We start from the raw sequence: 144179 nt of genomic DNA on the forward strand, positions 1-144179 counted from the left end.
ATGTCTTGTTTTCTTATAACTAATCAAATATATAATATAGTATAGATCAGAAAACTTATGACTGCTGAGTCACCCAATCATTAGAACCATAGTTGGGATAATGTCACTTTCATATTTGTTGAGTACTTTCTATGGAGCAAGTAATGTAGCAGGCAGGCACTAGGGAATTCAAGGGTGGGTGAGACAATGTTCCCAAATGGTTCATCAGTTAATATAAATTATAGACCTATAAGAAATTATAATAAGATGGATGGAAAAATAACAGAAGTACTGGCTGAGAGAAAACGAGAGAAGCTTCATAGAGTAGGTGAGCCTTAAGGAATAGGTGGGATGGGAGTTAGCCCAGTTTTTGGAGAAAATGAGGAAATTCTAACTATGCTGAACTGTTTGTATGGGCAGATGCATACAGGAGAGAAATCACAGCACATTCGGTCCTTGTCCCCAGTGCCATTATTCTTTTCTTTGTGTAGTTTTAGCTCCAGATCCAGGATAGTTTTTTCGCATTTGACTAGCTCTGCTAGTTTTTAAGCCCACCTCAGGATATATTCATGCTTTTGTTAAATAAAATATAGTTTAGAGGAATAGGAAAATATTTTCTGTAAAATGTCATTCCACCAAGAAAGCACACTTAATAACGGACTAAGCATTTCAGCTCTTTCAGTTGAATTTTTCTGTTCAGATTTCCTAATATACAGGTGACTATTAAAAGTAATAACAATTATGGTCATTTAATAGCATCCCTCCCCCTATTTCCTAGGCAAGGCAATTTATTTTCAAATGCATAAACTGCAAATAGAGAGTTATTATTATGGTAATGGACTAAAATGCAAAACAAATGTGGTCATGACACATGGAAAAACATTCCCACCATGCTACCAAGCAAAGACTTGCACCTCTATGGATATTAAAAAGATACATCCCTTTATCAACAGCCCGGCCATTTCTCTCACATATATTTCCCAGTGCTTCCCATATGCTAGGCATTGTGATACTGGAATGAAAATCTGTGGTTCCTGAATTTAAGACTTTGGTTGAAAGAAGAAATGTAAACGCTCTATCATGGGGCCAGTTTTTAACCAGGGTTCTGCACAGAGGGCGAGTGATGCTCAGAGAGCCGTCTACACCTGCTTGGTGATGGTGGGGAAGGTCCCAGAGGAGGGGAAAGCTGAGGCTGAAGGCAGAAACAGGAGTTTGCCAGAATTACAAGTGGAGAAAGGACATCCCAGGTAAAAGCAACAGCGTCTGCAAAGGAATAGTACACAGAGGTATTTCAGAGTAAGACTAAGGGTTGTTGAGGGGGAAAGGTGAAGGAGAAAAAAAGTCATTGAATTAAAACTAAAGTGACGATTGAACACGGGAGGGGGCAATGTTTCAAGTTCTGAGACTGCAAAGTCACAGTTATTTTTTTTTTTTAAGGTTTATTTATTTATTTGTCAGAGAGAGAGAGAGCGTGCACACAAGCAGGGGAAGTGGCAGGCAGAGGCAGAAGGAGACTCTCCACTCATCAGGGATCCCAATGCGGGACTCGATCCCAGGACCCAGAGATCATGACCTGAGCCAAAGGCATACCCTAACCAACTGAGCCACCCAGGCGTCCCCAAAGTCACAGTTGGAAATAGAATTTCTTTTAGAAAAGGAGGTTCATTCAAAATATAGTCTTCTGCTGCCATATCTCTGTCACATTTCCTAACTTCTAACCTGTCTTGTGAGTTACTCACCTCAGGATAATCAAGAGGCAGCTTTTTCCCTCCAGCTGTCCCCCAAGAGTCTAAGTATTGTGAGGGTAAAGGTGGTTCCTTCCTTTAGTGCCCTGTCCACCACCTGGTTTATAATCTGAATTCATTGATATTTGTGGGTTGAATAAACACAAGGAAAAACTGATTACTGACCTAATATCATTACAACTCTGGCAAATATTAGCAGTATAACCTCAGGAAAGTGATCTACCATCTCCGAGCACCATTTTCAGCTACAAAATATGCTAACCTGCTGTTGATACTGTCAAGATTAAGTGGGCTAGTTCTAGATGAGTGTCTCCATACAAATGCCTAGCCTATAAAACAAAGTTCATGTTTAGTACATGTTACTTCCCATCCTTGTTTTTCTTTCATTCTCTTACTCTCATGCACAAAACCCAAATACCCCATTAAACAACAGAACTAAGGAAGCAATCAAAACAGCAATCAAATCCACTTTGCAACTTGCTTCTCTCTCGTGCTTCAGCTACACTGGTTTATTCCCTTCGAGATTCACTGTTGAACATCTGATAAAAATTATTTAACTTCACTATGAACTTCTTCAACAGCACACTTCAAATCTTAGCAACCAGGTCTTGCTGAATCCATTCACCTCTTCTCTTACCAACAGTTTCTCTTTCTAACTCCTGAGAAACTGGAAGCTTTGAGTTCCCTCCTCTTCTTTCTGCTTCTTTCATTTAGACATTTCTGGAAGTAGCACCTTTTTTCATCCTCCCCATCCCCTACTTCTGCATAACCTTGGTTTCACAGCTTTGTTCTAGTGTCTTAATAGTCACTGACAATTAGGCCTGGCCTTTTGTAATGACTAGCACCACGCCTGGCAGCCGCCGGCCACACAACTCTGCACAGGTGCCAAAACATTCTCCTGAATCACTGTGGCAAACACAGGTCCTCTTGCTGCCCTCCTTTTCCAGTTTGGTCTTTCTCCTCTACCCATAAGAAATGTCATTATCTTTCTCTTTGAAATTTTAATCATTTTCTAGTTCCAAATTTGTTTCAATTTCCATAAACCATTACTTTACAATTCTAACTTTACACTAGAGTAGAATCCTTACTTCAAAACACTGCCTACTCTAAGCTCTAGCCTCACCATCTCTTAGATAATTAAAGATTATTAAAAAAATTGTAATTCAGAAAAAAAGAAGAAAGAAAGAAAGAAAGAAAGAAAGAAAGAAAGAAAGAAAGAAAGAAAAGAGAAAAGAAGAGAAACGAAACCAAAAAAAGAACCCCCAAAACAAAAAACCACCCAAGGCATTTCAGCCCTGCAGCCAGATCTGTGACACACCTCAGGCAACCTTCTAAAAGTGTAGAGTGAGAAGGTTTGCCTTCTCCTCCATCCATCTTTCCTTTAAAGAGTTGAGTCATAGCAAACTCATTACTGTTCCCATGTGGTCTCCCACCTTGCTGACTTGGCTTCTGCTGTCTTTTCTACCTGCAATGCCATCAGTCTCAGCCTACTAAAGTTCTATCATTCTACCTCTTCAAGATTGGCCTGGTGCGTTCACTAATATTTCTACCATCCAAAACGGAAAACAAATTCTCTTTTCCTAACTCTGAAAAGACAATCTCCCTCATAGTGTGTGTTATACTCATGCACAGAAATAATTTAGCAAGATGGTTATCTTTCATTCAGTCTGTTATTTTAGGCTTCCACATTATCATCAACATTAGAGTGGGACCATTGACTTTAGGTATAAGATTAGCTAGAAGGTTTATTACTCCAAATTAGACCTTCTGATGAGATTCTAAATTCTCCCATATAATTATTGCCAGCAAGAAATGATCCAGCACCATACATTTAATTGCAGGGTGTTTGTGTGTGTGTGTGTGTGTGTGTGTGTGTTTCCATAGGGGGTAGAGTTGGATCGGGAGGTTGATTCATTGAAGTGAATCAGGTAAACAGCATCTAGTGCCAGGGGATTTAAAGGTTCATCTGTTTCTATTTATTCCTGTAACTTAAAGAGCCCAATTAAATATAATGGGTTAAAGTATTAAAAATCTGTTTGATTATCACTACTTACTCAGTGAGACACTGATTAAAGCTTAGGGAAGAGACAATTCTATTCGCAGAGCTGAGATGGGGAGAAAGATCAGAAATGATTTATAGGTACGTTTCACCTTATATTCTTTAAGGCCTTTAATAAGGGAAAAATACAGAAAATTTGAAACTCTGTTCTTCAAAGTCTGACTTAGTAAGCAGAGGATGCAGCAACAATGCCATGATACTTTTGAGGGTGTGATAGCTTATACTTCCCAGTTGCCAGAAATATGCCCCATACCAGTTTGTCCCACTCATTCTCCCTGAGAGACATTATCTCTTCAAACATTAAAACAAAAAACAACAAAAACCCACTATATTTTCTTTCCCTTGCCCTTCCACTGACTTGACTTGTGCCATTTCAAACCATTTTAAGCATTCCAAATCTTTTCTGGAAATAGTTTAACCAATGTCTGTGGAGTGACAAAACAGTATATTGGAAAGAACACTGAACATGCAGTTATAGAGATTTGTTTTCAAGTCTTAACGGTACCTCATTCTTTCCATCCTTCCTTCATTCAAGAAATGTTTTATAAGGTAGCTATGGGAACTTGGCCAAGTTAATTAGCCATGCTAAGACTCAGTTTTCTCTCCATGTAATATAGATATAATCATTATAGCTTGCCTTCACAGGGTTGTTGTGAGGATTGAATAAAATCTTTTAAAGTGAAACACTTTAAAATACTATGTAAGGGGCGCCTGGGTGGCTCAGTTGGTTAAGCATCTGCCTTCGGCTCAGGTCATGATCCCAGGCTTCTGGGATCGAGCCCTGCATCAGGCTCCCTGCTCGGCAGGAAGCCTGCTTCTCCCTCTCCCACTCCCCCTGCTTGTGTTCCCTCTCTCGCTGTCTCTCTCTCTCTGTCAATTAAATAAATAAAATCTTTAAAATAAATAAATAAATAAATAAATAAATAAATAAATAAATAAATAAATAAAACACTATGTAAATCCACACATTTTGATGCTGAGAGAATAGTAAGATGAAAAAGCTCAAAGGTCTTCAAATACTTTGTTGGCTGCACACTGCTTCACCCAGTTCCATCCAGTGAATATTTGCAATGTGGGATAATCACACTAGGAGCTGCAGGAATGCACCAAAGTGTGATGTCATGATTCTTCTTCCAAGGGAAAGGAGAGGGGGGAGAGAGAGAAGAGTTTTCCTAGGGGAAGAGCAATAAAAGACAGCATAAGGCAGGGGGCAAATAATCCTTGCAGGCAGTAATACATGAGCTCAAAGGGAGGACAATGTGGGGAAAGCTGCAATACTGCCTTCTGAGGCTTTTATGTTACTGAAGGAAACACAGTATCTATGGGACACTTATGGGTGGTATGACACAGCCATCAACTGACTTGGTCTGGCTGCTCTAAGTATCCCCAAGGTAAGAAACAGGGAATAGTCATAGAAGAGAAGGTTCTGGATTGATGGGCTGATGGTGGACAGATATACACTCCATGAGGGTAGGATCAGAAGATGACTCTGTTTCCCCTGCATATACAATGCTCACTCCTCCTTTCTACCCTAAGTCGCCAGTTGTCACGTCCATCCTTTGTTCTCCTTCTGACATTGGCATTTCTCTGTTCTCATATACTCTGTGGCGTGTGGTTACGTAGAGCCAAAACAAAAGTACCAGTGGGTTCTAGACTAAGACTTAGCTTACTTTATAGCCTACCTTTTTAAACTTACAGCATTCTGAATGACCCCTTTAAGCCCCTTGCACCTCTGTTTTCTCTGCATAAGAGGAATAATATATACCTGGCTAGAAGGCAGGCAATACTTCTAGAAGAGGTGCTTAACAAACTGACATACTTTTTCAGCTTATAATAGGCACTCAATAAATAATTCAATAAATATTACTAATTATTGTTGGGTCTATTACCTTGACCCCAGTTGGGGGTTAGGGAGACTATCCTCAAAGGCTTTACAGTAACGTTTTGTCTAATATAAAATTATAGTGTGAAACCTTCCCCTTAACTCACTTCAAAGTCTGCAATTCTGTAAAAGATCTAAAGCTGGCCAGCATATTTCAAACTTTTTAAACCAAATCAATAGTAATTCTCTTTAATAAATTGCATAACTGGGTCATTTCTAGATTACTACAGCTTTATTATGATCAGTGCACAAGGACAGGACAAATAGTTTGATGTGATGGATACAGAATAGTTACCAACGTTTTAAAATGTTTTTTGTTTCTAATAAAAAGCTTTCTCCCTTAGCTGCTAGGAAGTTCAGAGGCAAAATGAACTCTCAAACACAACAGTTTTATTACCTCTGGCAAAATTCTCACCTTCTTTTTTCTTGTACAATTTTATAGACTTTATGGAATATTTTACTTTGTGCAAGCTGTCTCACATACTAGCCTTATATCCGCACGGGGATCCCCTACGGATAGCTGGTCATTGCTCTCTATCCACACATGACCTCACAGACTGAAAAGTAGCAGTATGCTGAAACTGTGGAAACAGTACAAGCAGCTAATCAGCCTAAATCCAAACAACATGTATGTATGCAAAAGAGGCATTGTTTGCGTAGAAACAGATGGTTCAGAAATGATTTAACTTGAATATCATTTAGCCATGAAAACTGTTTTTTTTACTGTTTTACTAACCTCACTGTGTTCTTCTCTGGCTCAAAGTAGTAGTCCATTGTGTTAAAGCTATAGCTGTATATCACTATTTGTTTATATTTGCAACCAGTTCATTGATAGAAAGCATCATAATTTAAATGTAAACTGACATACACTGGTCCATCTTATCATGTGAATCATACTGTGATAGCTAATTTAAAGGTTGAATTAACTTACCATTTTCCCCTGAGCAAATTGCTTAAAGTTTCTGTATTTCTCTTTAAGTCAGTTTTAGCATTTGTGAAATGGGCTTTAGCATCAGATTAGTCTGCAGTCACATCCTGACTCCAACACTAAATGCTGGGAGGTTTGAGAGATACACTTTTAAAACACGTCTCCCAAATTCTTTGACACAGTTTCTATCAAATGGTGGGGGCTTATATCTCTCCTTGAATCTGGGCTCTGTGACTTTTTGACAAATAGAACACAGGGGAAGTGATTCTGTGTCAGTTTCTGGCTCAGACTTTATCAAACTGGCAGTCTCCATTTGCCTCTCTTTCAGGTTGGTCACTCATAGAACCTGGCTACTACCACGCTCCGAAGAAGCCCAAGCAGTCCTCAGAGAGGACTAGGTGGAGAGAAGCACAGCCCATATCCCCGGCATGTGAGCATGCCATTTTGAAAGGGAAACCTCCAAGCTCCAGTTGAAATGCCTCCCTCTGATGTTTAGTGGATAAGATACAAGCTGTCCCAGCCAAGTCCGCTCTATTTGTGAGCAAATAAGTGATTGGCATTGTCTTAAGCCATTAAGTTTTGGGGTACTTCGTTACACAGCAATAAATAACTAGAACAGTAGAACAAGGTCTTGTTTTTGCATAGAAAAGGCTACCACAAGGTTGTTGGCTAACATCAGAAGAGTTTATGTGCCTTATAAGAATGTTACAAAATTATCCTGTTTAACATTCAGTCAATTCAGGGGCACCTGAATGCCTCAGTCAGTTAAGCATCGGACTCTTGATTTCTCCTCAGGTCATGATCTCAGGGTCGTGAGATCAAGCCCTGCGTCTGGCTCTGAGCTGGGCATGGAGCCTGCTTAAGATTCTCTCTTTCCCAGAAGAAGATAGCAGGAGGGGAAGAATGAAGGGGAGTAAATCGGAGGGGGAGACGAACCAAGAGAGACGATGGACTCTGAAAAACAAACTGAGGGTTCTAGAGGGGAGGGGGGTGGGGGGATGGGTTAGCCTGGTGATGGGTATTAAAGAGGGCACATTCTGCGTGGAGCACTGGGTGTTATGCACAAACAATGAATCATGGAACACTACATCAAAAACTAATGATGTAATGTATGGTGATTAACATAACAATAAAAAATTAAAAAAAAAGATTCTCTCTTTCCCTCTTCCTCTGCACTGCACCTCTCCCCTGCACATGCACTATCTCGCTCCCAAAACAATAAAAATAAAAATAAGATAAAATTCAGTCAATTTAAAAGTTTGTGAATTTGATACAGCTTCTCTATCAGTCTTCATTAATAAGATAAATTATAATACAGACACAATCTTATTTGATTGTGCTTTGCAGATATTGTGTTTTTTACAAGTTGAAGGTTTGTGGTAACCCCACTTCAAGCAAGTGTACTGGCACCATTTTTCCAACAACATTTGCTCACTTTGTGTTTCTGTGTCACATTTTGGTAATTCTTGCAATATTTCAAACTTTTTCATTATTATTTTATTTGAATTGCTGCAATCTCATGATAAAACGTTAATGGATGAGAAGTTGCTTCTCATGGATGAGCAAAGAAAGTGGTTTTTGAAATGGAATCTACTGGTGCAGATGCTGTGAAAATTGTTGAAATGACACGAAGATTTAGAATATGGCATAAACTTAGTTGATAAAGCAGCAGCAAGGTTTGAGAAGATTGACTCCAATTGTGAAAGAAGTTATACTATGGGTAAATTGCTATCAAACAGCATCACATGCTACAGAGAAATTGTTCATGAAAGGAAGAGTCAATTGATGGGGCAAACTTCATTGTTGTCCTATTTGGAGAAATTGCTACAGCCAACCCAACCTTCAGCGACCACTTGATCAGTCAGCAGCCATCAACACTGAGACAAGAACCTGCACTAGCAAAAAAAATATTATAACTTGCTGAAAGCTCAGATGATGCTTAGCATTTTTTAGCAATAAAGTATTTTTTAATTAAGGTATGTACATTTTTTGGACATGATGCTATTGCACACTTAATGGACTACAGTGTAGTATAAACATAATTTTCATATGCACTGGGAAAGCAAAAAAAGTCATTTGACTCACTTTATTGTGGCAGTCTGAAACCACACCTGCAATATATGGGAGGTTTGCCTGTAGTAGTTATTGTTTATTGAATAACTCTGTACATTGAATGGACATGTTACAGGTTTCATAATAATTCTACTAATATATTACTATTGTATCCTTTTTATTAATGAGAAAACTTAGGCCTAGGGAACCTATATAGTAATAAGTAGCAAGATTTGGATATGAACATTTATAGGTTAGTGTTAAAGCCAAAATCTTCCCGTTTCATGATAATTTTCATGTATACTATCCAATAAAAAAAAGTGCATTTTAAAATCAATATGACAGCAAATACTGAATGGGCTTAGAAACAGAGGCTTTAATAAGACTTTCTTGATAAAGTTAGCTAAGCAGTGGAGTAGGCAGTGCCTTCTGGACAGAGGACACAGCAGAAGCAAAGGCTGTGAGACATGATGTTTCCTTGCTAGGGACCTGCATCTGCATATATTTTGGTATTACTGAGGTTTTGAGTTTGGGGCAGGGAATGGTGGAAAAGACACTGGAAACGTAAAGGAGGGGGGACTTCGAGAATGTGTGTGCCTTTTGGAGGAGCCTGGTCTCATGCTTGGTTGTTAGAGAGCCATTGAGAGTTTGTAAGCAGATAAGTGATATGGTAAAATTTCACACCCCCAAGGCCTTGGGAATCTCCATCATATGTCTAGCATGGTAATTCAAGGTCCAATGTTAGACTTCATCTTCTGGATTCTGAATATTGGCACTTCTACTACTGGGGTTTTCACCTAAGGGGACTTGAGCTTCTTGGGGTTCATGAAATTATCGCAAGGGGTCCAAAAATATTTGTGCCTGTAAACTGCATGCTAAGAGAGTTATATATGACACTTTCCATGTTGAAATCCTTTTACATTAGTGAAGCTGTTGAACTTGGTAGACTTATGTCATCTGTGCTTTGGGGAACCTAGAGATAACCTAAATCCATGCCTTGGGGTGAGATGAGCAGGAGAGAGACTATAGTGACACAAAGGGATGGTTTCAATCAGCCAGATGTAACTGATGAGGAAGCCAGGAGCAGTGATGAGCAGAAAGAGGGGACAAGCTGCTGTGCGTACGAATATATGAGAAACGTGCATTTTTCTCAAGATACTCAGAAAAGACATGAGTGGACTGAATTGCCCAAGACTGTTGGGAATACTTATGGACAGTTAAAGAATGGATATCTGAGCAGCTGAAGAATTTGAGGTCATCCAGGTGATCTATATTTATTTCTTCTATATGTTTCTCCTCTCCTCCAACTATGAATTGCTCCAGAGTAACAAACACAACTCATGTTTCTCCACAAAGATTTCATTTCTAATGAAGTGTTCAGGTTGCAAAGGTGTTCAAAAGTGTTCTATGAATGAGTGAATTTTCTTTAAAAGTCCTAATTTTAATAAAAGGTCTCCCTCCCAAGACTATGTTAATATTTATCTTCTGTCCCCTTCAAATATTTGGGAGAGAACAAGTTGTTTCAGGAATAGATGAATTTAATAGTTTTATTATACTTGAACCAGGTTTCCATTAGTAAATAATTGGTTATTCTCTGAGTAATTTATAGTAAGTGGAGGGTAATTTGTGTATAAATGATTTGGTTTATGTTCATTTGTTTGTCTTTCTGTCTGCTTACCTCAAAACAACCTGTATACACTTTGCCATGGCTTTTAGTTTATGTCTGGGTTCACCTGTGACATGGAAGCTATGCATATGCAAACGAAGAAATATCAAGCATGGAAGGGAGTTAGAAATAATCTAACAACTATTATTCCTTTTTAAAAACAATTTTAAATATTAGGAAACTAAAGCTTAGCCTTTAGCCTTTAAGGTGGCAGAAATTTCACAAAACTTTACTGATATGATGAAACAGCCAGAACTGAATCCTAGAACTAAGTTTAGTAGACGTTACAACCTTTGTACCACCATTTTAGATATGAACATGGCAGTGTTTCTGCCTTATTTCCACCTTACAGTTTCCATTAAAAGTAACAAAATCTTCCAACAAGCCATTTTCAATAAAGCCAATAAAATGTTAAAGGGGAAGAGAAACCATGAATGAGGAAAAGGGGAGAAATTAAATATACTAATTTTAGGGATTGATATCTTAATGAAATTAAAAATCACATTTGATGTTTTTCTGCCCTTTCTCTATTTTAACTGAGTATGCACTATATCAACATTGCATATACTCATTCTTATGCATATCAATGCATCACATTTTATCATACTACTAAAACTGCTCACTAAAACATCATTTTGATGGTTTTATAATAAGTGAAAGTACTTTAGGAGTAAGTCAAGCCATGTAACTTTCCCTGAGCTTTCGTTTCTTCATGAGCCATCTGGGCCTATTAATCCTTACCTATTAATATCTGTTTTACAGGGAAGTCATGAGGATTAATTGAGATTGTGCATAGGAGTAAAGTACCCAAGCCAAAAACGAAATCATTGCTACAGAACAAATGCTTATGTTTCCCCAAAATTCATATATTGAAATCCTAATCCCTCAAGGTGTTAGCTGGTGGGGACTTTAAGAGGTGATTAGGTCCTAAGGGAAGAGCCCTTTTAAGTGGAATTAATGTCCTTATAAACGAGACCCCACAGAGCAACTGAGTCCCTTCTGTCATGTGAGGACACAGTAAGAGATGGCCATCTATGAACCAGGAAGGAGGCTCTTACCATACATCACACATGCCAATGCCTTGATCTTATACTTCCCAGTCTCCAGAACTGTGAGAAATAAATTTCTATTGTTTGTAAGCCACTAAGTTTATAATATTTTGCTACAGCAAACAGATTAAGATACCCATGTAATCGAATCTTTGACTTTGGGAAAGGACAACATTCAAGGATGGCCCTAGTATCCATCAGTTCAAAAAATAAAATAATAATCTCAAACAATACCAACAACAACAATACTTTAGATACAGACCAGTAATGTTTCTTCAGGTGTACATAAAATGTGAGTAAAGTATATTTAATTCTGTTAATCATTTTTATGATTCTATAACATACAATTTAAATATAAGTATTGTTTGATAAACAAACACAACTTTAACACAAGTCCCAATTCTTCATGCCAACCAAATGGTTGGCCTCAGTCTGCTCCTACAAAGAAATTTTGAAGGCAAAATGAAGAGACATAGATTTCTTTCTATTTCAGTTTCACCTCTATAAGCTAGTGGTAACAACAGTACTTACTCAATAAGCTTTTAGGGGAAAGTAAATGAGTTAAAAAAAAAAATTAGCATAGTACCTAAGACTGTTAAAAAAAATTAACATTATTTTTGTTTTTCTCTATCATAGGGCAACTCACATCAAATTGTATTGTTTACTTATCTTTCTTTTCTACAGATTAAGATATTTGAGAAGAGAGTATGTCAGATTTCTTTTTTGTTTTTTGTTTTTTTTTTGTATGTCATTTGTAACACTGTATCTAAATTGACACCATTCTTAACACATGGTATACATTCAATAAATATTTTTTTGAATAAGTTAATCTTCAGTAGGTTTCTATGTCACCTCTGAAATCTGATTTATATTACTTTTTTCTACAACATATTCCTCGTTAAAAAAAATGAAAAGTAAACTTAACAGAAATGATATTACAAATTTCTTATCTGCAGAGATTGGATAAATTTACCATTCTATTGTCTTTCTGGGGTTCCATTTTCTTGCTTGTAAAATTTTAGAGGCAGAGGACAGAAATACCTACTTCACTACTGGTTATTTACCCCAAAGATACAAATGTAGGGATCTGAAGGGGTACGTGCACCCTGATGCTTATAGCAGCAATGTCCACAATAGCCAAACTATGGAAAGAGCCAAGATGCCCATCGACAGATGAATGGATAAAGAAGATGTGGTATATATACGTATATATGTATATATGTGTGTGTGTATATATATATATATATATATATATATATATATATATATATATAATGGAATATTATGCAGCCATCAAAAGGAATGAGATCTTGCCATTTGCAATGACGTGGATGGAACTGGAGGGTGTTATGCTGAGCAAAATAAGTCAATCAAAGAAAGACATGTATCATATGACCTCACTGATATGAGGACTTCTTAATCTTAGGAAACAAACTGAGGGTTGCTGGAGTGGTGGGGGGTGGGAGGATGGGGTGGCTGGGTGATAAGACATTGGGGAGGGTATGTGCTATGGTGAGCACTGTGAATTGTGCAAGACTGTTGAATCAGATCTGTACCTCTGAGACAAATAATACATTATATGTTTAAAAAAAAAAGGAAGAAGATAGCAGGCGGGGAAGAATGAAGGGGGGCAAATCGGAGGGGGAGATGAACCATGACAGACGATGGAATCTGAAAAACAAACTGAGGGTTCTGGGGTGGGTGGGAGGATGGGTTAGCCTGGTGATGGGTATTAAAGAGGGCACGTTCTGCATGGGGCACTGGGTGTTATACACAGACAATGAATCATGGAACACTACATCAAAAACTAATGATGTAATGTATGGTGATTAACATAACAATAAAAGATTTGAAACAGAAAAAAAAAGAAATACCTGCTTCATAGACTAGAACAAAGTCACTCAGTGTCAAGGTGAGATTGATGATAGATGGCTTCTCTGTAAATGGCCTACTCTGAATATTCTCTTCTGTTCTAGTTGCTGATTGGTTTTTCATGGTGACAGTCTCTCAGTTTTCCCTTCCTAAGGTGGCCACTTGATAAGTAAGCTGATGCATTTGAAAATCAATGCACACGAACCCCACTCACATTCTGTTCCAGGTCAAACTCATTCAATTCTTCGATTCTACTTTCCCAACTATTCTCTGTCTACCAACTACCTAATGAAAGTAAAGTGGGGATTATTAGCCTTGGTTCTAACTTAAAACTGGCTCACTCTCCTTCCAATATGCCTGAAGCACTTTCTAAAGTTGCTGATTTCTCATAACAGACTTGAGAGTTATTCTAGTTAGAAACAATTCTGTTTATTCATTCAGACTTCCTCACTCTCATTTTGATTCCTACTTTGAGAAAGGAAAGAAAAAAGGAAAACAATCACTGGAAGCAAGCTTGTGGTTCTTACTTCTTATATTGTTATATAATAGGGCCATACTGGATACAACTAACATTTTTTAACTAGCATATAAGGGACTGAGAATGTGTTAAATGCTTTACATATGCTCTCTATTTTAATCCTTATGACGCACATCTGCAATCCAGGTATTTTTTCCCCACTTTATGTATAAGGAGAAAAGGTGACATAGGTTATGTAACTTACCCCAAAACACAATCCTGCTAACCATGAGAGATAGAATCAAAATCCACACCTGTTTGTCTAGAGTCAATTTTCTTTGACAGTATGAGGTTTTAAGGAGCATATGGCTTAAGGAGAAACCTGATTCAACTCCAGCCTCTGCTGTTGAATACCTGTGGGCACTGGGTCAATGCAATCAATTTAATTCATTTTAGTACAGTTCTACATTTACTAAATACCTGCTTCATATAAGAACCTGTGTAAGGCATCACTAGAAATAAAAGTGGAAAAAGAAATGGTGTAAGTTCTTATTGAATTGAGAACACAGTATAGGAGATTAGATATACACACAAAGAACTTCACTACAAAATACACTATGACAGTTCACGTCAAAAAAAAAAAAAAAAAGGCACAGACAACTGATAATAGAAATAGAAGAGAAAGAGAGATATTTTGACAGGGAGGATCAGGGAAAAAAATTTGGACAAGCCACCCAAGAGAAGGCAGCTGATCTTAGAGTTTGAGAGACCAAGCTCTTAAATTAAAGAGTGCTGGATTCAAATCCTTGCTCCACCAGCAAACACAAAGCTGTGAAGACCATTAGCAAAGTGCTTGACCTCTGGCAGCTTTGGTTTCTTTATCTCCAAAAGGGTCTAAAACAATTCCTACCTACTAGGAAGAAGGTCCTGTGGCTGTCAGGAGCAAATACACTGGATATAGAACAAATCCCAGCACTTAGCACACTCCTGACATCAAATAAGCATTTGATAAAGACTAATATTGAAAACAAGAGAACTAGTATTCATTTTTAAAGATTTTATTTATTATTTGAGAGAGAGAGATTAAGCAAGCAAGAGAGAAAGCATGAGTGGGGGAAGGGGTGGGGGGAGCAGAGAAAGAGGGAAAAGCAGACTCCCTGCTGAGCAGGGACCCTGACGGGGGGGTCAATCCCAGTACGCCCTGATGATGACCAGAGCTGAAGGCAGATGCTTAACCGACTGAGCCACCCAAGTGCCCAAGAACTAGTATTTTTGATAAACAGCATATAGGGTGGAAGGACAGGATTTAGGTCTCCAGGGACAAGATGAGTAAATAGGGTGAGAAAACATGGAAAAAATATGTTCGTGGAATAGAATATAACTGAAACAGAAGATAAACTGATTCAAAGGGAAGAATCATAAGCCTAGGTGTCAGGTTGATGGTTTGAGAATAATCCAAGCAAGGAGTAACAAGGCAGGCCTGATGTGGGACAGCGCATCTAGGCTGGAGGTCAGCTGAACTAAGAGGGGCCGGGAGATCCTGGCAACTACCGAACTATGGTCTGGAAAGCGATGAGGGGAATACAGTCTTACCTATGCTCATCCCACCTGTGTAAGAGAGAGCATCATGACCCCCTTCACACACAAAAAAAGAGGAAACAAACCAAAAAAGTGAAGGTTTAAAAAAAAAATCTTCAGTTTGAGGTGAGGTAAACTTTAGTTGATGAATGCAGAGTTTGAGAGGGAAGTTAACCACATCAATAACAACTGGAGCAACTCTAACAGCGGATTCGTTGCCCACACTGGTCTAAATTCTATGCTTACATTTTCCAATACCAGCCATACAAAGGGCTCTGAGATGGAGAGTATTGTTATTCTTATTTTATAAATGAGAAAATTGAGGTTTCAGAGGTTTTAGTAACCTGTCCAAAGTTATAAAGCTGTGGACAAGCAAAATTCAAACCTGGGCCTAATTTCAACACCTATGATTTTATCTACTACACAGCACTGTCTCCAAAACAATCCATCTGAAAGAATTACATCTGTTGTAACCAGCTTAGTGTATCATGGTAAGTAATAAACTAAATAATGAAATATAGTAATGCCCTCAAATACATTATAAATTGCTGTAAAAATGTTTGTTACTGTTTTACTAGTGGTAGTTTTGCTACTAATAGGGATTAGTCTCTAGTGAACAGCCCCTATTTTCCCATCCAATCCTTTTGATGATTAGTTCATTTATTCAACAACTGAGCTCTAAAATAGTCATTACTGTGCTCTATGAGGATCTGAGCCAGGAGAGAAGTATTTATAAAGCTGTGGATCAGAAAACAAGAGAAGATTGTACAAGATGCTTGACCTTCCCACATAAGGATGGAAACTGTGGCAGCATTCTGGTTTGGCCTATCTTCTAATGAACTAGGTAGATCAGGTTTACACATCAGATGATACATTTACAAAGACCTGGGTCAATCTCCCTTAACCTGAGAGAACTGGAAATTCTACTCTCTATAGGGTATTTTGACAACTCTTTTAACCATCCCAAACTACTTCTTTTTAGGTAGACTGTGGCATAGAAAGCCACCCATGCACAAATGTGCCAAACCAAATACAGATAAATGTGCAATGTAGATCTCAAATATAAATGAAATTGCCTTTGAGAAAACAATAACAAACAAAATACTACCAGTGAGTCAAAATGTCCATTTACCCACAACTATTTAGTAAGAATTAATTGAATGTTCACTATGCTTCAGACACTGTGCTACATTCTTTACATAATATGATGAATTTTATCAAAGTCTAGGCTAGTCAAATATTATCTCAGCTTTACAAGGGAGGAGTCAGGTTCTGCAGTTTTTCAAAATCATGTATAGTAAGTGCTGGAATGGGATTTAAATCTGGGACTATTTGATTTCCACTGTAGACCTAGATACTGATAATGGAAAATGAACAAGACATGATCTTTATGTTCAAAAAAAGCACAGCCTAGTTGAAGAGTCAGATTTGTAACTGATATATTACAATGAGATACAACTGAATAAAAGATGCAGCAAATGAGCTCACTTGGGTATGACTTGGAGAAGACTTTACACCAAAGCTCAATTGTAAAGGTTTGGTAAAAATTTGTCAGACAAACAAAGTGAGTAGAAGGCATTTCAGGCAAAAATAACAGAGATTCCAAGGCATGCAGTCACTAAATGGTGTGCATTCCATGTAGAGAACTGGAGAATTCCCTTCTGTCTCTACTAGGGCATATGTGGAGGTTGACAGCAAGAGAAGGGCTTCCCAACAACTAAGCTGGAATACCAAAGTAAGGGTTGTGAATTTTGTCTGGCTGATAAATGGGGGGAAATAAGGAGGTTGAAGTATAGGAATTCTAAAATTCTTAAACTGTATGGCTGTAAAAGGAAGCACAGCTTAAAAGTTGACAGGCTTATAGAAAATACAGAAATATGCTGATTCTCCTTTTTTGTTTCCAAGACTGACACAAGTAAAAGTAAAGCCATCACACACAAATGCATTAGTAAAAATGTCACTGCCTATCTAAACAATTAGGGCAAGGAAAGTAGAAGACATTTTAAATTTCTGATTGTGCTAGAATAGCTATGAAATAATTTGGTTTTTTAGTCTCACAACTTTATAAAGCCACAGCAATTACCACTTTTATCTACCCCATCAAATATTATGCACTGTCAATGCTCAAACTATGGCCAAGAACCTGGTCTCTTTCCAAATTAACAAACAGAATTAATGGATTTGAGCCCACAGTTTATCTGTCTTAGGAAAGCTTCCAAGGTGAAGTGATCGTCATTAGAAAGGAAACTATGGTAACTAAACAGAGAAAAATTAAAATATGTAAGCAGTAATCTAAGAGGTACTTATTATTGATACTGGTTTATATATAGATGCAGCATTCTTGGGGTATCTCCTAGAACATATTCAAAGAAAAAAGAAATGTGTGTCTTCTAGTTTGAAAAAGCTCTTGTCTCTATTGCAGCACTATCACATGGGCACTAATAGGATTGGAAAGGTGCTTAGTATGTCCTTGGAAGATTGTCTGCTAATTCAGTGACTTTCAGTTGAAAGCACGGATGTGGGCAAAAGAAAAAAACGAAAAGTCAAAGAATAAATCTGAGAAGTTAGAAGAAACTAGGGAACCAACAAATAGTAATTTAAAAAGACAGAAGTTTTCTTTGATCAAATACTATGTAGACTAGAACTTGAATTTTCAAGTTAGTAACCAAAACACAAGAAAGGTAAAATATTGGTTTTAGTGTTTAATAATGTAAAAGCAATGGATCCAGAATCCATAGAAAAATGTTTATTGTCTATATATTGACATCATTATTTCTCTCTGCTTTATCAAACTTCCTTATCTTTTTTTTTTTTACAAAAACTTAAATCATAAATAATTAATACCTTCAAAAGTCTTTTATTTCCCTGGCATAAAATCCTGTCTTTGATGTCATCCAGTTTAAGTGAGAAAAAGAGAATGTGTGTGGGTTAGAAGAAAGAATGTTGGTGAGGAATGGACCAGCAATTCCTGTCACCCTTTCTATAAGCTGATACTGCTCAACCTTTGGAAATGACATCTTAAAGTCATGGATTCTGACACTCCCTATACTGTTAGTTAAAACACATCTTTGTTATCCAAGTGTCTTTTAACCAACTACACTAAGTTGTGCAATAACAGGGCTTTAACTATCTGAGTACCTATAGTATGAAAGCAGCTCCAGCCTGTCTCATACTGGGGAACCTCAGTTTTCCTTCCCTGTGAATCTCCTTTCTGAAATACACCTTCCTTCACTTCTCTTCTTTAATTACTATTCACTTATCTGCTAAAATTAAAAGAAGGTATGGCACCTCTGAAAAATGGACATTTATAAGATAGGATTCCTACCTCTCTTTTCAGTGTTGCTTCGCGGGATAGAATACTGGATTTGGGTTCCTTTTCTTCTTGCATGCTAATGATAAAAATAATAGCACATGTATTGAGTGCTTACCATAAGCCAGGCACTAGGTTAAGACGTTTTGTGTACCCATTTAATCCTCACAGCAGTTCTCTGGGGCACTACTGTCATTATCAGTTAGCAGCTGGGGAAGCAGATATGGAGCAAGTAACTGCCCCATGATTCCACAGTCATTCCTGTTAGGTTGGTATTAAACCCCAGATCATCATACATCAACGACCCTTCTCTTAACCAGCGATTCCCAAATTTCTTTTCCATTGAACACTGATTCCTCAGATTGGTCCACAAAAAATGATCAGTGATTAGAGACCACACAAATTTTAAAAACACCGCATATTTTTCACTTGTCTTGGAGATTCAAAATACATGCTAGGACATCCAACATTCTAAAAAGTCATGCAGTCAAAAGACCAGTTCAATTTTTATTAGCTATAAGTTTGTTTCATCATGTAAACTTTTTTCCCTGTATAACATCTAATAAATCACCCACTTTGGAACCCTCGTTGTGTTCCTGTCTTCTACTTTCATACTGCATATATGACTTATTCATCTGTTCTATCTTCTGAAGCCCATTTTAATGAAAATGGTGCCACTTTCCTCTCACCAGAAAGATTCTCTTCATTGGTTATATGAATTAAGTTTTAACTAAAGAAAACATTTCTCTTCCTGGACTCCTCCCTGTCCTTGATCACCTTCCCTCCATCCTCTAGCTTGGGCCTGACTGTATGTGATAGGAGCTTGAGGATGTAGCCAAACATGGTCTGCACCAAGAAGCCTTCCAGAAACACAATGCCTTTCTGACGAGGTGAGAATCTCACTCTTATCTCCATGGTACTGTAGTATATGGTTCCAAATGCTACATAGCTCTGAATGTTATACTCAGTTCTCAATTACTCCAGTATCTGCTACAAAGAAATCTATTCAATAATAAAAGGACAGCATCACAAAAAAACTTAAAGACTTCTGGATGCAGTGAGCATACCATAGTTCTATACTCACAAACAAATTCACTCTCTGGCAGATCAAACCCCTCTATTTCTTGAAAAGGATATGCACAAATTTGAATTCAAGCTCTTAACACTCGTCTTTTTTTTTTAAGATTTTATTTATTTGAGAGAGAGAACAGAGGGAGAGTGAGAGGGAGAAGCAGACTCCCCACCAAGCAGGGAGCCCGATGTGGGGCTCCCTCCCAGGACCCCGGGATCATGACCTGAGCCAAAGGCAGACCTACTGAGCCACCCAGGTGCCCAACACTGGTCTATAAAATCCTTGGAAATATGAACTGATTAACTTCTGTTGGCCTTACTTTAGATCTGTTAATTCCTTCTTTTCCAGTTCATCTTTCTTTTCATTCCTTTTCTAAATATGCCACAAGGATATTGGGAAGAACACAGACACCAGGGACAGACAAAATACCACCTTGAAGATAAGTGAACACTACCAGGTTAATTTGCTATCTTGTGTCTCATTTTCCCCACCTGTAGCTCAAACAAAGGAATGATGTCCAGACCTACATTACATATGTGAAATGACCTGGTGTCTAATCAGTGCTTGATCAATGTTAGCTTTCCTTTCAGTGCTAAAATTTTTATTCATGCCATTCCTACTATCTGAACCACAATTTGCTAAGATTTCTTATAGAAATTTAAGGGTGTTATGAACTTCTCTAAAGCTTTCCAGTAAAGTCAATCAACATGAAATTGGGAAAAATATGTTTTACAGTTAGATAAACCTAGATCTGAGCTCTGCCCCCTCTCCATTTCTTACTTATGCGACTATAAGCAAATTATTTAGCCTCTCAAAAGTTTAATTTGCTTATCTCTAAAGTGGGGGTATAACATCTACCACATAAGGTTACTTAAGGCATTCAATGAAATAACAAAGAAATGTCTAGTATTGTGCTAATGTTAATCTCTATCATTTCTTACAGCATTCAACAATAGCATCATTTCTTAACAAGAATAGAGGCTGGATAAGAAAATGTTTCTTTAGGTTACTACTAAAGATTACTAGAGATTAGACTGAAGAAAATATACAGGGGTGTCCCAGAAGTTCATGAGATTTACCAGATAGGGGTTGAGCTCTGCCACGTGCATTTGGGCAGTGTGAAGAGCCAGAAGGCATTAAAGAGCTTGCCAGCAGAATCAGACAAAACATCTCACACTTCCAGGTCATGCAACCCAACCATCAAACTCATATTCCCAGAGCAAGGCTGCTCATCTCTGTTGAGCTTGGCAGGGGAAAAGAGAATCTGTTTGAGATACCCATGCCATAGAATTAGGGTCTGAAGCCTACAATTAAATAAAAAATTATATGTAGTCCTTCCCCTTTGTACTGAAACTGTGTATTTGCACTGCAGATGAGATTATCATGATAGCTAGTTTGTTCCAAATTGCAAAATGGATTTCTGAGAGAAAATGGATTTTAGGGACATAGAACCTTCTCATTCAATGACTGGGCTACTGAAAATGATGGGTAAGCTCATTTTTTAAAAATTTTTTTTGATTTTATTTATTTATTTGAGAGAGGGAATGAGAGAGAGAGAGAGCATGAGAGGGGGGAGGGTCAGAGGGAGAAGCAGACTCCCCGCTGAGCAGGGAGTCCGATGCTGGACTCGATCCTGGGACTCTGGGATCATGACCCGAGCCAAAGGCAGTCGCTCAACCAACTGAGCCACCCAGGCACCCAATGGGTAAGCTCTTTTCTTGCTGAAAGCCCTCACTTCTTCAGTCCACCCAGCATATACCGTGCCAGATTTACCTTCTCCATTTTTCTTTATTATGGCATTCAAAAACTGATTAATGTCAGATCAGTACTGGTAAATCTAGATTCCAAAATTCTATATAGTGGTTCCAATCTTTTTATTAGCATATCTCCTAATCTACAAACTTCCTCAGTTACCTCAGCATTCAGAAGTACTAAAAGTTGCTCCACTTTGAATTTCCTTTCTAAAAATAATAAAAGAGCTTACTGATGCTATGAACAACTGCTTTGAGTAAACACAACTTAGGCACAATCTCTAATTTATGATTTTCTAATGCCTTGCTTATTTTTTAGTAATTTCATTGAGATACAGTTAACATGTCATGTAATTCACCCCTTTAAATTATGCAGTTAAATATCCATAATTGCACAGTCATTACCATCATCAATTTTAGAACATTTACATTATCCCCACATTGCCCCTCAAAAAAACCATGCCCATTAACAGTCACTCTGTACCTCCATCCTTCTCCATGTAACCATAAATCTACTTTCTGTCTGTATGGATTTGCCTATCCTGGACATTTTATACACATGGAATCATACAGTATGTGGTCTTTTGTAACTGGCTTCTTTCACTTAGCATGACGTTTTCAAGGCTCATCCGTGTTGTAACAGGGACCTGTACTATATTCTTTTTTATTGCCAAATAATATTCCACTGTATGGATATACCACAATTTGTCCATTTATCACTTGATGGACATTTGGATTGTTTCCACTTTTTGAATATAATGAATAATGTGTACAAGTTTTTAAGTAGAAACATGTTTTTTTATTTCTCTTGGTTTTATACCTGGAGTTTAATTCTCTTGTATCTCTATGTTTAACATTTTGAGGAAAGGCAAAACTATTTTTGAATTGACTTTTATAAGCCAATAACTCATTTTAAGTAGGAAAAGAAGTTAATTTTGTGATTTCAATTAATTATACCTATTATTATTATTATTAGGAAAAATTATTTAGGGGGTTGAATGATAACAAAGTCATGGAGTTAATCAGTGAGAAAATAAAAATGCAATGTTAGCATCCATTCTTTGACCTCTAGTGCTATCTTCTTCCCCCTGTGCCTTTTTGGACAAGGCACACTGCACTATATGGTGTTGTGGCTTATGTCAGTTCACCTTATCCTTCTTCTGAGCCGCCTAAACAATTTGAGTAAAAGGAATCAATCTTATATACAAAGTGATTTGTAGGAGAGAGGACAGATGTGGAAGTTTCCAAGTTATGAATCAATAAACTGAAATGACATTCCTCCAATTTCTAAAGGAAAAACAAAACAAAACCTCTGAGATATAGTGAATAAAAACAAATGTGTAAATCTTTGTTATGAATTGAAATACATGTGGTACAGAATTTCAAGAGAAAGCAGGAATAGTCAAGGTGAGGTGAAGTTTCTATCAAGCTTCAATGTGCATAAATACAACCTGGAATTGCTTGTTAGAACTGTACATCCACAGGACCTATCTTCAATACCCCTGGAGTTTCTGGAGTTTCTGACTGAGATTGTGTGGGGGTGGGCCATGGAAGCCGAGACTTAGATATGTATGTAAGGGAGAGGCTAAAGTAGGAAGACTGTAGATAAAATTTGGTAACACTGGTAAGCGGACTGACCTTTGAAATCAAGTAGGCAAAATTTGAACCCTCCCTCATCCATTGGCTGTGCAATCACGAGCATTTCCTAGAGTCAGTGTGTTTATCTATTTTATGGAGCTCAAACAACCCCTTAGTAGTGCATCCATGAAGATAGAATGATAAAATATACATATGAAAAGGACTTGGCTCTAGCTAACATTAACTTCCTCTCTGATGCCCTAAACCAAAGTCAAAGGGACTGGTAAACGTAAGGGCTTATACAACTGATGCAAAATGAGTGTTGCTTTGTTTCACCTTCTCTCCTTGAGACCAACCCTTCCCTCCTCCACTAATGTCCCCATTGTGAGCAACCTCCCTCAATCCATGAGAAATTTGAAAACACTGTCATTTGGGTGAACTAGTTGCAGCTGCTAACACAACGGCAGAAACAAGGTGCTATATATGCCCAAAGTTGATTAGCATCACCGCAACTCATTATTCTGATCAGCTAGAAGCAATTTACAATCATCTTTGAGCAAGTGCACATCATTTTCATAATTGACTTGCAGAAGCTTTGACACAACAACTTGTTGTAGCTGCCAATCACTGTCAAAGGACAGAGGAGGAGGAAGCCCTTCTGGAGAGCAAAGCAAAAGTAGTGCCTAGCCATAATGGGCAGTGGACAGGGTGGCTAAGCATCCTTTTCCATGTTGCTATTTTCCAGGTCTGAGGACAGAATCTCTTCTAGAGAGAGAAAAGGACCAGAAAGAAGGTGGAACTCAGTGACTTTACTGCCTTGTTAAAAAACAAATAAACAAACAAACAAAACCACGTGGAGTGAGACTGACTGACTGACAGGTTTCAGCCATACCTAAGCCCTCTCTTAGCCTTAATTTTTATTATTTTTGTTATCTTCCCTCCCCTGAGGTAACCACTCTGATCATTGTTAGATGTAGAGAAAAAATTTGGCTTGAAAATGCATTTTTTCTCTCGAATTATACATTCTGGGGTGACCCCAAGTATTCTCTGCAGCATCTAAATAGATAGATAAGATACATAGATAGATTCCATCTTTTCTAAAATAAATAGGACTAAGATTTATTTAAATTTTGCATACTGAATCCAATATTTATTTAAATAGTTATGAATGAGAACATTATCTAATTTTGTATCCACACTACTTAGAGTGAGGATAAGAACTAAAATAAATGGCCCTGAAAAATATCACAGAACAAACACAAAGAAAATCAAAACAGCAAACACTTGATATTAAATGTTAGTTAATAAAACCAAATTTATTATTAGTTTGTTTCTTGGTAAGATGAAATTAACAATATTTTCATGCATATTATAAGAAATAATATAAAAGCACTTGGAAAGGTGCAAAGTTGGGAATGCAGCGCAATGTATAAAAAAGCAGGAGCCTTAATGGCCAAATTGGATTGGATTCTAGTTATATCAAAAGTAAGCAGTGATGATTAAATCACATATTATTGTATATGATGTGCAATACGATGCATAACACCCAAAGCAAACGTGCAGGTAAGATTCTTTATATGCTCAATAAAGAGTACTTGATTTTTGTATTAAAGATCAATGCAAATATAAGGGGATAGCTGCTTTTTATTGTCTACAAGGTAAATTTTAGAATGTCAGGATTATTTGAAAGAAACAATTTTTTTTTTTTTTTTCCGAGCAGCAACCGGGGTGCTTTTATTTCCTCCTGGGCCTGGCAGGCTGAGAGCAGAGGCAGACAAAGGCACAGGGGCACCTGGGCCTGTTAGGGCCTAGAGTTTGGCTGCCAGGGTGGTAAGTGTGAACAGGTGTGCCAGAGTGTGTAGGGACTGGAGTGACCCTCCGGGAACCAAGAGACGGGCCCTTGGGGTGTGGAAACCACGTAACTGTTGGGTTTGGCACAGGTGCATGAGGCAGGTTGTGGAGTGAGTGGGGGATGGGTGTACCGGGGGTGGGGTGACCCTCGGGACAGGGTGTGTTGGAGTTTCTCAGAGCCACAGGTAACTCAGGGCATGGCATGTCGAGGCATGTTGGGCCCTGGCTGTTGACTAAGAAGCTGAGTGCCAAGGGTTGGGGGAACCAAGGTCAGTAGGGCCCATGAAGACGAGACTGCAGCCTGGCTCAACCCTGGGAGAGACGGAAGAATCCAAGGTGACTCCTATAGTGAGGTGATGAGGGGGCAGGTCTGGGGTTCCCATTCAGGAATACATGGTCAGCTGCAGCCACTCCTGGATGTTCACCTGAATTTGTCCAGTGCCATCCTTGTCAAGAGATTTGAAGGCACGGAACATGGCGTCCAGCCTGACCAGGCAGCTGATGAAGTTGTCAAAATCCATGTTCCCTCCTTCATCCGAGTAGCGTCGGATGATCATGTTGTAGAGATGTTCATTCAGGTGGAGCCCTGCTGCCTCAAAGGCCCCTGGGAGTTCACTGCTGCAGATGGTACCTGAACGGTCAAGGTCAAACTGTTTGTATATGGCCTGCCACTTTTTGATGTTGTTCCACAAGTACTTGAATTCTTGGAAGCCCAGCTTGCCAGTGGTGTCACTATCCATCACGGCCACCATGCTGCGACATGTGTCAATGCCAAAGCCATCAGTTTTCAGATCAGGGTGTCGGGTTACGACCTCGTTGAGAATGTTCATGAGTTCTGTGGCACTGACCTCCATGTCATCTCCAGCCAGCTGGGCAAACAGCCTCCGGAACTGCCGGACCTCCTCGCTCTCATTGGCCTCAATGTTGGAGTAATGGGTGCGTGGAGGCGGAGGCTCTGGGTTGTACTGTGCAGCTGCCTCACCGTTCCTATCTTTGCTGCTCTGGCTGCACCTGGCAGGAAACTCAGAGCCCCAACCCCACAGTAGGCGTCACTCCTGCCAGGGCACACCTGCCCAATGGCAGATTCCTCAACAGATCCAGCCCCTTCGACAGCTCAGCTTCATAGAAGCTCTGACCCAGCTTCCTGGGGCTTCACCCTCCTCAGGTCCCTTCTGTCTAGGAACCGACTCCATCCTATGGCTTCCTAAACGCCTGTGTCTTCCCAACACCCCACCCCAGCTCCATGAGTTCCCTGAAAGAAACAATTTGAATGAACTATTCAACTCATCTCTGTTTTCAGTCATGTAATTTGAGTTGAGAAAAATTTACCAAATAATTTTTTTTTTCCACAGGCCCAGGTAGGCCTGTGTAAATAACGCACAATACTAGGACAACCGCTGAGAATGCCACAGCGCATCCAAGAGGGTGCATTTTACATGAAAAGTGAATCAAGGATGTTTAGAATGTATTGGCCTACATGACTATGCCGCTATGTATGAGCATTTAAAGATAGCAGTGATCCAACCTGAGCCATATCCCATGTTCTCCTTTACCTAGGTTATAAACATTGAAAGGTTGCTTAATTTTCTATTCGCCAAAGTCATTAACCATGTTTTTACAGAGATCAAGTACTGCAAAATGAAAATATGCTAGATTGTAGTTCCATGAGGGCAGAAAACATCATTCTTCTTGTCATTTAACCTGAGGGTCACATGCAGAGCCTCCCACATGAGAAGCCCTCAGTAACTATTTGTGAATGCATGAAAAAAATCAACTTTCTAAAATTTAGAGCACTGTATAAAATTATACTTTCATATCCTTGGCTTGCATCTTTTGACCATCATTTATCACAGATTAATGTATTGCTTTTTTTATGAAACTGTCAGTAACTTTTAGTATCTGGCAAAGACCGAGAGAATAGAAGCATTATTTACATCCCTCTCTTCCTCATAATCCAGCTCAATGATAGATGACTACAATTGGTACTCTTGTTGATAATCTGTCATTTCCTTCTGGTATATTTTTAGAGTTTCTTAAATGCCCTTAATATTTTGAATTTTCACTGTGAAGTGTGCATGTGTTTGCTTAACACTATTTGAAATACTATAGATCTGTAGACAATCTCTAGACTCATGTCTTTCATAACTTCTTGAAAATTCTCAGCCATTATTTCTTCAAATATTGATTCCCTTCTACTTTTTCTTTTTGGAACTCCTAATAGGTGGAATAAGAAATTCTGTATATCTGTCCTCCATAGCTCCTAACTTTTTCCCCATACTTTCCACTTTGTTTCTTTGTACTGTTATCTGGAAGTATCTTTCTCAGTCATTCAGACTGTTAATTCATTAATAGCTGGATCAAGTCCACTTTTGGGTCATCTATGATTTTATAGCTGTGATATTTTTCAATTCTAAGATCTCTAATTGTTTTTATTCTGTAACTGCCCATTCTCTTATGTCTATTCTTATATTATAGAGGTGAGTTCTTCATTATGCATCTGATGATATTAAAAATAGCTATCTGTTTTCATCTATATTTTAGATCTTGTCACATTTGCCCTCTCTGAATTTTATATTATCAATATTTTGGTATATTCAACCTTTTCCTCTAAACCGTCATTCTTCTCATTGACATTTAAAAATGCTCAAGTTTTTCCATGTTGAAAAATAAGTCTCCCTCAGCCACACTCATCATCCAAGCCTGAACTCTCCTTTTTATATGAAAGGCATTGAACAAACTTCCTGTATTTATACTTTGTGTTTCCTCATCCTTTATTTCAATCTGGTTTCTATCCCATCATCAAATACCTACTAATGGTAAGGACGATGAATTTTGTTGTTGTTCCTCTCATTTTACCTGGCTTTCATGCACACTAATCACTGTTGTCAACTCTCTTTTCTTAGCTTCTACGATACGGCTGCTGGCTTTACTGCCATCCTTGGGATTCCCCTTTTCAGTCTTACCTGAATGCTCATAGTCATTTTTTTTTTTTTCCGGCAAAAAAAGTAAAACATATTTAATGAAACTTCAGGGAAGCAGGTTCTTTTACTTAGTTAGGGATAGGCTTCAGAAGTACCAAGAGAAATAGTAACTTCACAGTAACTCAGAGAAATAGTTTCTTTTTCTCACACAACAGTTAAGTCCCATTACTGATTAGTAATGTCTGTCGTAAGTGAAGAGAGGAGACGTGGTAATGATGAGATCACACTCTGATATTTGTTTCCAAGGGATGGTGTAGTGGTTCAGTGATGTAATCAGGGACACAGACTCTATCTTTCTGCTCCCCTACAGTCAACATGCTGGATTTCTGAATGCTCATAGTCATTTATTCAGCCATCGTATATGTTGGGACTTCTCAGGGTTTTATACTCTTCTCAATCTCTAATTTTGTCCTATAGCATCTAAATTATGGACCTGGATTTGATGACTTCCCACACACAGATGAATTCTGAGTTTTTATCTGTAACCCAGAACTCTCCTCTGAGCTCTGTGCTTCTATGTAGAACTACCTCATTTTCTCACTTTGATATTCCAAAAGCACTTTAGATTCAACAGTATCTAAAACTCAACTCTGATCTCCCCCAAATCTAGGTTAAATGAAAAGTTTGAGAGGCATCATCTTTTTTCTCTATCTTTTTCATCTTTTATTTCATGTAAGCTGTCATTACTTCACACCTAGAAAACTGCGCTAGGTTTCTAATTAATGCCCCTTCCACTTTGGCCTCTTCCAGTCTACTCTCCACAGTTTAGACAGGGAGATCTTTTCCATATACAAATCCTATCATTCCTTCATTTAAACAGAGGCTTCCATTGTTCTTCATATATAAACCAAAAATCTTTAATATGACTCACAACATCCTCCATCGTTTGGCCCTATTTACTCTATTAGCCTCGTCCAACACTGTGATCTCACTTACCTTCTGAACTCTGGCCACACTAGTTTTCTTTTAGTCCTTAGACTGTATTCTGTTTATCTCTACTGTAAGACTTTTGCATATCTCTTCCCTGTCTGAAATTTTCTTTCCAGTCCTCCACATTTAGTTAATACCTACAGTCTATCATATCTCTGCTTAAACATTATTTCCTCAGACTAACCTTCCCTCACCCCTAGACCACTAGGAGGCCCTATCACACATTCTTGTACTATAACATGCCTTCTCTACATGGTATGCACCACAATTTAAATTGTATATTTGTTCTGTGTGATTGATGACTACCTACACATCTAGACTATAAACTGCTTGCCCAGACTATATTTTGGCTCAGCCTTTTGAGCAGTAAGGAGGCACTCAAAAATAGTTTTTAAAGAATGAGGGAAAATATTTGAATGAAGGGTTTGATATGTTCAATGTTAGCTGTAGTGGTTGATTACCTTATAGTTTCTATTTGTTGTCACAAATTATTTTTAGTTTTGGATAGACTAGAAGATATTTTAGGATCTCTATGTATATCATCAGAAAAGAAATGATACATTAACATTAAGTAGTTTGAAGAATATTTAATAAGAAATGATTTACCCTCTGTCTCTCATTCTCTCTCTCTCAAATAAATAAATAAAAAAAAAATATTTAAAAAAAAAAAAAAGGGCGCCTGGGTGGCTCAGTTGGTTAAGTGACTGCCTTCAGCTCAGGTCATGATCCTGAAGTCCCAGGATCGAGTCCCGCATCGGGCTCCCTGCTCAGCGGGGAGTCTGCTTCTCCCTCTGACCCTCTTCCCTCTCGTGCTCTCTGTCTCTCATTCTCTCTCTCTCAAATAAATAAATAAATAAAAAATATTTAAAAAAAAAAGAAATGATTTACCAAGGTGTGAAATGGGTACAGGAAAATCACAAGGGACATGGTAGTGCTTCCCAGCTGAAAACAGCAAAAAGAGTATATGGCAGAGGGAGAATCACTTTCCTCCCTCCCTTTAGCTTCCTGTCTGTACTCCTCTTAGGCTAAACTCACCCAAAAGCCAGAAGAAAAGATGTTGTTATAGTTTGTACAGATCAGCTTTTCTGGGCAAAACAAAGGTAGAGAATGGATTTAAAGAAACAAAAATATCCAGCACATCATGCAAAGCTGATGACACCTAGAAGAACAAAGTCATTTATTTATTTACTGGGTCTTTCATTTTTACTTATTTCTTTAGTAAAAGGCTGAAATTGCCTTCTGTCGATACTTTATTAGGTAATGTTTCCCTTTGTGGACTAAGGTCTCCAAAAGCACATGTGAAAGATGGAAAAAAATGTTAAGGAATCTAGCCACCTAAACCTTTCAGAGGAGACATGGCAAAAGCCAAAGAGATACCTGTCTGGCCTTGTTTTCTACAATCTTCCACATTCATGGGTTGGATGACTCAGATCTTTCTTTGTCATCACCTTGTTTGTCTTCTCCTCACCTCAGCAGTGAGGAGACATGCACAGAGAGGAGGAGGAAGTTTTTTGTTTTTTTTTTTTCTCTTTCTTCTCTATTCTCATAGTTTAGATAAAATTGGTTTTCTCTCAAGGGCCGGATGTTTTCCAAAGCATCTCTCTGCTTGGTCTTTTAATCAAAATGATGTTGGAACAAACTTTATAGATAACATCCTCTCTTCTTTCTGGAAATTTATAAAGGAAAAGAGGTAATACAAACCCAAATAGATGGATACAGCATTTTATTTTTTTAAAGGCCAAATATCTCAAAGTTGGCCTCAGATTAAGTTCATAATTATTTCCCATGATCATACTATAAACTTAATTTCAAGAAAATAAAACCTGGCAATAAAATTAATATACATATCCTCATACATGTCATGAGTTTTGCCTTAAATTGTGCTCCACTGATAACTCATGTCCATACAATGAAGAGAAAAAAAAATCAGTTAAGAATTTTGAAGCTTGAATGAATCTTCGATTCCCCTTATCTAGCTACATATCCAATGTTGTCTTCTCTTCTTTAATCCATCCAATTTTGATACTTGTCTTGATGACATTACACTCAGAAGCAGCTCATTCCAACCTGGAACAACTCCCATTCTGTGTTCTTCCTTCCCCTCTTCATTCTATCAGACCCAGAATGATATAGTCACTATTTATTAAGCAATTACTGTGGGTTGGGGACTATGGTAAGTGTTTTGCAAATGTTACCTTGTTTAACCCTCACAATACCCCATTAAGTAGGTGTGGTAGATTAATGACCATATTTAATGACTAATCCCTATGACCACACCCTTTGTAATTTAACTGTTCTGCCCCTATCACCCAGAGGTGAAGGTTCTTTCCCCACCTTCTTAAATCTGGACTAATCCCTTACCTTCCTTTAAAAAATATAATGTGGTGGAAATGACACTGTGTGTGTTTTGTATTCTAGGTCTCAAAAGTCCCTGAAGGATCTTCCTTCGCTTTCTTAGAATCTTGCCCTCAAGTCATCAAATAAAAAAGCCCATCTAGATTAGGGGAAATAAGAGGCCATGGGGAGAAGATCCCAGGCACCTCACCCAATAGTTAGCATCATTATCAAACAAGTGAATCCACTTTAGATATTCCAGACCAGCTGATGCTCTGGCTGAATGTAGTCATACATGGGAGTCCAGGCAAAAACAACAAAGGGACTGCCCAGTTTACCACAGAATTGAGAGAAATAATATGATTGTTGTTTCAAGCCACTAAGTTTTGGAGCATTTTTTGAATTTCTTTGTTTTTGTTTGTTTATTTTACATTAAAATGACTAATTGATAGGTATTGTAATTTTCTTCAATTTATAAATGAGGAGGGGGGCAGGAAAATATTTAGTATATTGTCCAAAATATCATACACATTCCAAGATGACACCAAGCCTTTCTGAATCTAAATTCTGTACCTGAAGATGCAGTGATACACTACCTCTGTAACCCTATTTCATATTTTCTTAAATTTACTTTCAATTATTTGAAGGTGGAAACCATGTTGTATAAAATCTTTTCTTTTCCAAACTAGGTATTCCATTTTCGTTTTATTTTCTTCACGTAGCAGTACTTTTCAGTCTTTTTTTTTTTTTAAGATTTTATTCATTTACTTCAGAAACAGAGGGTAAGAGCACATAAGCAGGGGTTGGGGAGAGGGGCAAAGGGAGAGAAAGAATCTCAAGCAGACTCCCTGCTGAGTGTGGAGCCCGATGCAGGGCTTGATCTCAAGACCCTGAGACAATGACCTGACAAAGACAAAGACTTGGACACTTAACCAACTGAGCCACCCAAGTGCCCCTAGTCTTATCAGAATCATATTCATTCTTATTTGAAGACCTAACAATTTATCCATTTCTGTCCAAATGGTTGGCATCCAATAACTAAATTCTATATGGACTCAGACTACAATAGAAGAGAGCAGTGTTTGCCAAATTTTGGCCTGTGGACCAGGGTTAGCCTGGTTTTTTATGGCTCATCAGCTAAGAATGTTTTTTACATTTTTAAATAGTTGAAAAGAAAATTAAAAAAATAGAATACTTCAGACAATTATATGAAATTAAAATTTCAGTGTATATAAAACAGTTTATTGGAACACAATCACTCATTTGTTTACCTATTACCTATAGCAGCTTTCCCATGACAACAGAGGAATTGAGTAGTTGTGATAAAGAAGAACTTATGGCCCACAAAGATGAGAATTTGACTATTTAGCTCTTTTCAGAAAAGTTCATTGAGGCTTGAAATAGGCAACTATAATCTTCTTCACTTTGGATGCTGCACTTCTCTTATTTCATCCTAACTTATATAATTCTTATGGATAGTAATGCCACTATTTTGAATGATATTGTACCATATAAAACTGTATTTTCACTCATTTTCCTAAAATCACATTTCCTTCATTTTTTTCATTGATTTTTTGAACCAAAATGCATGCTATTACATTTAGTTCCATTAAATTCATTTTTTAAGTCATACCATGATTTCAGTCTTTTAAATATCTTACTGGACATTAATTCTGTCCTCTAACATGTTCAACCTTTCCCCAGGATGATCATAAGTACAAGCTTAAGAAACATAATTGGAATGTCTTAGATGAAGTGATAGAATAAGTACGGAACAAAAGAGAGAGATGTAACACACTAGAAATTTCCCTTCAATTTGAATCCCCATCCCTTAGCTAAAATATCCTTGTTAGTAGCCCCACATATTTTTACCAAACTTTGTCCCCAAGGTCATTATTCAATACCATATTCATTTATTCAACACACGTATATTGAACCCCTACCACGTCCTATGCTTGGTGCTGGGAAAATAATGGTGCAAGGAGCATAAAGGCACCCTGCCTGTTAGAACTTTTAACTTCACCAGTTTCATAAGCAAGTAATCATTCCCAAAATATGTGATTACAAACTGTAATGACTGTTATGAATTAAAAGCCTTGAATTATTAGAGCATCCCTATACAGGTATACAACACATTGCTAAAATCACCCTCATCTCCTTAAGCAATGTCTTTGATAAACCTATGAAAGAAGGAGCTGAGGTTAGGCTAGCATGACTAGGTTCTCCTTGGTAAATCAATGCTGTATCTAGTAATCAGGGTTTCCCTGAAACATGAGTCCGAACCTTCCATGTGTTTACAAATCACTTGAGGGATCTTGTTAAAATGTAGATTCTGGTTCAGTAGGTCTGGGCTGGAGCCTGAGATTCAGCATCGCTAACAAGCTCTGAGCAATGGCAGGCTGCTGCTCACCCACTTCACTCTGAATAACAAGGCCTCAGCAAACACTCACAACCTAGATCTTTAATGATCTGTTCCTGTCCTAAAATGGCAGGCCATTTTAGAGAGGCATTACAGAAATTTTTGAGCAGAGTAAGACAAATAGCGTAGTGGAAACCACAGTCCCTGGGATCACAGAGATGTGAATTTATACACAAGACCTGCACCTTGATAATTTTGTGAGCTCAACCTGTGTCCTCACCTCACTGTACCTCAATTTCCTCATCAGTGAAAATGGAAATGATAGCTTGCTAGAGGGTTATTGAGAAGAATAACCCTGAAACACAGTAGACTTTAAACAAATGGTACCTTTTATTGTGTTTATTAAAAGAGTGATATGAACAGAACTGTACTTTGAGAAAATTATTCAGACAGCAAGTTATAGTTTGATTTTGAATGCAGAGAGACTGGGGGCACTTGGATAAATCAAATGTCACTTCAACCAATATTTAATGAGCATATATGTTAGAAACTGTGCTAAATGCTAAGAATATAAAGATGAATAAAGCAAAGATTCCAGAGTTCATTTAGGAAGACCTATCAGCAAACAGGCATTAGATATAGGCATCTAATGAAACTGTATCCACAGATTCATTTGACAAATGCCAAGGAAGTAGCAATTGTGATGACGAGATGGAAATAGGTTTGTTATATATATTATAGTGGTTAAAGTAATAGGGTAGGATATTATTATAAGAAAAAGAAAGGTGTTAATGATAATTCTGAGACCTTAAGACTTGAGAGGATGGAGGTCTCATTGACAGAAATAAGCAACATGAAAAAAAATCAGGTAAGGGAGAGACAAAATTGAGTTTCCTTTTGCACATATTGAGTTGAAGAGATGCCAGGTCATCTCAGTGCAGATGAATTCAAAGACATTTTGAAATAGAATCACCATGGGTAGTAATATGTGTAATTGAAGCTCATTTACAGAATTCAGGGAAAGCTAACATGCACTTTCTGGTTATTTTTGTAACAATATGATTTGGATCACATGTTTGTGCATCTACTGTGCATTTACAGATATAGAGAAAGGAGTGTATGTTTATGTTTGGTGTTTACCCTACATCAGCAGTTCAAAAAAATTACTACACTGTTTCTACTCTATTAATGACAGGCTGAATTTGGAAGGCTTGATAAGTTGTTTACAAGGAAGTTCAGAGGGAGAAATCAGTGCATGTTTGCAGAATATTGTGAAAACGTTTTTCTCAGGATGTGTTGCTGGAAATGGCAATTAGTCAATGTAGGGAAACTGATGTATCTTTAGACATTAAGTCACACTAAAACAAATACCCAGACCAATCTAGTTAAGCTTCTGAGAGAATAAATGAAATTATGTTGATACATAAAAAGTTTCACACAATTTACATTTGTTACCCATGAATTCTCATTAGAGATTTTGGAATACGCCAAAAGAGAAGCTCTCATATATATATTTTATGGACAAATATAGTGAGGAATGGGGAAATGAGAGGCTTAGAGACAGACTCATAGACAAATAGAATGAATGCCTGAAAATTTTATGTAAAGCTAGGCTCTGTGCTAGGAACCTTCATATTGGCTCTTTTGTTTTGCTCTCACGGTAATCTTGTACACTAAGTATGACAGTGTTCTCATCATCTTGCAGACAAGATAATGCAGTAGCACAGAATGAACATAATTTCATCAAGATCATGCAGGTGCCCTGTGGAGCATCTGTGGGTTGCCTTCACTCCTCCCTTTCCCCTTGACAGTGGCTGCAATTTCTGTTTAGGGGTCGACATGGTTTCAGGGAAACAGTTTATTTCTGGCTCCATAGGTGAAACATGTGAACTAAACTAAGCCCATCAGGCTACTGTTTTATCTGCAGAGCTAGGTTTATGGATGGGTATGCCATCTAAGTTCCACCAACCAGAGACTCTAAGAAGAATCTAAGAATTTGCACTAATAATGCTGAGGCAAATGCCACTCTCTTAGGCTGGTTTGTATGAATAGAAAGGGGCTGGCAGCCATTTTAGGACCAATGAATCTCAAAGTGAAATAAGCAGACAGAGAGATGGACAGAAGTTTGGTCCCTGGTTAAGCTGCTGGACCAAACCTTGCAGACTTTTGGAGATTGGAGGAATTTTGGACTTTTTATTTGTTGGGCCCATAATTAACCTCCACCAATTAACCAAGTTTGGGGTTTCCACTTATGACAACAAACATTCTAGCTGATATAGAAATCACCTAGACCAACCCCTTTGCACCAGAAATAGGCTATGAAGCTGAAAGAAAGAAATCACTTTTTTAAGATAGTCAAGCTAAGTCAAGACAAAGACAAGTCTAACATTCAGGATTCTACATGCCCAGTCTAGCATTCTTTTGCAACAAGCTCAGTTACCAAGGTACACAGTAAGGCAAAGGTCTAAGTTTTCCAGAATACCTAGATTTTATCATTTCTAAAAAAGCTGTGGTTAAATACAGATTGATTTAAATATTCAAGGAGAAAAATATCAAAAGAGAAAAAAATACACTGTGGAATGAATATTTTCATTTTTTATTAGGAAATGTATCTGACTACTTTGAAAATTCTTTAAAGCTGGATATTTTGACTTATGTACTTCTTCATATCTCTTACTGTGCCAAGCACCACATTGGTCAAATTAGGTATTCAAATAAGTCTTTGTTTAACATATATCTCCCTCACTAGGTTACATATTGTGATAGCAGGGATCATGACTGCTTATTTCAAACTTGCATTTCCAATGCTTATCACAGGGTATGCTGCATGATAGATTCTAAATAAACATGTATTAATGATATTGTATGTTGCCACCCTCTGTGCTTCCACCCAAGATTCAAGGGCAACACACAAAGTAGCCACAGAAACTGGCCCATTTACATAGTCTATCTAGAATGGCACTGTCAAAAAGAAATGTAACCTAATTCACAAATGTGAGGCGTGTATGTAATTTTAAATATTCTAGTATCCATGTTAAAAAATAAAAATAAACCATTGAAGTTAATTTTTTAAGTCAATATACTCTAAATATTATCATTTAATACATAATCAAGAAAAATATTAATAAGACACCTTACATACTTTTATTTTGTCCTAAATTTTCAAAATCTGGTATATATCTCATCCTTACAATACATCAGACTTGCCACATTTCAGGTGATTAGTGGCCACATGTTGATAAATGTGGACATATATTACCTCAGATTTAGACCTATGTCTAGGACATTGTATAAAAACAATGCCGTAAGAGCTAAACTGTGTTAAGATTTTATATGGAAAAGTCAGAAATTTATATTAAAAATGCACAGTACCATTACAATATACATAAATTTGCTAGTGTTACTTTGAAGTCTCTAAAGGTAGTCCTTGTCACACCAAAGCTGTTCCTTCACAATGCCTAAACATTAAGATGTTAGTATTATTATGGAACAAGCATCTGGTTAGCACTCATTATTATTTTTTTCCAGTTTTTGTTTTTAAGTCATGCAATCCTACCCCAAAATACTATGTCATGGCATAAATATGTCTAGTTAGGAATGTTAAAAACAAGGCAATAGGCCCAATAGTCACATATGCTAAGCCCCAGAGTCACCCAACTGTGACTTATTACTTAACTTAATTGCAGTTTCATCCTCCCCCAGGAATGGAGTCTTAAAGAAGTCGATTAAAATTATCTGATCAACTCATGATAGACCCCTGCTTTCCGCTAAAGAAAGGTGACTTTGCCACAATCAGCAGTTTGCTAGGATAACTTCCTTGCCGCATCCCTTCTGCATAAAAGTGTTTCATTTTGTACAACTATTGGGTGTTCCTTTCTATTTATTAGATGGGATGTTGTCTATTCATGAACCACATTGAATAAAGCCCATAAGATCTTTAAAATTTACGAAGTTGAGTTTTGTTTTTTGACAATAACAGTCTTAATGTCTTACATAAATTTAAATGGCCTGTGAGAAACCTACATATGATTTCTAATAGTGGGTTTGAGGATTCATAATAAATCCTTTTTAATCTATTCAGGAGAGCCAGTTTATTATTGCATAATTATATATTATATAATATGTTATATAATGTTTTTATATATAATATAATAATTATTGTATAGTTTAAATCCAATTTCTGTTAGCTCCTACTCAATCAATAATCATGTATTGAGTATGTGAGGTAACATGTTGTTGTTAGGGATGCAGAGATGAGTAATTATGCCTTGCCTTCAAGTAGGTCACAATCTAGTAGAACAAACAGCCAGATGGATTTGTGAGAGGTTGTTTGTTTGTTTGTTTGACTGAGGTTAGCACAGGACACACTGAGGACACACAGGAGTCAGTGGTGGTTTTACCTGGTAATGGGCCAAGAAGGTAGGAACAACTTCTCATGGAGAAAAAGAGCTTAAGATGATTCTGAGAAGTGGACAGCCACTAGGACCTAGAGAACTAAGTTTACTCTACTGCTCAGAGCTGTAGTGCAGGATTGCAAGGAGAGAAGGGGGTGGCCTATGCCCAGGTAGGGGCAGCAGCATGGGAACGCACACTGCAAAAGGCACAGAAGGAAGTTCTGGGCCTGGGGGGAGACTCAGCCAAATGCAAAAGGCCAAAGTTGCTGCAATTTACATATTTCCATTTTAAGACTCCCCCCAACCTTTTTAACCCATATGGTTTTGATAATTATTTTTAAATGGAAATTCAGATAGCAGCAGGCAGTAAGTATCTGAAATAGGACTTCACATTGGGAGACTCTGTGGGGCACTTGGCAAGTTTTATGTCCTCCTCCCAATAAACCGGAGGGGAAAGCTGGCATTTCTAATTCTAATTGCAGGAGCTCTATTCTCACTCTGACCATCATTCTTAAAGAGGTGGATACAAGGGGGGCTGCTCACTCTCTCCTCCATGATTCCTCCCAACCCCATGAAAAATAAGCCCTTGTTAAAGACAGAGTTGGCCTATATGTAAACAAACACAGGACATCATAATATGGGAGTCAGCCATTTGGACTAGCACATTGGAATGCTCTGACTAGTGGCTATCCCAAAAGAAAGGGTGGCTCTTAAAAATCACAGCACTTGGCTAATTGTCCCATTTTTTTTTTTTACTAGCCTACTGTCAATTATTAGCCTACTGTAGTGGTTTCCAAATACTGATCCACAAGAAAGTTTTCAGAAATAGGAAGAAAATGGATTTTAGAATAATGTGGGGTATGTGTGTGTGTGTGTGTGTGTGTGTGTGTGTGTGTGTGTGTGATAGAGATTGCCAACTATACTTTTCTTAGAAATGACTGCTTTTTTCTTTATGTGTGTCTGTGCTAATTTTTTACTAAAATTCCTTCTTTTTATTAAATGGGATTTCTAATAGATAACAGCTATTTTTCAAAATACCATTACTTTTTAAAATGCAATGTATGATAAATCTCCATTTAAAAAAATTACTCATCTGTGAAATCCAAAAAATGAGCACTGGTACAGCAAAGAAATTGGGCTTGAGAATTAAATCTGTTAAAAAGCAAAATTCAACTGAGTAAATTTTGAAGATCTTATTGGCTTCTTTCAATGATTCATGAATCAGGCAGCATTCATCTATCAGAAAGAAAGGGGCTCTAAGGAACTATACAAAATAAAAGACTTTTATAGGGAGAAGGGAGCAGGAACAAGGAAGTTACAGTAGGTAAAAAGCCATCTGGTTATTGCAAAGTTACTTTCCTTTAGGTAATTGGAGAGGTCATCAGGCAGATTACCTAACTAATGCTGATCGGGTGATCCCTGATTGTCTGATTTAAGGTGCCATTTGTGGGAGAGCTGAAACAGTATTTAAGTCTTGGTTTGGTAACACGGCGCTTAGCATAAGCAACTCCATTTTAGTCCTGTTGTTTTGTTTTTAAAAAAACAATACAGCATTAAACCATTGCTTGACTAATTACTAAGTGATAATTTTGGAGAAATTACATAGCTTCTCTCAGCTTTGGCTTATTGTTTAGAAATGTAACAACTGATGTTTATTTAATAGAGGCAATGTGAAAATTAAATACTATCATATACATAAAATGTTTTAGAATTAATTTTCCTTCTTTTCTTGCCCTTTTCTACCTAGTTAATGACTATATCCTTTAGGATCATAAAGGATCTGAAAAATAGGTTTAAGAGACTCATACACCCTCCCAGATGCACCATCCTCTCCATACACAAAATAAGTGAGACCCCACTTGACCTCTGTATTTATGGAACCACTAATTTCAGTGTTTTTAGTGCTGTTTCCACTCTACTGATAGAATTCTGTGTATCTTCAGCACAGAGGACAATGCCTATGTCAGAACAACTGGCACCTAAGCAGCGGTCAGCAGGACAGGAAGAAGGCAGGCAAGCAGCTAATCCAGCTCTACCGTCATCCCCTTCTCTTACATAGGGAAGGCTCAAGACTAGAAAATACAGCTTGGTCAAGCTATCATTCTGAGTGAGTCTGAACACATCTAAAGACTATATTAAATAATAATGTGGACTTCACCTGAATGAAAGTAAGGGTCTCTAAAAGTCAATGGCAGTGAAAGTAGAAGAAAGGGAACATACTAAAGGAAATACTGAGGATATAGAACAAAGAAAATTCTTGCTAAAACATCATCTTGTATACACATTAGTAACAGCTGGGAATTCCTTAATCTAGGATTAAATTGTTTCTACTGCCTCTCACCATTAGATTACTTCTGTTTATTTCTGCCACTGGCATTATGTCAAAGTTGACAGCTGATTAAAGGGGAGACAAGTTGCTTAAAAAAAAATCTCGCTTTAGGTAAATAGAGAAAATTCAAGATAAATGTTCATACATGCATTCACCAAGACATTAGATAATAATCACATAAAGAACAGTAATTAGAATCAATACAGGGTTTTAAAGAAGCGTTAGAAAGACCTAAATAATTAGGACAATTAATAACACTGCCTAAAAAGAACCTCAAAAGGTCAACTAATTAATTTATCTTAATGTGCACAATAACAAAGTCCTAGATTTCAAATATACTGGATTAAATGCAGGCAATCTACAGAGTATGTTATTCAGTGATCAATCTGAAAGCCACCCATACAACATAAACTGACATGATTTCAAGCAATTCAGAAAATAAAAGCAAAGAAACAACAACAACAGCAAACTCAAACAAAACAAATTGCCTATAACATGAAAATAAAACTTTAGGTGGCTACTGAGCAAAGAATATTTTAAGTCATGTTATAAAACAATCTGACTCAATTCCCACTAAAATCTATGCACTAACATCCCTGAAGTTTGTGGTAGGGGAAGAAGGGTGGGGGTCCAGTGTTTAGAATATTGTACTATAAATTTGAATCCTCCTTCTGGCTCTTATAAGCTGATTTGCTTGGAATAAGTAACGTAATTTCTTTAAATATCCTTTTCCTGAACTGTAAAATGGAGATAGTGATGCCTATTTTACAAATTTATTTTGATAATATAAAGAGATGCACATGAAAGGATCTTTGTTTTTGTACCTATTAAGTCTTTATATTAAATGTCCTCCTTCCTCCTGTCTATGAGGAAATAAGATGCAGTAGGAAAGGATGGACTTGAACTCCTGCCACGTATTGTAATTTTACTTCTAGTTTCAGTCCACTTATTAGTAAAATGTAAATAATATCAGTCATACAGTGTATATATTATAAAGGCGGAGTTCACAAGTGCTTAGCAAATATTTTTATGTATGTTCCTGTTTGCTTTCTATGCCTTTTTCTCTCTAAAGAAAGACTAAAGACCTCATTTGCAGCATCCTAAGCCACATTCAACTCACTTTTTAGCCCTGTGCAATGCTATAATAAAAGAAGAGCTTCCTTACTCACAGCCTCAAACCTCCCCAGGTATGTAGACATGTCAGCTTTACCACCACTCTCTCTTATTCCTAGAGATAAATGTATTTCAAGCCACCTGCAGCCTAACTGATGTGACAATAATGGAGTGCTAGCAGGATTGTTTTAATGGATTTGGTGTGGATAGACTTTGCCTGTCCAATAAATCTAGCAAAACCTCACAGCATGTTTTATAGCCAAGAAGGATGTTGAGCTTGGAGGATGTCCCCTCACCCCACTCCCACCCCATGTTCCATTATGCTCTTACATAGTAGGCTCCTGTACCAAGGCCAAAATTTACATTATTTTCTAATGCATAACCACATAAATAATCACAATGACATGCTGATTCATCTGAGGAAAAGAAACTAAGTGTCATCTTTCAGATGGTAATAATTACAGTGGGTTGAAAACACTGAGAATGATATGATGGCAGTAGTTCTGGAAGTGCTGGTGGTAGTAATGATGGTGGTACTGGTATGGTGGCATTGGTGGCATGTGGATTCCTGGTGTGCTGGGAGATAAACATCGCTGGTTTGTAGTATTTCCTAATTTTCATGGGATAAATACCCCTACCATGGTGTATTTTGAGTTACCGATGTGGTATCAGTGAAAGCAGAGTTGAAGGGAGATCCTAAGTCATATTTGATGAGCTGGTGTGAGCCAGGTTGAGCACACCACTAGAGGTGATGGTAGTAGCAGCATCAGGGGTACTGACAGTCATGGTACTAGCAGTGGTAGTAGTAGTGGTCGTGAGAGTGATGAAAGCTGTGATACTGATGACAATTTCAGTGCTGATGGAGGCGTAGTGGGGGTGGTAGTAGTTGTGTTCATGATGACAGAGCCTGTGGTAAAGGAGATGACAGTAGTAGTGGAGGTGATGGTGATGGTAGTGTTGACTGTGATGTTGTTGGTGGTGGTGGTGATAGTGGTATCAAGAGTGTGGTGGCAGTAGTGGTGGTAATTACGGAGGTGACAGTGGTCACTTTTGCATGAAGTTTTATAATTTATTTAGTATTTTCACCTGAACTTCTCTATTTAACATTGCAAGTAATACTTGGTTAACGATACTTCTATCTCTTTTTATGGACTAGCAAGCTGAGCTTCCAGGGGTAGTAAAGCTTAGTGATTAAGAATGAGGTCTTGGGGTCAGAGAGTACTACTTCTAGCTCCTCCCCTCCCTAGCTATATAAACTTGCACAGTCACCTATCTTTTGAGGCCAATTTTACCTCATCTTTAAAATACAGAAACGGGCACCTGGGTGGCTCAGTTGGTTAAGCGACTGCCTTTGGCTCAGGTCATGATCCTGGAGTCCCAGGATCGAGTCCTGCATCGGGCTTCCTGCTCAGCAGGGAGTCTGCTTCTCCCTCTGACCCGCCCCCCTCTCATGTGCTCTCTCTCTATCTCTCATTCTCACTCTCTCAAATGAATAAATAAATAAATAAAATCTTTTAAAAAATAAAAAATAAAAAAATAAATAAAATACAGAAACTAACCATATTCCATTAAGAATTGTCAGGAGAATATTGGGGGTCTGGGTGGCATAGTCAGTTAAGCGTTTGACTCTTGGTTTCAGTTCAGGTTGTGATCTCAGGGTGGTAGGATGTAGCTGCTCATCAGGGCTCAGCATGGAGTATGCTTGAGATTCTCTCTCCCTCTCTCTCTGCATACCCCCCAAATAAATAAATCTTAAAAAAGTTATTGTCACAAGAATATTAAGATATTTACAGTTATTTTTAAATTGTCATGAGATTTTGAGAGATAATATAAGTAAAATGAAACAAATCTTTTGTAATAATTGGAAAATAAATTCTCACTTTGTAGCAATCATGGTTCCTGTTAAATAGGTTTTTGTTTATTATTCCTATATTTTTTGTTTTGTTTTTGTCTGGAGTACCTTCATAAGTATGCAACAGATGAGTTGTTGAAACAACTTGTTTCATGTAATACAGGGAGAAGAGTTTAGCTCTCCTTAGAAGGCAGAGGTTACTAAAACAGAAGAGGGGGAAGAGAGAGAGAAGAGGAAGTAACCAAATGGAGATAGGCTGGAATTAGGTGAGAACACTGTATGATAAATAACGACCACCCAAAGATATCTGCTCCAAATCTCTGGAAGCTGTAAATGGTACCCTACAGGGAAAGGGAAAAAAAAAAGTGTCTTTGCAGATGTGATTAAATTGAGGATCTTGGCATGGGGAGATTATCCTGGTTATTATTTTTTTAAAAGATTTTATTTATTTATTTGACAGAGAGAGACAGTGAGAGAGGGGACACAAGCAGGAAGAGTGAGAGAGGGAGAAGCAGTCTTCCCTCCTGAGCAGGGAGCCTGATGCGGGGCTCGATCCCAGGACCCTGGGATCAAGACTTGAGCCGAAGGCAGACGCTTAACGACTGAGCCACCCAGGCACCTCTATCCTGGATTATTTGCCTAGGCCCTAATGCCATCACAAATGTCCTTATAAGACAGAGGCAGAGGGAAATTGGACACACAGAGATGAAGATGTAATATAAAAATAGAAGCCGAGTTGGAGTGATGTAGCCATAAGCAAAGGAATGTCAGCAGCCAGCAGAAGCTGAGAGAGGCAAGGAATGGATTCAACCCAGAGAATTTACTGAGGGAACGCGGTCCTGTTGATACCTTGATTTTGGCTCAGTGATACTAATTTAGGATTTCTAGCTTCTAGAACCATGAGATAATACATATCCATTGTTTTAAGCCACTAAAAGTTTGTGGTATTTTGTTTTAACAGCCATAGAAAACTAATGTAAACAGTAAAACTTTTTGGTTTTCACACACAAAAAATTTAGAAATAATCTATTTAAAATGGATTTTAATATTGCTTGCATTGCTTCCCCATTATTCCTATTTCAGCATTCCCCTCCCTCAAAAACAAACAAACAAACAAAACAGCAACAAAAAACTTCAGCAAACTCAGTTGTGCCCACAAATGTTTTACTCAAGTGGATTTGTGTTTCTGTTTTATATGCAAAGGAATGCAAAGTTGCATGTCAAGGATAAGGAATAGTATCAAAGAGATGGTGTATGGAAATAAGAGCCCAGGGAGCAGAGAGTCCATGAAGATGAAACAACAGAGAAGTTGAGCAGACTTTGGGAGAGAATACTTGGTTTCCCATGATCTGTGAAATGGGAAGAGGCTCAATTCAATAACTTGGGTGGTGGGGTCAACAGAGAAAGAATTCTCCTAAATGGTATATGAGATACATTATAATTACTGTTGTTTTGTTATTGGTTATTTTTATTGCTGTTTGTCATAGCTCTGTCTGCTCTAAAAAATTACCATCAACTAGGTGGCTTAAACAACACACATTTATTTCTCCCTGTTCTAAGAGGCGTTAAGAAGCCCAAAATCAAAGCGCCAACAGATTTGGTTCTTGGTGAGGGATCTCTTCCTGGCTTTCAGATGGCCACCTTCTTGCCATGTCTACTTGTGGCAGAAGCAGCTCTGGTATCTCTTCCTTTTTTTAGTAAGGAAATTAATCCCATCATGGGGATTCTCATCTCATAACCTCATCCAAACCTAACTATCTCTCAAAGGGTCCACCTCCTAATACCATCATATGGAGATAGTTCCATTTTCTTAAATATTCAGAATATTCTAGAAACAAGTTTTTCTGCCCACCATAAATGACCTGGGCAACTCACTAGCTTTCTATTGGGAGTGTTTTAAGGATGAAGAACAGAAGCACAGGGAATCCCGTTGACTGTGTGAAAGCCAAGGACTATTCACAGGTCTTTAGGAGAGTACAGGCTTCAGACATCCAAAATTATGGATTCTAGTCAGTTTTCAAAATTTGAGTGAGCTGACTTCCTGATGACTCTCACAGAAGGCAGCCATCACATTAAGAGGAAACTTGAACTGCAATCCCTCATTTTCTTTTCATTTTCATGAAAAAAAGTTAGCATAATGGAAACTGATAAGAGCGCCAAATCACTGAAATATGAAAATCACAGAATTAGCATTTATCCAAATTCCTCAGCTGAGCCTATCATGGAAAAAGCTTGTTTTAATCACATCAAGTCTCTGCTTTGTGACTGTGGAGTTTCTTATGAGCTAAAATATCCCTTTTTCTTTGAGGCAAAATTAATGGCTCCACCAAAGAATTAGATTAGTGAAGCAAAGTGCCTTTGTAAAGCTCCAGGAAAGACATCCTCAACATTTTCAAGTTGTTTGTCACCCTATGGAAAAGAAACGTGCTAAATCCTTTGGAATTAATCAATCTAATGGTCATTTCCTTCATGTTTCCTATTTTCAGACTAAAAATTTTGCTCTCTTCAAATGTTAGTTTTGTTTAAGACCTGGGGCAGTTTGCATGACCACTGCTTTTTCTCCCAGATAACTTTATGAAAGATAAAGAAAGCCCATGAATTATATCCATGGACCTTATGTCCAAAGGCCACTGTTACTTCGAGTTTGGCTTTGCCACTGAGGGGTCTAGAAGTTAGCTGTCAGAAGTTAGTCCGTCTTATTTAAGGGTTATTTCATTTTAATCCTCAGTTATATATGTGAAGATATAATATTTTCATGGAAAAAAGAATCTTTATTGTCTTAACTGTTTTTCTCCCCTACTATTTGTTGACTGCTAAGCCGTTCTTGAATTATCATGCAAATCCTCTTGGTCTCATTGAAAATTATGTGTTCACTATGATCTGAAGAATAAAAAAACTTGGATAGTCAAGATAGTGAACTCTGAATAGTCACAAAATATTAGTTTGTCAGAAGTGAAGGACTAATTTTGGTGTGTAAGCCACAGTGTTATAGAGTAATATCTCTTCAGGGATTAATATACGCCAGCATAGGTCAGAACGCAGCAACAGTAGCAGAGTTTTGGAATCTCTTTTTTCATCACATCATGGTATGGACACCCCAGCTCCTTCCTCATCAACAGACTCAGGAATGCTACTCAAAAGTTCTGGATGTGTTTTATTTCAACTTACTTAATTTCATCGAATTCTATATTGAAAACTTACTTGCTACTGCTCTGCCATAAACTTTGTCCCCTTCTTTGCCCCATAAACTCTATAACCTGATATTCTTTATAATTATTCCCCCAGGTTAATTTTCAAGTTCTAAATGTATACATGTATATAAATGCAAGTACAACCAATCTTCATTATTCATAGATTTGATATTTGCAAATTCTACTTACTAAAATTTATCTGTAGCCCCAAAATCAACACTTATGGGCTTTCATGATTTTTCTCATATATGTGTAGAAGGGTGAAAAATTTGAGTTATATTACATGCAAGTTCCCACCTGAGGTCAAACAAAGTAATGCTCTGCTTTCTTTTTCAGGACTTGGACTGTAACTATTGTCCCCCCTCTCCCCAGTATATTTACTGCCTTTTTTTTTCACGTTAGTACTTTTTGTGGTAATTTCACTGTCTAAAATGGGCCCTGAGGGCAGTGCTAAAGTGCTGTGTAGTGTTCCTAAGTGTAAGAAGGCTGTGATTTACTTTGTGGACAAAATGCATGTATCCAAGAAGCCTTGTTCAGCATCAGTTTTAGTGCTATTGGCCATGAGGTCAATGTTAATTGAATCTGCAGTGTATATTAAGTACAATGTCTTTAAACAGAAACACACATAAAACAAAGTTATGTATTAATTGGTTGACAACAAATGTAAACAGAAGCTTGCAGGCACCTAACCCTGTATTTCCTCCAGGAACAACGTTCAGGATTCACTAATTCAGTGTTCATGGCTATTTTACAGAACATAACTACCACAAATAGTAGAATCAACTATATTTATTTACAGTGGGAAATTTATCAGTTCTTAAAATATACATATTAGAGTAGAATAGGGAGGAGACTGACCTAAGAGTCAGGAAGTATTTAAGCTCTAGGCTCATTAGATGTGTAGCTTTGTTCTCTAAGACTTCTAATTGATTTCTTAGGTGTTTGGAATGATTTTATATTTATCTATCTGTGTTTGAATGAGGAATCAGGCTTAGGGTCACCCTACTCCTCCACCATCTTACATCCCTCTAGCTCTAGGTTCATTAATGACCTGTGCTCTGAGATTCAGGTACAACATCCCTTTCAAAAATATAATAAAACAGAAAGAAAAAAATATATATATATTCATACACATAATATGAAAACAAACAGGGATTTATGATCATCTTCCCTTCCATTTTTACTTTTTCCTCTAGTGTGGAAAACTGTGTTTAAACTTGAGTGATCTATTGCCAATAAATTATTGCTAACTGAATGTGATGATATTATTTGGGTTGTTTTTATACAAAAGGAAACATACTTAAATGTTTACAGATAAATTTTTATGATGTTTGCTACTTGCTTCAAGATAATACTCATTGGGTGAGGGACAAAACAACCTGATACATGTTGAAGCTGAATGATGGACACATGGGGTCACTATTCTCTTAGGTCTATTTTGTATGCTTTTAACATTTTCTATAATAAGATGTTGCAGAGATAAATAATAAAGTAAGAAGTACTATTATTCTGTGCCAAAATCCATACTTAGAAACTTTATATATGCTGTTTTATTCAACGCCTATAATAATTTTATGTAGAAGACACTGTCCTTTTTAATTTAGAGCAGAACTTTATGTATATATATCCCCAATTAATCAGTGATAGCAACTATATTTTAAACATTTAGTTTTTGTTCTTTTTTTCTTATAATGTATTATATATGTAGCTTGTAACAATGATAAATGGATGTTTTTGCATTTCCAAATTTTAAAAATTTCTTTCTAATCTTATAGTAAGGTGCACATACATTTTGAATATATATATATTCAGAGTCACTTAATATTTTGTGTCCGCTTACCAAAAGTCCCAACTCACATTTCTAGACTTAATATCTGGAAAGGCAAATGACCAAGACAAACTTTGTTCAAGAGTTCTAGAACTCAGATCCAGATATGAAAGACATAAACAGTCTAGAATGTAACAATTATTTGGTTTCTGAAATAAATTTCACCATTATTAAATTTAGAATCACAGTATGTTAGAGTTTGGAGTTCTAGATATCCAGTCTTCTTACATTTCAAGAAAATAAATCCCAGAGAAAGAGAGTAGCTAAAATGGAGATCAGGTCTCTTATTTTCCAGGCACATAGATTTATTGACACATAGATTTATTGATACCATACTGAAAAATGTATCAGGAGCTCTAGGCAAACATGGAAGAAAGAATAAATAAATGTCCATGAACACGTTCATGAACACAGATGCACTACACATACAAACGCAGATTAATATATTTAAATTAACTGAAATGTTTCTTACTTTCCAGAATAGGCATAGGTCAGGTAGAGATGATTTTATCTAAAGCTGTTTGCAAATCCATAATTAAATCCATGCACACTGGCAGTTACACAAAATATCACCCTGTGGTGTTATACTTGGTTAAGAATTAATTAGATTAAAAGCTTCTAAGACTAATTCATTGAGATAAGAAATGATAATTTGGTAGTCTATAAAACAGAATTATTCTTACCATATTGCTTTTCTAAAGAAAGTTTTAATTATCTCTCTTTAGCCAAACGTAAAAGTATCTTTTCAGCTTAAAATATCTACTGAGGGAAGAGAAAAATAAAGCTCTATTTGGATGAAATATCTATTTAACACAGAAAAATATTCTACCATGCAATTAAAACATTAAATACGAATAACATAAGTTAGAGGTATACCATAACAGATGCTGTGAGTCAGTGTAATGCCCCTATCTATTTTTCCAAAACTCAATCATCATTTACTAACTTAGATGAATATTTCTTTTCAGGGAATAAAAATAAAACCAAGACCAAAGCAATGCTAAAAACATAAAAATGCCTCAAAAACCATGTCTCTGCAATAAAGTGAACTGCTTTTAAAAATTATAGAGATAGTGTTAACCTACCATAATCTCCGTTGCACTTCAACCTTTAGAGTTATATATTCTGCTCTGTACTTAACTTACAGGAACTTCAAAAAAATAGCACACAGATAAGGAGAACTAGTAGAGAACTGGCATAATAATAAAATCCAACAGAAAATTAAAAATAAAATTATATTTGGAGGTCTAATAAGTGATAAAGGCAAGATTTTTTAGTCAATCAGGAAAGAAAAGCATTGTCAATGTATGGATTCATGCAAATTTGAAAAACATTGACTTGAATTTTAACACACATCACAATATATTTTGAATAAAAATATACATGTAAAAAAAAATTAAGCCCCCAGATACTTTGGAATACATAGAAATTGTATCTCTACAATATTGGGGGTGAGGAGGTCCAGTTATAAGAATCATACCAAAGGGAAAAAAAAAATAATAAAGGAAAATACTGATTGACCTTACTGTTTAATATAGGCACATCTTTCAGTTTTGTAATAAAGTTTTGTAAATAAAAAAGAAACTCAAATAATGAAAAAAATTTCATCACACTTAATAATCAATTTTTTATGTGACTGAGAAAAAGTTCCTAAAAATCATAGAAAATTTTTGTATTCCGACAGAAGTACAGGCAAAGATGTGGAACAGCAAGTTGTACACCAAGACTTATTAGTTGCCAATAAACATTACATAGTATATCAGTTTGATAAATAATCAAAAATATAGATTAAAACAATTAAATATGATTTCCACCAATAAAATTGAAAAGATAAGAAAATACAGAATAGTAAGGGAGTGTCACCTATCAAATATTCTCATACATAGCCAATGGAAGTTCAAATTGATCCAATATTTCTGGAGAAAATGTCATCAGAACATATGAAGAATACAATATATAGCAATATCAGTCCAGAATTTAAAAAAAAAAAATTATAATAATCAAAACAAACACTAATGTCTAACATTCCTCCTTTGTGTCATGTACCATTCTTAGCATTTTTCCTACATTAATTCATTTAATCATTTCCACAAGCCTGTAAAGTAACTTCTATCATTATTACCCCATTTTACAGATTAGAAGTATAAGAAATCAGATCCTGATCTGCTCTTCCTTTTCCTTCTTTTTCTTTCTATTTCTAGTCCCAACCTCTCTATTGTTCTGATTATCCACAATGGAGGATATTCAGCTATATTTATAAACAACCTCACAAAATTTTAGAAAGATATATACATACATGTATATACATAAATGTCTGTGTGTATATATATTATATTTATATATACATAATATATGTATTCATGTGTGTATTTGAATTTTATATAAGGAGAGTTCACAGGTGGAAACAGATTCATGTATGTGGGATATTTTCTGCCATACGTGTATATACTAATTGAATATTTTCATTTGTCATGATATTTTTATAACCAAGGAAACTAATGTGCAGACTAGCTGTAAAATTTACCTAAGTTCCATCTTGTACACCTATATTTTGCTATTAGCTATTCCTTTAAAACTTTCTTTAATGGAGGACTACTCTTCTATAACATAGATTTAGTCATACTTTATTTGACCAATTCCAAATCTGTATTGTTGAACAGATAAACTATATATTTTAAATGTAGAATTTATGGCAACATTTATAATCTCTCATTAACCAAAGGCATGACCATTCAGGTCAAAGATGTTTGAAATCCATACATGAAGGCTGACAGTTGTTCAAAATTATAATTACAAACCATATTAGGAGCTTAGTTGCTTGATGTTGTTGCAGTATTCTGTACTTCATCTTGTGTATTTTGCACTTGTGATTCATTTTTAGTGTTTTCTCACTTGAAACCACCAAAAGACAATTCATTTTAGTTTGGCCCAATTACTAATAAGTAACAATGAAAGTGAAAGTTACATCGATACTTTGAACATGAAAGTTTCTTCATTATTAGCATGGTGCAAGCATTGTCATTTCTGATTCTCAGAACTTGAGGCAGAGTACCAAGGTCTTGGAACATGAAGTTCATGTTCATGCCAACACATCACCGTAAACCTCATACAGATTGCTAGATGTGAAAAAACTAAATTTATAATCAGGCATAAGAGGATCAGCTGAAACAATAAAGAACAACAACAGAATGTGGGTTAGTACTTTTCACACCCTAGTGACTTCTTTGGGCTGAGGCCCAATATTCACGGTGACATTGCTAGATATAGCTTCTCAGATGCTTCCCTCTACCAGCAATGCCTGCCTTACCCCTTATCATTTCCTAGGATAACCTTATTTTTCAAATGTCAGCTAAGCTGCATCTTCTCTTGGAAGTTGTTCCCTGCCCTCCCATACACATAAACACACACAGAGAGACACACGTGCATGCTTGCGTGCGCGCACACACACACACACAGAAGTGGTCAGGGAAAGATCTTGTCCTCTACAAAACTTTTTCAGAGCCCCTTGTTTTGGATTGAGTCATGTCCTCCCAAAAGATATGTTCGTGTTCTAATGCCTTTTATCTGTGAATGTGATCTTATTTGCAAATAGTCTTTGCAGATGTAATCAAATTAAGATGAACTCATACCAATTTAAAAATGGGTCCTACCTAATCCAATGACTAGCTTCCATTTCAAAAGAAATTTAAACACAGATACACAGGGAGATCATTACACAATGACAGAGGAAGAGACAGGAAGGATGCATCTATTAGCCAACCAAGGACTATCAGCAACTACCAGAAGCTAGGAAGAGACAAAGAACAATCCTCCCCTAGAGCCTTCAGAAGGAGGATGGCATTGCTTATACCTTGATTTCAAGATTCTAGCCTCTGAAACTGTGAGAAAATAAATTTCTGTTGTTTTAAGTCATCCAATTTGTGGTACTTTTTGATAAGGCATTCCTTCAAAACCATTACATCCCTAACACTTTTTTCCTTATTCATTCATTCAAGCAAATTTTACTAAGTGCTGACTCCATGTCAGATAGTATACTTGCTTGCTTTCCTCCTTTTCCTCTGCCAATCAGTTTAGTCCCTCAGGAGAGGAGCTTTATCATTATATTCTCCAGAGCCTATACCACCTCACACACAGAAGAGGCTGCTAATAAATAATTGTTGATTAAATGATTAAATGTCACTCTTGAGCTTTCATAGGGAGCTTCTTTTTAACATTGCTTTTATCTCCTAGTAAAGAGTGGCGTCCAAAGAGAACTGAGGGCTGAAAGAGAAAGGAGCTGTCTTTTAATGACAATCACAAATCTATCTAAAGTAAACAACAGAATATGTGCATTTTAAACAAACAGATCTTAGATTTTTTTGTTGCTGTTGTTCTCATCAACTATGCAAATAAAATGCCATTTCTCTTTGATTGTCTGAATATTCTTTACTTCATCAACATAAAAACAGCCAAATGGACTTTCACTGAACTTGAAGGGTATGTTTGGGAAGGCATGAGAAAAAGGATAGCAAAATAAACTCTGAAGTCAAAGTGCCTGAGTTTGAATTCCTGCTTAGCCACTCCATAGGTATAACCTTAAGGAAACATTCAGTCTCTCAAGGTCTATAGCTGCTCATCTATAAAATGTGACCAATAAGTATATATTACATATGAAGCACATGTCAGGATTAAAAGACATACTAGGTGTTTAACACAGTGTCTTAGATACAGTGAATGCTCAATCAAGTTAATTTGCTTTAGTTCTATTGTATTACTCTCATTTATAATACCACTTCTATATTTTTGGTGTCAAAATCTTGGTGCAAGTCCTTTAGAAATTCTTACTTACTCCGTAGTATAAAATATATAAGATCTTCGAGAGAAGAAGAGATCACTCATTTATTTATATATACTCTGCAGGTGACAATTTCAAAAATAAGGACCAAAAGAAAGATTGTTTTTTCCTTCAAGAAGCAGTCAATCTAGCTAAGTATCTTGATCACCATTCAAAGAACTTTTTAAATTGGAAGTCTCTAGTAGCACTGAGGCACTTCACCACAGCAAGTGGCTCTTCATGTGAATACACAGATGAATCAGAAAGAATCGCCAATAACTCATGGTTATATAGGAAGAGATACAACTGCAGGATTCATTGACTCCCTATTTTCCATGGAAAACTATTATAACACCTTAGCTAAGTACACAAGACACTCTATGTTCTCATTTCCCACTTATTGGTATATATGGAGTTACAGCTCCCACATTATATTTCATTTTTTATTGGTTCTGCTTTCCCTATGCTTCTTTTTCTCTTTTGCTCCTTCCTTTAGATGGACTCTGTTTATAACATTTCATTTCTTCTCTCAGTTAGAAAACTATAAATTATTTTTCTATTCTTTTTGAAGTTAACTTTTGTATTTTTAACACGCATATTTTAAGTTATAAATTGGTAGCTGCAACATCCTCTGGAAAAATTGAAGGATGTGATAATACTTCAATCTCATTATTGCTACCTTCTCCATTTTAGATATTCACTTCCTGTATGTTGGTTCTAAGTTTCTGTCCCCATCCAATGTAATTTTTTTTTATTATTTTATACAGTCAATTTCAATTAAGTCACTTACTGACTTCCTTTGCTCACAATTTCTATTTGTATCTCATATATTTTTTCTGGAATTACTCATCTAGAATGCATTCATTAAATTGTATTTAAAATATAGCCTTTAGAAATGCACTTACTGAAGTGTTGTAGGTAGCAAATGTTGTTTTTGTTTGCCCATAATTTTGATTTTATTCTTATTCCTGAATAATACTTAAGCCTGTGAACATTTCCCCCTCCCCTTGGGGCGCTTTGAAGATCCCACTTTCCTTTTCTGACTTCCATTGTGTTAATGGGAAGTCAAGTTTAAGACTATCATTTTATTTTAAGTGATCTGACTCTTTTCTTGATTACTTTTAATATATTTTATTTATGTTTGGTATACTTCAGTTTCCCTACAATGTTCCCTGTTATGATTTCTTTTATTCTACTTATGATTTATTGGACTTTCTAGAAGTCAAAATTCATGTCTTTAAGCAATTTTGAAAATGACCCACCATTAACACTTTAGCTATTACCTCTCCCCGCTCTCTATTCCCCACTTCTGGAATTCCAATAAAATATATGTTAGACCATCTCCTTCTGTCTTGAATGTCTCTTAACCATTCTTTCTTAGTCTCTCTACATTTAATCTTTGTGCTACATTCTCTGTGATTCTGTTCAATCTATCCTCTGTATTTCCTAATTCTCACTTTAGTTTTTTCTTTTTTTTTCTCTATTCTGCTTTTACCCATCCAATCAATTTGATAATCTCTTCTGCTTATTATTTATGTCAACTCTTGCTCTTTTTTAAAAATTTCCTCCTGTTTTATAATTTGTATTGTGTGTTTTTATTTACACTGTGCTCCGTTTGTCAAAAAGAAAAAAAATCTGTAGAAATAACAAGATAAAATTATTTCCCTCTAGATAAATTTTACTTTTGATTTGTTAGTTGCTCTCATGTTTCCAAACTGGACAACTCTTAATTGACTTACCAGCTTATAATTCGGAGGCTTTAGAAGTTCTGCAATTTGAACCCTAAATGTGAATCAGTTACAATTTCTCATGGGAATTAAAAACAAAACAAACAAAACAAAAATTATCCAGAGCCCAGGCTAAGACATAAATGTTTATTTTGTTTCCTTTTGCTGGTTTAACAGATATGTATCCACTTAACCCATATCTAGGGCTGTCTTAAAGATTGAGTGATACAATGATAAAAAATCTTGGTAATACTAGTAGTAGTTATGGTAACAGAAGCAGTAATAGTCATGAGCCTTGTTTATGATTAAATCAGAACTGTAGATAATTTTTATTCTTTATAGTTAAGTACAAAGTCTTGCATGTTTTAGATATTCAGCACATTTTTGTCAAAACAATGAGAGACCAAAAGTATAAATTAAAAATTTCTAACTGCCTTAATGTAGTGGTTTTCAAAATATTTCTAGCTGCACAAGGGGTTTTTTTCTGTGTGTGTGTGTGTGTGTGTGTGTGTGTGTGTGTGTGTGTTTCCCAAAATTTGCCCACTGGATAACCCCACTCTCTACACACTCCGCAAGGTGGAAAAGTAAAGTATGTTTTTGTGTTCCTAGAGGAGGTCAACATCTTAGTATTTACCACATTACTTTCATTCACTGGGATACATACAGGAGATAACTACATCAGAGAAGACAGGGTCTCTGAATTGAGGAGACCTATGCTAAAGGATGAGTGTGATGCCAAATACTTATTTTAACATGGAGGGACCTATATGAATAAGAGCCTTCTTTTAAACTAACCAATGAAGACTTTTTTTAGGAGACATGCATGAAATTTCTGTGGTGTTAAATAATTCTCATAACTCCTTTTCTATCAATTACAAACTTGCCTCTAAAAAAGACTAACCTGATGCTTATTAAACTCTTAGGCTATATTTGTGAATATTTCTATTTTCAACTGTGAATAAAAATTCTAAAATCATATATTCACATCTGTTTGGAGTATAATATTTATTTTTATAGTACAGTTGTCATTTGTATAACTGGATTTCTTTTGTTCACTGAATTCGGTTAATTTTTATATTAAAAGCATTACTGCCAGCATTTTTGCAACATTGATTCAATGCCCACAAGGTAACTTTCTTGCTAACCTCTTGGTTATTTACTAAGTAACCAGGTGTTCTCCTTTATTCTCACAAAACTCAAAGTAGGCATCATTACTAATTTTCTTCTTCTTCTTCTTTTGTTTTATTTTGTTTTAATAAGGGCTTTTGAATCCAAAGAATATAGCTTAGTAGCCCAAAGACTCACCACTCCTAGTTCTTTGTTGACCTCCAGGTATCTTTCATTCCAAAACCCTACAACAAATTCATCAAATGAAATCCTATGAGACTTACGGGTAGCAAACAATCCGGTCTAAGAGGAATCGGCATTAAAGTTGATGCAATATATTTCTATTATAAATCAATTTCCTTGGACTGGATGGTATAACTGTGACAGAGAATATAAGATCCTAGAATAGATGTTGATGTTTTACAGAAAAAAAATCAGCCTCCCTAAAGTTTTCCTTATTTTTCCTGAAAGATTTTAAACTTTCCTACTTTCCTACTGCAATATTTTTCATAAGTTAGATAATTATCTTTTGACTCCACTATGTTTAAATGCATATCAATGAGCTGGATGAATGTAGTAGTAATTGGCATAATAGGTTTTTCTCATTTGCTTTTTCTTGTTTATCACTCCAGAGAAGGAAATGTCATTAACCTACTCTATGTTTAGCAGACAGGTTCAAATATGTTTCTATCTTTGTTGACATCCTTCCCTTATTTCCACTGTAATCTATCCTTCATCATAAATTTAAAATTAACTTACTCTCTTCTTGCATTAATCCTGTATGAATTTGTAGAAGGTAGTCCATCCCACACCAGCAATCCTTGACTTTTAGTGGGATGGGGACTAAGTACCTGTTGAATAGAAGGACATTCCCCTGCAGAGTGAGCCTTGGGGCTCCCTATTTTTAGGCTAGTGATTCTTTAAATATGTCATGACTGAATAAGTAATTAGTTTGCACAAAACTTGGATTTTACCTCACATTAAATATTTATAGGTTCCCATTAACCTGGTCTAAATTCATGGAGACAGACTTGAAGAGACGACCTCCAACACCACCCCTCCACTAATTTCAATGCTTTATTAATTTCTCTTTTGAAAATATAGTTCTGATCCTCATATTTACCTGCTCCCAAAACTCTAATGGTTCCCTGTTACTGAGAGAAGCAGATGCTTAAAACAAGCTGTAACATCCCCAAATCTCCCCAGCAAGTAGAGGCCCCTGAAATTCTATATAGGAAAATAGAGGGTATGGAAAATTTTAACAAGTCACCAAGATATGAGCTTATGCACCCTTCCCCCTCACATCTATATATAACCTACAGAATAATTCTAGAAGCTCAGAAATGTTGAAATGAATTGTCTCATTTCTCTCCCCTGCCTCTGTTGCCACTACCAGTGTGTTAATTCAGGACCTCATTGTATCTCCTTTGGGCTATTTCAGGACCAGCCTCACTTACTGGAATCTTACTGCTTTAGCACCAGTCCATCTTTCATTCTCTAGCCAGTGGGATCTTTGTAGCAGAAATATGCATCATGTCCTCCCCCTCCTTATCCTGGCTGTTAGTCTGTCTAAGACCTGGCAGGTACCTGTGTCTCCAGCACCTTGCATGCTCCTCTTCTACTCTCACGCCCCTGCTGTGCCAAACCTCATCAGGCAACCTGTTAACTGACCTCACTGTTGTCTCATGTGTGTAGAACAATCCCCTCTGCTTGTTCATCAGGAAAACTCCTATTTATTGTTCAAAGTCCTACTCTGATCATCACCTCATCTTTGAAGTTTTCATTATTGCCTTTGTCAAAACTGAATTAGTCATCCCTTCCTCTGAACTCTTTCTATATCTTGAATGTAATTTTCACTGCTCATATCTCACAGTAACTCATGGCATTAGGATTATTACCAATCATTAGTCTAATTTTTCCATCTTGTAACTCTTCAAGGCAAGAAAAATCAAAAGATTTTTCTGAGTCCTGCTATATATCAGAACTTGTAATGGGGAGATCACATAACTAGACAGACAAAACCCCTGCCCTTCTTGACATGATAGATTTGGGACTGTATCACTCTTCTTTGCTACTGTGAGACAGAGAAAGTGCCAAGATATATCTGTTAAATAAACAAATGGGGAAACCATCTTGTCAAATAAATGGATATGGTATCAACCATGAAGAGAATTCAATCTCATTTTTTGAAACCAACTTAATTTTTTTTATTGTATTTGGCCATTATTTTCAGAAGCTGAATAGCAAAGGATGGCAAAGCCGTCTTCAAGCCAAACTACTAAAGGAGAGATAATCACCAATCTGAAGACTGTAATGTGTTCTTAGATATAAAAGGCAGATAGGAAGACATGCCTCAGGGTATCTTACCCATCCTGCATGGAGCTCTCCAGAGGTGAGTTCACATAATTCTACAGACTCTATTATAGCCATGTCTAGACTTGCCTTGAATAGCTCCAATAATAGCAAATCCCTCACCTCCCATCACAAGTTGTTCCATTAACAATTGTAAATTTTTTAGCAACTGAGAAGAAAAATAGTGTGTATATATAGAATTTCAGCAACAACTTGCTGTTTCACTTTTCTTGATAATACTATTCTTTTTTTTTTCTTTATGTGGATTTCCAATATTCTAAATGACAAGAAAAAAAAAGCTATTTCTTCTGGTTTTTGTTGTTATTTGTTTGTTTTTGAGAGAGAGAGTGTGAGCACGAACAGGGGGGCAGAGGGAGAGAGAATCCTAAGTAGGCTCCACACTTGGCACCGACCCTGAGATCATGACCTGAGCTGAAATTAATAGTTGGACATGATCTCACAAGCTACCCAGGTGCCCCTGTATTTCTTCTGTTTTTGACAAAAAGAGACTGTGGAGGAACTAGAGTTCATCTGATCCAATATCATTGTTTAACAGATGGGGTATTGGAGTCCAGGGAAGAAAATGGCTTATCCAAGGTGAGCTGGGTACTTAATGCATAAGACAGAACTAGAACCTAGATCTCTCCTATCTACCGCATACCCTTTTCATTATACCATCTCCTCAAAGAGCTTAATCTGAGTAAGATTTCATGCAGTTTTTTGTCTCTCCTACATTTTATAATCTCCATAGTAAGAAATATAGAAATTACTTTATAATTGCTTTTTGACAAACTAAAATTCAATAGTGCTAATGTATTCGCTGCATTTCCCTTATCCCCTGCCCCATTTCCCCCTCCACCTAGAGCCAGTCGCACTATGATCACCAATATAGCCCTTCCCATTACCCTGAGAAGAGATTTTCTTTTTCTGCTTGGTTCCTGAGGGATTTGTGGTATGAACTGACATAATGGGTCTGAAAGGACAGACTCTGAGAAGAAGAGGAGGAAAGATTTGCAGGCAAATCCAAAAGTATTTATTCTCTGGCCCTTTACAGAAAATGGGTGCTGACTCTTGTTCTAGACAAAGGACAAAGTAAGCCCTTTCAAATTCTTCTAAATATTTGGATTTCAAGTTATCCCTTGAAAAACAGACAGAACCGTTGTCAGATGAGGACTTTATGAATGCCCTGAAGAGGCAGGCTAAGGAGAGAAGATTCAACATGAAATGTCTAATAAGTTTAGGAGTCATTTATTGAATAAGAATCCTGGTAAGATTCTGTTAACTTTAGTATAAGGACCACCAAAGTTTTGGAGTTAAAGTTAATATCTTTGAACGAGTCACATAACTTTAATAAACATCTGTTTCTTCATTCATAAAACAGAAATAAAATTGATAGCTCTTTTATAATATCATGGTAAAAATTAATTTTAGGTAACATATTAACTATCGACCCTTCATATCACCTAACCCAGATGAAGATATAAATAGAAATAATTAAATTGTAGATATTTAATTTTTTTGTGTGACTTAAAAAAAAAACAAAACTCCAGTTCTTACAACTAGGTTGATGAGCAATTGACATCTTTCAGAGAGCTCAGTAAGACAGCTGAAAAGCAAATGCTAAGCTGTTTTACTGTACAAGAGACATGGGACATTTAGTTTCCTCCCAAAGTAGGTTCAGATGTCCAGATGGAATAGAAAGGCAATTACTATCCACTGATTCCTTTCCTATGGAAAAAAAATAAAAGTCCTTCATCCCTTTGCCAACAGCCCAGCTCCTTCTCAATAGGTCACCTTCAAATAATTATACAAGTGACATACTTAGTTCTGTCCCTGAGCCATAGAATTACCCACGTAGATATGAACCTCAGTGGTATTTCCTTAAACTCCTTTGTGGCCAATCACTATGCTGATCATATATGGCTGATTAGGCCTAGAGAGTAGAAGTTATGGTTATCCTGGCATTTGACTGGGGAGAGACAGTATAATTCCCAGCAGGAACCAGGGACAGTATTAATTATAAGAAGTAATTATTACTTCCATTATCCTCAATGAAAGTAGTGAAAGGATATGTATATAATTGTTTCAGACACCTTGCTCTTCAGTTCTTACTCACAGCTGCATTCTCAATTAGTACCTAATGTACAGAGTCCCCCCAAAGGACCGGAGGCCAGTAGTGGGTTAATATGTCTGTGGTGTTTAATACTTAGTTAAAACAAGTAAACAAACAAACAAAAAACACAGAGAAGACAACAAACACAATACTAAAAGATTAATAGTTTGCATTAAAAGCTTTATCAGAATCTCCCTCTGCCCTCCAAAATGTCTAGATACCATGTGCGGGGGCCACATGGTAATTTTGTTTTTAATGAGTGACTGAATGAATCTTATACCAGCTATGTGGGAAAGATGATCTGGATACCTTAGCATCATTCTGTTTTATTAATACCTGTATTTGAGGAAAAGCTGAAATAGGATCTGTTACGCCGAACTCCCTGACAGCATAACGTTATTTGTACGGGTAGGCATGGGTAAGTAAGTGAGTTAATGTTGCAGTATTTTTAAAAGCCAGCTGTTCCCCAAGCAAGAAAATAACTGGCTGTCGTAAATGATCAATTGTATAAAAAGGTCCAAGCTTTGCAAATTTCCACACAAGATATTCAGAAAACTTCTCCACCTACCTAAATAAGCTCATTCCAGCAACCAAAGTGTGGAACTGAGAGCTTCGGTTTCATGTTCAGAGACGTGTTTTCCTTACCCCAGAGTGTCACTAAATTGGAAATGTCACAACCCTTGGGGGCACATGAAAAATGCATATTATTTTACATCTGTTTTTCACTTGATCCCAATGGACCTGATATTTCTCCAAATTGCTATGTGGAAAAACCAATTTAATTTGACTGAGGTATGAACAGAAACTTACAAGTAAAGTGGAATACTTGTTTTAAGGTTAAAATGGGAAACTTTGCTTTGTTATTGTTATTGCTGAGAAAGCTTCTAGGATTATTGTTCTCTTTTTAAAAACCTTCTCTACTTGTACTGAAGCAACCCTAACTCACCTCTGTTAGATCTAGTTCAAGAAGCATTCCAAGATTACACTCCCAAATATGTGTTTTTCTCTTTTATGAAAATTTTGTGCAGGTATAATCTATAAAGGTTAATGTTGGAAATATAAGAGTTTATTAGTGAATCCACTAATAAAGGCACAAATCTGTTGAAGGCACAACTCTGTTCCTTGATAGTTGTGTGACCTTGACTAAATTATTTAACTACTCTGAAACTCAATTTCCTCATATACAAAATGAGAATAATGAGTGATCATGAAGATTAAATAAAATAAGGGATATAAACCCCTTAGTAAATAGGAATGCCTAAATTGACCCTAAGAAATGCTAATTCTATTCATTTTCAAAAATTAAAAAAATTAAAAATTTAATCCATTGGATTCAGCCTTAGATGATGGAAAATAATGGCTCTTGGTCTTTTCCTGCGTGATAATAATGTGACTCCTTTTTATAAACATTTCCTATATATTAGTACTCTTCATGTATCCTAAAGTTTCAAGACTCTGATAAACATGGTTTTGACTACCAGAACATCAAAAATCAGTCCAAATGCAAGGAACATAAAGCATACCAAGACTATGTTGAAGGGAAACATTGGCATTCTAACGGAAGATGGAATATATCCCAATCCATCAACCCTCTGATCATCCCTACATTCCCCCTCATCTCCCCAGGGGGAGGCGTCAGATTAGATTTAGCACAATTCATTCTGCAGAAGCGCTGTGTGTGAGCTGATAAGCACACTGAGCAGTGAGAGAGCATCGTCTGTGTTTTTTCCCTAGTGCGCTGGCTATTTATTTCACTTCGACCCCAATTGAGCAAAGACATTTACTAAATTTCGCTTGATGCTGTCACAGGATCACTTTGAAAAGCACCATTTGCAGCAGGCTGAAAAGGTTGACAAAGGAGGAGCCTTGTGACTAGCTCAGAGGGCTGAACTGGCATGCATAGGATTTCTTGGGGAAAATTATCCCTTCACTGGGCAATTAAAATCCATCTGGTTATTCTGCCAGCTGAAGAATTCACTGAATTCAGTGCCAGCTACTATGAGGTGTAGATGTCTCAAATTTCTTTTGAATGAGATGTTGGAACATTCATCCCACAATGATATGTCCCTTCTGAGATGTAGTTAAAAATACAGACTAGGATAAGAGGGTCATACAATCACAGAATAGTTTACCAGGGGTTCTTCACTGTTTTTGTACACTTAACCTCATTGACTGTCTGATAAAGCCCACAGACTCCTTTCTCATAATACTTTAAGTGCACAAGATAGGTACATAGCATTGCAAAAAACTAATTACATTGAAATAAAATTATAAATATTCATTAGTGTATTAAATAAGAAGTTCAAGCAGCAGGTCTGAGAGCTAGTGTAATTTCAAAATAGTGGTAAGCATAAATTATATCTCAGGATATATGTAACAACTTTAATGTAACATAAAATTATTTTTATTTCTATTAGTGATAAAGTCAGAGGAATAGCTTACAACTAATGGATTTACTGCCCACACCCATAAGCTAAGAAAATGCTTTAAAAATTTCAATTAGAAATTGGTAAATTAGTGAATTTCTCCATTCATGTACGTATCCCTCAACTTAGAAATATCTAATAGTGAGAAAAACTTTGATCTCAGAGTGAGAGCTTAATTGGCAATCTAGTGCTGCCACATTCTAAATGTGTGCTCCAAGCAAGACCTTTTAATAAATGTGAGTTATAATTTATTCAACTTTATTTACAAGAATTCAGTGAAAACCAAATGATATCATAATGGCACCAATAATATAATGATGTCTAATATTTCTTGAGCACTTACCATGTATCAGGCACTGTGCCAGTTGCTTTACAGACATTAATTCAAGCAATATAGGGAAGAATTTGCATATCTAAATATATATATTTAAATACCATATATATATATGTATATATATATATATATATATATATATATATGGTTCTTAAATGCGACTGGAAACCTTAGGAAATCCATTTTAGTCTAGACTTTGTACAGGGAAAACCTTAAAGTCTGCAGAAATTCTTTCCAGTCACCAGCAGAAATTACACTGCTGTTATATTAGTATTATTTCAGCAGGGGAAAGGAACTGCAGGAGATCTATTCCAAATTCCTCATTTTGTTGGATGTCACTCTGAGGAATGAAGGGATTTCCCAGCAATAAAGTGCTCCATTGAAATTCTTGTCTATACTCCTTCCCAAAGTTCTCTCTCAGTACAGTTTTACAATGATAGCAGTTAGGATAATCATCAAAATACCTAACCACATAGGCACAGAATGGTCAGGAAGGATTCCTGACCATTTGGAAAGGATGCCAGTGGTAAGCTAAGGACTTAATACTGTTAAGAAATAATTTCAATAACATTTCCAAGGTTTTAAAGCATGGAAAAAGAAGGAAATGACCCACATTATTTTCATGAAGCAAGTATACCTTGATATCAAACCCAACAATTGTTGACTTAAGGGATATCATTCCAGAAATATAGGTATATGTCAACATTAATAAATATATTATAATTTATCAAATATTAATAAAATAAAAAACGGGCATTTCTCTCAATGCTAAAATGCCCTTTGAAAAAAATTATTAAAAATAAATAAGAGATACAAATATTTCACTGACATTATAAATCATATCTATCTCAAATTCAAAGAACATCATACTTAAAAGAAACAGATGAAGAATCCTAAGAACCAATGATATGTCTAATCAAAATCTCTATTTAGTGTTCTTGAAAATATCAGTCAACAAATTAGAGAACTGGCTGCAGAGCTGTAGTATAAATTTGGGAGAAGTCAATAACATATGATTGTATACTTGGAAACTCAGAATGGTCTGCAAAAACTACTACCAATAATAAAAGAACTTTTGTAAAGTTCTAGGCACAGATTTTTTCTTATACATAAAGTAATAGCCTTCTATATGCAAACAACATCCAGTTAAAGGACAAAATAAAATAAAAAATCCCATTCAGAACAGCAATAAAACAGATAAAATACTTAGAAATAAATCCAACAAATGTGTCAAGATCCATACAAAGATAAATTTTAAATGCTCCTGAGGTACCCAAAGATGATTAGAACAGAAGGCATATAGAAAGTCTGAACAGGAAGATTCAATATTATAGTGACACTTGGTCTCCCTAAGTTATTCCATCAATTCATCATGAGACAAAGACCATTGAAACCCAACTTTTTCTTTGGTGGGAAGGAAACAAGCCAATTAATATATAAATTTCATATGAAAAAACAAGCAAGAATCATTTGCAAAATTGAAAAAATAGATTGGTGCTTCAGGTGTATAATGCCACCAAATATTGAAGGCCATTCTATAGCTTCAATTAATAAAGCAGTGTGATGCCAGCAAATAAATAAAAAGTCAATGACTCAGATTAGAAAGTCTAGAAATAGACTCAAATATGTATTGGAGTTTGGTGTATGATAAAGACAGTAATTACAAATAAGTAAAGAAAAGACAAACTAGTGAAAAGTTCTGCAACAACTTGATAGACACTTAGGATATTATTAGATCTACGTCTCACTCATAATACCAGATCAAAAGCATCAAACACTTAAAAATATTCTTTTGAGAATGAAACCACAAAGGAATCAATAGAAAAATTGGGATGTTTAAAAATAATATTGGGTTGGAAAAGGCATTTATAAGAACAATGCAAAACTCAGAAGCCATTAAAACATTGTTCAACTGCATAACCGTGTGGCAAAAATCACTACACAAAATAAAGAGATGAATACGAACATATTTTCAACCCATCACAGGAAAAAAAAAATAGACTGCTGGCTTCAACAAGGCTTCAATATATACTAAATAAAGAAATAAAAAAAAATTACCAAAAGCCCATAGAATAATGGGAAAGGATTATAAGCAGAGAGTTCACATAAAAGAGAATGCAAATGATTCTGAAACACATGGAAAAATATTCAGTCTCATCCAGAAACATTAAAAAAAATCAAATTAAATTACACTGACTTGCCATTTTTAATCTAGTCAATTGCCAAAAACAGAAAATTTTGAGAATTTACAGTGTTGAGCATATAGCAAAGCAGGCATTCATATTCTTGGTGAGAATGAAATCCATACAACCTCTATAGGGGACAGTTTTGCAATATTTAACAAAAAAGAAAAAATACATATTACTTACATGTAAATGAAATGAGTGATATATAGTTATTCATTGCAGTAAAATTCACAATATAAAAAGATTAGAAAAAGCCTAAATGCTCATCAATAACAAGCTGGTTAAATAAATTATGGTACTTTCATATAATATGTCTCTTTTATGGTTTAAATTTCTTACACATAGTTCATAGCTCAACTATGTTCACTTTTACATATCTTCATATTTTTGCATGTTTAAGAAATAAATCCCCCAATACTTATAAGGTTATTTAAGTTAAATGACCAGTAACATATTTAACTCTTATAGTTTAATGTATTTTATTTAGTTTAAAATAGGTGGCACAAAATAAACAAACAAACAAATAAATAAATAGGTGGCACATGTTTGATGTAACAGATTGCGGAAAATTCTAAACTCAATTTTTAAAAAATACCACCTTATAGATTGTCACTATTCACTTATTATCTGTCACTGTCAGCATTTACACATTATCAGAGGTGCTTTTCATCTCATCAGAAGTCTGTATGGTCACTGACTGTAGGAGACTCATAGAAACCATTCTAAGATGGATCTTAAAGAAACATATTTGAGCATTATACTCATTTATTTATAGAGCTATTTATAGAATAAGTAGTAGCTAGATAGGTCAGTAGACCTAAATAAATGGAAATAGACAGAAGGATAGACAGATAGATGGAAAGACAGACAGAGTTACGGACTAAATGTCTGCATTCCCCCCCTAATTCATATATTGAGATCTTAACCCACAGTATTAGGAAGTGGGGTCTTTAAGAGATGATAAAGTCATAAGGGTGGAATCCTCAAGACAGCAAGGAGATATGCTGTCTGTGAACTAGGAAGTGGACCCTTGCCAGACAGTGAATTTCCTGGTGCCTTGATGTTGGATTTCCCACCCTCCAGAACTGTGAGAAATAAATGTTTTGCTTTTTAAGCCACCCAGTCTATGGCATCCTGTTATAGCAGCCTGAACAGACTAAGATAGATAGATAGATAGATAGATAGACAGACAGGCTGTCTCTAATTAATCCTGCTTCTACATCATTGTCACCCCCAACAAGAAACACATACAAGCACATATGCACGTGCCCACACGCACACACACGCACACACATATACACATACTTCTGCCTCCCCCTCAGATTCTGACACCCATCCTCTTAGAGTCTTACTACAAAAAAAAAAAAGTCTTAAAGCATGAGAATTTAAAATCAGTGTGATACTTCCCCCTAAGACAGTATTTTTCAAAAAGTGGCTTTCAAATAAGTGGATCCTAAAATCAGTTTAGTGGGTTATAAACAATAATTTATTTGAATAAAATAAAACAGAAGAGAACACAGAACATCAGCATGCATAATATGGATTTAAATATTGTTTCATGGCAATTTTGCTTTAGTTTTAATTATAATTTCATATATGTATGAGCTGGGTTTTGACATAAAAGATATTTCTTAAAGTGGAACAAGATAAAAAGTAAAAAATATGTGAAAATTACTGCCAGATTTTAGGCACCAAAAAAACAGATGGAAGGATTTAATCTCCAATCTAGATAAGAAATCATTTTCCAGGGCTTTGCAATTTACATCGCAGCTATAGCAATTAATATTTACACTGAATTTACTAAATGTTTTTATATTCATCTTTCAGTTGATCTTCTAAACCATTCCTTTTTATGCAGATGAGACAACTGAGATTTAGCAGAGTTGAGTGTCTTTTCCAAGTTTATTCAGCAAAGAAGCTATGAAGCAGAGTTGGGAATCCAGCCCTGGCTGAATCCTATACCTTTTTATCGACAGATATGGAAGCCGATTTATTCTCTTATTTATTCACTCATTAAAAAAATGTTTACTGCATAGTCACTGGGCTACAGGCATAGTGCTGGATACAGGAAATACGTAAGGGCCAAAGAGACACAGTCCTACCTTAATGGAAATCACGGTCTAACGTCCACAGGCTTCGCAAGTGACAAAACGTGACTGGGCTCTCAGTGAAGTTTAACTTCTCCTGGAATAATGATCTCATGCCTGAGAAAATTAAGATGCTGATACAAAAGCAGGGATTTGTCTCTGCACGGACCCAGGTTTGAATCCTCACCTCTTTTTCCACCTGGCATGTCCTCGACATGGGCCAAGTTACTTCTTCAAACTCAGCTTTCCCATCTTAAAAGGGAGATTGTAACATCTAAATTTCAGGATTGTTGGAAGGATTAGAAATAATACAAAAAAAAAAAAATGCCTGGCACCTCACTACCATTATTATTAGCTATTACTGTCAGTGAATCCAAACAAATGTTGAAAAATACTTGCTTAAAACAGAGACTTGGAGAACCTTACATAAATGTTAACAGTGATAGATATGAAGACTCCCTAATAAGTGCCTGTCAAATCTCGTGCGTGTATAAATGCCAATTTGTAGTCATTGGTAAATATAAATATAAAAACTGTCTACTAATAATATGTTTAATGAGAACAATAAAAGCAACACAGCACAGAGAAAATTGAGAGCTCCACATTCCCATCAGTGCCAAAGTATTTCATCTGCTTCATCTACACGTCTGTAAAGCCAAGCTTGCCTGCTATCGAAAATTCTCTTCATTTGGTACAAACTAGTCCTACTTAAGGCATCCATGCTTAAACTGTCCCCACTCCCATATGACCTCACTGATATGAGGAATTCTTAATCTCAGGAAACAAACAGGATTGCTGGAGTGGTGGGGGTGGTGGGAGGGATGGGGTGGCTGGATGATAGACATTGGGGAGGGCATGTGCTATGGTGAGCACTGTGAATTGTACAAGACTGATGAATCACAGATCTGTACCTCTGAGACAAATAATACATTATAGGTTAAAAAAAGAAGAAGAAGAAGAAGAAGAAGATGGCAGGAGGGGAAGAATGGGGGGGGGAATCAGAGGGGGAGATGAACCATGAGATGATGGACTCTGAAAAACAAACTGAGGGTTCTAGAGGGGAGGGGGGTGGGAGGATGCATTGGCCTGGTGATGGGTATTAAGGAGGGCACGTTCTGCATGGAGCACTGAGTGTTATGCGCAAACAATGAATCATGGAACACTACATCAAAAACTAATGATGTAATGTATGGTGATTAACATAAAATAATAATAAAAAAAGTTTGTAAAAAAAATGTCCCCACTCCCAAGAAACTGATGAATCACAACTGCTGAAACTTAAAGATATTTGGCAACAGTTTGTTTGTTTTAATTTATTTGAGAGAGAGAAAACACTAGAAAGGGGAGGGGCAGAGGGACAAGCAGACTCCCTGCTGGGCCAGGAGCCCAATGTGGTGCTCCATCCCAGGACCCCAAGATCATGACCTGAGCCAAAGTCAGACACTCAACTGACTGTGCCACCCAGGTGCCCTCAGCAACAGTTTTTTTTTTTTTTTTTTTTTTTTTTTTTTTAAGATTCCTATAAACATTTACCCTGACCTTTGATACCTTTCCATTCTTTAGAGTTTGGTATCCCCAGGGTAAAAAAGGCAAATTATGAGGAATTAGGTGGTAGTTAGAAGATGTAGCTTCACTGAAAAGAAAGAGTTGTCACTTTTCAGTAATAAAAATTCTATGAATGTGTCTAGGGCAAAAACCTATAGTTACTTTGGGAAAGGTTTATGTAAGGTCTGACATTTCAAAATGAAGCATCAAATATTCTTGGCTGCTTAATTTTTGCAAGCTGGGACTCTTATGCTTTTGAAAGGGTAAAAAAAAATGAGACCATTTAGTCTCTTCTATCTATTCTGTCAACGCCAATTCAGACTGAAAGTGTTCTCTGAGCAAAGGCTTTTCACGAGATTAAAGTAAAGGACTTAAAAAAGCAAAGAGAAAAGGTTATTTTATCCATGTTAAACATACTAACCTTGAGAGAAAAGTAAATGGTTCACACTGGGGAAAGACTTGGATTCTTCCATTCTAATTCACTGGAAGGGTTAATTTACTAGATACTATAAAATGGCCTCAAAATTACATTTCATGCATATTCATTTGTTCTTCTGTGCTCTCCCCACCCTTCTTCTACCCCCTCATTCCAGCCCAAACCATTAACTTCATTCCAAGACTGAACCAAGGAATATTAAAAATTCAGCCTTTCAATTTACTGATGGTTACATGGGTGATTCCACGTTAAGAGTGTCACATTTCCAAGTCTAAGCTAGAGCCTTCCTTCTCTCCTCTCCTGCAGAATCTGACTTCTCTTAGTACAGAAGACTTCCCCCAGTCTAACCCTATGTGATCCAAAGACCCTTCCCCCCAATCCAATGCATTCAAAGGAAAAAGACAACAATTTAGACTTTGGAAAAGGGCAAACCGACACATGAAACATCGCAAATATGCTAAAATATCGCAAATATAGTAGTAGAACAGATTAAGGAGAAAGATATTTTGCAATAAAATAATATCTAAAGCAGGGAGAATATAAATAATTACATTTAATTTGTAGTTGTTCGACCTGTGCACTGTTAGTTATCTGGGAAAGAACACAAAATTCAGAAAGAAGAAAACCAAGTAAGTAGCCACCAGAGCCTCCCTGACCTAAAGGTGCCTTTTTCACCAAGAAAATTGCTCCCCTATCCTGCCAACCTCAAGATATTTTGTATAATTAGAGAAAGGAATTCCTTACACACACCTCTTAAACTGCCATCCCAGTTGCACCCCTACCACCTATAATATCATTTGGTTCTCAGAGCTAGGATGGATTTCCATTCCCACCTGACCTAGATCTATTGGGCAATACTCAGTTATTCAATTCTGCCTAACTTTGATCCAAAGTCATGGTCATTACTAGGTCCTCCCCACATCTTCCAACCTTACAATCAAAGTTTCTCTCCTTCCTTTACAAGGGGATAAAATAGTGAAGGGAGAAAATAACTGTGTCCCATGCCCATGGTCTATGCCAGAGACCTGAGGCTTTCCAAGATGCAAAAGGAAGGAGGAGGTCAGAGGGGAGTCAAAAAGTTGCAGATAGCAGGAGATAAAGAGAAGAGAGGAGTTATAGTAATTCAGGCCTTCATAAGGGGAAGGGAGTAGTAGTGTGGAGGCCATATGGCAAAGTCTCTGAAGAGCTGAGAAATTAAGTCCCACGTTGGTAGATGCATATAGAATGCATTTCATCTGCTTCATCTACACATGTCTGTAAAGCATGTAAAGAAACCGGTTAAGGATTGAACAATTTACCTAAATTCCCTAATCTATTTCTGTACCTTCTAACCTCACCTCCCAAGATAAGCCTAGTGCTTGACTTCACCGGTAGCAATCATAGAAACTATGTGAAAACTATTAACTTTGGTAAACCAGTGCATTTCAATGTTAGCTATTCATTAGTAATATCTGGAGAGCTTATTTAATAAACCCATCTGGCACCCCTACCAATAAGACCAGGGTTAGGACCCAGGTATCAATACTTACTGGTATTCTCTAAGCTGATCCCAGTATGTAGTCAAGACTGAGAACTACTGCTTTAGATTAGTTGTTCTCAAACTTAAGTGCTGCATCAGAATTACCTGGAGGGCTTGCCAAACAGAATGATTGGGCCCTAGCCCCAAAGTTTCTTATTTAGTAGGTTTGGGGTGGAGCTTGGTGTTTGCACAGCTGATGCTAATAAAGCTGGTCTGGTACCATACTATTGTATTAGAGAAATAGCTTGGCAGTTGTAGTTAGGGGATGGGGGGGAGGGGTGCAACCCAATCATACTAATATATGACCCATTAATTGATGACCCAACCCATTCAACGTAATGAATAAGAGATATATCCCAACAGTTAAGAGTAAAGGTCTTGGTCTCAGACATAGGAAAGATGGAATTACTCCAGAATAAAATTTATAGAATCTCAGTAAAAGGTTTCCTTACAGAGTAAAGCTATATAGGAATGGGGGTGCTATTCTGGATTTAAGGAATCACCAAGATTTCTAAAACTGTGCCTGACACAAGGAATCTCAATTGAGTGATTAATTCTAGGAAGTGTGTGCTATAGCATATTGATCCCCTAGTAGATGAAGGTGAACACAGTTACATCCCCTATAACATAAAATAGTATTTAATTTGGAGATTTCAAGTGAGTCTTGGGGGGCAATAATAAAGTTGATTCATTTTTGAAAACAAAATTCTGGTTAGGAGGGAAAAATATTCTTACAGCAAAGAACATTTACTTAAAAGGCTTCCACCTTTCAAACAAAGGTTATAGGATAATATTAGGCTATACCTTTAAAATTGTCAATACTCAAATGTTTTTGCCTACAAAAATGACAGTTTATTATGGTTCAACCTGCCCTAATAATCTCAGAAACAAAGTATGGTGTGTTTCATTGGAATCAGGTGAAAGTTATTAGTTTGAAGCTCCATGAGCAAAGACACCTCATCCATTTTCTTCCTTGCTGACCCTAACAAGTTCCTTTGCCTGGGACATGGTAAGTACTGTATTTAATAAATCTGGTTTTCATGAATACATGATCTAAAAATAAAGTGTTTTCAGAGCATTTGAAAACCCTAAATATGTACATTTGGAGACAGAATTTGTTTTGATTTTTCATTTTCTGTGCTGGGTTAATTTTTGAAGCTTCTTGCTTCTATTTTAATCAATTCATTGTTATTTTGTTTTGTTTTGTTTTGTTTTTTTATTTTACTCCTGTGAAGTCACCCATTGGACCATGGCCTATACATACCTATTGTCTAGACATGAACCAGGATGCACTTTGCCCTGTCAACCCCTTCCATCTTGCAGAACTGAATCATTATTTCACTGTTACACTTGCAATCGCTGTTCAATAAAGTTTCCAGTGGACCCCCTCTCACCTTTGCCAGATTTCTAGTTTCTTGCTTGAACGTCCTTCATCTTTTCAAATTGTCCTTTGGCTGTATTCAATACTTAAGTGACTATTACTTCGCAATGCATGCACCGTAACCCCAATTTTCCATTTGTTGGAGTTTATTTTCTGAGGAAAATTGCACTTCATTACAGATCTATTCATCTGTGAGTTGGGGGGAATATAGTAGTATTCCAATCTTAAATGGGTCATTTTTTTTTCTCCTTTTGCTTGAGTAGGGAATGGGAAAATAAGTTTGGGCTCCTTTGCAGTTGATTCGGCAAGGATACTTAATCGGAACCATTAGGGTCGTGGCAATTCCTCAATGCCAAGACAGAATATATATTACTTATGAAATGTAAACAGAAAAGCCATACTTGAAAATTCTAGTGCACTATAAACTCACAGCAGGTAAAAAAGAAACATGTGATTCAAAGAACCCAAATCTGTGCATAACAATGCTATGAATGTTTTTGACCTACAAAATGACAGTTTATTATGGTTCAACCTACACTAATAATCTCAAAAACAAAGGCTACCCACAGAACAGGGAGCCCAATGCGGGACTCAATCCCAGGACTCTGGGATCATGACCTGAGCTGAAGGCAGATACTTAACCAACTGAGCCACCCAGGTGCCCCCATAGTTTAACTTTTGATTGTATGTATCAGGCTGGTTTTGACTTATCTTTCTTTTACTTGGGTATCTTTCCTATAGATTTGGTTATATTTCCTACAAATTATCCTCAGACGATCTATATCAAGATCTGAATTAGTGAGCAGCATCATTCTGTCTCTGTCATTTTAGTTTGACAGAAGGGGCTCCCACAGAGCTTTAGTCAAAGGCAAAAATGTTGCCTTTATATTCTGGATGTGTAACTCTCAGGAGACAACAGGGAGTGAAGGCCTTTTAGGGCTCTGTGATATGGCCCAATTTCTCTGACATTATAATGAAGATTGTCTACTCTAGAAACCATAGGTTTGTAATGGGGAACCTCCTACTCTACTATTTGCTTTTTAATCTGTGCATCTTTAGCTGGAGTTGAGCATGGCCTGAATGCTTCACAACAAATTCAAACTCAGACTGAGAATTAACAGCAAAAGCAACAAGCTAGATTTAGAGAAAACTATCATTTCATAATGTTGAACATGGCATGCAAAGTTCTCTGCAATGTGGTCCTTGCCTCTATTTCCAACTTGGTTATGTTAACCAGATTTCCAGAGAATTATTTAATTAGTATAAACAGGTACAAACATCAACAAAGTTGAACTTATCAAACTCTTTTTTCAAAGTCCATCTCAAGTATCACGTCTTTAAGGTAGTAACTCTACTCTTTCTTCAGGAAAAATGACTTACTCCTTTTATGTGTTTCTCAGGAGTTCAGTTTGGCTTGTCATACTTACTGTAAGCTACTGCTATTCTCTGTACACTAACCTTGTTACTAGGACTTCGCTCATGTATTTATTATAGTATTTATTTTTCAAATGTCTAATATATGTTTTCCTGCCTATCTCCACAGCTAAGCTGTGAATTGGTTGAAGGCAGATGCCATGTCTTACTTACCTATATATTTCACCACAAGCGCCCACCATAGTTTCCAGCACCAAGCATCCCCTGTGGCAATCATCATAGAAATAAAGGTGCAAAAGACACTGGGTCCTCGTGTATGCCATCCAAGTACTCTCACTCTAGTTAGGTAAGTGGAGAAGAAAATTTTCAAGCATCAACCTCCAGGGGAAGTCTGTGATATAGGTAAACATGACTCTAAGAAATCCCCACCAGTTATGAAGCAGGGTGTCTTGCTTGGTTAGAGGCCAATTAACATCATGGTTTCTAGCCTGAGAGCATTTTTAAAGTGACTGATTGGGAAGCTGATTGCTTATGAAACCCATTGATGTTATTTCAGTTAAAGTTAAATGTCCAGATCCAGTTGGGGAAACAAGGCAGAGGAAAAGTACAAGGCCAAAACAAAGCAGCACAAGTCAAACTGGAAAAGGGCTTCTTTTCTCAGTGCCAAGGTCCCAGTAGTGAACAAGGAGCTTAAAACAAGAAGACACAGGCAAATATTAGAGTTATTTACCACCCCCACAACACCAACATATAGGAATAGCTGGAGAAGAGCAAAAAGTCCAGGACTTCACTGTAAAAAATAACTGGGATGTCCTGAATTCTTACTCTTAGTATTGGACTCAGGGTTTCCTGAAGGAGGGAGTGGCTTGAGTTACAGACACAAAGATAAGGCAAATAATAGATAAGGTAAATTAGGTAAGGTGAAAAGCTACTGCTTGCTGCCTACTGACCCTCAGATCGCTTTCCCTTTGCTGGCAGAACATCTGAAATGTCCACAATTCTACAATTTTCTCGTGTGCAAATATGCAGAGGGAACAGTGTCAGAGGAAGACATAAAGAGGAGAATGCAAGAGCTGTAATAAAGTAAAGAATCTCACTCCAAAACTCACTTTAGACATAGAAAAACTGAAAATCATATTCTAGCTTAGGTGAAAGCAAAGCCAACTGATGAAGGTTTTGCAGAGCTTGCAATAAGCACAGTTTAGGTCATATCCTTCCCAAAATTCTTAAATGACAATCTATATTAGTTAAATATAAGCAACATTTTATCATCCAATTTTGGAATGTATTATTCCTGTTCTTAAAGTGAATTTTTTTTCTCTTCCAAGAGGGCTTCCTTCCTCCCTTTGGGTTGAGGTTCATCTGTGTCTAGCAAGGGTTCTGGCCATTATAATAAAATCTACTTTTGCACTGGCTTAGTTTGCTATGCACTGAGTGAAAAAATGGTAAAAGTCGGACCTCTACGTCAGGTATCTTAATAACCATCTTTCTGCCTCCCTAATTCATGAACCAGAGAGAAGTCTGTCAAAAATATTGAGGCTATCAAATATAGTTTTCTATTTCTATCTTCTACAGACCTTTTAATTTCTGCCCCCAATGCCCCGATGTCTAACATAATCTGCAGTTTTCAGACTGACTCACTTACCCACTACTGAAGCTCAGCCACCTATGGTATGAAATAGATCAGGTGCTACAGAAAATCACCTAAAAAAGTATAGGCAAATAGCAACATAGATATCCACAGGTTGACAAGGGCCCTATAAGGTGAGTAGAAACTAGCATTTTTGAGGAAACTGTATTGTGTACTTTACATACTAAATTTAGCTTATTCATTTCTTATAAGCAACAATATCAGGAAGATCATTTCTACTGGGCTCTTACTATGTACCAAACACTATTAAAAATTCCAAACAGAAATTGACTTGTTTAATTTTAAGTAATACTAAAAGCTTTTTTAAAAAAAATATTTTATTTATTAGAGAGAGAGAGAGAAAGAGAACAAGCAGGGAGAGGGGCAAAGGGAGAGGGAGAAGCAGACTCCCCACTGAGCAGGGAGCCCCACAAGGGGCTTGATCCCAGGACCCTGGGACCATGATCTGAGCTGAAGGAAGACGCTTAACTGACGAATCCAGGCAACCCACTAAAAGCTTTAACAACAAAAACAACTGGGGCAGCAATCTTCAAAAATATACAAATTCCAAAGTCATTTAGTATGTAGTAGCAGCATATAATATTTTTTTCTTCTTGAACTTTGTTTCTAAGTGAAAGCAAACTTCAAAATCCTATTTAATTCTAGTTTGGGTTTTATATTACCTGGAATTAGTGTTAGTCTGGATTATCTTCTAAAAGACAAAAAGCAGGGCACCTCGGTGGCCCAGTCCATTGAGTGTCTGACCTTTGATATTGGCTCAGGTCATGATCTCAGGGTGGTGAGATCAAGCCCAGCGTAGGGCTCCAAGCACTGGGCAGGGAGTTTGATTAAGATTCTCTCTCCCTCTCACTCTGCGCCTCCCTGCCAACCTGCATGTGTGCTCCTGCTCTCTCTCTCTCTTTAAAAAATAAAAATAAAAAATAAAATAAAAGACAAAAGGCAAGAGTTGTTAGTGGTAGTCACAAGATATCACAGAAAGTGAACAATCCAAGGACATTCAATGCTATTTATTCCAATAGCACTCCCCTTCCTGCTTTGCAGACAGGGAGACTGAAAGCCCCAGAAGAAAAGAAAAGTACTTCTGTCTCAGGCTACATCACTAGTTAATGGCAAAGTCAGTGTTTAAATTCATTCCTCTTGTTCCCTAGTCCCAATAAAGCAAGTTAGTCTCCTGGGATGTGGAAACACTGTCTTTGTCAATTACAGAAAACCATCAAACAAAACCGAAACAAACCCAAGCATGCAAAATCTAAGAACTTTAAAGAGACCATATTTTACTATACAGCAAACTATTCAATGACAGTATCCTGAGTAACAGGATGCCTCCCTGTTGCCTACAGCCAAATGTCAAAATTGTGTATTTTAGAAGTCCCTTAAATATCTGTTCCTTGCTTACCTCTTAGCCTTCTTCTACTACTGTGGCTTTTCATCTTGAAATAAATATTCTGGCCTCAAAATCACTAAACCCAACCCCAGTTGCCCTTGTCCTTAGATATTACTCTCCCACTCCATAACCATTGAATCCAGAAACTGCAATTTTACATGCAAATAACTTGTATTGTCTTAAATATATATGTATATTTATAATTTATATATTTTTAAATATATGTGTATAATTTATATATAAATATATTTACTTTATTATAAAGATATACATATATTATATATATATATAAATATTATAGGTATCCTATGTATCTTACATAAGACCTGTTTTAGAGCAGTGCTCATAAATGTTCATTTAGTGAACAGATGAATTTGGCAATATGACACACAATATACAAAACTCACTTAGATTATTTCATCCACCTACAATTCCCTATCCTATCACATAGCATCTTGTCCTACATAGAATTTCCTTCTCCCTGATGGTATGGGAAAGAATTCCCAAAGTTAGTGATATACATATAATGTGAAAGAATCTCTGTATTCTTTCTATTTCTTGCTGTCCTAAATGATACTAAAGTATCAGAAAATATATGCAACAGTCTCCTGAAGTAAATGCAGGTGTCTGAGAAAGCTCTACTTCCTGGGAGTAGTTAAAATCAATTTTTTTTAAAATATATAAACAAAGGAAGACTGCAGTTCTTGCCACTAAAATTCATAGTGTTATACACATTGCAGAGTGAAATCCAGGAAGATTCAGAGAGAATCTAATCTAGCACAGTGAGAGCGATAGACAATGTTATTTCCAACAAATTAATTTAATTGGTTCTACAATAGCAAGAGGAAGTAGCTGTGTGCATTTAGATGTTCCCTTGGGAGCAGAGCTGAAAGTGGCTCAGAGAATACAAGGGAAATCTACTGTAGATCAAGTGTTCTTACAGAACTCAGTCCTTACTGTGTTACCTGATTGCAAAACAATATTACATCCAAATGACTTGTGTTGTTTTATTACTTCTTTAAAAAAATACTTGCAAAATACATTTGATTAAACACACCCTCTTACAATATGTTAAGAGAATTTATGTTAATAGGGCATGATACCAACTAGCTAATATGATAAAAAAATCTTACGGACATAATTTGGAACTAATTTACCTAAACTGTAGCAATTTTTTTTCAATTTAAAGAATATGGAAGAGCTTGGGAGGTTATGTTATCATGAAAGCTCTTGATTGCGGTAGGAACTAAGGTATTGTTTTTACTTATCAGCATTTTTAAAATATTTTCTATAACAAATCTATGTTCCTTTTGAAATAAGAAAAGCACTTCTATTTTTAAATGTTGTAAGTGCTTTGGAAGAGGAAAGCTTAAGGTACACCAGAAGCTAGAAGGAAACAATTGTCAGATGCAATCAGTAAAGGTTTTAAGAATGTGTACCTGCTAGAATTCAGATTGAGGGAATACGATCCCAAGTTGAAGAAATAGTGTTAGCAAACATCCAATGTTGTATATGTGAGTGAGTGACTTAATGTACAAAGCTGCACATAATAACTGTCTGTTTTACTAAAAGCAAGTAATATATGCATAATTGAGAAAATGATGTAAAAATGCTTTATAAAACTGAATATCTTTTTAAAGTAGGCATTCTCCTTTCTACTTTCATATATGCTAATAAATCTGAAGTAACCTGAGAGGGAAGTAATATTTTGTCTATTTTACAGATAAAGAAAGAAAGAATATAGAGGTTATAGTGATTTAGTCTCTCTTTTAGTCAAAATTTTTTACTGGAAACCTACACTGTGCCAGGCAGTGTTCTGAGTGCTGGAGAATCAGAAAGAAACAAAACCTGATAGGCCCGGTCTTTATGGGAGAGTCCCTGTCTAGTTGGAGAAAGTTTCAAGGGTGGGATCTAAGAATTTGCATATCTCACCAGTTTCTAGGTTATATGTTTCTGCTTGCCTGGGGATCACACTAGCCAACAAAGGAAAAAGCCCATTTGATGAAACCTAACGAACAATGGGAATGGAGAAGTAGATGAGATGAGAGAGGCAGGCTGGGCTTTCTAGCTTATGTTCATAATTTGGAACTTTATCTTTGAGGAGAGTCATTAAAAACTGTTAAGGGAGGTTTAGGTGGTTGGCTATAGGATAAGATTTAGTGTTTTTAAGCAGTATTGCTTGTGTTGTGGTCTGGAGAGTGGACTGGAGACGGGCAAGGGCAGATGCTGAGAAAATGGGGAAGAGGCTATGATGTAGTTGAGAAAAGACAGTGGCCTAGACAAAAGTAAGAGTAACAGAGATGGAAAAAAGTGAGTGATGTGACTTATCCTAACTTGTATAGCTAGCTATAGATGTAATGTTTGAAGTAAAATTTTCTGACTACATAATTTGGTGCTCTACCCAATTGCTATTAAATATGTCCAGACCAGCAGCAGCAGCAGCATCTGAGAACTTGTTAGAAATGCAGAATCTCTGGGCACCTGGGTGGCTCAGCTGGTTAAGCGTCTGCCTTTGGCTCAGGTCGTGATCTCAGGGTCCTGGGATTGAGGCCCACATCAGGCTCTCTACTCAGCAGGAAGTCTCCTTCTTCCCCTCCCTCTGCCCCTCCCCATCACTCGTGCTCTCTCTCTCCCTCTCCATCTCAAATAAATAAATAAAATCTTAAAAAAAAAAAAAGAAAGAAATGCAGAATCTCAGGCCTCACCTGAGACCTACAAAATCAGAATCTGTGCTCTAAAAGGATTCCCAGGGGGCGCCTGGGTGGCTCAGTCAGTTAAGAGTCCAACTCTTGATTTCAGCTCAGGGTCCTGGAATAGAGCCTTGAGTGGGGCTCCTTGCTCAGCAGCGAGTCTGATTAAGATTCTCTCTTTCCCTCTCCCTTTGCCCCTCTCCTCTCTCTCTCTTTCTCTCAAATAAAAAAAAAAAAACTTTAAAAAGATTCCCAGGTGTTTTACATTCACATTAGTCTACAATAAAACAGCTACCTTGCATCTTACACATTTAGATAATGTATGCTTTTGAATGGCAAAATATATGAAAGAAATCCAATTTCTCTTCCAGAGACGGTCTAGGTGTTTTGTTTTTTTTTTATTAGGACATGCATATTAATAAAAAAAAGTGTTGCAGAAATAAATAGATACTGAATTCATTGATAATAATCATATAACTTAAAATTCAAAAAAAGATTTAAGTTAATGACTACAATCTCTATCAAATTAAAAGTTTCTGGGTTTGATTTATTTTTCTATCCACAACTGAGATGCACTTACAAGAGACAGAAATGGTTTATTAAACAATTTCACTAAATCCAAAAGTTTTTTATGAAATTTGCCAAGCTGACATTTAGTGTTAGAATAATAATGTCTGGGAGGGGAGTAAAACTTGGGGATAGAAGATATTCTTTATACCTTTAAATACTGGCAACTTAAAGTTTACATCAATTCAATTTTTTGTTTTATAAAAAGGAATAAAATAGCAAACAATCTCCAACTTTCATAGTATGGTAAATGTTCACAAGCTAAACAAAAGACTCACAGATTCTAATAGGTGTTCCATTCCCAATATGCTAAAACCAATTATAAAATCTCTAATGGCAGCTTATTTTTTAGGCACATTGTTTAATGGTATATTTCTAGCATTGTGCACTTCAGTTTTATCCTTCTCCTTTGTAACTGAACACACAGTTGATTGGGCTTAAGGCCAGGGAATGCCTGATAGAGGCTAAAGTTGAGGCAAGCCTAATGATCTCCACCTTGCCTTAATTATATTTTTATGAAACCTATGCTTCTCCTCACCAGTTTCAGCAATTTCAGTTTTATCTGTTCCATCCATTTGTGTAAAGTAATAAAGGCAAAGTGAATAAAATATTAAAATATTTCCACAAATGAATATTACTTTACAAGCAAAGGTGGTGATGCATGTAAACTGAACGGCTGGTTTGTAGGTGGAGCCATTGTTGGATGGATTGAAATGCCCTTTCCTAAACTTACATAGTTTGAAGTTGGTACAGAAAATCATTTAGAGGGGCTCAACATACAATGCATGAAAATGCAGGAGGTACAACATTTGATTGAACAAAACTCAGTAACTATTAACTACCTGTCTATAGCTTAATTTATTTCAACAAATTAGTATTGAGGGTCTATTTTCTAGCTAATTGGTATTGAGGCACTATGTTGAGTAATATGTTATACTCTGGTCCTCAGTAGATATGGTTGTGGGGAGGAAAAAATGGAACATATTCAATAAGTGATTGTATTACATTCATACATTTGGAAGAAATCTGAAAAGGCATTGAAGACAAGGTAACATTTTAAGACCTTGGATTTCAATAGGTAGAAATACAGAAGCATATGCATTTCAAACAAGCAAACTATAATTAACATTTAAAAGTAGAAAAATAGTGGGCTCATGATAAAATACAAAGTAGAAAAATTGTCAGCTATAATTACAGCTAATAATTATTAAATACTTTGTCATTCTTATATGAATCACTGCATTTAATCTTCACAACAACCCTAACAGGTATTTTACTTTTTCCATTTTACAGATAAAGGAACTGTAGCTAAGGAAAATACAATAACTTGCCCAAGGCCACACAGCTAGTATGTGGGGCAGGAAGAACTGGATCATTGTCTATATAACTGGAAAGTCTACATTATCCCATGTCCTTACTAAACAACACTCATGGCATGCATATCAGGAAGTAGTAGGAAAAAAGGCTAGAAAGATTAATTCCTAGTTGTGAAATTGCCTGATTCTTCTGAGTTATTTATATAAGGGATATTGTAAGACTTATTGTAAGGCATCACCATCTCTATCCTTTTTGACTCCATCCTGTACCTCCTACTTTCCTTTATTGCGTTTTTCACAGTGTAGTACATTTATCAAATATATGATTCTTCCAAACCCCTCTGTGGGTATAAACTGTTTCATTTATGTCCATATCTTCAATATGACTAGGCTAGGCATCATGTAGCGTAGATTAGGTAGTCACTCAATAAACAAATAAATGGAATCTTAAAAGGAGTTAAATCATCCTTTTGAAATACCACATCATTACTTTTATAAAAATTACTCCAAGGTGGAAAAAGACTGACATTATGATAAAAGAAACGCCTGCATTCTAGGACATCACATCTTTATCTGTTAACAATTATAGGTTCTGAGAAGCAACTTAATATGGTGATGATCAACAACACAGTTATGAGTAGGTGTTGCAAATTCTGTATGAAATACCCAGATAACAGCCTAAATTCTCATTTGAAAAATCAATTCCCAGTTGTCTTTTAAAATTCATATTGGACCATAAAGTTTGAGGATTATATAGAAAATCAAAACAAAACATACCACCTTTATAATCATGAGGCAAAATTAGCAAATAACTACTATTCATCAAAGTGATTTACATACTCTATTAATCCCAAAGTGCTTAACATTACAAACATTCTGACAATTTATTTTCTTTACGGTTGAAAGCATAGGTATCTGCAGATGTGTTGAAGCTGAACTATTAACAGCTTCATTCTTCCCCTTTAGGATTTCACACAAACTCTCTCTGTATCCTTCATGTTGTACCACATCTAAGAGGTCTTGTATAATCATGGCTATTTGGTATTCTGAGAATGAATTACCTTCGCTAGAATCTAGAATACATCTTAAATACGAAACTCTCTTGAAAGCAAAGACTGTCTGAGCCAGATTTCATTACCAGAGAAAACAACAGCACCTTCAGTTGAGCCACCTTGACATACCTTCTGTGAGGAATTGACTAGTTAACTACTTTACTGAGCCAGCAGCCCAAAAACAATTGAAGTTAATGTGGCTTAAGATTTTGGAAGCAGAAAGTCAAATGATCCATTCTTCTCCTGTCTCCACTGAATTCACAGGCAACTCTAAACTTGATTCATTTTGTAGCATTTATACTCATTTGTTTTTTACAACAAATTACAGAACACACTATTATGGTCTTCATTTAACATAAGGAAACTGAAGCATAGGGCATATAGGGAATTAGCCCAAATAGCATAGTGGCACTGATATTCCAACTGAGGCAGTATGGCACTACAGGTAAAATCTTAAACACGGTACCTCCTTTGTACCACAACTACCACCAGTGCTATTTCCCCCGTGACAACTACCATCATCCCTATTGACTGAACTAGCTACCTTTTTTTTTTTGAGCCAATAATTTTTATTAAAATACATTTGTCAAGGTCTATACAAGTTAGTTACCCATTAAATGAGGATTTCTTATATGCCAAGCATTATGTCAATGACTTTACTAGCATTAATTTATTAATCCCCAAGAAGGCAGATAAAACTGAGGCTCAGGGAATTTAAATAACCAAGATTATGGATCTAATAAGTTTATGTGGCCAAGAGTCAAATCCAGATCCTTCTGATTCCAAAGATGGGCTCTTAGTGTCCAGATGATCCCTACCTTGCTTTATCTCAGTAGTTCCCAACTAGGAAATATAATACCCCCATAGATAGGATTTAAAAATGTGTGTGGGCGATATTTTTTGGTTGTCCCAAAGTATTTAAGACAGGGATTCTTTTTTTTTTATTTTTTATTGTTATGTTAATCACCATACATTACATCATTAGTTTTTGATGTAGGGTTCCATGATTCATTGTTTGTGCATAACACCCAGTGCTCTACGCAGAATGTGCCCTCTTTAATACCCATCACCAGGCTAACCCATTCCCCCACCCTCCTCCCCTCTAGAACCCTCAGTTTGTTTTTCAGAGTCCATCGTCTCTCATGGTTCGTCTTCCCCTCCGACTTACTCCCCTTCATTCTTCCCCTCCTGCTATCTTCTTTTTTCTTTTTTCTTAACATATGTTGCATTATTTGTTTCAGAAGTACAGATCTGTGATTCAAAAGTCTTGCACAATTCACAGCACTCACCATAGTACATACCCTCCCCAATGTCTATCACCCAGCCACCCCATCTCTCCCACCCCCCACCACTCCAGCAACCCTCAGTTTGTTTCCTGAGATTAAGAATTCCTCATATCAGTGAGGTCATATGATACATGTCTTTCTCTGATTGACTTATTTCGCTCAGCATAACACCCTCCAGTTCCATCCACGTCGTTGCAAATGGCAAGATCTCATTCCTTTTGATGGCTGCATAATATTTCATTGTGTATATATACCACATCTTCTTTATCCATTCATCTGTCGATGGACATCTTGGCTCTTTCCACAGTTTGGCTATTGTGGACGTTGCTGCTATAAACATTGGGGTGCACGTACCCCTTCGGATCCCTACATTTGTATCTTTGTGATAAATACCCAGTAGTGCAATGGCTGGATCGTATGGCAGCTCTATTTTCAACTGTTTGAGGAACCTCCATACTGTTTTCCAGAGTGGTTGCACCAGCTTGCATTCCCACCAACAGTGTAGGAGGGTTCCCCTTTCTCTGCATCCCCGCCAACATCTTAAGACAGGGATTCTAAACATCTTTTTTTTTTTTTAAGATTTTATTTATTTATTTGTCAGGGGAGAGAGAGAGAGAGCACACAAGCAGGAGGAGCAGAAGGTAGAGGGAGAAGCAGGCTCCCCACTAGGCAGGGAGCCTGATGAAGGATCTATACCAGGGTCCTGGGATCATGACCAGAGCTGAAGGCAGACGCTTAACTGACTGAGCCACCCAGGCATCCCTCTAAACATCTTTCAATGTGCTAGAATGTCCTTCAAAATGAAGACTTGTCCCACCCCCCAAATGTCAATAGTGCCCTCTTTGAGAAGCACTAAATGATCACTTCTTTTCCCATCACAGAGGTGCTTCTCATGTTTTACATTAAAGTATTTTCAAACAACCGTTACCAACTTTTGTATCTAGACAGACTCAAGGAAATGGTGAAGATTCTTTAATGTGGGTTACACCTGCACACGGTAGTGACTTTTTTCAGGTCGTAAAGCAGTTCTCATCTATGTTCCTCTAAGAATAGGGATCATTTATAATTTTAAATAGTAAATGAGGACAGCTGACATGTAAATAATGCAACTCAGCCCTTTGATCCCCTTTGAGTAATGCAAATTAATTCTGATAACTGTCTAAATAAAATACTCAGTGAGAGTGATATGAGACTATTCTGGCAGATGATGCAGAAATTACTTGCTGTTGTTAATGCTGGTGATGGTGGTTTGTTTTTTCACTTACAGATATTCTGATAGGCAATCTATTTGTCTATCTGCACCTGCTGCAGCCAACAAGGTGTTCATACAAAACAACAGTTTGAATCTTTGACTATCTCCCTTTTAATTATATATATCTTTTGTTTTTTTCCTTTCCTTTTTTTTTTTTTTGGTCCCACACTGACTAATGTATAATGATTCTCTCAAATGTTATTACTAAATGTAAGTGAGAAATGGTTAGGGAAGAGGAGTACTCTCATAGTGACAACTAAGAGGCCAGTGACTGGTAATGTATTGGTCTTTGTTTTCAAAGGATAATGCAGCTACCTTATAAAGTGAGAAATATGTTTAAATCTCTTGAGGTTGGTTTTTGTTATAAGTTAAAGGCTGGATATGCTTTGCTTTTGCTTGAAACAAATAGAATGAAAGAGAAAGAAGTGACAGTAGTTTGCCACAAGGTAAGTTACAGAGTGGCTTTCTTTCAGTTACCACGTTAATCAACTGCAGGGGATTGGAGTGTATTTCTTAGCAGGCATCATTTTCACAATAACCCTGAGAGGTCAAAGTAGCCATTTCACAGATGAAGAAAATGAGGTTCAGAAAGTTAAATGCCTCTCCACCATTTCCAATCTAGTGAATGTCTAAGCAAGGATTCTAATCCAGGACCATCTATTTCCAAAGCCTATGTCTATGGCACAGAGCCACACTGAGTTACCAAGCTCAGTGAGCAAAGGAGTGGTAAGAATGCCTTATGCCTTGCATGTGGTCTCAATACTGTCAAAAAACATTGACATACCACATTTATTTGTGCTTTATAATACTGTGAGGAAATAGTTAAGGAATCAAGAATTAACTTGTTTTAGAGGACACTGAAGATAGGAGAAACAAAGGGAATTTTCCAATGTCAGACTGCCAAAAAGTGGTAGAGCCATGAATAGAGAATGAGCAGCTGACATTAAATGATGCTTTCCAGTACAACAATACCATCTCTTTTAAGAGATGAAGCTGATGTTTGTAGCCTCAAAAATGCATTTACATTTATAAATCAGGGTATTTTCTCTAACCAAAGAAAAGGCTTTATTTAGCAAAGAAAGTCTTATGAATACCTATAAAATGGTGCTTATGCCTTGTTAATTGTTGATTAATTCACCAATAAGTTTTCAACAGATATGGTAGCATAGGTGAAGTGACATCTTTTTCTCAGCCAAAAATTATCCCCAAGAAAACCACTTAAATACTCAAGACCTTAGCTTTCTCATCTATAAAAGACATAGATAGTAAAGCAATTTTGTTCACAACCTAACAGTAAGAATTTAAAGTAAGTCTAAAATATTTGATGAATTTTAAATGATCATATTTGTAGGACTTATTTAGACTACCATTTCTCTTGTTTTCTGCCAAACCTTTTTTAATAGTACACTAGCATATAAGTTGCACATATACCTACATGTGCATGTGAGTACATGCACACACAGACTCTTTTCAGTGATCCTCTAATAAACATATAAATACCATGTTTTATTAATTTGTTATTAAAATACAGAATTCAAGTTATAATAACATTTTTGTGAATATTTCTCAAATTTTAATTTATTAACTAGTTTTGAAAGGATAAGACAGTATATGAGAAAAATCTTACTGTAAATTTGGGTTTTATTTTGGGAAATGAAAGCCAGAATGCAAATATTGCTATACTTTGACTCAGAAGCTACAATCAATAGGATGGCAATTTTGAGTAAGTCAAAACTACACATTGAGAGTAATTTTCTGATTTCTTTAGCATGCCTTTTTAAGAAAGGAAAATTATTGAGATAATTCTACTTGGAATTCTCTACACCATCTCTGACTGGGTTCTTAAGAAGGGGATAATAAGTTCTTTGAGGATAAACAGCTGATTCTGAGGTAATAGCTTTGGGAGAGAGTAGTAATAAGCTGGGCCTTCTCAGATAGGTAGAAGTGGGAGAAACTATAAACAGAATCCTGAGTTTTGAACACACAGCTCCTGCTTCAGTAGGCATTTTCTACATATTGTTGGTAAGAAACTTAAAGAAGCATATGTGGGCCTTTAGCACTTTTTAGAATTGGTGTGGGGAGACTCATGCAATTAGCTTAAGACCAGGAGAAACCAAGAGAAAGTATGTGGGGACTTGTAATAATCTGTTTCACCTGGGGAGAAGGAACAGGATGTATTATTTGTTTCAGAGGATGTTAATAAAAAAAAAAGAAGATAGTAGGAAGGGAAAAATGAAGGGGTGAAATCGGAGGGGGAGATGAACCATGAGAGACTATGGACTCTGGGAAACAAACTGAGGGTTCTAGAGGGGAGGGGGGTAGGGGGATGGGTTAGCCTGGTGATGGGTATTGAAGAGGGCACGTTCTGCATGGAGCACTGGGTGTTATACGCAAACAATGAATCATGAACACTACATCAAAAACTAATGATATAATGTATGGTGATTAACATAACATAATAAAATAAAATTTAAAAAAAGAAGGAACAGAATGGGTACGTCTGTAGTTTCCTTTTGTTCTAGTTGATAGTAGATGGGCCTTAAAGAGCTTAAATACTTAAAGAGCTCAATACTACAGAGTATTCATCTGTAAGTGAGCTAATGGGATTTTTAAAAGGTTATAAATTATCCCAATTAGCCCACACATGTCATTCTGCAGGAAACTCCAATGTCTGAGAAAACAATAAATGCATCAACATGTATGAGATCCATACCAATTTTTATCTACTCACAGAGTGTGAATGAGTGATTGACGCAGATTCACAATTATGGGTACAGCAATGAGATGGGACTGGGCTGGAGGCTGGGGGGAGTGCCATATGTAGACTAGTAAACTATGTGAATTTCTGTATCAAGAATAGCGCACTCAATCTCTATTAAAGTCCACACAGAAGAAAATGAGATTCAATTTTAGCATTAAGAGCATCTAATTATGGAGCAAGTGTCATATGCCAGGAGATTTGTATCTAACTTATCACTACCTTGTGAGCTAGGCATCATTCTCCCTATTTCATAAATGGCAAAACTGAGGCTAAAACGTGTTAAATAACATGTTCAAAGACTCATGGCTAGTAAGGGGCAGAGCAGAGATTTATGGAGACCTGACTCTAAAACCTAGGTTACTCATCCTCAAACAGCACTGAGAAGGTCAGCAATATAGAAGAAATGACAGTGGACATGTTGATATTTTAATGAATAAGGTGTAATGTTTCCCTGTCTGAGACAGTTTATTTAGTCCTAACTAGAACTATCCAGATCTCTGCTGCCCATCAAGGCAGTTCCCATGCCCTTCGGCTAGTGAGCTCTTGAAATGTGGCTAATCCAGATATGCTGCAAGTGGAAAACGCACATCAGATTCTGAAAATATACTATGAAAAGAATTTATGTTAATAATCTTATATTGTTTATGTTGAAATAATAATATTGTGTATATATTTGAGTTAAAATGTTATTATAATTAATTCTATTTCTTTTAACTTTTTAAAAATGCATCTACTAGAACATGTAATTTTAAACATGTGGGTCACCTTATTGAATAGTACTGGTTCATATCCTGAAAGAATAGAGATTAGATAGTTTTTGCCTTTGAAAACGTTGCCTTTTTTTTCCAAAGAGGAAAACGACTCCAGGATACGGCTGTTTCTGAGCTTCTGTTTTAAAAATGAGAGCTTTTAGAGGGGAGGGGGGTGGGAGCATGGGTTAGCCTGGTGATGGGTATTAAAGAGGGCACGTTCTGCATGGAGCACTGGGTGTTATACGCAAACAATGAATCATGGAACACTACATCAAAAACTGATGATGTAATGTATGGTGATTAACATAACATAATAATAAAAAAATAAATAAATTTTTTTAAAAAATTAGAGCTTTTTTTGTTTCCTGTGCCATGGTGAGACCATCATCCTGAGTGTTGGGTCCTGGAAAAAACCTATTTACAATTCACTCCCCCTTGTCTTTTTTTTTTTAAGATTTATTTATTTGAGAGAGAGAGCAAAGCGAGAGTGAGAGAGAGAGAGAGAGAGCGTGCAAGCGCACAAGCAGGGCAGAAGGGCAGAGGGTGAGGGAGAAGCAGAACCCTGGGATCACAACCTGAGCCTAAGGCACCCCCCACTCCCCCTTGTCTTAACTAAGAATGCTTTTAGAAAAGTTGTTTGCCAACTGTGCCTCAGTATTTCATTTCAAAAAATGAAAATATAATATTAACCCCAAATTACTGTTATGGAAATTAAATCAGATAATCCATGTAAAGTGCCCGGTTTGGGGACTGGCTCCTGATAAATGTTCAACAAAGATAAATTTGTTTTCACTCTTCCTCTTTACCCTGTGTCTGTCACTAAGGGACACCAGGCCAGTCACCCTAAAAATGCTATTTTTTTTTATTGGACCATGGATAATTTTTTCTTTATCTCATCACCCAACAAATGATAAAAGTGTTGCTTTTCTAAAGGTCAGCAGCTTGGGGCTGAATTTGTATTAAAGATGAAAAAGAGACTATGGACTCTGAGAAGCAAACTGAGGGTTCTAGAGGGGAAGGGGGTGGGGGGATGGGTTAGCCCGGTGATGGGTATTAAAGAGGGCACATTCTGCATGGAGCACTGGGTGTTATGCACAAACAATGAATCATGGAACACTACATCAAAAACTAATGATGTAATGTATGGTGATTAACATAACATAGTAAAAAAAAGATGAAAAATAGCTCAAAGTAAATTCAATTTATAAATATTTGCTTGTCTATATAAACTCTGCTTTTCAATTTAGTGAAACAAATGCTAAAATTTTATGAGAAAACCAAGTTCTGCAAGGCATTTTTTGTTTTTAATATCTTGGGTCTTTAAAAAAAATCAGTATTTCTTCTATATTTATTTCTCTCTTAACTTCTCAAAATTTCTTCAGCTTTAGAATTTGAAGAACTTTTTACTTCTACATGGATCCTAAAAGGTCTAGGACTATTGTTTCCAGTTGTGATTTCTTTTCTTTTCTTCTTTTTTTTTAGTAGGCTCCATGCCCAGCGTGGAGCCCAATGCAGGGCTTTAACTCACAACCCTTATATCAAGACCTGAGCTGAGGTCAAAAATTGGACATTTAATTGACTGAGCCACCCAGGCACCCCTCTGGTTGCAATCTTGATTCTTAACTAAATGATCATTCATATCATCATTCATCATTCACTTGATAAAAGTTTATTGGATACTCGTTATATGCTAAGAACTTTCAGAAGTGAAGGGGACATAGTGTTTAGCAGGTCAGATTCAGTTCCTATACTCTTATAGCTTATATATTAGAAAGACAGATGTTCAACATGCAACACAGACATAACAATAGACAATGAGTGAGAAGATACAGGGAACTGAGACATAAGGAACCAAGGGAATATTAAAAAAAAAAGGAACTTGACCTTAGGGCCAGGGAGGTAACTTTTGAACTAGCAATGTTCAAAGCAAGACTATTACAAAGGAGTAGGAGTTGTTGAGACAAATATTATCCCAAACCACCTCCACAGATCCGTACTGTAAAAACTTGGCCTACCACTGCTTACTTTTAAAAACAAAATAAAAAAAAAATAAAATAAAATAAAAATAAAAATAAAAAATAAAAACAAAATAAAATTGGGCATTCTGGGAAGTCACTTTTGGCCATGACAGATCAATATGAAGACTACAGTGATATAGAACATTCATATGCACCCCACTTCTCAAAACTGCATCCAGAATGATGGTACAACTGAATAGCATCTTGTAGAAGGTATGGTCCCTACCTTTTTAAAAAGAGGTGGATCATCTTGAATATTAAGTAAATATCGGAGTATTCACAGAAGGATATAAAACAAGCTTTCAGTGACCTGTTAAAATCACTCTTTTAATGGCCTTCTAAGCATTATTCAATTTATTAAGTGAATTAATTCAATAAGACATTACAATTTAGGGAAAAAAAATCTTCTGAGAGCCATTCTCCAAAACGTACCTCATGAAGAACATAAGAGAAGAGCTGTACATCATCTCATTATAAAATGACAGAACTTTTCTTTTTTGTAATTGAACTGTAGTTGACATATTAGATTGAGGTGTACACCATAGAGATTCAACATTTTTATATATTAGGAAGTGGTCACCATGATAAATCTAGCTACCATTTGTCACCAAAGTTCTTACAATATCATTGACTATATTCCCTATGCTGTACATTATATCCCTGTGACTTACTTATTTTATAATTGGAAATTTGTACCTTTTAATACCCATCACCTATTTCAACCCACCTCCAACCCCCCCAACAAACACCAGATTGTTCTCTGTACCTAGAAAACTGTTTCTGTTTTGTTTGTTTCATTTTTAGATTACATATACAAGTGAAATCATGTGGTATTTGCCTTTCTCTGACTTACTGCACTTAGCATAATACCCTTTCTTATTATCCATGTTGTTACAAATGGCAAGATTTCATTCTTTTTTATGGCTGAGGAATGCTCCATTAGAATATTCTTTTGTGTGTATATATGTATATATGTTTGTGTGCATGTGTGTGTATGTGTATCTTCTTTACCCACTTATCTATCAATGGACACTTAGGATGCTTCCATATGTTGGCTATTGTAAACAATGTTTCAATGAACACACAGGTGCACATACCCTTTTTAATTGGTATTTTCATTTTCTTCAGAGAAATATCCAGAAGTGGAATTGCTGGATCACATAATAGTTATATTTTTAATTTTTTGAGGAGCCTCCATATTGTTTTCCACAGTGGCTGTACCAATTTACATTCCCACCAACAGTTCATGAGGGTTCCCTCTTATCCATATCCTTGCCAGCACTTGATATTTCTTGTCTTTTTATAATAGCCATCCTGAAAGGTGTGAGGTGATATCTCATTGTTTTGTTTTTTTTTTAAGATCTTAGATCTTAAAATTTTAAGATCGTAAGATTTTAGTTTGATGTAGTCTCTTTGGTTTATTTTTCCTGCTCTTGCCTGAGGACACAGATCAAAGAAACAATTGCAAACACCTACCTCAAAGAGCTTACTGCCTATGTTTTCTTCTAGGAGTTTTATGACTTCTAACCTTACATTTGAATTTTTAATCCTAAAATGGTAGAATTTTAAAGTGCATATTTGTTGGAAACTTACTGAATATCTATTTTATGTTAGGGACTTCTATTCTTAATTATTTTATTAGATCCTCTTGTTCTCAAAACAATCTATAAAGTGGGGTTTTACCCCTTTTGTGAACATAAGGAAACGGAAGCTTAGAGGATAGAAATAATCTGTAAAGCTCACAAAGTAAATTAAACAGTAGAAAATGGACAGAAACATTGTTCTGAACCTCTCCCTATAACAAATATTGATTAAGTCCGCAATGACTGGCTGGGGCCTACATTACTGGTGTTTAAAATGGAATCCCCGATATCATTCACCACAATGAGGAGCATTCCTTCACCAAATGCTACTGCATTTGAAAAGTGCTCTTTGACAACTGTCTCTAGAGAATTAAGGACATCTGCCTTATAGGAAAGAAACAGTTTTGGAAGACACATAATCAAATATGGTCCCTCTGCCTAAATTCTTGGCATTTCATGCCCCTCAGGATTAAATGTAATATGTATGTAACTAATGTATGTAAAATGTATGTAAAAAAAAAAAACCTGGAAAATCTGATCTTGTGTCACCACCTACCTATTTTAAAATCTGTATTTCTAAAGGTAAAGAAAAACACTTCTTAACACCCTCCTACCTTTCTCCCCTGCCCCAGACACAGGTACACAGACACGCAGGACATATGTATCTTTGACCAACTTAAACTATACCTCAGCTTTAAAACCACTTTCCCCAAGAAGTCTATTCTGTCCTTCCAAGTAAGTATTCCGGTCCTATGACCTCCCTGAAGTTCTTTTATTTAACCTTTATAACCTGGTATCTAAATTGTACATTTACAGGTCTATCTTCCCCACTGAACTGTAGACATGAAAAGGAATGAATCTTAGTTTTTGGTTGCCTCAAGTATTTATAAGTTGGGGAAGAACTCTAATAAAAATAATCCAAGATTACAAATAGAAAATCAAGTGCACCTGTTAATATTTACTTAAAATGAGGAAATACATCACATACAAAATATTGAAAGCTGACAAATAGTACAAACATCCCATACACAGAAAAATAACATTATAGTTTCATTAATAGCCTAATATCTCTCTCTCTCTCTCTCTCTCTCTCTCTCTCTCCATGTAGGTGTGTGTATATATATGTGTATGTATATATATAAGGGTGTGTGTGTGTGTGTGTGTGTGTATATATGGGTGTGTGTATATATATATATAGATGTGTATATATACACACACACCATTTATACACACATATATATATTTGTATGTGTGTATATATGCACACACACACACACAAACACCCCCCCAAACTTCTGAGTCTGACCAATTCAAACCTAATTTTTCCTCTACCATCCACATTCTTCTAGTGTACAGCACCACTGGACACCTTTATATTATATTGTGTAATAATTTATGGACATTCACCTTTTGATCATGGAGCCCAGTGAGGTAGCACAGTGGGCAGCAGGATTTCTACATACCATTTCTAACTCAGGGTGACTAGTCTAAATTAATATATATAGCATTATCTGTGAGCCACATGAATCTGTGCTACTACATCCAAACTACACATATGTAGTATGTATGTATGTATGTTTCTATCTACCCATCTACTTCTCAACACCAATTTCCCTTAGCTGGATCTCCAAACTGCCCCTGACAATGCCACTCCTCCTGGGAAAAAGTATGTAGTAGGAAAACTGGAATGTAGAAAGACAGAAGCTCTTATCAGTGCCTTTAAAATAGATTGATTTTGCAAACGTTACAAAATATGTGACCATGTGAACACATTGCCAAAGCCAGGGTTTTGAAAGGGCCTGTGTATATGCTTAAACTTCTCATTATGCTTACAACAAATCCACTTTTGAATATGAAAGAACTAGGATGTGTCTTTTGTCACTTTTGAACCCCTTATTCCTAGTCCTGTGCCTGACATAGAGTAAGCCTTCAAAACATATTTATTAAATGGATGATTCAAGTTTCATCATAATAGTTCTCAGTCACATCTTTGTAAGCCACGAATTGCTTTGTAAAATAGTTAAAAATAAAATGGGGTGGGAACAGCTCACATTATTAGTGATGCTATGTCCAGTTTAAAAAACAGCAACAGAATTCATCTGGTGCTATTCATATCATAAGCACATTATTATTATTATTATAAATATTGTAATTCTACCCTTGTGTATTCTTAAGGTACTTCTTTCCTCTCTATGACTAAGAGGCAGTGGAGAACTTAGCTTTTGAAATACTTTTTCACAAAGAATTTATTAACATCAGAGACATGAGACAAAAGGTCATGAAAAGTAAATTAAGTTCAAGAGACTTCTGCCTATCCACAGGAGAATGGGTAAACAAACCATGACATACCTGTACAATGCAATAACTATACCAGAAATAAACAGGAATAAACTACCAATGTCTACTACAATACAGATAAATCTTCAAATAATTATGCTGAATGAAGTAAGCCAGACAAGATGCTATATGATTCCATGTACATCAAATTACAGAAAATGGAAATGAATTATGACAGAAAGCACATAAGGAGTTGGGAGGAGGGGTCACCAAGTCATGGGAAGAAAAAATAATAAACAGACAACAGGAAACTTTTGGGGGTGATGGATGTGTTTGTATCTTGATTGTAGTGATTATTTCATGGGTATACACATATGTCAAAACCGGGAAATTATGTACTTTAAATATGTGTAGTTTATTATAATATATCAATTAGACATTAATAAAGGTATTAAAAAACCAAAGGAGCACATATTTATTGTTGTGTTTCCAAAGTAAAAGAAATTAATCAGCATTATATAGCACAGGCCCTTGAGAGGGTAGACTAAGCTATGTCCCAGCTGTGTCCTCATTTGCCCAGATTTGTATGTCTGCTTGGATAAACCTTCACAGTGCTTTACCAATTCCTGAGCCTCCTCAAAGATTTATAAAGGGTAATATTTAGTAGAACATCCTTATCAGCATTTCTAAAGAATCCCTATTTCTAGAGTGTGCTCAAGGCCAAGAGGGATTTGACAAAGCAAATAATAGCCTATGTAATGAAAGAGAAATTCTTATTCTAAAACAAATGCACAGCATTCTAAGACAAATGGATGGATATAGTCCCATTAAGCAACCTTTTTGCACATATGACACAAGGTCATTTTAAGTGAAGGAATACTTGCTTTTTAGAAGACCAAACTTAATATTGAATCTGTGTTAAGGACATTCCAACTACTTATTAAATACCTTGATATCTGCACTGGAAACTTCTGTAAAATTGACTTTACTACTTAAGGAGAGGGCTTTTATATAATCTGTGACATATACTGGGGTCTCCTCTGCCTCATTTCTACTCCATGTGGAATGTTTCTTGAATGACTATACAAGGAAATGTTATTAAATATGAAACAACACCAAAATGAATATAGCTTAGTTTATTTATTTGAACTAATTTCCTTCTGGGAAAAAATATTAAAATAAAATTTCAAGATGACAGGAGACAGTCATGACCAAGATAGGCAAGTTGTATATCCTCAAACAGCTGCTTGTAACTATGTAATACCTGTTTCCATGTTCCAATAATCCCAGGTCATAGGTAAGACAGGCATCAATCTTCACATTTTATTTTAAAAATAAAGGTCTCCCATAAATTCACATTTTAATTGACTTTAATTTAAAAAAGATAGGGAGGTCTTCCTTCAGTCTCTCCTGTTCCCTCTCCTCTTATAGTCTGCTCTTCTGCACCTTTAGTTTTTCCTATGCTCATACAGACAGGTGTAGACGTTGGAGTGTTTCTTTTCCTACGTCACTCTTGACTTTTTTACTGCTCCCCCAACACACTGTACTTTCAAGACTTACTCTGGGCCTTTGCTTAAACATTGGTTCCGGTTCTCGTATTACTGTGTTTCTACTGACAAATTACCACTTTTCCATGAATTTCCTGATCCCCTCCTTTGCAGATTTAATTACTTCCCCTAAAGACAGGTATTAATAGCTCTTTCTATATACTGCTTCCCTTGCCCTTTAAACACACATTTTTCTAAATGAAAATATTATTGTATAATAGGTATCCTTTACATATATTTTCCTCTTCAACTAGACTGTGAACTACTACATGTTGGGCTAAATATGATCCACAGTTGTTAAGAACATCCTTGAGAAAGGCAGACCTGGTGTGAATGCTATCTCTGTCTGACGCATCTAGGAATCTGGTTTTTGACAAGTTACTTTCTAAAAGTCATCTTACTTTTTCATATACGAAATAGAAATCATGACACCTGGCTTGCAGGAATATGTTAAAGAAGATACAATGAAATACTGTATGTAAAGCATGCCTGGTACATAATATATGTTCAATAAATGATAGCTAATGTTGTCAATGCTGTTTTATTGCTGTTATTGCTTTTGCAGTGACAGCTGACACACAGGAAATCAAAATGTGTTTTTGAAGAGCTTCCAGTTACTCTCCAGGAGGTAAGCTCTTACAGATTTTCAGGCAGAAGAATATTACAGAGATCACGGGACAATATTCCTCAAGCAAACTGACCCTCACAAACATAACTGGTGTGATGTGACAGAGCCTGCTACAGGGCAAATGAAGAGAACCACAGCCACAAAAGCCATCTGGGGTCTTCTAAGGTGTCAAGCCCATAGGAGGTAATGAAAACATACATCACCCGTAACTTTTTAGGCCAACTGGGCTATTGAACATAACAGGAGCATAATGGCTTTCCTGATGTGTCAGAAATTCCCCACTCCTGCCTACAGGTAGTTCATCAAATTGCTCAATGCTTATTGCTTCAATCTGCATTCAGCTTTAATATGCCCTATATGTCTGAATCTTTTCTCCCAAAACCTTCAAGGCCCTAGGAAATTATTGTGCCCAAATGCCATACTCACTAAGTGACAAAGACCCTTAAAGTTGAAAATCAAGCCTGCCACACTACAGAAAAAAAAGGAGAGAAGTCATGTTAAAAATAAACAGTTTCAAAGATTTCATGAAAAAAAGTCAATGCAATTTGCAACTTCATTTGTTCTAGTGACAAGCTGATAAAATGTTGGTGGTACAAATGCATCAGAAAATTTGACACAAATTGAAAGTGACTACACATTCCATTATCCCAAACTCCCTTGGTAATGGAAAATGATTGTTAAAGACAGCTTCTAATATGTCTTAGATGTATGACGCTGTCTATGGGAAATAATACCCTCGATTATCAGGAAAGATAAGCATTTGAAAGGAGGCAAGGGCTGTAGTAATTCCGTGATCCAAGCCTCACTATTCTGATTATTGGCTGCATAAACAATTTCATTAAGAGACACTAAAATATACAAAGAAAACTGTCATCAATGAAACACATTTAAAAATCGGGGTGTGGAAATGACTCCTGATTAATTAAGAGAAAAGCCAATGTAGTCAGTCAATAATTAAAGCTTGACAAGATATTTATTGCAATTTTCCTAAAAGAGTGTTAACATATATTTAAATGGCCTTCTATTCATGGAAAGTGGTTATTTAAAAAAATATTTAAAATATGGCACAACAAATTAAATTTTCTCTAGAAACTTTTGAAATGAAAGTATAATTAAAATCTAGGAGGAGGAGGAGCAAGATGGTGGAGGAGTAGGAGACCTGGATTTCGTCTGGTCTCAGGAATTCAGCTGAATAGGGATCAAACCATTCTGAACACCTACGAACTCAACAGGAGATTGAAGAGAAGAATAGCAACAACTCTCTGAACAGAAAAGCGACCACCTACTGGAAGGTAGGACATGCGGAGAAGTGAATCCGAGGTGATATTCGGGAGGATAGGTGGTGGGGGAGGGGGCCTCCGTCGGCCGCTTCTGGCAAGTGATAGAGCAGCAGAGCACAAAATCAGAACTTATGGAAGTCGTCTCCGCTGAGGGACGTCGCTCCAGTGGCTAAGCGGGGGGTGGGACCCTGGTGGGACAGTGTGGTCTCAGGACCCGCGGGGTCACAGAAAGACCGGGGGTGCCTGAGTGCGGCAGAGCTCCCAGGTATCGGAGCAGGGAAGCCGGCTGCAGAGATGGAGCCAAGGTGCGGACTCTCAGCTCGGGGTTGCCATAAACTGTGATCGGCGACACAGTTGGGCCACTGCTCCTCCAGCAGGGACCCAACAAGCGGCAGATCCAGGGAGACTCCCCTTCCTCCCCCAGGAGGAGCGGCGTAGGAGCGCACCACAGGGATCTGCTGGGGTGGAGACGCCACACCAAGTCAGGTGCCAGAGATAGAAATGCTCGGTCACAGGCTGGGTGAGCATGGAGTGTGGCTGGAGACTGGGAATATGGGAGTGACTGACTGCTTTTCTCCGGGGGCGCACTGAGGAGCGGGGCCCCAAGTTCTCGGCTCCTCCGGCGGAGATTGGGAGGCCACCATTTTCACTCTCATCCTCCAAAGCTGTACGGAAAGCTTGCAGGGAACAAAAGCTCCCGAGAGCAAACCCGAGCAGATTCCTTAGCCCAGAGGGGCAAGGGCGGGGCAATTCCGCCTCCCGCAAAGACATTTGGGAACCACGGCAACAGGCCCCTCCCCCAGAAGGCACGAACCACCAGCACGAACCACCAGCCAAGACCAAGTTTACCGATCAAGGAGAACGGGAGAACTCCAGTGCTAGGGGAATACTGCACATAGAATTCATGGCATTTTTACCATGATTTGTTAGTTTTTCAAAGTTAATTTTTTAACTGTTTTTCTTTTTTAATTTTTCTTTTCCCCTTTTTCAACTAACATCTTATCAATCCCTTTTTGAAAAAAAAAAAGTTTTTATTTTTCATTTTTAGAGTCATATTCTATCCCTTCATAGTAGATACCCTTATTTTTGGCATATATATAAGTTGTTCTCTCTTTAAAATTGTGAGATACAGTTTCTTCTAACAGATCAAAATATACCCTAAATCACTAGTGTATGGCTTTGTTCTAGTCTCCTGCCTGATCACATTCTCTCCTCCTTTTTTTCTTTAAATCTTCTTCTTTCTTTTTTCAAACAACTTCTTATCAATTCCTTTTATAAAATCTTTTCTAATTTTCATCTTTACAGTGGCTTCCATCCCTTCATTGTATCAACCCTTATTTGTACATATATAAGTCTTTCTTTCTTCAAAATTTTAGGAGGCACTTTGTTCTAACAGACCAAACTATAACCAAAATCTAGTGTGTGGCACTGATCTATGCACTAGCCTGATCATATTTGATCATATTCTGTTTTTTGTTTTGTTTTGTTCTATTTTTGTTTGTTTTTATCTTTTTCTTTTTCTTTTCCTTTTCTCTTTCTTTTTTCTTTCTTTCCCTTTCTTTCCCCCTGGTTTCAGGTCTTTTCTGATTTGTTTAGAGTATATTTGCTGGGGACGTTGTTAACCTGTTAGCATTTTGATCTCTCATTCATCTATTCTCCTCTGGACAAAATGACAAGACAAAAAAAATCACCTCAGCAAAAAGAACAAGAGGTAGTACTGTCTGCCAGGGACCTACTCAATATGGACATTAATATGATGTCAGACCTAGAGTTCAGAATCATGATCTTAAAGATACTAGCTGGGCTTGAAAAAAGTGTGGAAGTTATTAGAGAAACCCTTCCTGGAGAAATAAAAGAACTAAAATCTAACCAAATCAAAATCAAAAAGGATATTAATGAAGTGCAATCAAAAATGGGGGCCCTAACTGCTAGGATAAATGAGGCAGAAGAAAGAATCAGCAATATAGAAGACCAAATGATGGAAAATAAAGAAGCTGAGAAGAAGAGAGATAAACAACTACTGGATCATGAGAACAGAATTCAAGAGATAAGCGATACGATAAGATGAAAAAACATTAGAATAATTGGGACCCCAGAAGAAGAAGAAAGAGAGAGAGGGGCAGAAGGTATATTGGAGCAAATTATAGCAGAGAACTTCCCTAATGTGGGGAAGGAAACAGGCATCAAAATCCAGGAGGCACAGAGAACCCCTCTCAAAATCAATAAAAACAGGTCAACACCCCGACATCTAATAGTAGAACTTACAAGTCTCAGAGACAAAGAGAAAATCCTGAAAGCAACTCGGGAGAAGAGATATGTAACCTATACCGGTAGAAACATTAGATTGGCAACAGACCTGTCCAGAGAGATCTGGCAGGCCAGAAAGGACTGGCATGATATCTTCAGAGCACTAAATGAGAAAAATATGCAGCCAAGAATAGTATGTCCAGCTAGGCTCTCATTGAAAATTGAAGGAGAGATAAAAACTTCCAGGACAAACAAAAACTAAAGGAATTTGCAAACACGAAACCAACCCTACAAGAAATTTTGAAAGCGGTCCTCTGAGCAAAGATAGGGCCTAAAAGCAGCATAGACCAGAAAGGAATACAGACCATATACAGTCACAGTCACCTTACAGGCAATACAATGGCACTAAATTCATACCTTGCAATAGTTACCCTGAATGTAAATGGGCTAAATGCCCCAATCAAAAGACACAGGCTATCAGATTGGTTTAAAAAACAAGACTCATCAACATACTGTCTGCAAGAGACTCATTTTAGACCCAAAAACACCCCCATATTGAAAGTGAGGGGGTGGAAAACCATTTACCATGCTTATGGACACCAAAGGAAAGCTGGGGTGGCAATCCTACATCAGACAAATTAGATTTTAAAACAAGGACTGTAATAAGAGATGAGGAAGGACACTATACCATACTTAAAGGGTTTATCCACCAAGAAGATTTAACAATTATAAATATCTATGCCCCGAACATGGGAGCAGCCAATTATATAAGGCAATTAATAACAAAAACAAAGAAACACATTGACAACAATACAATAATAGTGGGGGACTTTAACATCCCCCTGACTGAAATGGACAGATCATCTAAGCAAAAGATCAACAACGAAATAAAGACTTTAAATGACACACTGGACCAAATGGATTTCACAGACATATTCAGAACATTCCATCCCAAAGCAATAGAATACACATTCTTCTCTAGTGCCCATGGAACATTCTCCAGAATAGATCACATCCTAGGTCACAAATCAGGTCTCAACTGATACCAAAAGTTTGGGATTATTCCCTGCATATTTTCAGACCACAATGCTTTGAAACTAGAACTCAATCACAAGAGGAAAGTCGGAAAGTACTCAAATACATGGAGGCTAAAGAGCATCCTATAAAGAATGAATGGGTCAACCAGGAAATTAAAGAAGAATTAAAAAAAAATCATGGAACTAATGAAAATGAAAACACAAGTGTTCAAAATCTTTGGGATACATTAAAGGTGGATCTAAAAGGAAAGTATATCGCAATACAAGCCTTTCTCAAGAAACAAGAAAGGTCTCAAATCCACAACCTAACCCTACACCTCTAGGAGCTAGAGAAAAAACAGCAAATAAAGCCTAAACCCAGCAGGAGAAGAGAAATAATAAAGATCAGAGCAGAAATCAATGAAATAGAAACCAAAAGAACAGTAGAAGAGATCAACAAAACTAGGAGTTGATTCTTTGAAAGAATTAACAAGACTGATAAACCCCTGGCCACACTTATCAAAAAGAAAAGAGAAAGGACCCAAATCAACAAAATCATGAATGAACGAGGAGAGATCACAACCGACACCAAAGACATATAAACAATTATAAGAACATATCATGAGCAACTCTATGCCAGCAAATTAGATAACCTGGAAGAAATGGGTGCATTCCTAGAGATGTATAAACTACCAAAATTGAACCAGGCAGAAATAGAAAACTTAAACAGACCTATAACTTAAGGAAATTGAAGTAGTCATCAAAAATCTCCCAACAAACAAAAGCCCAGGGCCAGATGGCTTCCCAGGGGAATTCTACCAAACATTTAAAGAATTAATACCTATTCTCCTGAAACTGTTCCAAAAAATAGAAATAGAAGAACAACTTCCAAACTCATTATATGAGGCCACCATTACCTTAATCCCAAAACCAGACAAAGACCCCATCAAAAAGGAGAATTATAGACCAATATCCTTGGTGCACATGGATGCAAAAATTCTCACCAAAATACTAGCCAGTAGGATCCAACAGTACATTAAAAGGATTATTCACCATGACCAAGTGGGATTTATTGCTGGGCTGAAAGGTTGGTTCAACTTCTGCAATTCAATCAACGTGATACAATATATTAACAAAAGAAAGAACAAGAATCATATGATCCACTCAATAGATGCAGAAAAAGCATTTGACAAAGGACAGCATCCTTTCTTGATCAAAACTCTTCAGAGTATAGGGATAGAGGGTACATACCTCAATATCATAAAAGCCATCTATGAAAAGCATACAGAGAATATCATTCTCAATGGGGAAAAGCTGAGAGCTTTCCCCCAAAGTCAGGAACGCGGCAGGGATGTCCACTATCACCACTGCTATTCAACATAGTATTAGAAATCCTAGGCACAGCAATCAGACAACAAAAAGAAATCGAAGGCATCCAGATCGGCAAAGAGGAAGTCAAATCTCACTCTTTGCAGATGATATGATAGTTTATGTGGAAAACCCAAAGACTCCACCCCAAAACTGCTAAAACTCATACAGGAATTCAGTAACATGGCAGGATATAAAATCAATGCACAGAAATCAGTGGCATTCCGTACACTTACAATAAGACAGAAGAGAGACCAATTAAGGAGTCGATCCCATTTACAATTGCACCCAAAACCATAAGATACCTAGGAATAAATCTAACCAAGGAGGCAAAGGATCTGTACTCTGAAAACTATAAAATGCTCATGAATGAAATTGAGGAAGACACAAAGAAATGGATAAACATTCTGTGCTCATGGATTGGAAGAACAAACATTGTGAAGATGTCAATGCTACCTAGAGTAATCTACACATTCAATGCAATCCGCATCAAAATACCATCTACTTTTTTCAAAGAAATGGAACAAATATTCGTAAAATTTGTAGGGAACGAGAAGAGACACCGAATAGCCAGAGGAATGTTGAAAAAGAAAAGCAAAGTTGGCAGCATCACAATTCCGGACTCCCAGCTCTATTACAAAGCCGTCATCATCAAGACAGTATGGTACTGGCACAAAAACAGACACATAGATCAACAGAACAGAATAGAGAGCCCAGAAATGGACCCTCAACTCTATGGTCCACTAATCTTTGACAAAGCAGGAAAGAATGTCCAATGGAAAAAGACAGTCTCTTCAACAAACGGTGTTGGGAAAATTGGACAGCCACATACAGAAGAATGAAACTGGGCCATTTCCTTACATCACACACAAAAATAGACTCCGAATGGTTGAAAGACCTAAACATGAGACAGGAGTCCATCAAAATCCTAAAGGAGAACACAGGCAGCACTTCTTCGACCTCAGCCGCAGCAACTTCTTCCTAGAATCATTGCCAAGGCAAGGGAAGCAAGGGCAAAAATGAACTATTGGGATTTCATCAAGATAAAAAGCTTTTGCACAGCAAAAGAAACAGTCCACAAAACCAAAAGACAACCAACAGAATGGGAGAAAATATTTGCAAATGACATATCAGATAAAGGGCTAGTATCCAAAATCTATAAGGAACTTATCAAACTCAACACCCAAAGAACAAATAATCCAATCAAGAAATGGGCAGAAGACATGAACAGACATTCCTCCAAAGAAGACATCCAAATGGCCAACAGACACATGAAAAAGTGCTCAACATCTCTCAGCATCAGGGAAATCCAAATCAAAACCTCAATGAGATAGCCCCTCACACCAGTCAGAATGGCTAAAATTAACAAGTCAGGAAACGACAGATGTTGGCGGGGATGCAGAGAAAGGGGAACCCTCCTACACTGTTGGTGGGAATGTAAGTTGCTGAAACCACTCTGGAAAACAGTATGGAGGTTCCTCATACAGTTGAAAATAGAGCTACCATACGATCCAGCAATTGCACTACTGGGTATTTACCCCAAAGATACAAATGTAGGTATCCGAAGGGGTACGTGCACCCCAATGTTTATAGCAGCAATATCCACAGTAGCCAAACTGTGGAAAGCGCCAAGATGTACATCGACAGATGAATGGATAAAGAAGAGGTGGTATAAATACACAATGGAATATTATGTAACCATCAAAAGGAATGAGATCTTGCCATTTGCAATGACGTGTATAGAACTGGAGGGTGTTATGCTGAGTGAAATAAGTCAATCAGAGAAAGACACGTATCATATGACCTCACTGATATGAGGAATTCTTAATCTCAGGAAACAAACTGAGGGTTGCTGGAGTGGTGGGGGTGTGGGAGGAATGGAATGGCTGAGTGATAGACATTGGGGAGGGTATGTGCTGTGGCGAGTGCTGTGAATTGTGCAAGACTGTTGAATCACAGATCTGTACCTCTGAAACAAATAATGCAATATATATATATATATATATATATATATATAAAAAGAAAAAGATAGCAGGAGTGGAAGAGTGAAGTGGGGGAAATCGGAGGGGGAGACCAACCATGAGGTCTGAACAACAAACTGAGGGTTCTAGAGGGGAGGGGGGTGGGAGGATGGGTTAGCCTAGTGATGGGTAGTAAAGAGGGCACGTTCTGCGTGGAGCACTGGGTGTTATGCACAATGATTCATGACTACTACATCCAAAACTAATGATTTAATGTATGGTTATTAACATAACAATAAAAAAATTTTAAAAATTTTCAAAAAAAAGAAAATATAATTAGAATCTAATCCATGGTCTTTTCAATTTTTTTAATAATGCAGCTTTGTTAACACTAATATGTTGTATCTTATGCAAAAAAGGTTTTATACAATCAAAGAGCCTAGATTCTTAGGAGTTAGAGAAGGCATAAGGTTACAAAATGTTTATGCTAATACAATAACATCATATCATAGTACTTATTTCTTTATCTTACAGGGAAAACTGATCTCAGAGAAATTAAGGGCTCTTCCCAAAGCCACGCAACTAATAAGTGATAAAGGTGGGGTTTGAATTTAATTATGCCTCACTTGAGAGACTCAACTATTTTCTCCCATGCCATTTCTTCTAATAAATTCTGATGCTGTATTTTATTAAATTCTGAATATACCTACTTTATATAACCCTTCATAATCATATATTAATTCAGAAAATATCTTCCAATTCATCAATATGAAAAAAAACCACTCAATTCATTTAAAAATATTTCCTGAGAACTTACTAGTTCCTAAGTATCATACTTAGTAGCCATCCACCAAATGCCATAATATAACAACAGAAATCATTTGAACAATTTCAATCACAAGTAAAAGAAACTCAACCGAATGAGACACCTGGGTGGCTCAGTTGGTTAAGTGTCTGCCTTTGGCTCCGGTCATGATCCCAGCGTCCTGGGATCTAGTCCTGCATCGGGCTCCCCACTCAGCGGGAAGCCTGCTTCTTCCTCTGCCTGCCACCCCCACTGCTTGTGTGCTCTGTCTCTCTGACAAATAAATAAATAAAATCTTTAAAAAAAAAGAAAAAGAAAAGAAAAGAAAGAAACTCAACCCAAACTAACTTAAGCATCACATAGAGATTTATTGGCAGGGCACTGGTGATGTTTTTCTAAGTGAAGGAAGAACTTCAGGAGCCAGAGCACCTATGGGTCTCTAAAAGATAAGGCTTGAGCTTTTTCTCACCATGACTCTCTCCATCTCTCACCTCTACTTCTTTTAGGAAGTTGGCTTCATTTACTCAGGCTTCCCCATGTGATGACAGACATGGCCTCTATAGCTAGGAAGTCACATCATTACAGTCTGAAAGGTGAGAAAGTTTCCTGCAGCTTAGCATGTAAAGACATCAGTAAAGCGGGTGCTTGGTTGGCACAGTTGGTTAGGTGACTGACTTTTGGTTTCAGCTCAGGTCTAATCTGAGGGTTGTGAGATGGAGCCCCATGTTGGGCTCCAACGCTCAGTGTGGAGTCTTGGATTTCTCTTTCCCTCTCCCTCTGCACCCCCACCCCCATGGTCTCTCAAAGAAAGAAATAAAATCTTTACAAATAATTAAATAAGTAAATAATAAAAACATCAGGGAAGGATTCTAACTGGCCAGCTAGGTTCACATAACGATCCATTACCAATCACTGGCCAGGGTGATGAAACATTATGGTTATTTAGGCTTGGGTCACAAGCCCGCCTCTATCATCTGGTAGATGGATATTTTGGTTGGGAGTTCCACAAGAATTACAGGATTGCAGTGGAAGAAGAGCAGTTTCCTAAAGAAAGAGGCCAGGGGAGAGTTACAAGTAGATTAGGAAAGCAAACTGCTGATCAGAATTGGCAGACTTTCAGATATATACTAGCTAACGTTTGTTGAACATGTACTACACGACTGGTATTCTGAACATATTACATGTATTGTATTATTTCATCTTCACAATAATCACAAGAAATAGGTTATATTTTTATCTCCAGTAAAGATTAACAAATTAAGGCTTAGAGAAATTAAATAAATTGCTCAAGGAGGTACAGCCAGTAGCTAGAAAGGGCTGGACTGAACATAATGTCTGATATAGCTCTTACAACCATTCTGTGCCACCTCCAGGTTTGGAACTGTTTTTCTTCTTTTACCCATCGCTACACACAGCATGATTTGTAGGTCCTGGGTGTCCTTCTTTGTGAACATTTTAGTTTGTTAATGTCACTAAAATATATTTAGAAGCAAATTGCATGTATCAGATGTATCTATAAAACAGGAAAATGAGTAGGAATATCACACTCATAATTTGGATTTTGTTATTTTAGTGAAGCCACTGAATTAATTTAAAACGAATAGTAACATCAACATGGGTAATCTTGTTTATACTTGGGCCAAATATAATGCTTCAAACCTTTTCCTATAAACTGCTGCCAAAGCAGATATTTGTCTCTTTTTGAAATAAAACACTTGATAGTTTCTACCTTTATCCTCTATGCTGATTTCGTATGTATTCATTCCTGGGTTGAATTTCTTTCTCTTGACCTTGTTCACCAATCCCACCAGCAAATGTTATGCTGAGACACCTCTCTTTCATCCATGGTATTGATGTTATCATACTACTTACCACATTAGTGAGCATCCATTATCTATCTGATATTGTTGTTGTTTAATGTTTGTTACTCCATTATATAACAAACTTTCTGAGTCAGGGATTATGTCTACTTTATTCATCATTGAATGCTCAGTGGCTAACCAAGTGTTTGGTAGAAGAATCAACCGACAGGTAATCTTAAATGAATAAATGGATGAATCTACTAATATTTTAATATATATAGCACATATTTTGTCTAATCCAAAGTCAAATTCTGTTATCATTGTTTTGTTTTGTTTGATATTTAATGTTAAGATAAAATCTCACAAGACTCATGTTACATTTTCCCACTTTTGGCTTTTTTGTCAGATGGAAACATATTGAGATTTGTTCATACCACCCTGTCCTTGCTCACCCTGGTTCCTTAGCTTACGCTGCCCAACTTCTGCTTTTCTGCAGGGTAAATTCCCAGTCTCCATTCTAGAATTTTTCTATCACCACATTATCTATAAATCTGTTTTGACCTCCCTATGGTAATTTCTTCTCCACTCATGTTTCTGAGGATAGTAATGACTCTGATGCTGATGGAGTTTAGTTGATTGGGAGTTGAAAATACACAACTCCTGAGAAAAAGCCAGTTTGCTGAAGCAAAGACAAAACTGTACAAGAATGAAAGGATTTTGGGGGGAGAACAGGGGGAGAATTATTAAAGGTATGACAAAGTGGGTTAAAATTCAAGATAGGAGTATATATTTTTCAATATTATGCAAATATTCCCAACCAAAACTTACATTCTGGGTGTGAATTTCCCTGATCAAAAAACTATTCATCTTTTACTTCTATCTTTTCCATTCTTTTTCCCAGATTTTCAATACCGTCTATCCTCTCTTATTTGACATTCAATGTCAAGGCTCTTATTTGAAATTCAATGTATGACATTAATCCCATGGTAAAATGACTTTGTAAAACAGGAGATGTAAGAGAAATATTTTACTAATGAAAGACCACATTGAAATGAACAATAAACTATAAAAAACGGTGACTCACGCTTAGAGAGACAGCCAGGGAATCACACCAGAATCACACCAGAACCACACTAACGTTCAAATTCTATTGTCATTCACTGGTTATGAAAATTGTTTATTAACTCTCTGAGCTCCAGTTTCCTCCTGTGTATGACTGGTTAATACCTACTTCATATGGTAATTGAGAAGAAGATAAAATAACATACAGAGCAACTGATGAATAGGCGCTCAGTAAGTATGTACTGAATTGAGTTAAATTAAAAGAAACTTGTATGACCTTACATATTTATCTCATCCCATTCAAGTAATATCCCATTTAAAAATTTCAGGGAAATTAAATTTAAATAAATGAATTAACCTGTTCATTTCCAAGTTAATAACTGGGACAATCAAGATCAAAATGCAGGAAGAAAAAATAAAACTGTATTTAAAAGGACATATTGTAACAATTACCATGTTAGAAAGATTCTTGAGCATATAGACAATAATACAGTATGACATATGAGGAAAATACTTACAGTATTTACTCTGTAAATAGTGATTAATAATAAATTAATAAACATTTGCCAAATAATGAATCATACTTGATTTCAAGCAGGGAATGACTAATTCTTATCTTCTCCATCACTTCTATTAAAAGAAATACATGGTTATGCTCAAGTGATATCTCTGATATAAAAGTTTGAAGATCTAAGAGCTATTACTTATTGTGTGCAAGGTGTTAATACATCTCTTTGGAACCTCAGTGCATTTTTTGGAGGAGAAACTTGATGGATCTTTGTAAGTAATCCTAAATTTAGAGAAAAATAAGTTTAAAAAAGGGTGATCTCAGATTAATGAGACAGTGGCTTCAGGATCCCATTCCACTCCAAAGCAGGCTTTCCCTAACACTCATTAGCAATCTGAAGTTTTCAGTCAGTTTAAACTTGATTCTGGAAAATTAAGTCTGTCAGCAGCAGGTATTTATTGGAGAAGTATTAACAGAAGCCTGGACATTTCTGGAGCTGTGCTCCTAAAAGCATTTGCAGATGGGAGCTCTTTTCCTCCACCCTCCATTTTCAGTAAGGGAAGGCTGAGGCATTTTTCAATGAAGCCTCTCTGGGCAAACCCTAAGGGCCTGTCTTCCTGCTGTGTGTACCAAATCAAGGGAGTTGAGTAGGAGGTAGTAAAACAGGAGAAGATGAAAAATGGCACCACTGAAGGCTCCTTTTAACTCTCCAAATATGCAGCATCCAGTAAACAACAATCAGAACACACATGCCCTCTTGTCAGTACCTATGATCAGCTGGTCAAACATTGGTGACCCCCAATTGTACTTAGCAGCCTGGAAAATCACACCTGAGGCAGAGTTTCAAAGCAGGACAGGCTTTTCCCGTTCTAGGAGCCTGGTACTAGGATCTCAGGACACAGTGCTAATCATTTCATGGATTTATGGACTTGATCTGGGAAGGTTTGGGGTATCACATGCTCACTCTGCTCCCTACACTCATGAAGGTGACCTTCACGAGTGTCCAAGTCAGAATTTTCCAGAGTCAAGCCTACAATCCCATCTCCCAGTTTTTAATATTGCTGCCTCCCAGAACAAAATAAAATAAATGCCATTTGAGACAAGTTGTTCATTCCCAATCACCTACATTTTTTGGTACCTCTTACAGGTAAAGCCAAACTCCAGTTTTCATAAAGAGCTAACTCAGTACTTATCTGGACAAGTGTGGTATCCAGGAAAGATGAAAGATCTCCAGACTGTGCTCCCAGGAGCTATGCTAATCTGGAGAAGACAGCACGTTGTTATTAAAGAGTAAAGATAACACATGTAAAGTATCTAGCTAGCAGAGCAATGTCTGATGCACCAATAGCATTTAATAATAATAGAATGGACAAGGTATTCCTTTCACAACAGTATTAGTTCCTTTGTCCATTTATTCCTTTGCTCATTTTGGTGACTTGCCCTTTCACTGTCCAGGCAGAGAGGACTCTGTTACTCCTTTCAAGTGTAACTACTGCAAATGTGTTCTTCGCTCAGCCCCTTCCCAGATACTGAGTTGTCTAGAAACCCAGGTTCCAGGGGTGTCCCTTCGCCCGTGCTAGTGTACATGTCCCCCCTTCTCTGGCTCTCCCCCTTCTATGTGGATGCATGTACGTATCTCTCTGCATCTCACTTTCCAACCTTGTGGCCCTTGAGTTTTAGGAACCTGAAGATGCTCAAACAGAAATCATCTCACCATATATTAATGGGAATGATTTGTTTGACCATCGAATGAGCTCCTTTTTAATTAAAGTTTAAAGCCTGACAAACTCTAAAAATATGTACTGCAGACAAGAAAAAAGAGTACATTATCAAGATTGGCAAATTAAAAAAAAAAACCTGCCACTAAAAAAAAAAGGTTACCAAATTTTGTCAGAAGAAAGTTTTTTATGCAAGCTGGCTCTTCTTTATCCTGGCTCTTCCATTTGCTTGTTAAGAGACAGAGAGCGCAGGTCAGGCCAATTCATTTCTCCCAGCTGATGTACCCTCCCCTTGCGAAGTGAGGTTAATAAATCTTTCCTTTCCAGGCCCGAGGTCAGGAGTTATTTATAAAGACATACCAATGACAAACATTTACATTCACGAACCTTAGTATATATCAGCATGTTAAGCACTTTGCATCATACATGATACCCTATATGAGAAGAAATATTTATATCCCCATTTAATATAGGAGAAACTGAGGCTGTATTACTATATTATATATTACATTAAAGTACAAAATACTTTTTAGCCAAAGCATGCCCTGTAATGTCATTAATTAATTATCATTATCCCTTCAAAAAGTAAGTGAACATAAGATTTACAAAGAGCCATGTTTGGTTTCTCTCAAGGAAATGAAGCTGTCATTCTGTGCCCACCACTTTCCCTCCACTGTCAGGCTTCGCAGATGCACCGTCTATACTTGCAGACTCCACTTATTTGCAACTTTTCCTTCCTTATGCTACTGCAATCTTCATCTCATCCCCACACCTCCTTGAATCAGGATGAAAAGGGAAATAATGTTTCTATTAAAACAATAAGGGGGCCAGAGTTGCATCATTTCTTAATTAATTGGACGATGCCTGTCTCTCTCCTCTCCTAATTACATGCTTCTCTTTTCATTTCCTACTTGTGATGAGAATCTACACTCTTAAATAAAATCAATATAAGATTTGAGTTGAATGGGTACCAACTTTACTCTGAGGGAAAATGACATTAGTTCACTACACCAGCTCAGAAAAGAACTTCAGGGTTATGAGGATTAAGTTAGCTTATTCTTGATTTACTCCATACATTGTTATTGAGCAATGCTAAATACTGGGCATATATCAGTCAATAAGACAGATGTGATTTTTGTTCTCATGGGGCCACATTAACAGAGGAGACAAACCTTGTCTGTGTCATTGATGAGTGGGGATGGAAAGTGTGTATCTGTCTTATTTCACTTGATAGTAGTGTATGGTAGTAGTTATGGTTGTTACAATTATGTTTCATCTTTACTGGTGCTTATTATATGCCAGGCATTGTTCTGTACACCTTCCAGGTATGAATTCTTTTAACAACTATTCTAAACTGCAAGACTGTTCATGTCACTTTCTGATTTCAGTGGTTCTTTGCAGATCCACATTAATGGGTAAACCAACTGGGCATATAAAGGACATTAGAATATCACAGGGCACTAAAACATCACTGAAAATAAACCTTGATGAGGAAAATCACATTTACCAGAACTCTTTTTAAGGAGAAGACAAAAAGTGGTTGGAAAAAGTAGTTTATATGCCTGCTGGGCATGGAGGGTGAAAATTTTCAGAAGGGAGGCTTAAGTCATAAAAGTTACTCTCTAAAGTGCCTTCAAGTGAAGACGGGTTCTGTTAACTTCCACCTTTGTTTGTCTTTGCCAAAAGGCAGTGGGCATGATGGAAACAAAAATGGGTTACTCTCTATAACTGATGAGACACTGAGCATTGGCAATGTTCCTGGCCAATCTCTCATGCAATCCTCAGAGCTTCCTCTAAACATACGTTGGACAGAACTCAAAAACTATGATTCAAACAAACACGAATTATTGTCCCTCTAAGTCATTTTCATTCTTTAGACACGCCTTGAACTTCATAATTATATCAAACAATTTCTTATTTTACAAATCCTTCCTATTCTGGTGTCTATCTTTCTATCCTTAACTGCTACCATTCTGTCTCTGTATATGTTTGCACACCACTACTATTACTTTACTGATTTCTTTTCTAATTATTTGTTTATCTGACTTCACCATCAAGTATCAGTTCCATAAGCATGGTAATTTGTCTTATTCATCTTGGTACTCCATTGCTAATGTCCTGAATAATGCATACAGGTGTTATATTTACTAAATAACTATTTTCTACTGAAGGAAACCCCCCAGTAACTTGTTTACTAAGTCACAGTTACTGTAGCCAAGAAAACTGTATGTACAGATCAGATATCCAATAAATATTTGTTGAATGTCTATATGATCATCTGATCCCTTGTTCCTCTAAATAATGTTCACTTCATCTAATAAGAGCAAATCATTTTCTTTTACTTTCTTTGGATAGTCTTTCTGCTATTCTTGTATTTCAGAACATTCAGAAGTGGTTTAGTTTCATAATTCTGAAGTGTGTTAAAAATGTGTTATTTATAGACTAATTGGCAAAGCCATATAAATGCAATGATAGCAGCTCAATTTCTGGGTACAGTCTTGTTTGGTTCATCATAATTTGACAAGTTGCATGCGTGAGGTTAATGAGAAAATTCATTTTATCTGACATACTAGGCATTTAGGAGAGCAATAGTCACACTAATGAAGAATTACATGTTATACATATTGCATAGTCTTTGCAATTTTTCTTAAAAATATATAATGAATGGTTTGCTTTGCTGAACTCTAGTTAAAAAAAGAAAGAAAGGGCAACACCCAGGACTTCTAAAGAGAAACAGAATGTCTTAATAACTTCATGTTCAAGGCAGAAGTTCAAGGTGATATCCCAGATGGGCAAACATGGACCTTTCCCCCTGCCTAGTGTGGAAGCACACAAGAGAACTGAATTATTTATCCACATTACTCTGAAAATAATTGTTTATAGTAATCATACCAGGTATATGCCACTAGCACTCATAAACATCCTTTTAAAATAAGCTAACAACTACAAATATAGGGAAACAACCCTTTCCCTATAGGCAGTGAGTTGAGATCCAAATAGCATTCCTGTTATACCCACCAGAAGGAAAAAGTTAACAAATTTTCCTCTCTAAATACTTGTTGGTGCCTACTATATGACAAGCACTGTGCAAGGTGTTAGAGAAGAAGACATAATGTCACTGCCCTCAGGAGCACACAATCTAGTGGGAAGAGCTTGAATTTATGAACGATCCAGGGTAAGAACCTTTGCAGGTGAGATTCAGCAAGTGAATCTTGTCAAAGACAGACAGATCTGGTTCTTTCTGAGCATACTGGATGCCTAATTAGTTCTATGAGGATCTCTGTCCTAACATAGGTTATTCCCTAAGAAACAGAAGAACACAGACAGTCTCTATTTTAAGTGTGAGGTCTAATCATTTCCCAACTTGGCAAAAGTTTTATAAGTCCAACTTCTTGTGCTTGTCATAAATGGTCTTACTTGCCACCTCTAGCACCAGTGTGTGGACATACTTGGCAAAAAATCACACAAAAAACCCAAATCAAACCAAAACAAACCAACAACAACAACAAAAACCAAACCAAACTGAAACAAAACAACAACAAAAAGCCCCCACTTGTACACGTAAGGGACTTGAGATCACTATATTTAAGTATTTAAATATTAAGCAGTAGTAGGCCCAAAAAGGATCGTGGGAGAACGGCTCTTTCTTTTCATGTGGTGGCAGACATCAGCTCAAAGGTAAGCCAAGGTAAGAACTTACAAGTACATCCAAGAGCTATGGAAGAAGCAGCAGACCTATATAACACGCTTTCTTCTCAGGGTGCCCTGTTGGGAGTACCAGCAGCTCTCTGCCCTCCACAGGGCCCCATGCCCAACCTGGCCCAATAAAATGCACAGACTGGGATACCAGGCCAAGCAAGGTTATATCATATGCTGGATTCATGTGTGATATGGCGGCTGCAAATGCCCAGTTCCTAAGGGTGCTACCGACAGCAAGCCTGTTCATGACGGTTTTAACTAGCTAAAGTGTGCCTGAAGCCTTTAGTCTGTTGCACAGGAGTGAGCTGTACACCACTGTGGGGCTCTGAGAGTCTTGAATTCTTACTGGGTTAGCAAAGATTCCACATACAAATTCTTTGAGGTTATCCTCAGTGATCCATTCCTTAAAAGTATCAGAAGAAATCCTGACAACCAGGGCATCACCAAACCAGTCCACAAACACAGAGAGATTCAAGGGCTGACATCTACAGGCTGCAAGAGCCGTGGCCTAGGAAAGGGTTACAAATTCCACCACACTATTGGTGGTTCTTGCCAGGCAGCATGGTGAAGACACAATACTCTTCAGGTCCACCATTAACACTAAGAAAAGTTTGTAAAATTCTAACCTAATAAACAATTTAGGACAGTCAAAAATAAATAAATATTAAGCAATAATAACAATATTTGGCATTTGTATTTAGATGCACTATTTACAAAATGTGCTTTCAAAGTGCATTCTCTTAGTGGCTGTGCCTCAGAATTACCTGCACATGTTAAAATCGCCAGTACCTAGACCCCAGACCAGCAGATTCTGATTCAGTAGGTCAAGAATTATATTTTTAAGCAGTTTCATGGATGATTTGGAATTGCAGTCAGGATTGAGAACCATGCCTTTATGTCATGTTTTTCCACAGTACTCCTGGGAAATAGGCTCCATTTATACTCCATGAGCTTTCACTCCTTTATGCTTAGATTGCTTTTCCCTGAGGCACCAGGTGCCTCAGCTTCCATCCACCCAGTCACCACACAGGCAGATCCAAATCATAAATGAGAACCTTGAGCATACCTCTGATTTATCATCTTAGTGTACTATACTTTTTTGTTTTTTTAATCACTGTTGCTGATTTGATTCTCCTCCTACTTGCTTGTGAGCTCCTTAAGAGCATGGACTTATTATTATCTATTCACCCTTTTCTCTTAAGAATGCATATATTGGAGTGCCTGGGTGGCGCAGTTGGTTGAGTGTTCAACTCTTGGTTTCGGCTCGGGTCATGATTTCAGGGTCATGGGATCAAGCCCCATATCAGGCTCTGTGCTCATCATGGAATCTGCTTGGGACTCTCTTTCCCTCTCCCTCTGCCCCTCCCTTGTGATATCTCTCTCTCTCTCTCTAAAATAAATAAATCTTAAAAAAAAAGAACGCATTATATTACTTGGACATGGTAGGATTAAAATTAATAACAATAATAATACATTGTGCTTACTATATGCCTGGTGCCATCTCCTGCATTGTATAGGTATGAATTAATTTAATCTCCATGCAATCTATATGAGGTAAATGAGGTAAGTACTGTCATCTTTCTCACTTTACAGATGAGGAAACTGGAGTACAAAGAAAGTGAGAAACCTAAGGTCACATTGTCTGTTTAATGGAGGTGTTAATAGCATGTCCGTATCACAGGATGAAGAAAATTCTTTTTATTTCACAGATGAGAAAATTGAAACTCTTCCTATCACACCAGTGTGGACCATTTATACTGTGGTTTAGATACTTGCTCTTTACAGAATATCTGGTGTTTGGGGGATTCTCTGGGTTCAGTGTACACTATGTGTAATACTTCTTCTACACTGTCAAATGGGGGAGGCAGAAGAAGATACCAGCTGAACCACTGCCAGCCATCTGTTGACATACTGATTTGCCACTGAAAAAAATGGAGTGCATTTGTTCACATTTCCAGATTATTTAAAAATAAGGAGCAATGGGAGTTATTAAGTTGGGCAATCTGAGTTCTAAGTAGCATTTATATGCTTTTTTTTTCCTGGATGCCTTCCTTAAAATTAAATTTTTAATAACCTTTAAGCCTTGCAGCCTTGAGGGAATAATTTCTTTCACAGTAGTTCAAAGGTTTAATTTCACAGTAAAGCTTTTGAAATATGGTATTATCCCTTTTGTTCTAGAAAATTACTGTTTAAAAAAATCATATTTCAAAGTAATGATTGTAATGAGAAAAAGATATGAGGCCCAACTTCAAAAGGAAAAAATGATAACCTCGCCTGTGATGTCCTCTAGTGAGCCTTTCCCTCGTGGTTTCTAATTTGTAATAGTTCAAAAAAATCCCTGGAATTGCGCAGTCTCTGCCTGGTAATACAGCCCGGGCTGGCTACGGTCTAACAGTGAGGAGGAGGGGTTGATGTAGACATAACGGAAGCCATTAACTTTCTTATATGAGTAAAATGCAGTATGTCTTCAGTCCTGCTGTGTGTGTGTTTTCTGTAATGCTATTCCCAAACAATGTTATCTTTGTAGTTCTAAAGCCATTTTTGTGGACATTAAAGTTGTGTGTGGATTGCAGAGGAGGCAGTGGGAATTGTGAACTGTAGCAGAGCCTGACAGGGAAAGGAGAAGAGAACCACCTAATGCAGAGCACCCAGCATGTGCAAGACACTGTATTCTGGGCTTTACATACGTTTTATCTTATAGCAGCTCTCTGAGATAAATAGTATTAGCCCCATTTTACTGATGTTAATGCCGCATTCTACAAGAGATGATACTCACCTGGTCTAATTACTTTAAGAATCAAAGTCCTCACTACAACTTCCAGTCAGAGCTCCTTGGCCTATTTATCACTTTCTAAGAGTATTTAAAAGGATTTGTTAAGTTGTAAATTCATAAAGACATGAAAAAGTTTAATGAAGAAAGACTCATGGAATGAAAAGTATATAGGCAGGGCAGACTTAGAACCATATGTACCCAAAATTTAAAAACAAACAACAAACAAAAAAACTATTGTTAACTATTAAATGATTGAAACAAAAAGAAATGTTGGGTAGTAGGGACACTGGATGAAATCTCAAAATACATGCATGTAATTTCTAGGGTTGTAAAATCTGGGACAAATCACTGCAATCCTCTTAGCCTCAATTTCTGCATCTGAGAAATGGGCACAAAAGATGTAAAACACTTCCCTTAGGTGATAAAAAGAATAAGGATGTGAAAAAGCTTTCTGAACTATCAACTCTGATGCTAAATACACCCATGGCCATTCACTCTGTGGTTCTATGTATGCATGTGTGTGATTATTGTTTTTTTTATGTTTCCAACACAGTATCTACCATACTTCATTGCAATGATCTATTTAGATATTTTTCCCACAAACATATTCTAAGATCTTTAGGGCAGAGATTGTATTTTGTTCATCATTATATTTATCATATATTATATTTTCACTCACCTGCTTGAAATTTACTAGTACTTTCCTATTTATGCATTCATACATTCATTCAATTAGTATGAATATCTACTAAGTGCAAGATAATCATTAGAATGAAGTCAATTTAATCTAGGACCTTTCATGAAATAACATTGAATGAATTATGGAAGTGTGGATCATAGATCATAATATCATAAACTCTATTCTTGTTATTCCTTCTGTGCCCTTTAAACTTTGGTAAACATAACAGTAGCTTTTATTGAATGCATACTACTCGCAATTCTGTATAAGTAATCTGTATGTGTTGTCTAATATCTCCCAATAAATAAAAAAGTACTGTTAAAAAAAAGAAAGAAAAGAAAAGGAAAAGAGAAGAGAAGAGAAGAGAAGAGAAGAGAAGAGAAAAAAGAAAAGAAAAGAAAGAAAAAAAGAAAAGAGAAAAGAAAAGAAAGAAAAGAAAACCACAGGTTGAAAAATGGTGTCACTTAGACCAAAGTTTCCAAACCAGGGCTTAATATCCAATCTAACTGAAGTTTCAACCTCCCCCAGAAATGTGACCTTAACCAGTCAGGAATTTTTTTCCCCCCATCAGCACCAATGAGTCTGTCACCTGGGTCCTCTCCATTCACCAAAGAAAGATGAGGTAATCTGTAAGATAAAACACCTTGCTTTTTCCCCTAGCAAACAGCTGCCTCTGGAATAGTCCTTTTCTTGTGAAGTAACTTTCTTGCTCTACCCTCTGTCTATAAAAATCTTCTATTTTGCAACAACTCCTCGGAGTTCCTTCCTACATGCTAGGTGGGGTTTTACCCAATTCATGAATCATTTAATAAAGCCAATTAGATCTTCAAATTTACTTGGGTGAATTTTGTTATTAAACAGTACTATCATAAATATTTAGGAAACTGAGGCTTAGATAGGTTAAGTAATTTGTTCAAGGTCACAGTAAATACTGATGTCAAGATTCAAAACTAGATCTTTCTGATTCATTTATTCAACAAATCTTTATTGCATTCTTACTATGTGCGAGATGCTATGCCACTTATTGGGAATACAGTGGTGAATAAGGAGTGCTTACATTTGTGGACTTACTGCCTAGTAGTGAAAGAAAGATTAAACATAGAAATATATGATTAACTGATTAATTAATTATGTTTAAACTGATTGCTATAAAATCCAAGTTCAGAATGATCTGGTTGTATTCTAAACATATGGAGAAATCTTCTTCTTTCTGATAGGTACCTTATGGAGATGGGGCAGGTGGTGGTCTTTTATTCTTTTCATGTTCAAAGAGTCACTTACCATAACTAATCTCTTGCTTTGTTCTGGTATCTTCAGCCAATAATTTAGATTTTCATGTTTACATTCAATTTGAAATACCATGGAACTATAATGAATCAGTTTAAAAAAAAAAAAGTGGCCATTGGATAATATTTTCTAAAGTAGCCAAAAGGCCCTGAGGTTGGTTTCCAACAGCCACCTATCAGCAATGAATTCTTTTCTGGTAGTAGAACTGGGACACAGAGATTGCTATACTTCAACCTTGTAGAACCTCAACTTAGTCTGTCCCATAATTTCTTTGCTCTGAACAAGAGGCTCTGTCGGATAATATGAGTGGAATAAGTTTCTGTGATCTATATTAAAAGAATGAGTAGTTATGGTTTAATAAAAAATGTGTATTTGGTTTTTGTCCCTGGTTCCTGGCAAATTTCCTAAGTGATGAGAATCTTTGGAATTTGAATCTTTGGAATTTCCTGAGTGATAAGAGTGTCTTTTATCATTCATAGCAAGTCCCTTTGACCATATCAGAGTTTATGCTAATGAAGTAACTCCTGATAGCTTCAAGATGGGTTCCAGAGGAACCAATCACATGATTAGAGGATTAGAACTATCAGCTTCACCTGACCCCCAACCTCTGAGGAATGGAGAAGGGTTGAAGATTAAATTCAATCACCACTGGCCAATGATTTAATCAATCATGCCTATATAATGAAACCATTAAAACCTCTGAAACAATGAGGTTTGAAGGAGCTTCCAGGTTGATGAATGGAGGATTGCAGGAACTCTGGAATTTGTAGCAAGCTAGGCAGATGTAGGTAGCCTAGGGACCCCATTTGCTGCTGATATCTAAAGTATAGGCAGTCTTGTGGAATTGAACCCTTAACCCTTGGTGTCTGCACTAACTCCAAGTAGATAGTGTAGAATTAAATTGCATGGTAGGACACCTAGTTGATGTTAGAGAATGGGAGAATTGATTGATGTTGGAATGATATATTTGAATTGTTTTAAAAAAAACATACAATGATACTAGGAGTTTAACTTGGTTTTACCAAAGGGCCATGACCTTAAATGGCTTAAATTCTGGTTCTGCCATTTAGAATCTGTGTAACCTTGGGGTGGTTACCTATTTCTTGAAGTTCTGTTTCCCTATCAGAAAACTGACAAATTCATAACAGGATTGTTAAAAAGATTAACTTAGTTACTGTATATATAGGCTTTTTCTTGATGGCTGACATTTCGTCTTTTTATTTTTTTATTTTATTTATTTATTTGACAGAGAGAGACACAGCGAGAGAGGGAACACAAGTAGGGGGAGTAGGAGAGGGAGAAGCAGGCTTCCCACGGAGCAGGGAGCCCGATGTGGGGCTTGATCCAGGACCCTGGGATCATGACCTGAGCCGAAGGCAGACGCTCAATGACTGAGCCACCCAGGTGCCCCAAGTATTTAGTCATTTTTAATTTTACTCTCTCTTCTTTTTCTTTCCCTCAATTTAAGTTCTAGAACTGACTACTTAGTAATAGCCCAGAAATCCAGTATGGTTCTAGTTATACTTATTATACTTCAGAAATTTCAGTATTTTTCTAACAGTCAATGTCTCTCAGGCAGTTTACTGAGGGTCAGACCATGTGTCAGGCAATGCATCCCAGTTTGGGGTTTGGGAAATATAGTCACCACTTCAGACTATGTGGTGATTAAAATTCAGGAGACAGTGCAAAAGACGCTACTGAATTCATTAACATTTACAACATATTAGCTATGGGATTATTTCCAGGGGCAAGAGGTAGGAAAGGAGAGGTAGAGCATTTGCTTCTAATAGGAGGTGGAGGTACCTTTAAGGTTTAACCACTAAAGTTCTAACAAACCAGCTTCTCTGATAAGGCAGACCAGCCAGCCTCTGCGTGTTTTGCAATTTTCAATACACAGCTCCGCTTTCACACTTCAATAATTCATTTTCTAGCACTTAGAATCCAGAAATCTGCTTTCACTGGTGTAGCTAAAATATAAGGAACAGAGTTTAATAACCAACATCTCCACTTATCTCATCGCATTCCCCAGTAAATTGTGTTGGAAAACATGTGTAAAGAGTACCAAGCAAACAGGGCATTTATGGTCTCCTTTAGAGTATGTTCTATTTGAATTCTAGATTTAGTGACTTTTATAGAGGTAACCATTTTCCATAACAAAAATGCAAAACTTTCTAAAACGAAAATTCTAATACTATCATAGAATTGTAGAATCTTCAGACTTAGATTCAAATAGAACTAACGTATATGAAGCATCCATTTTGTCCTTCTAGTATTCTGAATGGTTTCAATCTCTGTGTGGCAGATATTATCAATCTCATTTTATAGACAAGGTGCCTTAGACTAGTAGAGGTTAAATTATTTTCCTGAGGTTGAAGTTGAAATAGAGCTTGGAGAAATCAAATTGGCTTGAATGTTTCCCATAATGAAGAAGTACTTACTAACTCTACCTTTTAGGAAGTAAGTATGAAGGTTAAAATTATCATTAAACATTCCAGGAGTCACTTTTACCACCAGGAGAAACATTCTTAGGGGATAGCCATGGTATACATTTCAGATACTTTCTCATGTTCAAATATTGAGCAATCATTGGATATGTCAAATAAAATAATCCTCTAAAAAGGTCTTTCCAATGATCTTAAATTTTAGAACAATAAACAAATATCTGAGAGTGTATGAGAGGCTCTTCAAGTCCATGGGTGTCATATATCTTATCTTATATTTTGTTTTTCAAAGAAACTGAGGATTATTTACTGAGTAATTTATTTAGTGATATTTACGTATAGCAAGAAACAATGACAATTCAGTGTGACTGGCAAGCCAACATAGCTCTAAAATAATCCAGATGGAACTACTGCCAGGTTAAGAAATTAAGACCATCATCTACATAAGCCTCAACTCTTAAGTCCACCAATATTTAACAGGCCCATGACAAAACTTTCATCAATGTATCTCCAAGGATTTAAAGTTGATGTTAAGGTACATGGGCTATCTCATGAATATCAAGAATGTTATTCATGATACAGTCTTTGTAAATCATTACTTACTTGTTATTAATACAACTAATTATTACAGTAATAATAGTTAACATTTATTAAGCAGTCTCCTCGCTTTTTGGCACTCTGACAGTTAATTTACATATTTTACATATTTCACCTCCTGATCTCATGTAAACATTGCCAAAGTCTGCCACAGTCTCACAATTTTACAGGTGAGGAAACCAGAGCTCAGAAAAGTGAAGATATTCAGCTAGCAAAGACCTGAGCTAAGACCCAAACCCAAGTATGTTTGGCACTAAGGGCAGAGCTTCATTCCTCACTGCCAGTTTTGAATATTTGAAAAGATCAGAGCAGACTGCAGTATAATAAAGGAATGCCATTCATCCCTAGCCAGAGCTCTTCATTAGATGTTCAGCAGATTAAAAATCTAAAATGTGGACTGTGATATCAATGACAATCTGACCACCAAAGATTTATGCTTCATTTTCAGAATATGAAAAGTCAACCACAGACTACATTTTGTGAGCTCCCTTTAATCTAGAACTGGGTCCAATTCCAGGCCTCATCCAACCTCCTCCGTGATGCTTTATTGTTTCTCTTTCCTTTATGCTAGTTGTCTGTCAAAATCCAAGATGATCTTGGAAACCAAATATTGAAAGGGCAGAATCTCTTTTGGTTAGGTCCTTCTAGCACAGTAACTGTCCTCTATTCCCACTGCTGATTGATCTCTGGGTGAATGAGAAATAACTTCTATGGTATCGAACCACTGAGACCTGGGAGTCTATCTCTTAGTTTGTGATAACTAATACAGGTTATTAAATATACATAATAGTTCCAGGAATGTAGTCATTCAGATCTATACATCAAATCAATCTTGTAGAAGAGCAAAATATTATAATAGCATTAGTTCCATTTCTGTTTTGGAAAAGAATTTTAACTTTGGTTAAAGATTGAAGATAAAAGAAGTGTTATTTTGGAATGTTGAATGGCTGCACCTTTGGCTGGTGCTTCACAGAACTACTAGTTTTAATAAGAAACCACTCATTCTCAGAGTTCTTGAGGACAAAAAGAAGAAGAGTTTGTTTTGGTGGTTAGAGATGAAGTAAAATACCAAAGGGAATGATAATACACATAATGATACTATGCTGGCTTCAGCTAAAAAAACAGGAATATTTTGAGTAAGACTTAAAAAGTCAAAGTTATCTATACAGTTGGATCTGTCTGTATCTCTCTTTTCTGATTCTCTTTCTTACCACCTTGAATATAGATAAAAAATGTTGACCCTGATAAGAATAATGCCTATCATCTATTGCGGACCTTTTATATTTTAAAAGAGTATTGCTACATACAATATTATCACAATAACATTCAAAATAGTACCATAAAAATAAGCATTATCCTATCCATTTTATAGTTAGGGAAACAAACTCAGAAAGATTACACAAAACGCCCATGGTCACATGGCAGGTATGGATGGGAACCAGGGTACGACTGCTTAGTTATCCTCCTCTACCCATGATACTTCAGGTTTCCATCTCCAACAACCTGCTGGCTCTACTCTATTTTTTGCCTGTGACTGTGTAAATGGTAAAATAATATGATTAACAAGCTGCCCCCTGCTTAGCCATTCTGCAGAATTTGACTCTGCTGGACATTCCTTCTTTTGGCTTATCCAGCACTATCATCTTCTTATTCCCTTCTTAATTGTGCCTAATCCCAGGCTTCCTTCACTCTGCCCTGCCTTAAAAGACTTGATCTACTGCTCTTATTACTGGGAAAATTTTCCCACGTGATTTCTCAACACATGAAAAAATGTTCCCCAGTAGAGCGTTGTTATGGAATTTATGTTTGGGGCTCATATATTCTTAGAGAAGAAATACATTTCATTCTTTATGAAAGTCTGTATTTTATGTTGCACACTGATGCAAAGGACATGTTCTGTATAAATCTAACAAATGAAAATGTGAATGTAAATATGCAAATCTGGTAACAACTGTGAATTGAGATATAAAGAGAGGAGTCAAATACATGAAACATTTCTTCAAGGCAGGAAAAATAGATCAAGGGAGACAAAAAGATTTGCTTCACTGCTTGGGACCTTGTTTTCTGCCAAAGTCAAGGAATATAAACAACAATATTGACTTTGTAAGGTCAAAGTTACTGGGTTTTAAGCAATATGACTGCAGTGAAAGGAATATTTTTTGATATGCATCAAAAAAGAAAAAAAAAGATAGCCCTCAGAAAAAATGGTGGACCTTGTCATTCATTAGCATTTTAATCCTTAGACACATGAAACTATTTATTATTAAAAAGTACTCTGTTGGATTACGAGAAAAGGCAACTAGCATTTATTAAGAGCTTACAATGTTTCCGGAATTTTATTAGATTAATCATCACAAAAGCTCTTTGAGGAGAATTATATATTTGTTTGTTTGTTTCCATTTTAAAGTCCAGAAATCGGTGGCTGAGAAGTAGGTGATCTTAATTAACAAAGTCTTAAAGCTGGTAAGAGGTAGGACCATGATTTAAAATTAAGTCTATCTACAAACAAAAACTAAAGAAGTTCATGACCACAAAACCAGTCCTGCAAGAAATATTTAAGGGGACTCTCTGAGTAGAGAGAAAAGAACAAAAGTAACAGTATAAAAGTAGGAAACAAAAAATCAGTAAAAATGAATATTTCTGTAAGAAATTAGTCAAGGAATTCACAAAATGAAAGGATATAAAATATAACCACATATACCTAAAGCATGGGGAGGAGAGGGGCAAAGAATGGGTTCAAACTTAAACACACATCTAGTAAATATAGACTGTATGTGCAGAACAGGTTATACACAAGTCTAATGGCAACCATATATCAAAAACTACTAATCCATATATGCAAAGAATAAAAAGAAAGAAATTCAAATATATCACTAAAGAAAAACAGCAAAACATGAAAGAGAGAAAGACAAGAAAGAATCAGAGAAAATCTTCAGAAGCAACCACAAAACAAATAATAAAATGATGATATATATGTATCAACAATTGCTTTGAATGTAAACAGACTAAATGTTCTAATCAAAAGCCATAGGGTGATAGAATGGATTAAAAAAAAGAAAAAAAAACAAGACCCAACTATATGCTGCCTACAATAAATAGATTCATTTTAGACCTAAAGATACCTAGAGATTGAAAGCGAGGGGAAAGGGCAAATATCTGTCAAGCAAATGGATGTCAAAAGAAAGCAGGAGTAGCAATACTTGTATCAGACAAAACAGACATTAAAACAAAGATTGTAAGAAGAGACAAGAAGGACACTATATAATAATAAAGGGGACAATTCAATTAGAAGATATAACAATTGTAAATATTTATGCACCCAACATGGGAGCACCTAAATACATGAAACAGTTAATAACAAACATAAAGAAACTAATCAATAATAAAAGAATAATAATAGGGAACTTTCACACCCCACTCACAATAATGGACAGATCATCTAAACAGAAAATCAATAAGGAAACAGAGGCTTTGAATGACACACTGGAACAGATGGAGTTAACAGATAAATTCAAAACATTCCATCCTAAAACAGCAGAACACATGTTCTTTTCAAGTGCACATGGAACATTCTCCAGAATAGATCACATATTAACCCACAGAACAAGTCTCAACAAATTCAAGAAGACCGAAGTCATACCATGCATCTTTTCACAATGCTATGAAATCAGAAGTCAACCCCAAGAAGAAATCTGGAAAGACCACAAATACATGGAGGTTAAATAGCATGCTACTAAACAATGGATGGGTCAGCTAGGAAATAAAAAAAAAAAGAAATTTAAAAAGTACATGGAAACAAATGAAAATGAAAACACAACAGTGCAAAACCTTTAGGATGCAGCAAAACATATCTAAGAGGAAAGTTTATAGCAATACAGGCCTACGTCAAGTGATAAGAAAAATCTCAAACAAATCATATACTTAGAGGAGCTAGAAAAATAACAACAAACAAAACCTAAAACAAGCAAAAGGAAGGAAATAATAAAGATTAAAGCAGAAATAAATGATGTAGAAACTAAAAAAAAAAAAAACAAAAACAGAACAAAACAACAATAAAACAGATCAATGAAACCAGGAGCTGTTTCTTTGAAAAAAATCAATAAATTTGATAAACCTCTAGTCAGACTTATCAAGAAAAAAAAAGAGAAAGGACTCAAATAAATAAAATCACCAAGGAGAGAGGAGCAAAAACAACGAATGCTACAGTAATTATAAGAGAATATTATAAAAAACTATATGCCAACAAATTGGACAACCTAGAAGAAATGGATAAATTCCTAGAAACATAAACTACCAAAACCAAAACAGGAAGAAATAGAAAATATGAATAGACTGATAACTAGCAAAGAAATAAATCAAAAAAACTCTCAACAAACAAAAGTCCAGGACAAGATGGCTTCACAGGAAAATTCTACCAAACGTTTAAAGAAGAGTTAATACCTATTCTCAAACTATTTGAAAAAACAGAAAAGGAAGGAAAAGTTGCAAATTCATTACACTGACACCAAAACCAGATAAAGACACCACAAAAAGAGAGAACTACAGGCCAATATCCCTGATGAACACACATGCAAAAATCCTTGACAAAATACTAGTAAACTGAATTTCAATAATACATTTAAAAAAATCATTCACTGCAATCAAATGGCATTTATTCCTAGGTTGCAAGGGTGATTCAATATTTGCAAATTAATCAATGTGACCTATCACATCAATAAAAGAAAGGATAAGAACCATATAATCATTTCAATAGATGCAGAAAAAGCATCTGACAAAGTACAATAATACCCATTCATGATAAAAACCCTCAATAAAGTAGGTTTAGAGACAACACATGTCAACATAATAAAGGCATATATGAAAAACCCACAGCTAACATCATCCTCAATGGGGAAAAACTGATAGCTTTTCCTCTAAGGTCAGGAACAAGACAGGGATGTCTGCTCTCACCACTTTTATTCAACACAGTATTAGAAGAGTTAGCCACAGTAATCAGACAACAAAAAGAAGTAAAAGGCATTCTGGGGCACCTGGGTGGCTTAGTCAGTTGAGTGTCTGCCTTCAGTTCAGGTCATGATCCCAGGGTCCCGGTATAGAGCCCTGCCTTTAGCTCCCCACTCAGTAGGGAGCCTGCTTCTCCCTTTCTTTCTGCCCCCTCCCCACCACTTGTGCTCTCTCTCTCATGCTCCCTCTCTCTCTCAAATAAATAAAATCTTTAAAAAAAGGAAATAAAAGGCATTCAAAGCGTCCTTCCCTTCCAACGTAAGGAAGAAGTAAAACTCACTATTTGCAAATGACATGATAGTATATATAGAATATCCAAAAGACTCTCCCAAAACAACTGCTAGAACTGATAAATGAACTCAGTAAAGTTGCAGGTTACAAAATCAATCCACAGAAATCTGTTGGATTTCTATACACCAACAATCAAAAAGCAAAAAGAGAAATTAAGAAAACAATCCCATTTTCAATTGCACCAAAACTAGTAAGATATCCAGAAATAAACCTAACCAAAGAGGTGAAAGACCTTTCTGATCAAAATTGCTAGAACTCACACATTTCAGCAAAGTGGCAAGATATAAAATTAATGCACAGAAATCAGTGGCATTTCTATACACATACACTGAGACAGAAGAAAGAGAAATTAAGGAGTCAATCCCATTTACAACTGCATCCAAAACTATAAGAAACCTAGGAATAAACCTAACCAAAAGGCAAAGGATCTGTACTCAGAAAACTATAGAACACTCATGAAAAAAAATTGAGGAATACACAAAGAAATGAAAAAATGTTCCATGCATTCATGGATTGGAAGAACAAATATTGTTAAAATGTCTATGCTACCTAAATCAATCTACACATTCAATGTAATCCCTATCAAAATACCATCCACTTTTTTCAAAGAAATGGAACAAATAATCCTAAAATTTGTATGGAACCAGAAAAGACCCCCCGAAAAGACAGAGGAATGTTGAAAAAGAAAAGCAAAACCAGTGGCATCACAATTTCGGACTTCAAGCTCTGTTACAAAGCTGTCATCATCAAGACAGTCTGATACTGGCACAAAACAGACACAGAGATCAATGGAACAGAAGAGAGAACCCAGAAATGGACCCTCAACTCTATGGTCAACTAATCTTTGACAAAGCAGGAAAGAATGTCCAATGGAAAAAAGACAGTCTCTTTAACAAATGGGGTTGGGAAAATTGGACAGCCACATGCAGAAGACTGAAACTGGACCATTTCCTTATACCATACACAAAGATAAACTCAAAATGGAGGGAAGACCTAAATGTGAGACAGGAATCTATCAAGATCCTATAGGAGAACACAGGCAGCAACCTCTTCGACCTCAGCTGCAGCAACTTCTTCCTAGAACCATCACCAAAGGCAAGGGAAGTAAGGGCAAAAATGAACTCTTTGGGACTTCATCAAGATAAAAAGCTTTTGCACAGCAAAAGAAACAGTCCACAAAACCAAAAGACAACCGACAGAATGGGAGAAGATATTTGCAAATGACATATCAGAGAAAGGGCTAGTATCCAAAATTTATAAAGAACTTATCAAACTCAACACCCAAAGAACAAATAATCCAATCAAGAAATGGACAGAAGACATGAACAGACATTTTTCCAAAGAAGACATCCAAATGGCCAACAGACACATGAAAAAATGCTCAACATCACTTGGCATCAGGGAAATACAAGTCAAAACCACAATGAGATACCACCTTAGATACCAGTCAGAATAGCTAAAATTAACAAGTCAGGAGATGACAGATGTTGGTGAGGATGTGGAGAAAGGGGACCCTCCCACACTGTTGGTGGGAATGCAAGCTGGTGCAGCCACTCTGGAAAACTGTATGGAGGTTCCCCAAAAAGTTGGAAATAGAGCTACCCTTTGACCCAGCAATTGCACTACTGGGTATTTACCCCAAAGATAGAAATGTAGTGATCTGAAGGGGCACCTGCACCCCAATGTTTATAGCAGCAATGTCCATAATAGCCAAACCATGGAAAGAGCCCAGATGTCCATTGACAGATGAATGGGTAGAGAAGATGTGGTATTATATATATATACATACATAGCCACCCTGGCATCCCAAGACTGATTATATATATATATATTTTTTTAATTCAATTAAATAACGTATAATGTATTATTGGTTTCAGAGGTCTGTGATTCATCAGTCTTATATAATACCCAGTCCTCATATTATCACATGACCTCCTTAATGTCCATCACCCAGCCACCCCGTCCCTCCCATCCCCTCCACTCCAGCAACCCTCAGTTTGTTTCCTATGATTAAGAGTCTCTTATGGTTTGTCTCCCTCTCTGGTTTCAACTTGTTTTATTTTTTCTTCTTTTACCCCATGATCCTCTGCTTTGTTTTTTAAATTATACATATCAGTGAGATTGTATAATTCTTTCTCTGATTGACTTATTTTGCTTAGCATAATACCCCCTAGTTCCATCCATGTCATTGCAAACGGCAAGATTTATTTTTTTTCATGGCTGCATAATATTCCTGTGCGTGTGTGTGTGTGTGTGTGTGTGTGTGTGTGTGTGTGTGTGTGTGTACATGTACTGAAATGATATTTTGGATATATTGGGTGAAATAAAATATATTATTAAATTATTATTATTTTTAATTTTACTTATTTGACACACAGAGAGAGAACAAGCGCAAGGAAGGGGAGCGGCAGAGGAGAAGGAAAGGGTGAAGGCTCCCAGCTGAGCAGGGAGCCCCAGGTGGGGCTTGATCCCAGGACCCCAGGATCATGACCTGAGCTGAAGGCAGACAATTAAATGACTGGGCCACCCAGGCGCCCCTTCTTGTTCATTTTTACTTTTTCAATGTAACTACTAACACATTTAAAAAATTTTACATGATTTACCTTATGTTTCTAGTGGAGAGCATTACTCTAAGCTATTAACAAGGACGTATTTGGGTATTTTAGGGGAATAGGGTACCTGTTCTCTATGTTTACTTAAAAATGTTTGTTTATATGTGATTTTCCAAATTTTATTGTTGTTGTACATATTTTTTTTTTTTAATGGAAGATAGCCCAAGAACTTAAGGACAAAATCAAAATAAAAAGTTTTAGCCTTTGGAGAAAATTTTTACATAGAGTTATTCATTTGCCTGAGATAGCACCTGAGACTAGACTAGGCCTGTGCAGTCCAGTGGATGGTCTTGGAGTCTAACTTCTCACCTCAGATGTCGCCTGCAGGGCCCATCTGTTGTGCTGTTAAGATTACTCTGTGCATTATTTCTTCCCCCAGATTCTATGAGATGCCCCATAGTGAGTGTATAGCAAAAACAGACAAAATAGAGAGACGTTCTTTCTCCCTTTTTATCTAAAACTGCAGGGTGCTCTTCCCACGAACAATGGGAGGCTATATCCCAACCTTACAAACTTTCATCCACTACCTGAGGTAAATGGTATTTTATGTGAGTAAAAGAGCATTGATTTTATTCACCCTGCATTCCGGGTGATACCTGGTGATTAAAAACAAACAAAAACCTGCCATTTCCTTCCTTTTCTACCTGAAGAAGTCCTCATTCTTTAAGACCTAGGTCTAGGTATCTGTTATTGTCACGATTTTTTTCATCACAACCTGAAATATCTCTGTGCTCCCAGGACACTGGCTGAAAAACACTGTCTTTGACAATATCATAACAAGTTCTTGTCAGGATGGTAGAACTATGTCTCACTCGCTCAATTTTGAGATTCTTGGCAGAAGAGACTGTGTCTCTTCTATGGTAGCAAGATCTGGGAAACGATTTTTGAAACTGACCTAGGTGTCAGCCCTTGCTTTGGACAAACCCAAATTCGGAGTCAAATAAATGTAGGAAAAACTAGTCATATCAATATGAAACAGGTAGGTAGTTAATGAATGAATGAATGTATGAATGACCACAATAATGTCATCTCTTACTTGTAGAGGGTAAAGGTCAAGTTCCTGAATATGCTCCCTAACTCCAATTATATTTACATAGGTCTTGTTTGGAATCTTCCAGTTCTTTCCAAGTATAATAATTCTCTCTACAATCTGCCTTGTTTTTTGCCCTATACTTTCTTTTAAAATTACTGACCAATAGTATTTTGCCCTTTTTAAAAAATTTAAGTTCAATTAGCCAATATATAGTATTTTGCCCTTCTAATGTTGATGAGTCTATTATAAATATTAATGGCTAGAAGTTATTTTGGAAGAAATAGGAAAATAAGAGAGGCCTTGGGCAACCTAAGGCAAGACAGATTAGCTTGGCCTCCAGTAGATCAAAGGGGAGCACAGGCTTGGGATGGAAGCATTGAACTTTGGGTAGCTATAATATTTGAACTTCACTGCACTCCTATTATTTGGGGGAGGGAGACAAAGTGGCTCTTAATAGAGCTAACAAAACCTTTAAAATAGATTTTTAAAATATGATAAAATAATCATAATATATTACAAATTAAGAACATTTACCTACCAGGAGAACAAAAAAGGAAACTCACAGTGTGATAAAGATATTTTCAGTACATATGTCTGACAAAGGACTTGCATCCAGAAGATACAAAGAGCTTCTGTAAATCAAAAGGGAAAAGGTAGTCAACCCAATAGAAAAACAGGCAAAGAATTTGGGTATTTCACAAAAAAAAAGGATATCCAAATAGCTATTAAAATATACGAAAAATATACAAATACATTAAACTTCATTAGTTATGAGGGAGTGCAAATTAAAAACATACTGCTTTATTACTACATCTCCATCAAGCTAAGATGAACATTATGGCATGTATCAAGTGTTGGCAAGAACATTACTATGCTGCTGGTAGGAGTGCAATTTGGTACAGACATTTGAAAACTATTTGATAATACCTACTAAAGCTGAATATATGTATAACCTCAGTAATTCACTCTGAGGTATATACTCAACAGAATGTATTTATGCTTACTATAATCCACATACTAAATATTTATCACAACTTTGTTCATAACAGCCCTTAATTGGAACCTACACAAATGTCCTTCAACAACAAAATGGATAAATTAGGGGCACTTGGGTGGTTCAGTTGGTTAAGCATCCAACTCTTGATTTTGGCTCAGGTCATGATCTCAGGGTCATGAGATCAAGCCCTGTGTCTGGCTCCACGCTCTGCTTGAGATTCTTTCCCTCTGCCCCTCCCCCTGCTCATTCATGTGTACTCACTTGCTCTGTCTGTCTCTGTCTGTCTCTCTCAAATAAATAAATAAATCTTGAAAAAAAACAGTTTAAAATTGGTAAATTAGGTGTGGCATGTTCATACAATGGAATACTATTAAAATAGTGAGAACTGGGTGATCTACAACAACATTCACAAAGATAGATGAATATCACAACCTAACATTGAGGGAAAATTCAGATATAATAGAGCACACACTGTAAGAATTCATTTTATATTAAATTAAAAGTAGACAAACCTAATATATATTGTTGGAATTGGATCAAAGTTACTCCTGGGTGAGAGGTGGGATAGTGACTGAATGGGAACAAAAGAGGTGTCTGGGTGCTGGTTATATTCCTGTATCTGGATTTGCTTGCTAATTACATGTGTATGTTTCATTGTAAATATGTATCAAACTGTACATTTGTGATATATAAGCAAATAATTCCGATAGAACCATTTACAAATAAAGTGTTGCAATACAACTTCTTTTCCATTTTAGGTGTGGACAAAGATAGAGTATAATACGGTCCAGGGAGCACCTATATGAGGTTGCATAAGACTGCACAGGTGTGCTTGGACTACTCTGTAGTTAACATTAACAGAGAGCTATTCTAGACACTCTTCTGAGAACTTTACATGTATTGTACCATTTATCTGCACAGCAATATCAAGAAGTAGAAATTATCTCCATTTTATAGAAAAGAAATTTACTTGATTTGCCCAAGAGAGTGGTAGTCTCAGATTCATATCCTTGTCAGTCTGACTTCAGAACCTGACCTCTTAGCTTCCATGCCATAGTCTTTATTTTTTTTTAATTTACTCAATTTTATTAAATTGAATTCCTTTCTCTACAGGAGAATATTTTAAAGGGCAATTATTTTCTGGCAGTGACCTATAGCCTTCTCTGTACAACCTGGCATTCCCTCAATCTGGAATTCCAATATGGGATTTGTGAACCAAGTTCTTCTATATGCCTAGAATACAGATTTGCTCAGTAATATACCCTCCGCAGAGCAGCCTTGTGGGCTGTGCATTTGTGGAGGAGCTGCAGATGAGCTTAGCAATGGAAAGAGCCTAGATAATGCAAGGAGACGAGTCAAGTCCATTTTGTCAGCATCAAGCCGTGTGATGCTGGACATGATATTTGTGTACTCTGAGCCTCAATTTTTGCAGTTGCCAAATGGAAAAAATTACTTCTCTGATTTCCAAAGTGTAGTTTTTGCTCATTCTCTCCTTTATCTTTTGGTTTTTGCTTCCTTTCCTTTCCTTTCCTTTCCTTTTTCTTGTGACTCTGTGCTATGTATCATCCAGCCACTCCTGCCCATCCTATTTCAGTTTATTCTCATGGTAATTTAAGCATTACCTATTTCTAGTCCCACTTCTATGATGGAGAAATAGAAGCTAAGAGAGATTAAGTAGTTTGGTTAAATTCATATACCTGTCTCATTTTTGCTCTGTGCCTTAATGTCTCTGAGCCTCAGCTATCAGATGGAAATAACTGTAGTTGTTCCATCTGGTGCCTAGCGTGTTTTTTATTCGTTTATTTATTTGTTGTTATTGTTAGTGCTTTTGGTTAATTTGAATATTTACTAGACACCAACTATATGCCAGGTAGTCTACTAGGCACTTTAAAAGATATCATCTCACTCTGTCTTCATAACAACACTGGGATTGAAATTAAGTACATTTTACAGATAAAGAAACTCAAATCTAAAAGTGGTGTGGTCATTTTCCCAAGCCCATCCATTTAGAATCCAAGCCCAGGTTTATACTCCAGCATGCAAGGTCTATTCACTAAGTCCAGGGCCTTCACATTTTATGGTTCTGAGAATGAAAATGTTAATATAAAAAGTAATAATTTAAACAACAGTATAAAAAAGAAACTTAATTTTGAACAAAATTAAGTGAGTTTTGTGTCCAAAATCAGTGCCATTACTTCTTTCTCTTTTTATCATAACTTGAAATGTTACCATTCATTCCAATTACTTATTCTGTATTTATGCAAAAAATACTAGTTAAGTGCCTCACTGAGACTAAGCACTGAGAAACTAGGAAGGGAAACGTATTTTTCCCTCCTTAAGGACAGGCTTGGGTTCGGTGGAGAGTAAAGATTGAGATGGTGGAGGTAGGGAGACAGGATAAACAAGGAAATATAGTTAAGAGCCCATGTGGTATGACAGAAATAAGCACCAAAGTAGGGTTCCCAAACCAAGAGAGAGGTGAGGCCCCATTTATTGATTTTTGAAGATGATAGGAGGCAGCTAAGCAGAGAAGGTATATTAGGGCTTCCATGGGGGTAGAAATAGCTTAAAAACTATGACAAATCCAAGTGAGTTCTAAGATAATCATTACAGGTTTTGTACTGAATCATGGTAAATGGCAGGGCCATGTGTTTTGAGGTCTGAAACTTATAAAAGTTGAGGAACCTTCTTTAAGGAAAGCATACATAGAATTAGGTAAGGTAGTGCATACTTATTTAGAATAGGAAAAGAAATCACAAAAAAACAACCAGATTCTTTGAGATTTAGGCCCCTTTTTCCTAAATCAGAAACGCTTATATAGTATAAAAATGTTTAAATGGAAATGCTTCCATATCAAAATTTATCTTCTTCTCTCTGCCTAGAATAGTGTTTAACTCCCAACCATTTCCAGTACTCACAGTGGCCCATGCAGGTGAAAAGACCTGAAATGTAAGCAACATAAACTTTACCATAAATCTGTCTCTGGAAGGAGGTGAAGCTAGTCTAGTTGGTGAATAGAATTCTAAGATGGTCCCAAGGTTCCCACCTGCCTAGTGAACATGCTCCGTATAATCTTTCTTTGGATGTAACTAGATCTATCAACACAATGGCTGCCCCATCATAATTAAGTTGAATTATGTGTCAAAGGTGAAAGGATTCTGCAGATGTGATTAAGGTTTCTAATCAGTTGACATGAGTTAATTAAAAGGGAGATTATCCTGGTGGACCTGACCTAATCAGGTAACCACTTAAAAGAGATAGTTTTCCTGCTGGCTTTGAAGAAGTAGGCTACCATACTGTAAGATGGTAAGGAACTGTGAACAAATTCTAGGAACTAAAAGCCAACAGCCAGCAAGAAAGTGGGGATCTTAGCCATACAACAGCAAGGTATTAAATTCTGCCAGGTATGTGAAGTTAGAATGAGATACCATGCTTCAGAAGGAACATAGTCCAGCTAACATCTTAATTTCAGTTTTGTGAGACCTTGTGGAGAGGACCTACAAGAGCCAGGCCTGGAATCCTGACCATAGAAACTGTGAAATAATAAATATGTGTTGTTTTAAGCTGTTAGATTTGTGATAATTTGTCATATAGCAATAGGAAACTAAATAAATATATCCAGAAAGCTGAAACAAGAAGAGTGGTATGTCACACTTTGAAATTCATAATGCTGCAATGGTAGTTGCCTCCATTAGACTGTTGACAAAAAATGGCTTGACCTGTAAGTTTGTGATTTGTAAATGTCTCTGGGGGTTATAAGTGAAGGGTAATTGTTCTATTTCAAATCCTGGGGCTAATTTACTGGGTAACCCAGGGCTCATTATCCTCCCGTATGGATTTCAGTGTTCATGTCTTTACAGTGAGGGAATGGGATGACTTAACTCCAAAGATTTTCCAACTGACAGTTTAATGCAATTGTCAAAAGTATTGTCAGATGACAAGCTCCATGAAAGCCATTGGCCCCTCTGTAGGTTTGGATAGGCTCCGTATGTCTAGACACCCACTACCCACTTTTCTTTCCATTTCAAAGTAGACTTGGTTCTGCACTGACATTTCCTTTCCACATAATATATTTGTAGAAGAGCAGATGATTCATTCTCAGCAACGGTCTATTCACTTAGATTAACCACACCTAAAACAGGAATCTGCTTGACCTGAGAATCTTCATTTAGAACTTGATGATTCAATAGAAAGACCAAATTATATCCACTGTTAATTTTAAATTAACAGAAAGTATTTAATTAACACCTCTTCAAACAGAGAAGGAAATAAGGATACTTTCTACCAAAGGCAATGAAGACCACTTAAGAGATTTTTATAAATCAAATTTAAACTTCATATCCATTTAAACTCTTTCACAATTAAGAATATTCATGGTACAGATGTACATAAAACAATTAGCAGCTCTGGAGAATGGATGGGGGAGGGATACTAAGCAAGATTTGATTAAATGTTAAAATGAAGTGAAGCGGAGGCTTTGCATAATTGCAGAAGAACCTTGTCCCTCAGGTATATGTTAAAAATTGGAAGGAAAACTATAAAACCTGTGAGCTCACTAAAGACCCTTAAATGTATGGTGTACATGAGAAGCCTATTCAACCATTAGGTTCTGATGTCTGTCTTTCTTTTTTTTATTATGTTATGTTAATCACCATACATTACATCATTAGTTTTTGATGTAGTGTTCCATGATTCATTGTTTGCGTATAAAACCCAGTGCTGCATTCAGAACGTGCCCTCTTTAATACCCATCATCAGGCTACACATCCCCCCACCCCCTCCCCTCTAGAACCCTTAGCTTGCTTCTCAGAGTCCATAGTCTCTCATGGTTAGTCTCCTGCTCCAATTTCCCCCTCCTCATTTTTCCCTTCCTGCTATCTTTTTTTTTTTTAACATATAATGTATTATTTGTCTCAGAGGTACAGGTCTGTGATTCAACAGTCTTACACAATTCATAGCACTCACCATAGAACATACCCTCCCCAAAGTCTATCACCTAAGGACCCCATCCCTCCCACCCCCCACCACTCTAGCTACCCTTACTTTGATTCCTGAGATTAAGAATTCCTCATATCAGTGAGGTCATATGATACATGTCTTACTCTGATTGACTTATTTCGCTCAGCATAATACCCTCCAGTTCCATCCACGTCATTGCAAATGGCAAGATTTCATTCATTTTGATGGCTGCATAATATTCCATTGTGTGTGTGTGTGTGTGTGTGTGTGTGTGTGTGTGTGTGTGTGTGTGTATTTACCACATCTTATTTATCCATTCATCTATTGATGGACATCTTGGCTCTTTCCATAGTTTGGCTATTGTGGACATTGCTGCTATAAACATCGAGGTGCACAACCCCTTCGGATCCCTACATTTGTATCTTTGGGGTAAATACCCAGTAGTGTAATTGCTGGGTCATAGGGTAGCTCTATTTTAAACTTTTTGAGGAACCTCCATACTGTTTTCCAGAGTGGCTGCACCAGCTTGCATTCCCACCAACAGTGTAGGAGGGATTCCCTTTCTCCGCATCTCTGCCAACATCTGCCATTTCCTGAATTGTTAATTTTAGCCATTCTGACTGGTGTGAGGTGATATCTCATGGAGATTTTGATTTGGGTTTCCCTGATACTGAGTGATGTTGAGCACTTTTTCATGTGTCTGTTGGCCATTTGGATGTCTTCTTTGAAAAAATGTCTGTTCATGTCTTCTGCCCACTTTTTTTATTGTTATGTTAATCACCATATATTACATCATTAGTTTTTGATGTAGTGTTCCATGATTCATTGTTTGTGCATAACACCCAGTGCTCCATGCAGAATGTGCCCTCTTTAATACCCATCACCAGGCTAACCAATCCCCCTACCCTCCTCCCCTCTAGAACCCTCAGTTTGTTTTTCAGAGTCCATCGTCTCTCATGGTTCCTCTCCCCCTCTGACTTACTCCCCTTCATTCTTCCCCTCCTGCTATCTTCTTCTTTTTCTTTTTTCTTAACATATGTTGCATTATTTGTTTCAGAAGTACAGATCTGTGATTCAACAGTCTTGCACAATTCACAGCGCTCACCATAGCACATACCCTACCCAATGTCTATCACCCAGCCAGCCCATCCCTCCCACCCCCCACCACTCCAGCAACACTCAGTTTGTTTCCTGAGATTAAGAACTCCTCATATCAGTGAGGTCATATGATACATGCCTTTCTCTGATTGACTTATTTCACTCAGCACAACACCCTCCAGTTCCATCCACGTCGTTGCAAATGGCAAGCTCTCATTCCTTTTGATGGCTGCATAATATTCCACTGTGTATATATACCACCTCTTCTTTATCCATTCATCTGTCGATGGACATCTTTTCTGCCCACTTTTTGATTGGATCATTTGTTCATTGGGTGTTGAGTTTGATAAGTTCTGTATAGATTTTGGATACTAGCCCTTTCTCTGATATGTCATTTGCAAATATCTTCTCCCATTCTGTCGGTTGTCTTTTGGTTTTGTTGACTGTTTTCTTTGCTGTGCAAAAGCTTTTTATCTTTATGAAGTCCCAATAGTTCATTTTTGCCCTTGCTTCCCTTGCCTTTGGCAATGGTTTTAGGAAGAAGTTGCTGCGGCTGAGGTCAAAAAGGTTGCTACCTGTGTTCTCCTTTAGGATGTTGATGGACTCCTGTCACACATTTAGGTCTTTCAACCATTTTGAGTCTATTTTTGTGTGTGGTGTAAGGAAATGGTCCAGTTTCATTCTTCTGCATGTGGCTGTCCAATTTTTCCAACCCCATTTGTTAAAGAGACTGTCTTTTTTCCATTGGACATTCTTTCCTGCTTTGTCAAAGATTAGTTGATCATAGAGTTAAGGGTTCATTTCTGGGCTCTCTATTCTGTTTCACTGATCTATATGTCTGTTTTTGTGCCTGTACCATACTGTCTTGATGATGACAGCTTTGTAATAGAGCTTGAAGCCCAGAATTGTGATGCCACCAGCTTTACTTTGCTTTTTCAACATTCCTCTGGCTATTCGAGGTCTTTTCCCATTCCGAACAAATTTTAGGATTATTTGCTCTATTTCTTAGAAAAAAGTTAATGGTATTTTGATAGGGATTGCATTGAATGTGTAGATTGCTCTAGGTAGCATTGACATCTTCACAATGTTTGTTCTTCCAATCCATGAGCATGGAACGTTTTTCCATTTCTTTGTGTCTCCCTCAATTACTTTCATGAGCATTTTATAGTTTTCTGAGTACAGATTCTTTGCCTCTTTGGTTACATTTATTCCTAGGTATCTTATGGTTTTGGGTGCAATTGTAAATGGGATCGACCCCTTCATTTCTCTTTCTTCTGTCTTGTTGGTGGTGTATAGGAATGCCAGTGATTTCTGTGCATTGATTTTATATCCTGCCACTTTACTGAATTCCTGTATGAGTTCTAGCAGTTTTGGGGTGGAGTCTTTTGGGTTTTCCACATAAAGTATCATATCATTTGCAAACAGTGAGAGTTTGACTTCCTCTTTGCCGATTTGGATGCTTTTGATTTCTTTTTGTTGTCTGATTGCTGTGGTTAGGACTTCTAATGCTATGTTGAATAGCACTTGTGATAGAGGACATCCCTTCCATGTTCCTGACCTTAGGGGGAAAGCTCTCAGTTTTTTCCCATTGAGAATGATATTCGTTGTGGGTTTTGCATAGATGGCTTTTATGGTATTGAGGTATGTACTTTCTATCCCTATACTTTGAAGAGTTTTGATCAAGAAAAGATGCTGTACTTTGTCAAATGCTTTTTCTGCATCTATTGAGAGGATCATATGATTCTTGTTCTTTCTTTTATTAATGTATTGTATGACATTGACTGATTTGCGGATATTGAACCAACCTTGCAGCCCAGGCATAAATCCTACTTGGTGGTGGTGGATAATCCTTTTAATGTAGTGTTACATCTTATTGGCTAGTATTTTGGTGAGAATTTTTGCATCCATGTGCATCAAGGATATTCGTCTGTAATTCTCCTTTTTGATGGGGTCTTTGTCTGGTTTGGGGATCAAGGTAATGGTGGCCTCATACAATGAGTTTGGAAGTTTTCCTTCCATTTCTATGTTTTTGGAACAGTTTCAGAAGAATAGGTATTAATTCTTCTTGAAATGTCTGATAGAATTCCCCTGGGAAGCCATCTGGCCCTGGGCTTTTGTTTCTTGGGAGACTTTTGATGACTGCTTCAATTTCCTTAGTGGTTATAGGCCTGTTCAGGTGTTCTGTTTCCTCATGGTTCAGTTTTGGTAGTTGATACATCTCTAGGAATGCACCCATTTCTTCAAGATTGTGTGATTTGCTGGCACAGAGTTGCTCATCATATGTTCTTATAATTGTTTGTATGTCTTTGGTGTTGGTTGTGATCTCTCCACTTTCATTCATGATTTTATTTATTTGGGTCATTTCACTTTTCTTTTTGATATGTCTGGCCAGGGGTTTATCAATCTTGTTAATTCTTTCAAAGAACCAGCTCCTAGTTTCATTGATCTGTTCTACTGTTCTTTTGGTTTCTATTTCATTGATTTCTGCTCTGATCTTTATTATTTCTCTTCTTCTGCTGGGTGTAAGCATTATTTGCTGTTCTTTCTCCAGCTTCTTTAGGTGTAGGGTTAGGTTGTGTATTTGAGACCTTTCTTGTTTCTTGAGAAAGGCTTGTATTGCTATACACTTTCCTCTTAGGACTGCCTTTGCTGCATCCCAAAGATTTTGAACAGTTGTGTTTTCATTTTCATTGGTTTCCATGAATTTTTTTAGTTCTTCTTTAATTTCCTGTTGACTCATTCATCCTTCAGTAGGATGCTCTTTAGCCTGCATGTATTTGAGTTCTTTCCGACTTTCCTCTTGTGATTCAGTTCTAGTTTCAAAGCACTGTGGTCTGAAAATATACACGGAATGATCCCAATCTGTTGGTACTAGTTGAGACCTGATTTGTGACTTAGGATTGTGATCTATTCTGGAGAATGTTCCATGGGCACTAGAGAAGAATGTGTATTCTGTTGCTTTGGGATGGAATGTTTTGAATATATCTGTGAAGTCCATTTGGTCCATGTGTCATTTAAAGCCTTTATTTCCTTGTTGCTCTTTTGCTTAGATGATCTGTCTATTTCAGTGAGGGGGGTGTTAAAGTCCCCCACTATTATTGTATTGTTGTCAATGTGTTCCTTTGCTTTTGTTATTTATTGGCTTATATAATTGGCTGCTACCATGTTAGAGACATAGATATTTACAATTGTTAGATCTTCTTGTTAGATAGACCCCTTAAGTATGATATAGTGTCCTTCCTCATCTTTAATATAGTCTTTGGTTTAAAATCTAATTTTCTGATATAAGGATTCTCACCCCAGATTTCTTTTGGTTTCCATTAGCATGGTAAATGTTTTTCCACCCCCTCACTTTCAATCTGGGGTTGTCTTTGGGTCTAAAATGAGTATCTTGCAGACAGCATATCGATGGGTCTTGTTTTTTTAATCCAATCTGGTAGCCTGTGTCTTTTGATTGGGGCATTTAGCCCATTTACATTCAGGGTAACTATTGAAAGGTATTAATTTAGTGTCATTGTATTGCCTGTAAGGTGACTATTACTCTATATTGTCTGTGTTCCTTTCTGGTGTATGTTACTTTTAGGCTCTCTCTTTGCTTAGAAGACCCCTTTCAAGATTTTTTGTAGGGCTCGTTTCATATTTGCAAATTTCTTTAGTTTTTGTTTGTCCTGGAAGCTTTTTTTCTCTCCCATTTTCAATGACAGCCTAGCTATATATAGTATTCTTGGCTCCATATTTTTCTCATTTAGTGGTCTGAATATATCATGTCAGTCCTTTCTGGCCTGCCAGATCTCTCTGGACAGGCCTGTTGCCAATCTAATGTTTCTACCATTGTAGGTTATAGATCTCTTCTCCCGAGCTGCTTTCAGGATTTTTTCTTTGTCTCTGAGACTCGTTTTACTATTAGATGTCAGGGTGTTGACTTATTTTTATTGATTTTGAGGGGGGGTTCTCTGTGCCTCTTGGATTTTGATGCCTGTTTCCTTCCCCACATTAGTGAAGTTCTCTGCTATAATTTTCTCCAATATACTTTCTGCCCCTCTCTTTCTTCTTCTTCTGGGATCCCAATTATTCTACTATTGTTTCATCTTATGGTATCACTTATCCCTTAAATTCTGCCCTTGTGACAGAGTAGTTGTTTATCTCTCTTTTTCTCAACTTCTTTATTTTCCTCCATCTGTTCTTCTATATCACTAATTCTCTCTTCTGCCTCATTTATCCTAGCAGTTAGAGCCTCCATTTTTTATTGCACCTCATTAATAGCCTTTTTCATTTTGACTTGGTTAAATTTTAGTTCTTTTATTTCTCCAGAAAGGGTATCTCTAATAGCTTCCATGCTTTTCTCAAGCCCAGTTATTATCTTTAAAAATCATCATTCTGAACTCTAGTTCCAAAATCTTACTAATGTCTGTATTGATTTTGTCCCTGGCAGTCAGAACTGCTTCTTTTTGTTGAGGTGATTTTTTCTGTCTTGTCATTTTGTCCAGAGGAGAATAGATGAATGAAAGAACAAAATGCTAACAGGGTACAACGACCCCCAGAAAATATACACTAAACAAATCAGAAGAGACCTGAATCTGGGGGAAAAAAGGGGAAATAAAGAAAAAACAAAAATTAAAAGATAAAAACAAACAATCAAACAAAAAAGAGAATATGATCAAATATGACCAGGCTGTTGCATAGATCATTGCCACACAGTAGATTTTGGGCATATTTTTGTCTGTTAGAAGAAAGTGTCTCCCAAAATTTTAAGGAAAGAAAAACTTATATATGTACAAAAATAGGGGTAAATATGATGAAGGGTTGGAATATGACCATAAAGATGAAAATTATAAAAAATTTTATAAAAGGAATTGATAAGAAGTTGTCAAAAAAAGAAAGAAGAGGATTAAAAAAATAAGGGGAGAGAATGTGATCAGGCAGGAGACTAGAACAAAGCCATACACTAGAGATTTAGGATATATATTCATCTGTTAGAAGAAAATGTATCCCAAAATTCTAAAGAGAGGACAACTTATAACAACTTATATATATGTACCAAAAGTAAGGTTAACTACTATGAAGGGATAGAATATGACTCTAAAAATGAAAAATAAAAAAGATTGTTTTAAAAAGGTATTGATAAGACTTTGGTTGAAAAAGGTGAAATAAAAATTCAAAAAAAAAAAGAAAAAGACAGTTAAAAAATTAATTTTGAATAACTAAAGAATCATGGGGGAAAAAAAACATGAATTTTATGTGCAGTGTTCCCCTAGCACTAGAGTTCTGCCATTCTCATTGATCGGTAAACTTGGTCTTGGCTGGCTGTTCTTGCTGATCTCCTGGGGGAGGGGCCTGTTGCTGTGGTTCTCAAATGTCTTTGCCAGAGGCAGAATTGCCCACCCCTGCCGGGTCTGGGCTAAGTAATCTGCTTGGGTTGGCTCTCGGAAGCTTTTTTTCCCTGCAAGCTTTCCGTGCAGCTTTGGAGGATGAGAATGAAAATGGCAGCCTCGGGTGCCTGGGTGGGTCAGTTGGTTGGGCGACTGCCTTCTGCTCAGGTCATGATCCTGGAGTCCTGGGGTTGAGTCCCACATCAGGCTCCCTGCTCAGCAGGGAGTCTGCTTCTCCCTCTGCCCCTCTTCCCTCTCGTGCTGTCTCTCATTCTCTCTCTCTCAAATAAATAAATAAAATCTTAAAAAAAAAAAAAAAAAGAAAATGTCAGCCTCCAATCTCCACCCCGGAGGAGCTGGGAACTCTGGGCCCCAGTCCTCAGTGAGCCCCCAGAGAAAAGCAGTCAATCACTCCTGTCTCTCTGGTCTCCAGCCATACTCTGTGCTCATCCGGCCTGTGACTGAGCATTTCTATCTCTGGCACATGACCCTGTTTGGTCTCTAAACCCAGCAGATCCCTGCGGTGTGCTCCCACGCCATTCCTCCCCGGGGGAGAAAGGAGAGTCTTCCCAAATCTGCTGCTTGTTGGGTCCCTGCTGGAAGAGCAGTGGCCTGACTGTGCCATGGATCATGTTTTGTGGCAACCCCGAGCTGAGAGCCCACTCCTCGGCTCTGTCTTCGCAGCCGGCTTCCCTGCTCAGATACCTGGGAGCTCCGCCACACTCAGGCACCCCAGTCTTTCTGTGACCCCGAGGGTCCTGAGACCACACTGTCCCAGTGGGGGCTCCACCCCTCACTTATCCATTGGAGTGATGTCCCTCAGTGGAGCCCACTTCTAAAAGTTCCATTTTTATGCTCTGCTGCTCTGTCATTTGCCAGTAGGGGCTGACGGAGGCCCCCTCCCCCGCCGTCTATCCTCCCGAATATCGCCTCAGATTCACTTCTCCACGCATCCTACCTTCCAGAAGGTGGTGGCTTTTCTGTTCAGAGAGTTGCTGTTATTCTTTTCTTCGATCTCCTGTTGAGTTCGTAGGTATTCAGAATGGTTTGATCCCTATCTAGCTGAATTCCTGGGACTAGACGAAATTTAGGTCTCCTAATCCTCTGCCATCTTGATCCTCTCTGATGTCTTTCTAATGGGAAAAAATGCAGGGCTGGGTCAGGAGACCCAGTGACTCTATCATTACTTCATTAGATGGCCCAGGCTGGGTTACTTGACTTCTTTCAGCTTAATTTTCCTTATTTTAAGCAAAAGCTTATTTATAGTAA

The 144179-nt window shown here is 36.8% G+C and overlaps 1 protein-coding gene and 1 pseudogene across 1 annotated transcript; one reads left to right on the forward strand and one right to left on the reverse strand.

The window, feature by feature from the left end:
• Positions 1-24697: 24697 nt before the first annotated feature.
• LOC114218603 (calpain small subunit 1) lies at positions 24698-25771 on the reverse strand. Its single transcript, XM_088017850.1, has one exon. The coding sequence runs from the start codon at positions 25681-25683 to the stop codon at positions 25213-25215; it is 471 nt and encodes a 156-aa protein (XP_087873976.1). The 5' UTR covers positions 25684-25771; the 3' UTR covers positions 24698-25212.
• A 15989-nt stretch (positions 25772-41760) lies between these two features.
• On the forward strand, positions 41761-114368 carry LOC114218602 (large ribosomal subunit protein eL15 pseudogene; annotated as a pseudogene).
• The last annotated feature ends 29811 nt before the right edge of the window (positions 114369-144179 follow it).

The sequence above is a fragment of the Eumetopias jubatus genome, unplaced genomic scaffold, assembly GCF_037043125.1.
Source record: "Eumetopias jubatus isolate StellerSeaLion01/CBP00866 unplaced genomic scaffold, mEumJub1_p1.0 scaffold_13, whole genome shotgun sequence".
NCBI lineage: Eukaryota > Metazoa > Chordata > Mammalia > Carnivora > Otariidae > Eumetopias > Eumetopias jubatus.

Excerpts from the sequence above, each read along its gene's own strand:
- LOC114218603 (XM_088017850.1), bottom strand. The coding sequence starts at position 25,683 with ATGGAGGTCAGTGCCACAGAACTCATGAACATTCTCAACGAGGTCGTA.